The 144,179-nt window shown below is 39.5% G+C and overlaps 1 protein-coding gene across 3 annotated transcripts; it reads right to left on the reverse strand.

Moving 5' to 3' along the window:
* Positions 1–10,770: 10,770 nt before the first annotated feature.
* Gk (glycerol kinase) lies at positions 10,771–96,839 on the reverse strand. 3 transcript variants are annotated; one of them, XM_042692419.1, is made up of 20 exons: positions 96,633–96,839; positions 81,163–81,236; positions 78,893–78,999; positions 68,706–68,783; positions 59,463–59,546; positions 55,580–55,656; positions 51,753–51,890; positions 49,352–49,461; positions 48,319–48,385; positions 45,397–45,432; positions 44,440–44,507; positions 38,115–38,157; positions 37,586–37,666; positions 23,295–23,373; positions 21,941–22,037; positions 20,756–20,840; positions 20,182–20,302; positions 19,930–20,073; positions 16,751–16,831; positions 10,771–11,064 (listed from the first exon to the last, which is right to left on the reverse strand). In XM_042692419.1, the coding sequence occupies exons 1-20, from the start codon at positions 96,708–96,710 to the stop codon at positions 11,054–11,056; spliced, it is 1,659 nt and encodes a 552-aa protein (XP_042548353.1). In that variant the 5' UTR covers positions 96,711–96,839; the 3' UTR covers positions 10,771–11,053. The 3 variants fall into 3 exon arrangements, with proteins under 3 accessions (XP_042548353.1, XP_042548352.1, XP_042548354.1); XM_042692418.1 differs by lacking the exon at positions 10,771–11,064 and adding an exon at positions 12,792–12,898; XM_042692420.1 differs by lacking the exons at positions 10,771–11,064; positions 59,463–59,546 and adding an exon at positions 12,792–12,898.
* Positions 96,840–144,179: the final 47,340 nt, after the last annotated feature.

The raw sequence follows: 144,179 nt of genomic DNA on the forward strand, positions 1-144,179 counted from the left end.
AGAAATTAACCGTTTTTGGTTTGTTGGTTTGTTTGTTAATTGTCCTTATGAGTTTTTTTTTTTTTTTACTAAAAATCTATAATAGCTCGGCGCCAGTGGCTTACGCCTGTAATCCTAGCTACTCAGGACCCTGAGATATGAGGATTGTGGTTCAAAGCCAGCCTGGGCACGAAAGTCTGTGAGACTCTTATCTCCAGTTAACCACCAGAAAACCAAAAGTGGCGCTGTGGCTCAAGTGGTAGAGTGCTAGCCTTGAGCTGAACACCTCAGGGACAGGGCCCAGGCCCAGAGTTCAAGCCCCACAATGGACCAAAACCAAAACCAAAACAAAATCCTCTACAAATTACTCTCCCTTTTACAAATTAGTTAGGTTTTATTATATTTGGATATATTGGTGTTTATGGTGCTAAGAACATATGATGAAAATGCTTATGTCTTGTAGCTCTGGAGAAATATTTCTTAGCTGCTCATTGGTGTTCGATGTTGTATCATAGCCACTCAGGAGGCTGATCAAGAAGATTATGGTTCGAAGCCAGCATAGCAGAAAAGACTGTGAGAATTCATCTTAAAAATAGCTAGCAAAAGGAACTGAGTTGGAGGCATGGTTCAAGTGGTAGAATGCCAGCTAGCCAAGCAAGCAAGTAGGGCAAACTTGAGGCCCTAAATTCAAACCCAATACTAGCAATAATAGCAAGGAAAACTTCTTCATACTTATAGAGGTTGATTTATAAAAGGCTAATGACAAGAAGAGTTAAAAAATGATTTGTCTATTGTTGAGACCATAATAATGCTACAAGCATAAGGTATAATTGACAAGTTTTTCTCTTCATTGGTCATATCTCTGGATTGTTATGATTTCCTATAACCAACCAGGTAAAAGGCAGGGACAATAATACAGGATAGAGTGAAAATTGGTCTGGCTCATATTGGTACTTAATTAGGAACACAATTTGCCTTAGAATTGATTATTATATCATTTCAACAATCAGTTATGAACAGAGATTAGTATTGGTGTGAGTTTGGTTTTGTTGGTACAGGATTTGAATTCAGGGCTTCACACTTGCTGGACAAGCACTCTGCCATTTGAACCATGCTTCTAGCCCTGTTTTATTCTGCTGCTGCTGCTTATTATTATTTGTGCAGAACTATTGTTTGAACTCTGAGCTTCAAGTTTTCTAGGCTGGCACTCTGCCATTTAAGCCACACTTCCAACCAGGGCTTGGGCTTGAACTTGAACTCAGGGCCTGGGCACTGTCCTGAGTTGCTTTTGCTCAAGGCTAGCATTCTACCACTTGAGCCACAGCACCACTTCCAGCTTTTTCTGTTTATGTGGTACTGAGGAATCGAACCCAGAGTTTCAGGCATTCTAGGCAAGCACTCTACCATTAAGCCATCTTCCCATCCCTGTGGATTATTTTTGAAATACAGTCTCAAGAACTTTTCTTCCCAGGCTGACCTCAAACTGCGTTCCTTCTGCTGTTAGCCCTGAGTTGTTAGCATTACAGGTGTAAGCCATTTGCATCCGGTTTACTGTTTATTTATTTATTTATTTATTTTTATGGGTCATGAGGCCTCAACTCTGGGCCTGGGCGATGTCCCTGAGCTCTTCAGCTCAAGGCTAGTGCTCTACCACTTGAGCCACAGCACCACTTCTAGCTTTTTCTGCTTATGTGGTGGTGAGGAATTGAACCCAGGGCCTCATGCATGCAAAGCAAGCACTCTACCACTAAGCCACCTTCTCAGCCCCTGTTTATTTTTTTTTAAAGGTCCTGCTTTATTCCCACACTGGCCTGAATTACAATCCTCTGTATACTTCCTATCATAGATCTCATCATAGATGAGATGACAGGTGTGTATCATCATACCCAGCTATAGGCTGAGATGGAATGTCTTGAAATGTTTTTTATTGTGAAAATACTGTACAGAGGGGTTACAATTACATGGGCAAGATAATGAGTATATTTCTTATCAAGTATTGTTGCCTCCTCCTTTGTTTCCCCTTCCCATCCCTTCCCATCTCCGACCCCCCTGAAATTTTTATCTATTAAACTACAATGCTGTTACTGATCTTTGCGTCCTGAGTAGCTAAAATGAAAGACATTGAACCACAGTGACCAGCATTTAAAAGTGCTTTTAAAAGTTGGGCACAGGGCTGATGCCTGTAAATCCTAGCAACTCCATAGGCTGTGATCTATGGATCACAGTTTGAAGCTAGTCAGGGCAGCAAAGTCCATGAGACTATCTCTGAAAACCACCCAAAACCTGGAAGCGGAGTTGTTGCTCAAATGATAGATGACTAGTCTTGAGCACAAACGATCAGGCTCTGAATTCAAGCCTCAGCCCCAGCACAAAAAATGATTATAAAATTAAAAAGGCTGTAAGAATATATTGTGGTTGAATACATTTAGCAATGTGTATGTAATCAACAATTATTTTACTAATGAAATTATAACTTATGACGAGATCTGTAATCTTGACTTGTATTTTGAGCTTTGAAATCCAAGGCAAATCAAAGATGTAGGGAATTGTAAGTGGACTTACGGCACTAACAAAGCTTTTTAAAAAAAAATCATATGGAAGTGGAGCTGTGACTCAAAGTTGTAGCTTGTTAGCTTTGAGCAAAAAAGCTCAGGGACTGTGCCCAGGCCCTGAGTTCAAGCCCCAGGACAAAAAAAAAAAAATCACCAAAAAATAAACAAACAAACAAAAAAATCATATATTAGCTATGTGTGTGTGTGCGGGGAGGGGGGTTCATTGTGACATTTCCACACTTGTCTACAATGAATCCTAAGCAGCCTCACCCAAGTCTTTGTTTTTTTATGAGTCTAGCGTGAAAGCACTCTGTGTATCTGGCAAGGTCACTTATAGTGCTTTGGTTTAACTGTGATTACCAAAGCAGGAAAAAAAAAAAAAAAAAAAGACAGAGAAGCCTGATCATTGGTCAGCAGTGCCACCAAGTGGCTGATTTTGTTTCTTATGAGAAACCATTTCTGAAGGTAACCAAGGTATTCTACGTGGCCTTAAACTAGCTTGGTAACAGCTTACTACATCATAGGATGGCTTGGAAAACGTAAGATAATTTTTAATGTGGTACATTCTTCAATAAATTGTGGCCTGATATTTCACATATCTCATCAGAAATGGCCCAGTATCTGTTTTATAATTTAACATGGCCATTAAGGTGTCTGAAACAAGACTCAATGTTTTGTTTTGTTTTTTTTTTTTTTAAAACAAACATTTGAAGTTCTTTCTATCATGAACAAATGGAAGAAACAGGTTAACACTTACTGCTTCACACTGTACCTTCACTTAAACCCTTAGTCACTCAAGCAAAGAATCTGAGCCTGAGAATGGAAGAAGGGTTTTCTTTCCATAAAGGAGAGTAATCCTTTGGTGGGGAGGCCCATGTAGTTACACAGTGCAGCTCACAGAGCTAACAATCATTGGAGGTAAGGAGAAGGCAATCCTAAGGAGCAGCAGGCTCCAGAGTCTATGAAGACCTGAGTGTGATCAGACCTGCCTTGATGGAGCGTGGCATACATGACACTGAGAGAGAAGGAAGCCAGCTGTGGTAAACAAATCCAGGGAACATCTGTCAGTGATGTTTCCTCCAGTAATGTTTATTATCCCATTATATAACCCAGTGAGGAAAATAGATCTGATCTTATTACTCTCAAGATACAGATTTAATCGAATCTCTCTTATATGAGTACTGAGCAGAATGTGTACTGTTTTGTGGGTTAGGTGTCTCTTTATGAGGCACACATATGCACACATATATTTAACATATGGAATTAGGGAATTCTGTCTGAAAGCAGAATATATAATTAGTGAAAGTCATGGAAGGACTCCAACAACTTAGTCATTATGTCTCTTCCTTTAAAATTGGTTAGATAGCTAATGGGAAAAAAAAAGAAACCCAGCATAGGTAAAATTGGGCAATTGGTCTGTTTTGAAGCCTAATTTCCCCTTCAGTTAGAAGTTGTTATTTCATTCATTAATTTTATTACCCTTCCATTTTATTTTACCCATGTCTTTCTGGGCCATTTTTTAATGTGTGCCAGTACTGGGAATTGAACTCAGGACCTCATACTCTGTGCTTTCAGCTGGCCTTCTACCACTTGAACCACAATTCCAGTTCCTTTGGGGGCCTTTAAAACGTGTTCAGAAGAAAACAAATTCCATCTCATTATTTACTGCTTCCACTGACCTGCAATGGACTAGAACGTAGCATGCAACAGGCTGTGGCTAACTTAAATTCCAGTATGATAGAGAATGCTGGAAGGGGTGACACTGGTCAAGATGCATCTTACTCATGAACTGACATGCTCATTCAATACCCCTTTGTATAACTATTTAAAAATAATTAAAAACTAAACTGACTTTTGCCAGGCACCAGTGGCTCATGCCTAGAATCCTAGTTAGCTACCCAGGAGGCTGAGATCCGAGGATCACACTTCAAGGCCAGGCCAGGCAGGAAAGTCTATGAGACTCTTATCGCCAATAAACTACTAGAAAACCAGAAGTGGTGCTGTGGCTCAAGCGGTAGAGTGCTTGCCTTGAGCTGAAGAGCTCAGGGACAGCGTTCAGGCCCAGAGTTCCAGCTAAAGAGCTCAGAGGAGGCGTCAGGCCCAGAGTTCAAGCCCAATGATCAAAATAACAAACAAACAAGAAACAAACAAAAAAACCCCACTAAATTGACTTTAAAAAGACCAAAGATGATGTCCTAACTGCTTTTCCCCTGACCTTGGGTAAAGTTAAGACTTTCCTATCCAGAAATTTCTTCTGGCGCTAACATGTAATTATAAATGTAGTGAGCTTACAGGTGGGAAGCTAGTACAATTTATGGAACGTTCTATATAGAAACCAAATGGGTCTTTGCTTTTTCATCTTTTCTAACTCAATTCATAACAAGTGAATTGTTAAGGAAGTAATTTCTAACATTTATTTCTTCTATATACTGATACTTTGTATGAGGTGATTAAAACAATTCTTTCAGAAGATCGGGCTCTCAAATTGTTAAATATTTCAGGCTTCAGTATGATTCCACACGTCCATCGAAAGGTAAACACCATCCTAAACTTGGTATTTTCAGTGTATTCATTAGCTTATATTAGTTATACAGAAGGAGATTTATTATTTTGGTAAATGTTTATACTTCTAGCTTTCCTGTATGCCCACATACACAATACCTAATATAGTTTTGCAGTTACAATTTTACATAAAGTATATAGATATTGAAGATATATGAAGTATCTTTTTGAAATGTGAGGGGTATCAAAATGATAATCACAAGAATTATTTTAGGACTATGAGGGATTTTCTGTATGTTTTAATCTTTATTTGCCATTTTTCTGAGTATTATTACTATTAAAACATATTTAAAAAACAAATTGAACAGAAATACTTTACAAAGAGCTTCTCTAGCAGCTGAGAAAGCAGCTATGTAGTGTGAACTGGAAAATATTTGCTGCCATTTGAATTAGATTCGTAATTAATTGAAGTAGCAGATTACAAACAGGACTATTATTTCATCTTAGCTTTGTAGAAAAGGAAAGAGATTTAGTGGGCAATTAATTAAAGGCTGAAGGTTTCAATTGACGCTAGGAAGATGAACATATGAAGCAAAATCTTTAAGAAAAAATTAAAAAATATAGTTAAAGGGCTCCACTTAAGTTACTGGTAACTAGGCTAATATCTTGTGGTTAATACTTTCAAAAAACTGCCACTTCATTTACCAAAGGTATTTTTCTTTTCTTTTTTTTTTTATGGTAGTGGTATGAGATGGAGACCAGTGAGCTACATCCTTTAGTGTCAGACCATAAACCCCCTGGAAGGTGGACAGATGGGACAGCTTTGCTTCATCACAATCCTTTGTGCTTTAGTGACTAAAGTATTTTTCGTATTCCTGAGGTTAACTCTTGAAACCTACCAGGTGCCCGTGGCTCATGCCTATATAGTTACTTACTCAGGAGGCTGAGATCTGATGATGCAGGTTTGAAGCCAGCCCAGGCAGGAAAAGTCCATGAGACTCTTACCTTCAATTAATCAGTAAAAAGTGGAGATGTGGATCATGCAGTAGAGTACTCACCCTAAGCCAGGGACAGTACGCAGGTCCCAAGGCCAAGCCCCAGTACTAGCACAAAAGAAAATAAAAATGCCTATGTGCATCTGATCTTATAAAATAATATTTATCAAAATGAACTCCAGGAAATGGAAATAAGGTGTTTTCCTCATTGCTGTTGTTTACTTTCCTTTATCTTGTTTATCTGTCTTTGGGAGGATAGGGGGCACAGAAGTGGAGGGACAAAAGGTGAACAATATAGTGGCACTTACTAGACACTATGTTGAAAATGGACTATATAACTTGTGGGTACAGATGGGAGGGAAAAACTGGGAGGAAAGGAGTGACATTGTCCAAAAAAATGTACTTTTTACCTATGTAACTGTAACCCTTCTGTATTTCACCTTTATAATAAAAACATTTTTTAAAAAAACCTCTCTACCAACAGAGCATTACCCTGAAAAGGTTTAATTTACTGACTTTTGCTTTTCATGAAGTAAATAAAACTCATTTCAGGGTTCACAAACTCACAGGTCATAAGGGACTAAACATTTATGCTTATTTTTCATAAAAGCAAATTCAAAACAACAATTTTGTTTTGAACAAGCCTGTGGAGATAAATCTGGCTTTTGGCTCACTAGCTCACAGCCTTTGAAATTTTAAATTAGGTGTGTGTATGGGGCGGGGGAGGGGGAGCGGTTCTGGGGTTTGAACTCAGGACCTGGGTTCTGTTCCTGAGCCTCTTTGTGCTCAAGACTAACAGTCTGTCACTTGAGCCACAGCACCACCTCCAGTTTTCTGGTGGTTTATTGGAGATAAGAGTCTCATAAAAAAAAAAAAAGTCTCATAGACTTTCCTGCCCGGGCTGGCTTGGACCTGCGGTCCTTAGATCTCAGCCTCCTGAGTAGCTAGGATTATAAGAGTGAGCCACCAGCCTCTGGCCCTAACGTACATTTATATTGACATAATTCATATGCCCATGTCAGCGCTTTTTGGTATATTTAAAGTTGTGTAACTATCATGTCTAATTTCAGAAAAGTCCTGAACACCTATGCCTCTTGACAGTCATTTCCTAGTTCTCACTCCTCCAGGTTCTGGTCACCAAGAAACGATTTCTTGTTTTATGGACATTTCATAGAATCAGAATCAAACAGCATATGGCACTTTGTGCAAGGCTTCTTTCACTTTGTATAATATTTTCAAAGTTAATCCATGTTGCAGCGTATCAGTACTTCATTTTTTCTTTTCCTTTTCCCTTTTCTCGTTTTTATAACTGCATAATACTTCCTTGAATGGATAAACAACTTAGGGGTTTCCACTCACCAATAGCTATTTGGGTTGTTTCCTCTTGCTGGCTGTAATGTTTTTCACATTGTTTTGCTTCAAAATTTTTACTGTAAAGGTGATGCACAGAGGGGTTACAGCTACGTAAGTCAGGTACTGAGAACATTTCTTTTTGAACAGTGTCACCTCTTCATTTGCTCCCAGTTTTTCCTCCTGACTCCCTTCCCCCCACAAGTTGTGTAGTTCATTTTGACATAGTGTCTAGTGAGTGTCACTGCTGAATTGGTTCACCCTTTGTCCCACTGTTTCTGTGCTTCCCCTTCCCTTTCCCAAGTCAGATAAACTTACACACAAAAGGTACAGAAATCAAAAACAGCAACAAATGGGAAAAAAAAACAGAAAGAGAAAAAAAACACAAAAAGTAAAACAAAAAAGCTCTTGTTTCCATTCCTAGGAGTTCATAAGCAGCTATGCATAATACTGGTATGGACATTCAAGTACAAGAACTTCAGAATTGGAGTTTAAAAAATGTTAGCTCTGCAGTTCGGGTGGCGGTGGCTCACGCCTGTTATCCTCCCGCTCAAAGGCAGCCAAGGCAAGTCCATGAGACTCTTATCCCCAATTAACCACCGGATATTCTTGTTTTCTTTTTTGGTGGTTGTGGGGCTTGAACTCTGGACCTGGGCACCGTCCCTCAACTCTTCAGCTCAAGACGAGCGCTCTGCCAACTGAGCCACAGTGCCACTTCCGGTTTTCTCGTGGTTAACTGGAGATAAGAGTCTCCCAGACTTCCGTGCCCAGTCCGGCTTTGAATGGCGCCCGGCTCAGTGAAATTCTTATAGCCATCTTTGCGCTGGCAGATCAGAAGCGGCGCTGTGGCTCAAGCTGGTAATACACTATCCTTGTAAAGCTTAGTGACAGCGCTTAGGCCCTGAGTTCAAGACCCATGAGTTACAATCATGGGTCTTGAACTCAGGGCCTTTTACGTTTGGTTTTTTTGGGATCAGCCATGGAGCATTAGCCTTGATCATTAAAAAAAGGCTCAGGGACAGCTCCCCGGCCTGAATTTAAGCCCCATGGCAGGTACACGCGGCACGTGCGTGCACACATGCGGCACGTGCGCGCATGCGCACAAGCGCACACTTTTAAAAACCTTCTAAGATACCATTAAAGAAGCAAATATACATTATTTATTTTACTGATTAGTTAGAAAACAAAAGATTGATATGTTAGCTGTCAAACTGAGCAAACAATGGTGGACTAAACGCCATTGACTAAATCCAGGAGGAGAGAAGCTGAAGCACAGAATGAAACCAGAAGGTAAGCCAGATGAGAGTCTTCTGATAATGGCTGTTGATTGCACCAGACTTTTCTGGAAATGTTTAATCTGTTCTAACTGAATCATTATTCCAGAAGCCACTTCTTCAGCTGTTAGCTAATTCTTCAGTGTGCCTGCTCAAGTGTTAGAAGCTGACTTTCATGTTTGCTGAAACGTGTTTGGTAATTAAATTTTGATCTAAGTTCTAGTCTGTAAATGAGAAATGCAAATAAAAATAAGAGGTCAATTTATTTTAAGTAAATTTATCATTAAATATCAATGTGTACAATTCCAAACATTTATAAATCTTCCAATTTATAGAAAAATTAATTGTAAATTTATCTGAACAGTGATTTGCACAATTATTTACAATTAACTCATCTTATCTCTGTAGAAACATAACTATATTTAAAAGCATCCCTGCCACAAAGTGATATTTTCACAGTACCTTTCTACATTTATGTCACTCGAGTGGCAGCTATATCAATAAATCCCAGCAAATTCAATAATTTAGAAAGAATACAAACAGAACAGTAAAATGTAACCTACCATTAATTCCCAACAAAACAAACCTTTTTCTATTAACATATAAATATTTTGTTATTCAGCATTGATAGAAAAAAATAATTAGGAAGCAATATTTTATTTGCCTATTATATAACAAATTTGTTTTCATGTACTTTATAAATTGATGTTAAGGTGCTAGATTAGGTGAACCTATAACATATAACATATTTTGTGAAACTCTTGGTTTCACTGGAAGGCATTTCTAATAGCAAACCTCTATTATCACAGATTAAAAAATACCATTTGTTAACAATAATATTTAGATTAAAAGATAATCATGGCTTTATTTCTATTTTTTTTCTACTTAGCTTTTTAACTTTTTTACATTCCCAAGTCTGTCAAAGAATCTCAAATATGGAAAAAAAAATCCAAAGGAAAATTTATGTTTGGACTAGTACTCATGTTTGAAGATAAATTTGACTATAGTATTCCTCAGTATTTTTCTTTTTAAAGCATACAAGCAGCTAAGACAATTTAATAAAAGCCAAAAGTGTAAGGAATATAGTAGAAATCATAATAAAGTACATTTGCTTTTATTGACATAGAACAGATACATAAAGTTTAAATGTTAGCTTTTTAACAAAAATTTATCCTGGTTACTAATATGCACAACCGTTGCCCAAAAATGTATACAGCTGTTTTTCCCCAAATATTTATATACATAGTAGTAGTCCACTTTAGACCAGCCCTGTTATAACCTACTAAATATAATGTGCTCTTGATTTATAAATGGGCTACTCTCAGTATATAAAATATATAGTTGTGTATGTTATACATCCAAAGTAAAAAATATAAAAAGGAGAAATGGAAAAGAATAAAGAAGTGTGCTTCCCTATAAGATCTAGACAGAAAGTAATGATAATTAGTTGTGCAATTTAAAATGTCTAAAGGATCAATTTCACTTTTGGCAACTACGTTTTCAGAAAAATATCCAAGTTATGAGAATCATAAATTCTCGTGTGTGTGTGTGTGTGTGTGTGTGTGTGTGTGTGTGTGTGTGTGTGTGTGTGTGTGTGTGTGTGTGTGTGTGTGTGTGTGTGTGTGTGTGTGTGTGTGTGTGTGTGTGAAGGGCCTTTCATTCTCACTTAGCTTTTTCACCCAAGACTGGTATGTTCCCTCTTTAAGCCACACTTCCACTTCCAGCTCCTCTTTGCTGGTTACTTGGAGATAAGAGTGTCACTGATTTGGGATTTGTCTGCCCCCAATGATTTCTAACCTTGATCCTCAAATTTCAAACTCCTTGCATTGTTAGGATTACAGGTGTGAGCTCCCAGTGCCCGTGGCCTAAATTCTCATCTTAATAATTTACTGCAAGTTTCCAGCTCAACAGTTAAGATATTCGGATCTTCTAATATGTGAAAGAGACTTTTAGGGATCTGTTAAAAACAAATGAAAAGCAACTCATCATTAGCAGGTTAGTAATAGTCCCTTCATCAGGCATATGTAGTGCAGTGAATCAAATCCTGGTCCCTTAGCATCTGAACATGCTTGATGCAAGGCTCCAATGGACAGGATATGAATTCTTCCTTGATCTTACAGGGAGTGGGGTAGGACATTATTACCATGGAGGAGTCAGCCGCCAAGGTGGCTGGCCCAACTTAGTTGTCCATGTTAAAAAATACACTGAATGTTTCTGTGGCATTTGTTCTGCTGCATTTTCTTTATTTCAAGCCACAGGTCTCCTTGGAGAATCATGCAGCTAGTGGCTTAGAAATCAAATCGGAGTGTGTGAATAGTGTGATCATATCAAGAGATAGAATTGTTGCATTCTCTCATTAGGTCAAAAGCTTGCATCTTGGGAATACAGGAGGTGGCCTTATTTATGGGAGACCTAAAATGGGGGACAAAAACCATATAAGTCAATAAGACATACATGAAATTCATGAGCTCAAGCAATGAAGGTTATTCAGTAATTGATTAGCTAGAAAGTCCATGATTTTTAAATAATGCCTCACAGTTAGGATGCAATAAATCATGAGAGCAATTAAAAAATTAGCCAATAATACCACTGTTGCTAATTGTTTGCCAAGGCAAACAATTCTCCCTGTTCTTGGATCTCACCATAGATCACCAAAGAAAATGCCTAAACACAGTGACCATGCATTTTAGAAGCCTTATAATCTGGCTATTTAACATCTCTTTTAGCTTAGAGAGGTGCTACATGTCTCCATTTGCACAGAGATGGGGGACTTTCCTGGTTATCACAGTAGCAAAAAGGAAGTAACCACAGCAACAAAGTCAATGAGAAACTTTCAGCTTTCTTACTTCTTAGACCATCATTAGGCAAGCAGAAATATTCAGGATAATGAAAATGTAATAGACCATTTTACAAAACAGTGTATATATATGTATATATATACATACACACATATATATTTATAAATTCAAATTTCAGTTCTCATGGGAATGGTTAGTCTTCTATCCAACATTCTTGAGAAACAGAAAGAAGACATCTGCTAATTCCATACAGATCAGAGTATAGAAATCCTTAGCATATTGACACTAATACCAAAATAAGGTATTGCTAGCACAGAAGTATATGATTAGAAATGAATCTATCCTGAGTATGTCTGGACGTGAAGAATGGAGACAAAGTTAATATAATCTAGTTTTCAATTCTCATGCAAGTAACTCACAATTATTCTTTACTTAAGATAATTTAATGTTCTGCTGACATAATTTTCATTTCATATTTATATATAGCACTGAACTGATAAACCAAGTTAAATAAATGCTTGTTAGAATTCTACAAACAGATGTTCCCTCTCATTTCAATGAAGTTTAAGTATTACATTTTAAATCCAAGTCAGTTATCTTATTAAATAAGTCATATTAGTTAACTCTTTCTGTAAATCATGAAAACTTAAAAAAACAAGTTTCACTTTCATGGAAACAAATGGAACAAGACATAAATCATTTCAACTTAAGCTAGTAATATGAAGAGAAGTTAACCTATCATCAATGGCTACTATATTTATAAGCGATTATGTCATATATTTCATGATTCGAAGAGCCATTTTCAATAGAGGCTAATATGCAAATATAATAATTCTGTTTTTATTGCAATTTATTTAAGCAATAACTTAAAGATTTCATCTCACTTAAATAACTAAATCATCCCAAGTTTTACAGTGTTACAGGCTGAAACATTTTCCAGAATAAAACTATTTCAACTAGATTACAAAAATTTCAAAAAATACAGCAATTTACATATATTTGAACACCATAAAACACCATAATTGATGTTAAAATTACACTTTCACTTTTATCACTCACTAGGAAAGTCCTTTCATTTAAGCATTAACATTTGTCTTTTCTGTTTTTTGCATATTACTGCAGCTGACAGAATATAACTCCAAAAGAAATCATCTACTAAATATAAGAAAAGTTTAAGCCAAGTCACAATGCTTCTTTCAATCTGTCCCGAAAGATAAATGGATAACTCATAGAATTACAGCTTTAACTGATTTTCCAGGTTCCTAAACAGGAAGAATGAAAAACACTGAAAACTTTCTTGGGTTACAACAATACATTAAAAGCTAACTAGTAAAAATTGTCTAATTTAAAGAGTAACTAACCTGAGATGTACCTTGCTCCGATTAACATTACCATGCTACTCACTATAAAAAAGCCCAAGGGTAGACTACAGAAGATACTAGGGTCACCTGTGGTCATCCAAGTAGGAGGGAATTCCAGTCAAGCAAACCAAAAGAGAGACACATAATTATAATATTTATGTTAAGAATCACATGATAGCAAAACAAAATCAGTTATAAAATAGCATATTCATAAAAGCTAGCAAAGAGTTATTACTTCAAATCAAAAATATAATCAATATCAAGGTTTATGAATGTTAACAATACAGAAAGCATGCCACAAATAGTCAAGAACATAATACATATAGACCAATATTAGCCTTCCACTGGCTAAAACAAAAAGAGACTATGGAGAACTTTTTGGGAGGCTGTTGTTTGGGCTCTCTAGACTTTTGTCCCCCAAAATAGCTACCCAAAATTCACCCCAAATTCAAGTAGGGCATTTGGTTACCAAAGAAAAATTTTATTAGCCCACTGGACATGAATTTGAAACCCTATTTAACCAAAACCATTAATTAGCTTTACTTTAAAAAATACTTACTTTAAAAAATACAATTTGAGTCAGGCGCCAGTAGCTCACACCTGTAATCCTAGCTACTTATGAGGCTGAGATGTGAAGATCGCAGTTCAAAGCCAGCCTGGGCAGGAAAGTCTGTGAGACTCTTATCTCCAATAAACCACCAGAAAAGCAGAAGTAGAACTATGGCTCAAGTGGTAGAGTGCTTGCCTTGAGCTGAAGAGCTCAAGGACAGTGCACAGGCCCAGAGTTCAAGCCCCATGATTGAATATATCTATATCTATATCTATCTATCGATTGATCTATCGATTGATCAATCGTCTGGATACGTGACCTACAGAATCTCACTGAAAGTTATCAAGCAATAGAGACCTGGGGGACAGTGAAGACAAAGCAATAGAGGGGGTTATTCTGATTAACATAAAATATATGCACGTGTGAAGTACCATGGTAAAATCCTTCAGTGCAATTAATATACACTAAAAATGAATGACAGGAGAGTAAAACAATTTCTCTTGGGGAGTGGGTATCTGTGAGAGGGGGAACAGAGTAGGTGTGATTGAAGTACTTTATATATCTATGTATTTATATATATATATATGAGTTTATGAAAATAAAACTATTAAACCTAATAAAAATGTGATTTTTGTGTGTGTGCTCCTGTTCTAGGGCTTGAACTCAGAGCCTGGGATCTGTCCACATTTTTGCTCAAGGCTAGCATTCTATCACCTGAACCACAGCTCCACTTCTAGCTTTTTTTTTGGTAGTTAGAAGAGTCTCACAGCCTTTCCCTTTCCAGGCTAGATTGAACTGCCATGCTCAGATAGCAGCTTGCTGAGTAGCTAGGATTACAGGCATGAGCTACTGGCACACAACTTGAGTGATGAAGGAAATGGGGTTGATAGGGATATCATACATATGCATTGAAATGTCACTGTGAAAATTGCCTTGTACAACTAAGGTAAGCTAATAAAAATGAGCTCAGTAAGGCTTCAATCAATTGCACACTTGCTCATCATGATTAGTCACTTAAAAATTAATCATACCCAAATGCTCATATAAGAAATGTTATCTTGGGCTGGGAATGGCTCAGTGATAGAATGCCTGCCTAGCATGCATGAAGCCCTGGGTTTGATTCCTCAGTACCACATAAACAGAAAAAGCTGGAAGTGGCACAGTGGCTCAAGTAGGAGAGTGCTAGCCTTGAGCAAAAGAAGCTCAGGGACGGTGCCCAGGCCCTGATTTCAAGCCCCAGGACTGGCAAAAAAGAAATGTTATCTTGGGCTGTGATTGTGGCTTGCCTAGCATGCATGAAGCCCTGAGTTTGATTCCTCAGTAACACATAAACAGAAAAAGCCAGAAGTGGTGCTATGGTTCAAAAGGTAGACTGCTAGCCTTGAGCACAGAGAGGCTCAGAGACAGAGCCCAGACCCTGAGTTCAAGCTCCAGGACCAGCAAAAAAACAAAACCTGAACTGTATAATTTGAGGTTAGGGATAGGAGGTGGGAAATGGGAGAGAATGATGAAAGGAGTGACACTGATCAAGATGCACTGTACTCATATGAATTGTAATGGTTGTACAACTAGTTTAATAATAAAATTAAAAAGAATCCTACCATAGCCAAAAAACGAACCATTACAAAAGAGGGATGTTAGCCTGGCACCAGTGCTGATGCCTGTAATCCTATAACAAATTTACCACGAAAAGCTGAAAGTATAGCTGTAGCTCAAGTGGTAGAGCACTAGACTTAAGCAAAACAAAAAGTGTAGGAATAGCTCCCAAGCCCTGAGTTGAAGCCCCAGGACTGGTACAAAAAAAATCAAGGTTTTCTTTTTACCCTATTTGTAGAGATAATACTTGAGAAAAGAGGAATCAATGTCCTGGGTATCTGAGAGGAAGCCATCAGCTATAAATTAGAATAACTATTTTTTTTTCTTGGGTCCGGTCGTGGGGCCTGAACTCTGGGCCTGGGCGCTGTCCCTCAGCTCTTCAGCTCAAGGCTAGCACTCTACCACTTGAGCCACAGCGCCACTTCCGGCTTTTTTCTTTTTGCTTATGTGGTGCTGAGGAATTGAACCCAGGGCCTCAGGCATGCAAGGCAAGCGCTCTACCACTGAGCCAACTTCCCAGCCCTATTTTTGATGTCCCTATCATGACTTCTGGTTTGAAAAGATCTGAGGATTATCTACATTCAGGATCTCTTATTAGTTTATCAATTTAATGAAGCTATTTTTTCCAGTTTTATAAATACACATCACATGTAATATATATGCATAATATACATTATATGTACTCTATAATTATTTGATAACTCTCTACTGCATTTAAATCAATTTTCAAAATGTTGATTTGGTGGGTTTTGAGTCATCTATTATGATTAACTTTTTAAAAACAAATCTAGACTAAGAGCTGGAAACTGGTGGCTCATCCTGGAATCCTAGCAACTCAGGAAGCTGAGATCTAAGGATAATAGTTTAAAGCCAGCCCGAGCAGAAAAGTCTGTGAGACTCTTATCTCTGATTAATCACCAAAAAACCAGAAGTAGAACTATGGCTCAAGTGGCAGAACATTAGTCTTGGGCACAAAAACTAAGGAATAAAACTCAGGCGCTGAGTTCAAGTCTCAGAATGGGCACGCAAAAAAAGTGGTTCTATACTCACTTTGGAGTTGGAAGCCAGAAAATATATCATTTAGAAACATTCATCCATTAGGACATATTTCAATGTTATTGGCCATTGTACCATTCATTGTGTTCCAAATCTTTGATTAAGCAAAAAATATTAATTTATGCCACTTATAAGGATCTTAAGGATGCTTAAACTTTACTTAAGTTAAATATCTTCTGGCCTAAATGATTGAAAAATAAAATTTCCTCCTTTTTGTGTAAAATAGTATCATAATCTTTTATTCTACTTCTGATCTACTGTGTTTGGTATATTCCTTCTCTAATTCCAAGGGAATAACCAATATGTGCACTCTCAGAGTACCTAGACCCCGACTAGGAAGTAACAAAAATACATTCTAGAATTAATAGAGCTTTTGATTTATTCAGGTCATAAATGTAGCCTCCCAAAAAGGTAACATATGAAGAGCAAAGGAAAAAAAAGATTCTAGTTGATTTTTTTCATTGTAAAGAAACTAGAAATAATTTTTCTTTTGGAAAATTCAGTTATCAAATGAAGTGCCAGGAATCAATCAATAAAGCAAAGATAATTTTGTGATAGAGTCAAAGTATGTGTATTTAATTTGCTAATTTTCATTTTATGTTTAGAACTTTAGAAACTTTGGACAAGGGATAAATATTTGCTTCTGAACAGCCTGGCTAAGTATAAATGCCAGTTTATCTAACTATTTCATATACTAGGAAAAATGGCAATAATAACCAATAAAAAAACATTTTTACCACTTTCTGGAGATTGAGTTGTAACCCAACCGATTGACTTCATCACAGCTTTCTTCCATGTAGAGTAACGAATTTCACTTTCTAGAATTAGAAGTTAGAAAAAATAGATGAGGAGGTTGGCCAAGATGTTCTAAGTATCATACTTATCATTACTCAGCAGTTTTTTGTCATTGTGGGACTTGAACTCAGGGCGTGGGTGCTATCCCTGAGCTCTTTGTACATATGAGCAATTTGTGCTCAAGGTTAGCACTCTACCACTTGGAGCCACAGTGCCACTTCCAGTTTTCTGGTGGTTAATTGAAGGTTAAGAGTCTCACAGACTTTTTTGCCTGGGCTGGCTTTGAATTGCAATTCTTAGATCTCAGCCTCCTGAGTAGGTAGGCATGAGCCACCAGCCATCTCCGGCCCATTACTGTGCTCTTAATGATAGCACTTTACTGAAACTCAGGTCTGGAAGCACATGGCTGCTGGTGACTAGCAGGGCCTGGTAGAGATGCTTGCTTGAAAGTTGGAGGGAGGTGTGAGACCAAGTTCAGCATGGGACTGTCGGTTCAGCATGGAACTGGTAAAGAGAGATTGAGACAGACTACTTCCTATGAGACAGGGCAAAATCACAAGCAAGTGCTGATGAGCTAAAAAGGGATTCCCATTTGATTTGCTTGGTCTGATTTTGAAAGGGAGTCAGGAGATTTGACATGAGGAAAGGGGCATGCTATACTGTAGAAAAACTATAAAGTGAATTAATCTTGGTATCCACTCAAAAGGTTTAGCAAATACTGACTTCTCACTACATTTCTGTGAGGCATCTCTTATTTTTTAAAGTAGGATTTCCTTAGGTGTAAGAAATTTTAGTAGGGCACTGGTGGCTATTGTCTGTAATCCTAGCTACTTAGGAAGCTGAGATCTGAGGATCATGGCTCAAAGCCAAGGAAAAGTCCATGAGTCAAGGAAAGTCCATGAGACTCTGCTGATCAGATAACCAGAAGTAGAGGTGTGGTTCAAGTGGTAGAGGATCAGCCTTGAGCAAAAAAGCTAAGAATCAGCACCCAGACCCTGTGTTCAAGCCTCAGCACTAGCACACAATGGAAAAGAAAAAAAAATTCAGCATGAAGACTAACCAAAAAAAAAGCAGTGATAAAAGTTATTCCTCCTATTGCTATTGAACCATACACAGGGCTACCCTTTTCTCATATTTCTCCATAGGTTCATGGATCATTCAACTCAAGAAGTTTTCAACATCCCATTTCTAGCTCTCCCTCCCTCTTCCCACAGTACTTCACACAAATCGCAGGATGTTGCTACCTTCTATAGTGAACTTTTATGATTTTGTCTACTTCTCCCAATATATTTGAGTCTCCAGAAGGGCAAGGATTTCGTCTTATGCATGCCTGTAACCCTGTGTCAGTTACAATCTCTGGCCTATAATTAGCTCTAAACAAATTATTAGCTGAAAGAATGAAATCTATCCAGGTACCTATTGGTGTGGTGAAAGAGTGGGAAGGGACTGGCGAAAAAAATCATGACAGCCAACATTAATTGACCATCTTCAGTTGACGACCTTCAGCCATGGCAAAGATAGTTCTCCTCAGTAAACATTTTAAAAAATCCAAGGAAGTAGCACTGTGGTTCAAGTGGTAGAGTGCTAGCCTTAAGCAAAAAAGCTCAGGGACAGTGCCCAGGCCCTGATTTCAAGCCCCATGACTGACTGGCAAAAAATCCAAAACCTTTACACTACATGTCCTTGCTTTAAAAACTGGCTAAAGAACCTACTCTGAACATGACTTGTCCATTACAAAATTGGTTTGTGAAACTGGAGGCATGCCTATGAGTGCCAGCTATGAAAAAGCCAAGTGAGAGCAAGAGGCCATGAGTTAAAGCCCTGGTGCTGGTACAAAACAAAACAAGCTGGGCACAGGTGGCTCTTGTCTAGAATCCTAGCGACTCAAGAGGCAGAAATCTGAAGACTGTGAAGGAAAGTTTGTGAGACTCTTATTTCCAATTAACCACCAAAAAGCTGGAAGGAGAGCTATGGCTCAAGTGGTAGAGCATTAGCCTTGAACAAAAAAAGCTTAAGGACAGTGCCCAGACCCCGAGTTCAAACCCTAGAATGAGCACACACAAAAAACTTGGTTTGCCTCATGGAAGTAGGAAATTTGTTTTTATTTTATCCAGTATTGTCAAAATATAAAAATGTATTATGCCTATATGGAAATGTCACAATGAAAACATCCCCTTGTACAACTAATTTATGCTAAAACAGTCTTAAAATACATAGATAAGATAAATATAAAAAGTCAGAGACTATGCCAGATTTTGAAACACAAATCTATATCATGATATATGGGATGCTGTTGACTCCAATTATTAGTAGTATAATGTATTTGCGCACATATATGAAAAAGACCGAATGACTTTAGGAAACAATGGCCTAGTCTTCTAGGAAATAAAACAAAAACTGCGTTTGAAAACTTACATTTTTCAATAGCTCAAAGTCTTCTGATGCTTTTATGCCTAGGTGTCTAAAAAATTAGGAAGCCAAATTCAATGGCTCAGGCCTGTAATCCTATCTTTATAGAAAGCTGAGATTTGGGGCTCTTGAAGCCAGCCAGGGCAGGAAAGTCAGTGAGATCAAAAGCTGGAAGTGGAGTCCCCTCTCAAAACAACAACAACAACAACAAAAACCCAGTAGTTTAACAAGGTATAGTTGGCAATGTTGCAGAATAACTCTCTTAAACAGTATAGAAGTGAATGGCTTAAACAGGTCATTTCAGATTATTTATTTACTTATTCGTTTGTTGGTCGTGGGGCCTGAACTCTGGGCCTGGGCGCTGTCCCTCAGCTCTTCAGCTCAAGGCTAGTGCTCTACCACTTGAGCCACAGCGCCACTTCTGGCTTTTTTCTTTTTTGCTTATGTGGTGCTGAGGAATTGAACCCAGGGCCTCATGCATGCAAGGCAAGTACTCTAGCACTGAGTCACCTTCCCAGCCTAATTTCAGATTTTTAAAAACAAGGAAGTATTTATTTCTCTCACTGACACTTAGTATAACCCAGTGTTTAGCAGCCAAATCTGAAATGGTCCCAATATTTGCTCTTTTATGTTGGGCTTTAACTTAAAAGCAGAAAGGCAAACTCCCTTATACTGTCATTTTCACAGAATTCTATTAAAAGTTGCAATGTACCCTCTTCATTGATCTGTGGTTCAAACCGCTCCATTGTGACAGCTGACAAATCCTCAGGTTCGAGACTCCAAACACCAACTCCTTCTGCAGCGCCAGCTGCCATAGCAGCTCCTAGGGCAGTTGTTTCAGGCATAGAGGGCTTCACTGAGGGGAGAAGGCTATGTTAACAATTCTGTGACTGCATATACCTCAAGAATGGCTTCTTCTGAAAGAAACATTTCCAGAGTTCAAAGGAACGAAAGGCTTACTAACCTACTGGAATATACAGAATATCTGCCTGAAGCTGCATAAGAATTTTGTTGCTGGTCATGCCTCCGTCTACCTGCAGATGGCTCAATGGAATTCCACAGTCACGATTCATGGCATCCAAAATCTTAAATAAACCAGTGCAATTAGCATCATGAAAGTACATCTCTGAAAAATGGCAATGTTTTATATAAAATCACTAACGTTTCCCCAACATCCACAGTTAAATTGATCTGATCATATCTACCCTTTTCTGGCATTATAACACTAAACGCTCCCTGAGTTTCAGTAAGCCAAACAATTCCATCTTGCTTTCCTCCCTTGATGCCTGTCTGTTGTGTTTCCTTTGCCCTACTATGTGCCACTCACCCTCTTCCTAACCATTCAACACCCAGTGCCTGGCAGATAATAGGGGCTAGAAAGTGGGAAGGATATTTGTATATTTAGATGAGCATTTATATAGGCATCATGTTTTAAGTAAGTTCACTGTCAGCATTTAACAAAATTTCAAGCATTAAATATATAATGTAGGGGTGGTAAAAGTTAATTGAGTGTAAATAAACTGTCTTATAGTCATTACCTCTCGGGTTTGGAAACAAACAGCTTCCAAGGCAGCAAAAGCAATGTGACATTTATTGGTGAACTGGGTGAGTCCACAGATTATCCTAAAATTACATACAAACATTTTCAGATTAGAGTGGTATAAATATCTGGAATATGGAAATTGTTAATCTAACAGACAGAAAAGTATAGATGATTCAGAAAATCCCATCCTAATAGTCCACAATCCTGCATTCACCTAAGTTCACAGTCCATTTGAACAGATGACAGTAATACAAAACCAACTTGGAATTCATTTGCATGGTACAGACAAAGGATAGCAATATGGCCATAAATATGCTAGAGGTCACTTTCTGCTGATTTATAACTTCTTAGAATGTACAGTTTCTAAAACTACTGTCTTTAAACACAAAAGGTTTTCTTAGCAATTTAAAATCATTTGAAAATAGATAAGAAGCTACTAACCAATGAGTGACTGATTACTTCAGGAAATCCATAGATTTCTAAAAGTATACCATACTGTTAACACTACTTCTTTCATTGTTCTTTTTTAAGTTTATTTATTTATTTACTTACTTATTTAGCCAATCCTGAGGCTTGAACTTTGGTCCTGGGCGCTGTCCTTGAGCTCCATTTGCTCAAGGCTAGCACTCTACTACTTGAGCCACAGTGCCACTTCCAGTTTGTTCTGTGACTAAACTGGGGATAAGAATCTCACAGACTTTCTTGGTCAGGCTGGCTTTGAACCTTAATCCTCAGATCTCAGCTTCCTGAATAGCTAGGATTACAGACATGAGCCACTGCTGTCTGGCTCCTTAGCTCTTTTTTTTTTTTTTTTTTTTTAATCAAGGCTAGGACTCTACCACTTGAGCCATATCTTCACTTTCGGCTTTTTAATGATTAATTGGAAATCAGAGTCTCTTTTGCGAGCTAGTTTCAAACCATGATTCTCAGATCTCAGCTTCCTGAGTAGCTAGGATTGTGGGAATGTGCCATCATACACTTTTTAATTGAGACATAATATCTGTACATATTTATGGGGTATGATGTGGTATTTCCATATGTATATATCACATCTAAGAATCAAATCAGTGTATTTACCACTTGAAGCACTTACAATTTCTTTGTATTGGGAACATTTAGAATCCTCTCTTCTAGCTATTTTGAAAAATTCCATAAAATACTATTAACTATACATACTTACCCTCTTGCACTGGGTTCCCAGTAAGGTGCATACAATCCTGAAAATGCTGGAACAAAGTAGCAGCCATAAGAAGTGCCAACTTCTTTAGCAAGTTTTTCTAATAACAAAAAAATAAAGAAATCACATCAATATCTTAATTATAACTCTTTTCCAAATTAGTATAGTAAAATGTTCCTAATTAGAGTAATACACTAACAAAGCAACAAGGAAGTTTCCTCTACATCAAACACCCCTAAAACATAACCAAGCTCAAAGAAATTAAGGTAATACATTCAGTTACTTATAGTATTTTAGTTCATTTCCATAATTTATAAGGCTGTTGACTAAGAAATGAAGTGGTCTCTTGTGCATATGTGCCAGATCAAAAATATATTTCTGATTGCTCCATCTCCAGGGAATGTTAAATAAGTAGATGAAAGAATGAGTAGGTGAGTTCAAATTAATTATCCATAGACAGAATACAGTCAGATTAATACTTAAATTTTAGGTACCACAGTTTTAATATTCTCTAATTTTAAAGCTCTCTCTCATCAATTAAATGTAATCTACAGATTCAGGCAATCTCATTTCCAATTTTGTACTTGGCTTATTTCTATGCCCTGTATTACCAATTTATTAATAATTACCATTAATTATGCCAATTTATTGTGTAATAAATCTTCATTTTGTGTGTGTGTGTGTGTGTGTGTGTGTGTGTGTGCACGCGCGCGAGTGAACACGCACATGTGTGCACACATGCTGGTCCTGGGCTTGAACTCAGGGCCTGGGCACTGTCCCTGAACTTTTGTGGTCAAGGCTAGTGTTCTACCACATGAACCACATTTCTAACATTTTAGTAGTTTATTGGAGATAAAGAGTCTTACAGACTTTGCTGCCAGGCTGGCTTAGAACTGGGATGCTCAGATCTCACCCTCCTGTGTAGCTAGGATTCACAGGAATGAGCCACCACAAAATAGTGTTTTGTTTTTGGTCGGTCATGGGGCTTGAATCCTGGGCCTGGGCTCTGTCCTTACACTCTTTAGGTCAAGGCTAGTACTCTACCACTTGAGCCACAGTGTCACTTCCAGTTTTCTAATGGTTAGTTGGAAGTAAGATTCTCTGGACTTTCCTGCCCAGGCTGGCTTTGAGCTGTGATCCTCAGATCTCAGCGCCCTGAGTAGCTAGGATTATAGGTGTGAGCCACCAGCACCTGGCTACAAATAGTTCTTTTTTGTATAAGTCAAACATATAACAAGGGTCATTATTTATGGATCACATTCATAGCATTGCATAAACATTTACAGATTGCAGCGATAAAAATATGAAAACCTCTCCACTGTTCACAGATTTTCTAGCCCTTTGTAACAACACTCACCAATTTCCTCTGAGCTCTTAATGATTCCAAGATTGTCTCTTAGCCAGCGAATAACAGCACCAGCAATAGCTACAGAACCCTAAAGAAAAAAAGGAGTTTGAGGTAGAATATTGTTACCACTGCAAAGAGTGTGTTGCATGATACTACCACATTCAAACATTTAAACTTTGGGGGCTCCTATATATCTGCTAAACTTTGGCTTCTAACATGAACCCAGTTTTACCTAGGTCATATATAAGAGTTTCCACAGGCTAGGCACTGGTGGCTTATGACTGTAAGCAGGAGGCTGAAATCTAAGGATGGCACTTCAAAGCCAATTTGGGCAGAAGAATCTCTGAGACTCTTATCTCCAATTAACCACCAGAAAACTGGAAGTGGAGCTGTGTCTCAAAGTGGTAGAGTGCTAACCTTGAAAAAGAGTTCAAGGACAGCTCCTAGACTCCAACCTCAAGAGCCAGGACTGACAAAAAATAAAAGTTTCCTCAGGATAAGTAAAATAATTAAGTCTTTCAGTATATCCTTGCACAGATCCCCTGAGGTGGATATCTATCTTTTGAACATTTTTTATCTGTTGCTAAGCTATTGAGGTATAATTCCATCCAACATACATTTCTGTCTTACCCATATATTTCTTTACGCCCATTTTCCATATCTAGTAATATAGAAAACCGAGCGAAAAATGCCTAAGATGCTAGCTCCTAAGTAATTTTTCATTAAATCATCAAGGAATTAATTGGAGAGAGTGGTGGGAGCAATAAGGATGAAAAAAATATATAATTCAGAGTCATATAAACTGGGTTTTGAATCCTAGTTCTAGCACTTAGTTGCTATGTGATCCGAAGCAAATTACTGGGACTTTCTATTTCTTTACTTATAAAATGATTAACCTAATCAAATTACAGTATTAACCTAAACAAATTACTGCAAGGCTCCATATGAGAATAAATGTAGAGTCCTTACTGAATGTAAATTTTATCATCATTATCATCATCATCATCATCATCATTATCATCATCATCATCACCACTCCTGGGGCTCGAACTTAGGGACTGGACACTGTCCGTAAGCTTTTTTTGCTCAAGACTAGCACTCTACCATTTGAACCATACCTTTACTTCTGGCTTTTCTTTTGGTGGTTTATTGGAGATAAGAGTTCTCAAGGACTTTTCTGCCCGGGCTAGCTTCAAACTGGCTTCATGATATTTCAGTCCCTTGAGTAGCAAGGACTATAGGCATGAGCCACTGGTGCTGGCTAACTTCATTATCTTTAAGTGCTAAAAAGTATCAGGCAAGCCAAGACTGCTTACTTAGCAAGTGCAAAACCCTGAGTTTAATTCAAATATCGCTAAAAAAAAAAGATACAAGCACTTATTTGAAAGAAGTACCTATGTTTATCAGCATCTAACATGCAGTATGGTTTAGCCCTCAAAGAAATTACTGAAATGGAGCCAGACACTGGTGGCTCATGCTTATAATCCTAGCTACTCAGGAGGCTAAGATATGAGGATTGCGGTTCAAAGCCACATGGGCAGGAAAGTCCATGAGACTCATTTCTAATTAACCACTAAAAAGCTGGAAGTGGTGATGTGGCTCAAGTGGTAGAACACTAGCCTTGAGCAAAAATGTTCAAGGACAGTGGCCAGGCCTTGAGTTCAAGCCCCAGGATTTTCACAACAAAAGGGAAATTACTAAAAATGTTAGAAGCTTCCAAATTCACACAAGACATGTGGTCTTCTGAATTCAGAAGCAGAAGATAATATAGTGCTTCAAAGATTAAGGAAAAAGAGCAGGACAAGAATCCTAAAAAGTTAGGTGAAGGGAGCTGGGAAGGTGGCTCAGTGGTAGAGTGCTTGCCTTGCATGCACGAGGCCCTGGGTTCGATTCCTCAGCACTATATAAGCAGAAAAAGCTGGAGTGGAGGTGTGGATCAAGTAGTAGAGCACTAGTCTTGAGCTGAAGAGCTCAGAGTTCAAACCCCACAATGGAAAGACAAAAATAAATAAATAATAAATAAATAAATAAATATAAATAAATAGGTTAAAAAGTGTCTATTTGCTGGGCTGGGAAGGTGGCTCAGTGGTAGAGTGCTTGCCTTGCATGCATGAGGCCCTGGGTTCAATTCCTCAGCACCACATAAGCAAAAAGAAAAAAAAGCTGGAAGTGGCGCTGTGGCTCAAGTGGTAGCGCGCTAGCCTTGAGCTGAAGAGCTGAGGGACAGCACCCAGGCCTAGAGTTCAGGCCCCACAACCAGACCTCCCCCCCCCAAAAAAGTGTCTATTTGCTTGTCATCAATTAAAATTACCAAATTATATCCTAAACAGAAGGATTCAATTCTTCAATGCAACATCTACAAATCTGAATCACCTCTAGTCCAGCTGTATTCTCAGGAAGACACAAGACAGTTGAGAAGGTACAATGAAGAATAACAACAAGGTAAGAGGAAAATATTTTTAAAGTAGATATGTAACCTGGAAAATAAAAAGCTAAGAAATTGGCTCTGGAGAAGACTGGCTTAAAAATAATCAAGTAGAAGTGATATAATATCAGGGAAGGCAAATGGATTCTTCTTCTAATGTTCCTTGACAGAAATGTCACTGCCACAAACAATTGAACGTATAAGGAATATTTCAGTGGAATCATGTCTTAAAAGATAGTTGGAGTTAATGATGAGTATGGGGGAAAAAGTATATAAGACAAAGATTTTCTTTACCTTGCTTTAAAGCATCCATTAGGCTTAGTAAACATGTTTTCTGGTATAGTATGATACTGTACATGTCAATAGGTATAATGGATACTATATCTAATTTGTATGTATTAAGAGTACAAATACAAAGTTAAACTCCATAAGCATTTTTTGTACTAGATCTAGGGCTTGAACTCAGTCGGGGCCTAGGTGTTGTCCCTGAGCATTTCTTTGCTCAAGGCTAGTGCTCTACCACTATAGCCACAGTGTTATTTCTAATTAGCCACCAAAAATCCAGAAGTAAGAGTCTAATGGATTATTCTGCATGGGCTGGCTTTGAGCCATGATCCTCGAATCTCAGCATCTTGAGTAGTTAGGATTACAGATGTGAGTGTGGCTGGCCAGCATCACATTTTCATGGGGACAGATTCTCATTATAAAGCTGAGACGGGCTTTGAAGTTGGGATTCTCCTACCTCATCTTGCCAAGTAGTAGGATTAGTGATGTGATACTCCAGCTTTCCATAGCACTTTTAGTAGTAGAGACAAAGGGAACACAGTTGTTAAGTTAGGACATATTATATTTAAAAAGATAGCTGGGTGCTGGTAGCTCACACCTGTACTCTTAGCTACTCAAGAGGCTGAGATCTTAAGATTGTGGTTCAAAGCAAGGCCAGGCAGGAAAGTTCATTAAGACTCTTATCTCCAATAAACCACCAGAAAACCGGAAGTAGCACTGTGGCTCAAGTGGTAGAGTGCTAGCCTTGAGCTGAAGAGCTTAGGGACAGCGCCAGGCCTAAAGTTCAAGCCCCACAACCGACAAAAAATAAAAAAAAATAAAATAAAAAAACGATAAAAGATAGAAATAGCATTCCATAGGATTTGGTATTGTATACTATTCTAGCTTGCTGGAATACAATGGTAAACAAGACAGACAAATATCCTGGCTTCAGAAAGCCTTCATCGTAGTTCCTAATCATACTCAAGTCTCCCTAAAGGAGTTCTGTTTTATAAACGTTACTTAGAAAAAGAAGAGGAACAAGGAAAAGGAAAAGCACAGCCTCAGGAAGACATTGAACTATCAACAGGTGACAGCAGGAAGTCAGAGCCAGTAACTGCTCTATTTCACTGCTGTCTCCTTCCCAGGGAGAAACAATTTCCAATTACAAAGTGTAAGATAAGTTTAAGCAGCTTAATATGAGCTTAAAGGTAAAGAACAGCTTAAGGATTACGTGCCCCAGTTCCTTCTGACAGATAATAAAAGTGAGAATTCAGAAATGCGAAAATTCCAAGCCCAGAATAATCTTGCCGCAGGTGGAGAAGGTCATGGGGGCTAGTTAGGGGAGAAAAAGAGTTTCTCAGTGATGAAAAGGATGTAGATGTTTACACCAACACAGATGGTAAGTTGTACTTCAAAAATTCTGTTTTTTTTTCTAAATACAGAGAATAACAAGCAAAATATAAGGGAAGGAAAACTCAAGTGCTACATGTTGACTTGAAGACAGAATCATATCTATGAGACAGACACGGAAATGCACAACAGGCAGAATGACTGAAGCTATAGGCATGATAGCTTTGGGGTTGTTTTTCTCTAATTGGAGCAGTGGCCAAGAATTGGTTCCTCCAGAGGAAAAGTATCCAAATTGCCATATGCACACAGGGAATATTTTTTTTTAAGATATGGAAGTAAAAGAGGGACTATTTGGGGTGGGAAGGTGGCCTAGTGGTAGAGTGCTTGCCTTGCATGCATGAAGCTCTGGGTTTGATTCCTCAGTACCACATAAACAGAAAAAGCCAGAGCTGGAGCTATGGCTCAAGTAGTAAAGTGCTAGACTTGAGCAAAGGAAACTCAGGGACAGTGAACAGGCCCTGAGTTCAAGCTCTAGGACTGGCCAAATGAAGAAGGAGGAGGAAGAGGAGGAGAAGAAGGAGGAGGAGGAGAAGGAGGAAGAAGGAAGAAGAAGGAGGAGGAGGAGAAGGAAGAAGAAGAAGGAGGAGGAGGAGGAGGAAGAAAGAAGAAGAAGGAGAAGGAAGAAGGAAGAAGAAGAAGGGGGGGGACTACTTGGCAAGAAAGAAAAAAGACTAGCCAGAGGAAGGAGGGGAGGAGAGGAAATGAGGGTTAATATGATCACAGTACATTATGTACATGAATGAAACTGTAATAAGGAAACGCATTTTTAATAAAAGATAGGGAAAATCAGGTGCTGGTGGCTCACTCCTGTAATCCTAGCTGCTCAGGAAGCTGAGATCTGAGGATCTTGCTTCAAAGCCAACCTGGACAGGAAAGTGTGTGAGACTCTTATCTCCAATTAACTACCAGAAAAAAAAAAAACAGAAATAGAGCTGAGGCTCAAGGTGGTAGAACACCAGCCTTGAGCAAAAGAGCAGAGGGACATGGCCCAGGCCCTGAGTTCAAGCCCCACAACCCACCCCCCAAAAAAGAGAATAGAAATAGGCTCAATACTTGAAGTTAGGGGCTAGGTGGCGCTCTCCCACTTATATAGGGATGTGGAAAAACAATTGTCCTACTTGTTACTATGGCTTAACAGAGGGAAGCTAAAGCTAGAAGTGAACATTTCAAAATATATGATCAAATCTACAGTGAGAAACCAGTCAATAAAACTTAACACATGAAATAGAATTCATTTCAGCCTGACAGACTTTATTCAAGGAGATAGTCAGAAGCATAGCTTCCACTAAATTATAAACAAAAATAGCCAAGTGTTGAGGGTATTTACCTATCATCCTAGCACTCAGGAGGTTGAAGTAGGAAGATCTCAAGCTTGAGAACAGTCTGGCTATATAGCAAGACCCTACTGCAGAACAGACATGAATCAAAAGAAGAGAAATATAAAAAATTATGTGGATGTGAAAAATAAACCAATAAAATCCTTTCAATGAAAATCTTAAATAAAATAAAATAGTTGGGCCATGGTGGCTTGTACCTATAATCCTAGCTACTCAAGAGGCTGAGATCTGAGGATCTCAGTTCAAAGCCAGTCAGGTGGGAAAGTCTAAGGGAGTCTTACATATAATTTTAAAAAGCCAGAAATGGAGCTGTGGTCCAAGTGGTAGAGCCCTTGCCTTGAGCAAAAAAGCTCAGGGGCAGTATTCAGGCCCAGAGTTCAAGACCCAGGACAGGCACCAGTAATAATAATAATAATAATAATAATAATAATAATAATAATAATAATAATAATGGGTGGCGCTGGGTGCCAGTGGCTCACACCTATAATCCTAGTTACTCAAGAGGCTGAATCTCACAAGGTCGTAGTTCAAAGCCAGATCAGGCAGAAATGTCTGAGAGTCCATCTCCAATAAACCAGCAAAAAGCCAGGCTGCAGGTGTGGTTCAGGAGGTAAGGTACCAGCTTTGAGTAAAAAAGTTGAGAAAGTATGAGGCCTTGTCTTCAAGCTCTAGTACTGGGAAACAATAGCATAATAGGTGTGATAAACTCTATTCTAGATACAGGTGAGTAATTAGTGTTCCCACATGCTGTCATTGGATAAAGATGTCTACATTTACTATGAAAAAATTATTTACACAGAGCTGGGAGTGTGGCTTAGTGGTAAAGTGCTTGCCTAGCATGCATGAAGCCCTGGTTTTGATTCCTCAGTACTACCTAAACAGAAAAAGCTAGAAGTGGTGCTGTGTCTCAAGTGGTAGACTGTTAGCCTTAAGCAAAAGAAGCTCAGGGACAGTACAGACCCTGAGTTCAAGCCCCAGGACTGGCAAAAAAAAAAAACTATGTTTGCACAATCTAGGGAAAGTGAAGATGCACACAAACCATAGCCTAGAAATTTTACTCCTACATAAAGGTATACACATGCATATCAGAAGACATATACAAAATGTCCACAGCAGCAATTTTCATTATAGCCAAATGCCAAAAACAACTCAATATCATCAACAGTTGAATAAACACTAAACTGTGGTAATGAGAATAAATGAAGAAACAGATCTAGGTAACAACATGGACAAATCTCATTAACATAATACTGGGTGAAAAAAAGAAGTTAATCCAAGAAGACAAATGTCAGGTGCTTATGCATCACAGATGTAATCCTAGCTATTCAGAAGGTTGAGATCTGAGGACCACAGTTTAAAGCCAGGAAGGGCAGAAAAGTTCAGGACACTCTTCTCTTTAATTAACCAGTAAAAAGCTAGAAATGAAGGTGTGGCTCAAGTGGTAGAATACCAGCCTTCAAGTGAGAGCATGAAGTCCTGAGTTCAAGTTCCAGGACCAGCACAAAAACACAAGAAAAGACATGACTCAGCTATACATACAACACATGTGTTTTTTTTCTCTGTGCTCCCCTCTCATTATCTTTTGGGTTTTAAATACATAAACTGTTATGATGATAAATGCTGGAACTATAAATAAAAAAGAAGAGGGATAATTAGTCAGGGGAGCCAGAGGAGACTGATGGGGGGCAAAATTGAGAGGTTTTTCAGTGTTGGTAGTGTTCTAGTTCCTGCCTTGGGCACAAGGTAGTGGCACAGTGATGTTTAATGCAGTCTCTGATGTGTGTCCTATAGTTCAGAGCACAAACAAGGCAATGTGTTTTTGTTTATTTTAAAGAAAGAATTTGGAAATGGAAGGTAGACACTAAAAAAACTCACCAGGAATGCAGCACAGAGAAACAAAGAGATCAAAACAAGTTAAAAAGAGCAGTTAAAAGACATGAGGATGGGCTCAAATGTTCCAATATTCATCCGATAGCAATTCCAGAAGAGGGTGGAAGGAATGGTAGAGGAGCAATACTGAAGAGATAATTGCTGAGAATTTTCCAGATCTGTAGACAAACTTGGATCCAAGTACCTAACAGGATAAACAAAAATAAATCCAAACCCAGACACATCATAGGAAAGTGAAAGAGCATCAGTGATAGAGATAATGTTAAAAGATCCTACTTATATCAGATCACCTACAAAGGAATTACATTTAGACTGATAGCAAACATGTCATTTGCATAAAAATGGTCAGAAAGGGGCTAGACATAGGAGTGCACATCTGTGATTCCAGCACTTGGTAAACAGAGCTAAGAAAATTAAGAATTGGAGACCTGCCTAGAAAACACAGCAAGTTTCTGTGCTGTAATGACAAGACCTTGTCTCATAAAATAGCAGGGGCTGGGAATGTGGCTTAGTGGTAGAGTGCTTGCCTAGCATGCATGAAGCCCTGGGTTCAGTTCCTCAGTACCATATAAACAGAAAAAGTCGGAAGTGGCACTGTGGCTCAAATGGTAGAGTGTTAAGCAAAAAGAAGCTTAGGGACAGTGTCCAGTGCCTGAGTTCAAGCCCCAGGACTGGCAAAAAATAGCTAGAGTGATGTAGGATTTCATTCCAACTGTGATGGCAAATTTAAAAAAAAAAACCTGGGGCTGGGAAGGTGGCTCAGTGGTAGAGTGCTTGCCTTGCATGCATGAGGCCCTGGGTTCGATTCCTCAGCACCACATAAGCAAAAAGAAAAAAGCTAGAAGTGGTGCTGTGGCTCAAGTGGTAGAGCACTAGCCTTGAGCTGAAGAGCTGAGGGACAGTGCCCAGGCCCAGAGTTCAGGCCCCACAACTGGACACCCCCCAAAAAACCCCTAAAATGATTAAGTTTATTATTTTATGTAAAAACTAAAGGAGTTTTAAAAAGATGGCTCTCAACAAGAAAACAATGTGAGTGGGACTATAAAACACATGGGACCAAGGAAATAATACTGAGACTAGGAGTGGTGGTACACATCTGCAATCCTAGCACGTGGGAGACTGAGGCAAGAAAGATCAGAAGTCTGAGTCTAGCCTAGGCTACATACTGATTTTCAAAAGCAAACTTAAAAACGAAATGAGGGCTGGAAGCATGAGTCCAGCTAAGTGGTATTACACTAATCTAGCAAGTATGAGGCCATGAGACCCAATCCCCAATACACTCCTACACTAAAGAAAGAAGAAGAAACTATACTGAATCTAGGAAAGAGAATGATACAAGACATCAATAAATATGATTTACTGTTGACTGCAAAACAATTACTACTATTAGGGGCTGGGAATGTGGCCTAGAGGTAGAGTGCTTGCCTTGCATGCATGACGCCCTGGGTTTGATTCCTCAGTACCACATACACAGAAAAAGCCAGAAGTGTCACTGTGGGTCAAGTGCTAAGAGTGCTAGCTTTGAGCAAATGAAGCTCAGGGACAGTGCCCAGGCCCTGAGTTCAAGCCCCAGGACTGGCAAAAAAAAAAACTACTACTATTATATGTTGAAGGAAAATAAAGTAGAAACAAAAACTTCATACAAAATATCATGACTGCTGGTAGAATTGTTACGGGTAAAGTGAACTGCTTATGGTGGGGAGATTGGAAATAAAACATGCTAGCAGAGCATGATGGCTTACATCTGTAATCCTAACTCCTGTGAAGATGGGGATTGGGAGATCAGTGCTTCAAGGCCAGCTCAGGAAACGAGACAGAGAAGTCATCTTAAATAGTAAACCTGGGCATGGAAAGCACTTGTCATCCCAGATACATGGGCGATATCAACGGGAAGATCAGAGTTCAGCCCAGCTGAACAAACATATAAGACATTCTCTGAATAAATAACTAAAGCAAAAAGGGTGAGGAGTGTGGCCAAAGTAGTAAGAATGCACAAGGCACGAGTCATGTTCATTGAAGCAAAGGGTCATTCATCAAGTTTAAAACTTAGCTTTAGGTTTATTTCACGCCAAGATTATAGAACTGTCATTGATGGATTAAGCAGGTTTAAAAATAATTCTGGTGGAAACATGTCACCATGACTATAAGACAATCAACTTTTTTAGGAGTATGGACCACTATGTAGCAATAATTGTATTTTACCAGTTTACTTCATTTATTTCCTGTGTCTTCACTGGAGAAAAAAAGAGGGCAGAGACTTTTGTTTTTTAAATTTGTTTTGTTCCCACTTGGATTTCTAATATCCAGAACAGTGGCTAGTACACAGTTGGTGCTCAATAAAGATTTCTTATATATAAAAAAAAAAAAATTAAACATTATTAGTAAACTATCAAGTTAGGCTGTGGGCATGGTTCAAGTGGTACAGAGATGGTCTAGCAAGCATAAAATATAGCCAGGTACTGGTGGCTCTCGTCTGTAATCCTGCTACTCAGGAAGCTGCAATCCAGTGATCACAGTTCAAAGCCACCTGAGGCAGGAAAGTCTATGAGACTTATCTCCAATAAACTACTCAGAAAAAGTCAGGAGTAAGGGTAAACAAAGGAGGAGGCTGCAATACTTGATAAGTAATGTACTCATTATCTTGCCCATGTAACTATAACCCCTATGTACAGTATGTTCACACAAAAAATAAATTAATTAAAAAAAAAGAAAAAGTCAGGAGTGGAACAGTGGCTCAAGTAATAGAGTGCTAGCCTTAAGTACAAAAGCTCAGGAACACCTCCTAGGCCCTGGCCCTGAGTTTAAGCCCCAGGACTGGCACAACAAAAGCATAAAACTTAACTACACAAAAGACAGAAATCCACCAAATTGAAAAGTTAGTATTACACCATGTTACTCTCAAACCAGAAGGAGAATGAAAAAGAATAGAAAGACTAAAGATAGGAAGTTAGTTTCAGAATTTAAAGAGACTACATGGTAAAATATATACATGAGACTTCCAAGATGAACAACAATCTTTCAAATTAAAGGTATGATGATTAAATATATGCTTTGTAAGTACTTACTTTACAGAGGGAATTAGTATGCATTTACTAAAAAGAAAGTTTTATCAATGTAGCACTCTTCCCTACCGTCCTTTCTGACTTGGTTTAAATTTCTTAAAATCTTTATTTTTTGTCAGTTATGAGGCTTGAACTCTGGGCTTGGGCACTGTCCCTCAGCTCTTCAGCTCAAGGCGAGCACTATACTACTTGAGCCACAGCATCACTTCCTTAAAATCTTTTTTTAATATAATTTTTTTTTTTGCCAATCCTGGGGATTGAACTCAGTGCCTGGGCACTGTCCCTTAACTTCTTTTTGCTCAAGGCTAGCATTCTACCACTTGAGCCACAACACTATTTACAGCTTTTTCTGTCTATGTGGTACTGAGGACTCGAACCCAGGGTTTCATGTATGCTAGGCAAGCACTCAGCCACTAAGCCACATTCCCGGCCCCTTAAAATATCTTCTGATGTTCGTTAATTACAATAAAAAAAAAAACCCACACATGCAAAGAAAAAAATCCTACCTACTACTATTAACATGTTAATGTGGTGTATGCTGAGCCCACTAAGTGAGCAATAAGACATATGTGAGAAGCAGTGAAACAACAGTAGATTCAAAAGCTGGAGGAAAAGACATGCAGATTTTAAAGTAAGGAAATAGTAGGAAGGGGTAGCCTTAGCATCAAGACTTTGATGCTTGAGAGAAGAAATGTAATTAAGTACACTTTTGTTGTCATAGCATCTAAGGGCCCCTCAAAAAATCTTACGAATCTACAATGATGATATAAATTGAAATCAGTAAGTATACGTTTATTAAATCACCAAATGAGATGCACTGGGAAGCATAACAGAGCAAGGAACTAAAAAGATTTCAAAAGAAAGAAATCCACCGAATTGAAAAAAAAAATAGTATTCTACCATTCTACTCTCAAATCAGAAGGAGAATGAGCTAGATTAAATCATTATCTTGAAATTGAACAGGAAGAAACAAAAATATGAATTACATTAACAAACTCTTGTACCAAGATACACATCAGAGCAAACTTGACCTGACAAGGATTCATGGGCAAGAAGGCAAGATATTTTAGCATATGCTTCTGGGGCCAATAGTATGAAGGGGTAAATTAGACTAAATTAATGAACCCACAGGCTGGAGTAGCACAAGCAGTGCTTATGTTAAGAGGAGGACAAATCACATGACTGAGTACAAATTAACCTATTTAGAAAATATCATATTCTGTTTCAGAAGACATGGATGTATTGAATGCATTTAACAAAGAAACTCAGAACTACCAAGCATCTAGAAAGCATGTGAACAAGATTAGTGCACTAGGGCAGTTTGTCATAGAAGAGGAAGCCCCAGACAAACAAATGGTTTCCTCTTAATGTTTGAATACTGAATCCATTGCTCGTGTGTTATTAAGAAACACTTTGCAGAGCTAGAGGTGTAGCTCAAGTGGTACAGTACTTGCTTATCCTGTGCAAAGCCCTGAGCTTCATATCCAGGACCACACACACATATATACAAATATTAGCTGAGTTCAATAAATGGGAATTAAGAAAACATATTAGCAAGCATGGTGATGCATGCCTACAATCCCAGCCCTTGAGAAGCTGAAGCAAGAAGATCATGAGTTCAAGGCCAGCCTAGTCTCCATGTCAAGTTCAAGGCTAGCCTGTGCAATATATTAAGACACTGTCTTCAACAACAACAACAAACAAGCAGTACCAGAAGTTTGGAGTCTGTCTTCAAACAGAAGATGGACGGCTATCAGTAAAGGAGAGAAGATAAAGTTTTCATATTAGGTAAAAAGTGAAGATCAAGCTGAGTGCTGGTGGCTCACGCCTGTAATCCTAGCTACTGCAGGAGGCTGAGATCTTAGGATCACAGTTCAAAGCCAGCCCAGGCAGGAAAGTCCGTGAGACTCTTATCTCAATAAACCACCAGAAAACCAGAAGTGGCGCTGTGGCTCAAGTGGTAGAGCACTAGCCTTGAGCTGAAGAGCTGAAGGATAGCACCCAGGCCCAGAGTTCAAGCCCCACAGCTGACCAAAAACAAAAAGAGAAGATCAGGTGACCTCTGTTCCTCTTCCTGGGGCTTTTTCCAGGTCTAAAGCAGTGTCTTCCATGAGGAAAAAAAGAGAGCTTCTTACTACTATTACTACTACTACTGTACTGCTACAGCAGTAGACAGAGTTGCTATATTCCTGAGAGACTTGCCCAGCCTTTTTTGTGCTACTGTAACTACCACAACGACTACTATTACTGGTAACATGAAGTGCCTATTCGATGGGCCTAGTGCTATAGTGGTGAGTTAAACAGGATCTGTAGAGGGGAAAAAGAGTACATAAGGTATATAAGATGTTGGTTTCTGAGAAATGTTAAGATAGCTTTAGTGCATAAATCAAGTATTTCACAATTTTTTTTTCCAAATAAATAGGACCTGGAGGTGAGTAGTGTTCAGGGAGTGGGAGTAGAAAAACAGAAAGAAAAAAAAAACCCTAAAATTAATATTCTTTATTCTCTAGGACAAACAACTAAAACTAGAAATCTAAATTTTGTCATAATTATCTGGCACACTAGGAAATTTGCCTCACTCAGTAAGTTTCAGATCAATTGTATACTTGCTCATCAAAAGTAGTCATTTCAAAATTGATTGTATAGAAATACTCATGAGAAATATATCTGGTAGAAGAGCTGGGAATGTGGCTTAGTGGTAGAGTGCTTGCTAGCATGCATGAAGCCCTGGGTTTGATTCCTCAGTTCCATATAAACAGAAAAAGTTTGAAGTGGTGCTATGGCTCAAGTGGTAGAGTGCTAGCCTTGAGCAAAAGAAGCTCAGGGACAGTACCCAGGCCCTGAGTTCAAAGCCCCAGGACTGGAAAAAAGGAAAGAAATAGAAAAGAAAAAGAAATATATCTGGTAGAAACAAGGCTTTTCTTTTTTCTCCTCCAAAAATAAAAAGAAATGTATCTGGTAGGATGAGCAAATTAAGCCATTATATTCATTTACATTATGTAAATTTGAATGGTAATTTGAAGGTAGGAGGAATAGGAGGGGGGAAATGGGAGAGAATATTGGAAGAGGTGACATTGATCAAGATGCATTGTACCTATAACCTGACTTATGGAACTGAAACTTCTTTGTACAACTACATTAGTAGTAGTAGTAGTAGTAATAATAATAATAGTAAAATGTATCTAAAGAGTCTAATTTGCATTTCTTAAATGGGGAGCAAGAAATATATCTTTTTTTCTTTCTCTACTTTATCCTGTTATATTAAATAAGTCTCTCCTAAAACTTATTTAAAAAAAGAAATTTATCTGATTTTACTAGAATACTGCTTATTTGGACTTTTTATATGAACATTTCAAATGTCATACCCACTTACCATATCTGATAGACTTAGGCTGACATACTCCCACCACAGTTTTACAAACAAGTTTGAAACAATGACTCCAGTGATTAATGAGGCCATTGCTTTCATTCCCACATTAAAATGTTACATAAAATTGATTTTATTGGGGAGATGACTGAAGAAAAGTTGCTTAGCCTTACTGTGCCCTTTTTGTTCTCTTTGTAACACTGGGGCATTTTGGTTGAAGAAATATAAGAGAAAAAGCCAATCCATTCATTAAACTTTAGGGATGGAAAACTTTAGATTGTAGAGTTAGTTAATATTCCTAAGGCGACACATTCATTGGCATAGTAGCTGAGAAGACATTACAATCAAGGTCTCCTGGGAATCCTGACCCCCTTAGCTCAGTTCTAGGTATTTTCCATTCTTATCAGTGACGAAGAAAAATGGATTTTTTTTTTTGTTTTACATAGTAAGATTTATCAGAAAAGATTGTTAGAAAACACTGTAATTTTCATTAACTTTGAATGTTTGAACGATATGACAATCATTCATCCAAAAGAACTTACTTCCAATGCATAATAAACTGGTTTGTCCCTGCCAAGTTTGTAAGCCACAGTGGTCAGAAGGCCGTGCTCAGAAAATACACACTGTAGGAAACAAAAATGATTTCAGTGTGGAGAAAATTAAAAGAGAGCTTTTTACTATTTAAAACTTAACATGCACAAAACAATTCAATCAATTAAACACTAATAATCTTTTAAAATAAATCTCAGTCAAAATTGTTAGTATTACAAACTTGAGCTATGCAAAAAAGTACTCCTTGTTCTAACTTACATTTTCATTAAGAATCTAAAAAGACCATAGTCTAGAGTCTCCACCAATGCTAAAAGTGCACATAAAATTCGGACATAAAATGGGTCTTTTTGTAATCAATGGAACTTCAGAATTTTCACCACTTTTATTGAGCTCCAAATTAAGTGATAGTAAAGATTAAAATCTTAAGACTGAAAAATCACTTAATGGAAAATTATTTACAAGCATTATATGATGTTAAAGACTTTCAATCTTCTAATTTAGATGAAAAAAAAAACCAACCTTATGGCCTGTGTTACATAACAAGAAACATCCTGTTCCATACCTATAGATAGAAGAAAAAAATGATAAGTATAATAATGTTATTGCAACAACTAGTATATATCTGAGACAAGCAGAAAAGGTCAGATAAGGTGACATTAAGCAAAATGAACTCCAAGATAAGGACACAAGTGGTTTTTTCTTTCTTGCTATTGTTTCTCGTGTATTTATAAGGTACCACATGATTTTTTGTTGCTTTGTATCTCCCTCCCCCACAGTATAACCCATTTTCACTGTATTTGATGTTGGTATAATTTGGGGAGCGGAAGGGAAAAAACAAATTGTTTAAATAGGGATACAGGTGGACCCATTGCAACAATGAGATAAACAAGATGCTATGTCGAAAAACGAACTTTACAGTTTGGGGGGGAGGGGAGGAGGAGGGCGGTGAATGTAGTTGTGGAGATGGTAGGAAAGGGATTGTAGGGGGAAACAAAGGAGGGGGCTACAATGCTTGATAAGAAATGTACTCATTACCTTGCTCGTGTAATTGTAACCCCTCTGTACAGTATTTTCACAATAAAAAACTTACTTAAAATAAAAAGCAAATGATGAAGCCTTAATACTACATATGATCTAAAAGTGAAATGTAGTACAATAAGTCATATTGAAAGCTAACAAATATCATATACTCTGTATGTAAAAACATTTCAAAGATTAGTCTAGAAGAAAATGTAGTGAGGACAATCATGCAAAGCCAAAGCTCAACCACTGAGCTACATATCCTTATCTCTAGTTCTAGAACAATCTTTTTTGGCAGTAGTAGAATTTGAACCAGGGCCTTGCATTTGCTTGGCTGGCACTTGACTACTTGGGTCATGCCTCTATCCTGGATTTTTGCTGGCTGTTTTAGAGATAAAATCTTGTAGCCTTTACTGACAAGCATGGCTTCAAACTGTAATTTTCTGATTTCAAAATCCTGTATAGTTTGGATTACAGATGTCCAGCTAGAGTAATCTTAATGGAGAAAATGCATCTATAGCATTAAACATTTAGTTAGTGATAGCCCAGGGCTGTTTATAAGATACCACTGAATTGTAACAATTATGTCACAGTTATAGCACTACCATGAAATAAAAGCATCATGACTGGCAGCCATTCACCAGTATGATTGTATGACAGCTTAGCTCCATCATGAATATGGTCATAGACTGAAAAATTCCAGTTTTCTGGCAGGGTGCACAGAGTATGAGAGTATAGCTGGAAAGGTGGAGAAAAGTAGCATAGAAAGAAAAGCTATTAAGCCAGGTATGAGTGGCTCATGTGTGTAATCCTAGCCCAGGAGGCCGAGACCTGGAAGATTACAGGTTGAAGCCATCCTAAGCAGAAAAGTCCTCCAGATTCCATCTCCAATTAACCAGTAAAAGGCTGGACTGGAGATGTGGCTGAAATTATAGAGTGCCAGCTGTGAGCAAGAGAGCCCAGTGAGAGTGCAAGGCCGTTAATTCAAGCCCTAGCATCAACACAAAAGACAACAGAAAAGCTATTTAGGCCTAGCTTCCTTATGCTCTCTGTTGGATAAGGTGTTATAACAGTAGTGGCCTCTCAGAGCCAGAATGTAATATGTCTGGTATAGAAGAACTGGATTTACTTGGTGGCAGCCTTATCAGTATAAGCTTTGGACTCTGCAACAAGCCTGGCATTTGGACATTAATGGATAGTTTTGACATATGGCATGGAGATAAGTGGCCTCAAATGATAGCAATAAGGATCACAGAGAAACATTTTGAAATTGAGTGGGAATAACAAGGTGGCTATGGTTATGGCTGACTCTGCCTGGGTTTGAGCTTTCCTCTCCACACGCCTTGCTGGTCTCACTATGCTTGGTGACATTCCAGCAGGAGGGAGATGGGACCGTGCTCAATTGAAGAGATGGCAAGAAGGATCCCGGAAAGAAGTCACTATCAGTATATGGATCTTATCAGCTGCATTTTCCTTGCACAATGAATATGAAGCAGATGTGATTTTTGAATAAACATTTTCATTAGGCACTATTATTATAAATAAGGATTAGATGAAGCTATTCCATCTCTTTCCACCAAAATAGATTATTGGCTTGTTGGATGAACACATGCCACATTTAGGGAGCATGTGACTAATAAATATCTAAGTTTGTAAAGACACTTGTCAGGGGGTAAAGGGAAATAAGTGAGAGTGACCAAAGGCGGGGGTGTTGATCAGGCAGAGTACACTGTATGCATATACGGACATGTTAAAATCAAACGTCTTTGTGTAACTAATTGCTAATAAAAATGTGGGGAGAAACCCAACGTACTCTTAACCTAAAATACACTTTTTTTCTTTTTTTCTTTTTTTTTGGGGGGGGGGGTCCAGTCATGGGCCTGATCTCTGGGCCTGGGCGCTGTCCCTCAGCTCTTCAGCTCAAGGCTAGCACTCTACCACTTGAGCCACAGCGCCACTTCTGGCTTTTTTTTCTGCTTATGTGGTGCTGAGGAATTGAACCCAGGGCCTCAGGCATGCAAGGCAAGCACTCTACCACTGAGCCACCTTCCCAGCCCTACTTTTTTTCTTTGTGTCACTACTGGGGCTTGAACTTGGTGCCTGTGCTCTGTCCTGGGGCTCTTTTTGCTCAAGGTTGAGTCATAGTTCTATGTTGGGCTTTATGTGATTCATTGGAGGTAAGAGTCTCATAGACTTTTCCTGCCTGGGTTATTTTTGAACCCAGATCCTCAGATATCAGCCTCCTGAATAGCTACAATTACAGGTGTAAGCTAATGGCATACTGCATAAAAAGACACTTGTCAAATGATACTAGGTACAGGTAGTAAACTATTACCACCAAGTTGTATATTTGAAGTTCATCTTTGTAAATAGATATGAAAACTAAAGTTTATTATTTCATGCCTTTTACAGAAGAAATCTAATCTGTACCAATTTAGTAACTACACTTAAACGCTATATTCAAGATGGAAAACACAAAATGGATGAGAAGGCTCAAGGAACTAAAGAAAAGTGAATGCATAAGGTAGTACATAATGAATTTATCAACATACAAACAGACTTGTTCTCTATGTTTAGAGCCTAGCTATTGGAGCAGGATGTAGGCAATCATACTCATATTGCATTATTCTGTCTTCCTAGCCATATGTATCTTTCACTATTTATGTGGTCTACCATAATCTTTCTCAGCCATTTACTGTGTTCAAACATGCCAGCCATATATCTGGCTTTGGTAAATTTTGAAGAAGTAAAAGTTAGGGCCAGGCCGGGTGCCTGTAGCTCACCCCTGTAATCCTAATAACTCAGGAGGCTGAGATCTGAGCATCGCAGTTTAAAGCCAGCCCAGGAAAGGCCATGAGACTCTAACCTCCAACTAACCATTAGAAAACTGGAAGTGGCACTGTGGCTCAAGTGGTAGAGTGCTAGCCTTGAGCTGAAGAGCTCAGGCACAGCACCCAGGCCCAGAGTTCAAGCCCCACAACCAACTAAAAAAAAAAAAAGTTAGGGCCAGGGGACATAGCTCAAGTGAGAGTGCCTGCTTAGCAAGTGTGAAAAGGCCCAGAGCTCAAATCTCAATACTACTTTTGACAAAAATAAACATGTGCCAGGCGCTGGTGACTCACACCTGTAATCCTAGCTACTCAGGAGGCTGAGATCTGAGGATCACAGTTCAAAGCCAGTCCAGGCAGGAAAGTCTGTAAGACTCTTATTTTCAATTAACCACCAGAAAACTGGAAGTGGTGCTGTGACTCAAGTGGTAGAATACTAGCCTTGAAATGAAGAGCACAGGAACAGTGCCTAGGCCCAAACTTCAAGCCCCACGACCAACCAAAACAAAAGTTTCCTAACTTTTAAACTCCAAAACACTACTTCAAAGTTTCCTATTGGCACATAAATTCTGATTGATGCCCAATTAACTGTCTATCTGTGTTCCTTCCTCTCAGGGAGAGAAATGTGAGATCAAGATCTTACAATTGGCTAGTTTTCTCTTCCAACCTGCAGTAGCCACTGAGGTATTCAAACAAGCACTCTCAACTTCTATTAATCATTTAAGGACTTGGCTGATAATGGTCAAGTGGAAGATGGAGAGAGTCTCAGACAGATAGAGAGACAGAGAGAGAGACAGAGAGAAGGAAATGTTGGCAATTTTATTGAATCCCTATCATGTTCTATATACTGGACTAGGCATTTGACATTAAGAGATAGCATCTAATTTACTAGCATTAGTGTTCCTGGCAGAGAAGGAAGGGATATAAAATAACCTACTTTTTCTACCTCCTGATTCAGTTGCCTGGAACCTGGATTCAAAGAATATGTTTTCATACTCCTGCTGACTCAAGTGCACTTTGATCATAAAAACCCCAGGTTACTATAACCTGTAAAAAAAATTTGTCATTCCCCCTCCCTGCAACAAACTTTAGACATAAATAATGTCATACTCCTACATAAGATCTGCTGAACAACAAGAATATTTATTCTAGAACAATTACATATTCCATTATACTTGTCAAATCTGATAAGTTAGGAAATCCTCATTAGAAGAACCATCAAATATAGAATCTCTTGTCTGGTCTGTGGAAAGCTTATCTACACAGGGCTATAAAGCACAGAGATTAAGAGTCATAGTAAAGGAATTTGCATATGCTTAATTTGCATATTTGAAAATAGAATAATGAAGCCTATTTCAAGAAGAGGGAGATAGGGAAGATGGATAGAGAATAATCACATCACACACTTAGTAGCTTTATGACAATGAATAAATTAACTATCCTCTCTAAATATCAGTTTCTTAATTATTCCTATAGAAGAGGAATAATTGTGTTCCCATATATTAGGATTTATATGGATTAAATAATATAAGAAATTAAAAGCATGAAACATTATATATAAAACAACCACTGTCTGCATATGTGTTACAATTTTCAGCTTTGAGGGTAAGTTTCTTTTCTTCAAATTATGTAACAGGCAGGCATTTTAATGTTCAAAGATTATCTTCAAATAGTATAGTTGAGGTTGCAACAGAAAGATCACAAAAATCAGAGACAGTGGGCTCCACCTCTGCCTTTGACTCAAGGCTACCAATTTAAACAACCACTTAAACGCTCTGAGCATTAGTATTCTCATCCTAAGGCGGGATTCATTATCTTACTACTGTTAGAGGGCTTGTGGGTAGTAAGGAGATGATGACATGTCAAATCTCTACTACTTTTATTCTTTCTGCTTCTTGTCAGAGGATAAAGAGGAGAAAGCACAGCATCAGGAAAACATCTACAAAATATGACTTCATAATTAGTGTTTAAAAAAACCTTGGGCAAGAATATACTGAGCTGAGTGCTGGTAGCTCACACCTGTAATTAGCTACTCAGAAGGCTGAGATCTGAGGATCACAGTTCAAAGCCAGTCCTGGCAGGAAAGTCTGTGAGACTTTTTATCTCCAATAAACCACTCAGAAAATTGGAAGTGGCACTAGGCTCAAGTGGTAGAGCACTAGCCTTGAGCTGAAGAGCTGAGGGACAGCACCCAGGCCCAGAGTTCAAGCCCCACGACCAACAACAACAACAAAAAGAATAATATACTGAAAATTATATTATTATTATTAATATTACTTCTGCCTGGTCCTGGGGTTTGAACTCAGGGTCTGAGCATTGTCCCTGAGCTTCTTTGTGCTCAAGGCTGGTACCATACCTTGAGGCATAGCATCACTTTTTGCTTTGTCTGAGTAGTTTAATGGAGATAAGAGTCTCATAGACTTTCCTGCCCAGGCTGGCTCCAAACCACGAACCTCAGATCTCAGCCTCCTGAGTAGCTAGGCTGACAGGAGTGAGCCACTGGCACCTGGGTGAAAATTATTAATTCACATTATGGTCCTTCTTCATCTCCTCCAAGCTTTCTCTCTTCCCCCACCAATCTCATTGTCCTAAAAAAGGCGCAAGAATAGGGCCTTGTGGGGAAAAAACAGAGTTGGATCATGCCTGACCCTCAAGAGGCTGAGGCAGAAAGATTATAAGTTCAAGGCCAGTCTGGGTTACATAGTACCTCCTCTTTCCCTTCAATAAAGGCAAGAATATTCAGAACTGAAATTTATTTCCTGCGATAAAAAAGGTAATAGACTTTAATAAAGTGAAGTCTTTACAAATTGGGATGTTATATGGTGTAACATATTTTATTTGAAGGAAATTTTTAAAAATTTAAAAATAAAGATACTAATATTAGACTGAGTTTTTTGGGCCTGAATGAAAGTCAGAAAGCTTTCTCCTCCAAAACACCAATGGGAAAACAAACATTTAAAACAACAGTATTTTTAAAGTCTATATCTTGAACTCACGTGTTTTTAGCTTGTCCATCCTGGAAACACATTTGTCCTACTAAAGCAGCAGATTGGTCTCCCAAACACTGAAAGTATAAATGACATTAAAAAAAACATTATAACACTATTACTAATTTTCTTTTTTAGAAGAGCCAGAAGGTTTACTTTTTCATGTTATCTATCAAGGAGTGGAATGTTTTTCATTTCTCTTTCCCCTATTTAGCCAATTTTTCTCATTTGTAATAACCCTACAAGATAATAGTCATGGGAAAGGAGAATCAAAATTAATTTTGCCAAAATTTCCAATGGCTCATCCATGTCACATAAAAATAAGAACTGGCTAGGTGCCGGTGGCTTATACCTGTAATCCTATCTACTCAGGAGGCTGAGATCTGAGGATCGAGGTTCAAAGCCAGCCCAGGCAGGAATGTCCATGAGACTCTTATCTCCAATAAACCACCAGAAAACCAGAAGTGGTGCTGTAGCTCAAGTGGTAGAGTGCTAGCCTTAAGCTGAAGAGCTGAGGGACAGCGCTCAGGCTCAGAGTTCAAGCCCCATGACCGACAAAAAAAATAATAAAAATAAGAACTGGACAATTTTGCTGATGTTACTTGTTTCTCCTTAGTTTAAGAAGGGGCTTACTGCCGGGTGCAGGTGGCTCACGCCTATAAGCCTAACTACTTAGGTGCCTGAGACCTGAGGATCATGATTAAAAGCCAGTCTGGGCAGGAAAGTGTGTGAGACTCTTATCTCCAATTAACCACTAGGAAACCAGAAGTGGCGCTGTGGCTCAAGTGGTAGAGCACTTGCCTTGAGCTGAAGAGCTCAGGGACAGTGCCCAGGCCAAGTTCAAGCCTCACAACCGACCAAAAAACAACAACAAAGGACATACTGACTAAGATAGAGGAGGAAACTGACAATATAACAGGGTGGGAATGGGGAGCTAACAACTTGGTGTTTAGTGATTAAACTTACCCCAGATATTGGCACACCTTCCAAAGCCCCGGCTTTCTAATAAAGTTTAAAAAAGAAATTAGAAACAGTCAAAAATTTTTGGCTCTACAAATAGAACTCAATAGGAATGAACATGAAGAGCAACGTGCCAGAGGATGTGGGCGACAAGACAAAGCAAGTGTTTCAACTCTATGAGTGGTACAGAGACAAGACACTAGAAATATTTCTAGAATGACAAGAAGAGACGTGGTATTGGAAAATGAACATAAAACATGGACTGGGAATCAGGAGACATGAGCTCTATTCCTAGTTAGTTAGTGTTAGGCCACAAGCAGGCTGCTGAAATTTCTCTAGACTACAACTTACTTATTTACAAAATGAGTACCTGGCTAGGTGATTACTGAAGCCCATTACTGCTTTGTTATTATTGCTGCTATTATTATGACTTGTCTAGCATATGCTTTAGGATAGCTATGGAATGAGCATGGAACATAATTGTTTTTGAGAAAGCCATTTTTTATTGACGGTTCTTTTTACTTAAAGTGCTCTTCAGGAAGAAAGAAAAGTGTTCAGTCATTAGATTTTTCTGCTCATAGTAAACATCACTCTTCAAATCTATGCAGGCAACAGTTGAAATGTGGCATGAATAATGAGGTTTTATTTGGATCAATGTGGTCAACATTCTTGAAAGAAACATGAGTTTTAAGTGAATGATTGTTGAGAGGTTATCACTTAGGTAAAATAAAAACATAATAGGGTTGGGGGATGTATCTCAATGGTACGGGTATTGCCTAGCATACGAGAGGATCTGAGTTTGATCCTTAGGACCACTAAAATTACATTTTAAAAAAAGAACACAAAGCTATTTTTGCTGATATCAAAACATTAGGGGAAATAATAAAAGGGATCCCTTAAGTAAGGGTGGTATACCAGAAAGAGCACCAAATAAAGGCTATGGAGTGACTCCTTTGCCTGTTGTTCATGAGCAAATGGCCCTGGGTGCTAATGGCTACTGGGAGCCCTTCAGCACCCTGGCTATCAAAGTGAAGGGAAGAATAGAATCTTCCTCATGTATCTATGATGCTGAGGAATAACATATATGTGAGAAACATTTACAAAAATTAAAAAATCCCCTATAGATAGCTGGAATTATTTTATTTCTTTAAGAACTGCTATATTTCAAGTTATTTTCTTTTCCCAGTGCTAGAGATCTAACACAAGGACTTGTAAAACTACTATGCAAGTTCTCTATCACTAAATGACACCCATAGCCCAAGACCTGCTGTTTTTATTTACTATATATTTTCTTCAAAAACCTAAACCTAGATTCTAAGCAAAGGCTAAATAAATTGCTTAAAGGACTTAAAGTGAAACGACAGGGAACCTAGAGGCTTCATCTTGACTTATCTAAATGCTGTATGTCTGCTTATACTTTTGAAATTATGAAACCTAGCAGAATGTACTTCAGGCACATGAAGCGCTCCTTTTTTCTTCAAGTGGGGGGGAGGGAGGCTTCTGGAGGATTCCTGGAGCATCCTCTGATGAAGCATGCAGAAAAAGTGACAGTGCATTTCCAACTAACTAGTCTGAAAAAAATCAATGAAGATAACATTTAAGATAAATGTTTCAAATATTTTTAAATGATATCTAAATTCCCTATTATTCTAAAGCTCAAAGTACATTATAACTGTACTTTGAAATAGGTAACATCATCATCACTCATTCCAGGAACCTAGCTCTTTTATTTTGGGAAGCATTACTCTTGGTCTTAAGAAATGAATAGGATTAATTTTTTTTAAAAAAAAAAACAAACTAAACTGAGCTTATATTTTGGAGGGTAATGGAAATTCTAGGTAAGTCTGTTTGGTAAATGAACTTCTGCTTGTCTAAAAATAAATGGAAATGCACTGTATCTTTTCCAAATGAATGGGCAGCATAATTGGTGGGTAACCTACTCACCAGGCTATGAGAGATTTTCTATAGTCAGCAAGAGGAAAAAGGGGGACAGAAGCATAACATTTTAAATGCAAGAGAAAACTAGGCCAGTTAACTGTTTTCTTTCAATCACTGAAACTATTTCTCAAGAATAGTTTCTTTTCTCTGAGACAACTCAGTTTGTGGTAAGTGTGAAGGTGTCAAAGCACTTTTATTATAGATATTGTGGTGGCGACGCCTGCCTTAAGAAATTCCATGTCGCCTTAAAAAAGCTTTATTAAAAATTAAACAGTGCAATCTCAAGGTTCATCCAGAGCATTTGGGCTTCAACTCTATTCTAATGAACTCTATAAAGGAATTTCTTTCTAATCTTCTGGTAAGTTGTCTTAAACTTATCCATTTTTATCACAAATTCTCCACTTTCATACTCAAATACAAATTCCAATTCTCCTAGAGGTTCTCATTACATATGTCTGACCACAAATTCTCAATGATGCAACATACTTTTTGCTGAAACTACTTTTTGTGAGGTTTCAATGCAAGCAATAATAAAAATATTATGGAAATCAGTTTAATTAGCAATCTCAATTCAGAAACAGACTCTTTAATTTCAGTTTCTTGGCTAGATCTTTCTCAGGATAACAAGAGCCATTAGGAAACATTCTTTAAGAAAAAGAACTCGAATAATCTATGAATAGTACCTGCTCAAAATTAAAAGCAGATTATCATAGCTACTAGTTATTTTGATTGAAAATAATAAACTGGCTCAAACATTCCCACACCACTGTTTGAAGTTAGGTAATCCTAAGAAAAATCAATTAAAGTTTGTAAGTTTATGAAGACTATTTGTACTATTTTTAGTTATAAAACTATTTAAACAACTTTTTACATAGTACCAACATTCACAGAAAAGGTCCATATCCCAAACTATAAAACACAATAAAATTGACTATTGAATTTTGAATAGTAATTTTTTAAGTCTTCCCCTCCCCCTTTTAATATTTTTACCATTAAGCCATAGATCTCAGAAGAACTCCGGACATTTGGAAGAATTTCCATTGGAATTCCAAAAAATCTGAAAAATATCATGTTTGGGTATATGACACCATTTGAATAAACACCTAGAAAATTTTATATGCACTCAAAGGAAAAATATAAATAATTAGAAAATGCATTGAAACATAGTTAAAGTAATAGGTATATAAACCATCAGACTATAGTTATATGTTTAAAATGTTTTTGTGTATGCCAGTCCTAGGGCTTTAATTCAGGGCCCAGGAGCTGTCCCTGAGCCTTTTTGTTTAAGGCTGGCACTCTACCACTAAAGTCATAGCTTAACTGCCAGCTTTTTGCAGTTTATTTGGAGGTAAGAATCTCATAGACTTTCCTGCCTAGGTTGGTTTTGAGCCCTGACCCTCTGATCTCAGCCTTCTGAGTAGCTAAGATTACAGGTATAAGGCACTGGCACCCAACTGATTTTTTGGCAGTACTAGGGGTTTCTAGGCAAGCAATCTACCACTTGAGCCACTACCCAGCCCTATATTTGGGCACTTAACACTCTACCTTTGTGTAATCAATTCAATAAAAATTAAAAGTACACTAAGAAACCAAAGTACTTTTCTAAAGGAATCTTAATGCATTCAGAGTAATTAGTTGCACCTGTTTATTATATGCAGTAGTAAGTCTCCCTTAAAAAAGAATATAACAGGGACTGGGAAGGTAACTCAGTGGTAGAATGCTTGCCTTGCATGCATAAGGCCCTGGGTTCAATTCCTCAGCACCACATAAGCAGAAAAAATTGGAAGAGGCACTGTGGCTCAAGTGATAGAGCACTAGCCTTGAGCCGAAGAGCTGAGGGACAGTGCCCAGGCCCAGAGTTCAAGCCCCATGACCGACAAAAAAAGGAAATATAACATACACTTTCATATTGCAGTTGTCAATAGTTAAATTGTGGTGATCCACTAAAGTGATAATAGTGACGCTTGGGTTATAAATAAGTAACACACTGGGAAAGCTATACTTAGGGTAATACACAACTTACTCGCAGAGCTCTTTATCCCATTCTAAAGAATGAATGTTGAAAAGCATTGTCCTACTTGCATTCGTTACATCAGTACAGTGGACACCACCATTGACTCCTCCTGTCAGACTCTAGACAGAATATAACAGACAAGATTAAATTTGTAATATTTGCAATTTAATTTACATTGCTATTGTTAAGGGCCACAATCAGCAGCAGAGCACAAAAAGCACAACATTCCAGTTACTGAGTTTTCTAGTTTTCAGCAATGTTTAATAGAAATAAAATGTGAGCTACATCCATAATTATAAGCATTGTAGCCATGATTTTAAAACCACAGAAAGAAGCAGGTGAAATTAATTTTAATAACACTATTTTATTAAACTCAATATAATTTTTGTGCCAGTATTGGGGCTTGAACTCAAGGCCTTATGCCCTTGCTTGGCTTTTTCCCCTCATGGCTGGCTATCTACTGCTTGAGTCAGGCCTCCAGTTCAGGTAATTTGTTGGTTAATTGAAAATATCAATCTCCAGGACTTTTCTACACAGGCTGTCTTCAAACCTTAACTCTCAGATCTCAGCCTCCTGAGCAGCTAAGATTACATGTGTGAACCAATAGTGGCCAGCTTTCCAAATATAATATGAATATGTAACCGATATTTAAAATTACCAAACAATTGGCCTTCTTTTGGTACAGTCTATGTACTTTATAGTCATAGTGCATCATAGTTCTAAGTGACTGTATTTCAAGTATCCATAAACACATGGGGCTTGTGGCCACAGAGTTAGTGTAATCTTAGTTAGTGGGTGGTTAAACAAACGGAAAGAAATCAGTTTTGTTTTTATCTTATCTTTGGAAAATTCAGTCTTACTCAATTTTACTATGTGAAATAAATGGAAAAGTTTGCCTACCTAAGGGCTTTAGAGACATGTATTCTCAATTTTTTTTCTTTCTTAATAACAATTCACATATATCCTGAAGATAAGAGTTTAAAATTCCATATTAACACCTACAACCAGGAAGTACATTCAGTGCTGCCCCTATTTATAAAAGGAACGAAGGTGGACAAATGACACCCTTCAGTCTCCAGCTCACAGTTCCCACATCCTGTCTCTCTGGTTGAAGGCAATTGTAATAGCTACTCATTCAACTATGACTGGCACATAATAAACAGCTGGTCCTTTGCACAACTGCCCTGTTCTAAGCACAGGGAGGGGATGGATAAGGCATTTCATCCAGGAAATGATTCTGAAAGACCTGCTTTGTGGATCTGGCAAGTGAGAAACAAGACAATATTCCCTTGTGTTTCCTCAAGTGTCGAAAAATGTTCACATACTACTTAAAAATGCAATGATATACTTGGGTTTGTGTTAAAATGATCTGTCAGAGGCTAGGTACCAATGGTTTACACCTATAATCCCAGCTACTCAGGAGGCTAACAGCTGGAGGATCACCATTTAAAGCCAGTCTGGTTATCTTGGAGACTTAACTTTAAAATAAAGAGTAAAAAGCCAGGGTGGAGGCATGACTCAAATGGTAGACTGTGGGCCAAGCAAGCCAAGTTAAGCAAGTAAGTGCTCAAGGCCTTGGATTTAAACCCCCAATACTAGGGAAAAAAATTCATCTGTGGAGAGAAAGAATAGGTATATACAATTCCTGAAAAAAGATTGGCCTGTAGGTCGATAATTGTTGCAGCTGGCTTATTGTTAGAGATGCTCATTAGACTATTTCCTCTACTCTTAAGAACACTGGAAAACACTCATGATGAAAATAATGGAGAATGAAGTGGGAGAACAAACCACAAGGGAAATGTACTTTTAAGATCTATCTTGGAAATGTCTAAAATTTCTGTTCAGCTTAGGCAAAAAGAGACTATATAAAAGAAATTTCTAGAACAACCAGTTTCTGAGTCCTGCTGCTTCTCAGTACTCTTCTGAGCAGCCTTTACTGTCTCTTTGTTAAATAAACTCCTTGTTACCTTACTTAAAAAAATTTCCACTCTTATTTAGTTTTCTATTATGGCTTGATTACACAAAAGACAGGTATGAAATGTTGAAAGTGAATGAAAAAAGTACCTTATGTGTTTTGTCATGTTAAATAGATTGTTTTCTGAGGAATTCCTTGGAAGGAAAAAAAAGCATATGACAGGTGAGAGAAAGACTCAGTTACTTATTCTAAATATATTAGATTTATGTCTTTGGTCATTATCCTCCAAGTTCAAAGCAAGAAAGGCAAGAGAAAAAAGAGGAAGCAGACAACATGCTTCACAAATGAAAGCTGAAATATTCTGCTACTCCTTGAGTGTTTTTTTTTTTCGTAACAATGCTAACTGAAAGTTCAAAATGTTGGTAGAAAATGATAGGCAAGTCATTCTAAAAAAACTCCACAAATTTTCCATATATACATTGTATTTAAACATACCCAAATAAGCCATGAATCAATGGTTCCAAAAAGAGCTCTATTTTCTTCCACAGCCTTTTGCACTTTTTTCACATTGTCAAGGAGCCAACGAAGTTTCACTGCACTGAAGTAAGTGCTAAGTGGAAGTCCTGTCTTGGACTAAAACAGGAAATTCAGCAAAATAAATTTATAACAGTTCTAAACAAAAACCTCCATGTCAAAGAACTCAAGAAATCACAAAATAGTTAAATGTCCTAAGTATAATCACTAGAACTAGGAATGAAAACTCTTTTCCTATCTCATGATGGCACAGGAAAGCATGGTCAACAAACAAAGATCAGAACAATTATGTTTGCAGTTCAAAGAGCATCCACGTAGCAAGCAAAGAGAAAATTAAGTGACACAACATCCTGTAATTAGATAGTGTCACTGTAGATGGTGTTTTGCAATAAATTACCAGTATAAATAGAACCTAGCCCTAAAGTCTGAAGATTATATTTTATGTCATCAAAGTAGTACACTACTGAAAACCAGAGTGTATATCTAATGACCATAATTAGAAGGTTGTTTTCAGGGCTGGGAAGGTGGCCTAGTGGTAGAGTGCTCGCCTAGCATGCATGAAGTCCTGGATTCAATTCCTCAATACCACATGCACAGAAAAAGCCAGAAGTGGCACTGTGGCACAAATGGTAGAGTGCTAGCCTGGAGCAAAAAAAGAAGCTCAGGGACAGTTCCCAGGCCCTGAATTCAAGTTCCAGGACTGGTAAAAAAAAGGTGTTTTCAAACACATGATTTCTTAACAATAACATTTTTGTGTTTATACACATATACAACATTCAAATAACACAGTAATATAAAGAGTGAAAAGCAAAGTAGAACATAGACATTCCAGAATAAAGCAAAACAAAATTATTCTACATAAATAGTCCACTGACTAAAGTCACCAAATACACTGAACAGGAGCAAGGACTGAATAAAGACTAAAGGGTAAAAATGAAACACATGTACTTATCAATCTTCCTTGACAATGAGTCAGATCCAACTTCACTTGTAAAGATATTAAATAAAAATTTAAATATAAAAGTTGGCCTTTATAGCAATCTGTAAATTAAGAATCTTAATGGAAAGACTTGGAAAAAATTATATTAAGTGAAGTAAGCCAAAGAAACATAGGTCCCATGGTTTCCCTTATTTGCAATATCTAATATATGTCTGAGTCAAAGCAGAAAAGGTCAGATAAGGTGATGTTAGGGAAATGAACCCTAAGATATGTATTCAAATGTTTTTTTCTTTCATGCGATTGTTTCTAACACATTTATAAGATTATTTCTTTGTTGCTTTGTATGCCCCTCCCCCTGCTTTCACTGTATTTGATGTCGGTATAATTTGTGGAGGGGAAGGGAAAAAACAAATCGTTTAAATAGGGATACAGGTGGGCCCATTGCAACAATGAGATGTACAAGTCGTTATGTTGAAAACGAACTTCACAACTTTGGTGAAGGGGTGGGGGAGGAGAGGGGAAGGAGGATTGGGTAGGGGCTTGGGGGGAGGATGGGAAGGGATGGGAAGTGGAAACAAAGGAGGAGGAAACAATGCTTGATAAGAAATGTACTCATTATCTTGCCCGTGTAATTGTAACCCCTCTGTACAGTATTTTCACAATAAAAAAATAAAATAAAATTCCTAGAACTTAAAAGAAAAAAAAAAAAAAAAGAATCAATGCAGCCAGGTGCCAGTGGCTCACTCCTGTAATCCTAACTACTCAGGAGGCTGAGATCTAGAGATCATGGTTCAAAGTCAACCTAGAAAGTCCATGAGACTTTTATCTCAAATTAACTTTTATCTCAAATTAACTAACAAAAAGCTAGAAATTGGCCAGGTGCCAGGGGCTCACGCCTATATTCCTAGCTACTCAGGAAGCTGAGAGCTGAGGATCACGGTTCAAATCCAGCCCAGGCAGGAAAGTCCCTGAGACTCTTATCTCCAATAAACTACTCAGAAACCGGAAGTGGTGCAGTGATTCAAGTGGTAGAGTGCTCATCTTGAGCTGAAGAGCTGAGGGACAGTGTTCAGGCCCAGAGTTCAAGGCCCATCAAAAAAAAGGTAGAAATGGAGATGTGGCTCAAGTAGTAGAGCATTAGCCTCAAATAAAGAAGCTCAGGGACAGTGTCTAGGCCTTGAGTCCACACTCTAGGAATAGCAAAACAACCACCACCACAACAAAACCCCTTACTTAATGCAACATTTTCTTATGGCAATATTATTTGACTTGGAAGACCAAGAATTATCTCATAGGATGATTTTTGAAGAGGATGATTTTTGAAGATCCCACAAACCTGGCAGTGAGGTAGTACATATTACTTGATTCCCCCCCCCCCCCCGGTCGTGGGGCTTGAACTCTGGGCCTGGGCGCTGTCCCTCAGCTCTTCAGCTCAAGGTAAGCACTCTACCACTTGAGCCACAGCGCCACTTCCAGTTTTCTGGTGGTTTATTGGAGATAAGAGTCTTGCGGACTTTCCTGCCCAAGCTGGCTTTGAACTGCGATCCTCAGAGCTCAGCCTCCTGAGTAGCTAGGATTACAGGCATGAGTCACTGGTGCCCAGCTTTATTACTTGATTTTTATGATATGGGTAGAAAGTTTAAAAGTTGCCTTTTAGGCTGGGAAGGTGGCTCAGTGGTAGAGTGCTTGCCTTACATTCATGAGGACCTGGGTACAATTCCTCAGCACCATATAAACATAAAAACCCGGAAGTGGCGCTGTGGCTCAAGTGGTAGAGTCCTAGTCTTGAGCACAGAGAAGCTCAGGGACAGTGCCCAGGCTGAGTTCAAGCCCCAGGACTGGCAAAAAAAAAAATGTTGCCTTAAGTATCACTGGGAAAAAAACATGTATCTCCAGAAGCCCAGTTCAGCTGGATGTGACCATGAGAGGTCAGGCAGTGTGACAAAAAGAATGGATCAGGAAAACAGTCAAGGGTTCATTCAAGGTAGAGCTGAAACTGTTTAAACAGGGAGAAGGGCTAAGAATAGTTGTCTGGACAGTTATTATTAATGTGATTTGAACACTGGTTTCAGATCCAAGGACCAAAAGAAAATGATATAAGCATCTTATTAGCAAATGAAAGAGAATAATCCAAAAACCAAAAGCCAAGCATATAAACATATCAACAAAAAATACAGGACATGAAAAGTTCTTTTTGAATTCTAGAACTTGGCTTTGATGTTGTTTAGAAATTCTTCCTTCATTGATATGAAGAGAAAGATATATATGAAGACTGAAAATTAGGAATTCTTTTTTCCAATCCTGGGACTTGAACTCAGGGCCTGGGCACTGTCCCTGAACTCAAGGCTCAGTGCTAGTTCAAGGCTAGCACGCTACCACTTGAGCTACAGCACCACTTATGGCTTTGTCTGTGTATGTGGTACTGAGGAATTGAACTCAGGGCTTCATGCATGCTAGACAAGTACTCTACCACTAAGCCACATTCCCAGCCCAGGATTTTTAAAAAATATTTTTGCTTATATGAAGTAGAAGTCTTCAGTAAAGGACTAGATTATCTTCTACTTTCTCTCCCTCTTCCCAAATCCAGATGCATAAAACCTCAAGGCACCCAGAACTTTCTTCGCTGGGCAACAGGACACAATAGGAATAAATACTGAAAGAATGGTTGAATTACCATTCTTGTCAATCCATCAACCTGGGCCTCAGTTTATTTATATTCTATAAATCTATTACACAACTACTTTACCATTAGATGTAAGGCCCAATAGGAGGTTTGTTTGTGAAATCTGTTAACATTGGATTTTTAAAAACCAAATTTTGACAATATATTATTGAAGTGATCTCTTACCTTGACAAAGTTATTATTTCCTGGAATTCTTTTACTAAGATTCTCAACAGTAGACTGGGTTCTTAGATCAAGCCACACTATAGATCAAAATATAACACATATGAAAAAAAGTCATAACAATAAAAACTTAATGAAATCACTGTCAACGATAAGAGATTGATTAGTTTCCATACACAATTAAAATGCTATAGCTCTTAAGAGAGAAATTAGAAATTAGAAATGAGTGGGAAAAATTGTTAGAAAAGAACAAATTTATGAGGGAAAATTTAAAGGTTCTATGCAAAATTACAGACCAAATTATGAGAACAATACAAACCTCATAGCTTTCATTTCATATTCTTCTTATGGAAAAACCTTACAAAAATGTTTGAAATATGTATTTGTCTAAACACACATGAGTGTACCAAAGACTTAAGAGGAAGGCAGGCTGGTTGGGAGAAGAAAATTTAAACAGCTCAATGTAAAGTGTATAACTTGGGAACAATCTGTGACAAAGATAGCAGAGACCTGATCTTGTTACTAAAGAAAAAAAATCCATCATTAATGTAGAAATTGCGTATTTACATTTAAAAACTTCAAACTATACTAGATCTGATATCATTTAAAAATGTAAATGTCACACTTTCCTATTCTGGACTGTATGGAGAAAAACCTGTTCTAACAGATCAAAATGATCTTTACTATAATAGCTAGCATTCATTTTCTAATCTCCAAGTAGAAATTGTTTTGTTTCATGACAAAAGGCTTGGGCAAGAGAAACCACTAAATAGTACAATACCCAATTTTGAGAGGTAACCAATGGAATTAATGGAATTAGCTGGGCTTTATTTGTCAAATTGAACTTAAGTTGTTCACTAAACTTTAACAACTTTTAATCTATTAAGGGTCACGTGTGTTTTGTGTGTGTGTGTGTGTGTGTGTGTGTGTGTGTGTGCGCGCGCGCTGGTCCTGGGGCCTGAACTCAAGGCCAGGGTGCTGTCCCTGAGCTGCTTTTGCTCAAGGCTAGCACTGTACTACTTGACCCACAGCTCCACTACTTGACCCACAGCTCCACTTCTGGCTTTCTGGTGGTTAATTGGAGATAAGAATCTCATGAACTTTCCTGCCCAGGTTGGCTCTGAACTGTGATCCTCAGAGCCCATCCTCCTTGGTTATGTTTAGGACACTGACTATACTCAGATGCCTTCTGAAAACATTCAGGCCCATTAATCTATTTAAAGGACTCCATGGAAGATAAAAGTAGCTTGCCCATGACATACATCTGACACAGATGTTGCTTTGTTTGATTTGTGCTTTACCTGTATTATTCGGTTTTCTTCATTTAAAATCATTCATTTCTTATAGTGAATTTTAATCATTTTTTTCTAATTACTTAAGCTGTCATTTCTCTTGAGGAACCTATGCTTAATTTTGACTGTGGCTACTTCCCATGAGATTTAAATTGGGGACTTCAGGATATGGCAGATATAAAAAGCTGCTATATTAGCCAGGTGCTGCTGGAGGTTCACAAATGTAATCCTACCTACTCAGGAGGCTGAGATCTGATGATCATGGTTCAAAGCCAGCCTGGGCAGAAAAGTCCCTGTAAGACTCTTATCTCAAATTAAACAACAGAAAAGTGGTGCTGTGGCTCAATGTTGTAGAACACTAGACTTGAGGTTAAAAAGCTCAGGGACAGTGCCCTGGGCCCTGAGGTCAAACCCCATGACCAACCAAAATAAACCCAAACAAACAAAAACAAGCTGCAATAAAAAGAGCCATCAAAACCACGAAAATAGGAGGAAAAACAAAACATGAAAATAGGTGGCCTATAGATTAAATCTGCAGTTTTCTGACCAGCCTCCCTTCTTCCTTCATCCAGGAGCAGTATCACACATTCTCTTTAGGAAGTCAGCTCTCTTTCATCCATGGCCATATGTCTTGTCTGAGATTTGACCCTACCTTGATTGCCAGTATTGGGTCTAGACCCAGTGTTTGGTTCAGACTTCAGTGGTTTATCAAACAGCTCAAGCTAGATTTGTGTTCAGTCCATGTACGAGAGTGTCTAACATGGGACTGCTGTCTTATGAAGGGAGATCTGAATCTGCCACATTAGGAGCTATCCCAGAAAAGACAGACTTGTGGGGTATCCAAGTAACATTACCTGAGTTCAGAATCAAATGGCACTTAAACAAAGTTACCCTTAGATGGCTGGTTCCCCTAGCAAAAGAACCATTTTTTTCACCTCATTTAGTTGGAATTGAGTATTCTAGCATTTCATACTATGATTGATTCAAGCCAACAGTGACATTACCATGGAGGCAGCAGGATCTTCTGTTGCCAGGTAACCAGGGCAGTCTGCTTTTTACACAGTGGTGGCACTGTATAACTGTGACAAAAGTGGATCTTCCTCACAATCAAGCAACCTTACCAGGTGTTATTGAATTAACAGGAGTAATTGGAAAGAGTGAAAGAAGTAGAGTTTTAACAAGTACATATCAATCCCCAGTATTTTTAACTATTGACAGCTATGCATTCAGAAATCAATTTAGTGCATTTTGATTACCTACTTCAAAAATTGAAACAGGATAAATTTCAATGAAACCCCCCATACTATTAATATATTGAAATAAAAATAGGATTTGAATGATAAATATCAGAATTCTCTGCATTTGTTAAGATTACTAGTAACTTGTGGTACTTCAGTTTTCCTTATGTGGGTTTGCTGTATCATAATATAAAATGTATCTCTTACCAAGGAACATAGATAAATAAATTTGAAAGCTACTAACTTGGGTATTATTTTGTGCTCATCCTGGTGTTTAAACTCAGGGCTGGGGCATTGTCCCTGACCTTTTTGTGCTCAGGGATAGTGTTCTACCACTTTGAGCCACAGTGCAATTTCCAGCTTTTTCAGTAGTTAATTCAAGGTAAGACTCTCATGGACTTTACTGCCTGGGCTAGCTTTGAACCATGATCCTCACATCTCAGCCTCATGAACAGCTAGGATTACAGATATGAATCATGAAAGCTCAGCCATTGGACATTTTGTTTTGTTTTATTTTTGTTCGTCATGGGGCTTGAACTCTGGGCCTGGGTGCTGTCTCTCAGCTCTTCAGCTCAAGGCAAGCACTCTACCACTTGAACCACAGCGCCACTTCTGGTTTTCTGAGTGGTTGAATGGAGATAAGAGTCTCATGGACTTTCCTGACTGGGCTGGCTTTGAACCGTACTCAGATCTCAGCCTCCTGAGTAGCTAGGATAACAGGTATGAGCCACTGGCACCTGGCCCATTGGACTTAAAAAAAATAACATTAGCTTTCTAACACTAGTGTTTCTCCTATTAATAGCTTGGACATTCACTGAGGAGTTTAATGATCCTTATTGCAAAGACTCAAACACTGGAGGTAGACTCATGAACCCAAAGTTCTACATTTGGCTTTTCTACTAACAAACTTTGTGACTAAGCAAATCTTCTTTTTGGCCTGGATTTTCTAAATATGAAAGGAGGCTGGGCTAAACAGTCTCATGATATTTATGTTGTTTCAACAGCTAAAGACTTTAAGGGAATTAGAATACATGGACTGAATTAGTAAAACTGCCAAAGAGAAAGATGTCAGTGGTTGACATACTACCAAGCAATTCACCAATGCTCCCAATTAATGAAATTAAGAACAAAAACATTAGAGAACTCATTAAAGAAGCTAAGATGGCAACATTAGATTTGCAGAAGACCAAACACCAAAGAGAAGAGCCCAAGCTGGAAAACTAAGCCCCCTGTGTAGCTAATTTCTGAGAACAATCAAAAGAATTGACAGAACCAGATCTGGCAGCAGCAGTCAATTTTCCCCAACATGTCTGAGTTGGAAGGTTGGGAAGTGAGCAACAGCCAGAGCACCAATACCTGAGGAAGTACCAGCAGCTGGAACTGAAGAGCCAGAGGGAACAACGGCAACTGGAACTGAAGAATCAGGAGAAACTGGAGCAGCTGGAGCATTAGAAGAAATAATGGCAATTCATGCTAGAGATGGCCAGGTTCAAGATCAGTGTACTCTTACTGACCACATAGGAGGTAGCAGACCACTTGGGTTAAGTTCATCAGAATGAACGTTTTTCTACACATTTGAGTGTAGAAAAAGAAAACAAAGAGACATGGAATGGAAAGGGAATGAAGAAAAGTCCAGTCTGAATGTCTAGTTCCAATAGTACTCCTTTTTGGATGCTTCTGATTCAGGATGAATGACAATGTAAATGCATCCTAGTTAGAAAAACTAGTGAACTGAAATGATGCATCATGGACTGGATTGGAATCATCATGTTTTTAGGGAGCACACAGGGGGATGTTAGAAAGGAATAAGGAACATGTTACCATCTGTGTTATAGCCATCTGCTGTAGGAAATGAAAGGGGTATTTTGGGCAAGCACAGTCCCAAGAAATCACTTTCCCAGTAGGGCAACTGGAAGTAAAGGCCACCTCCCCAGAAAGGAATAGCATATGTTTAGAGCAAACAGGAAATTGCTAATTCCCAAAGTGATTAGGGCAAAAAGAGGAAAATAGATGCCTGGGAATTCAGAACACAATACATCCTTGCTTCTAGAAGTTATATCCTTTATCTAGACCAAGTAAATTAGAATTAAATGGTGTAAAAGAGATATTAAGTGATTAGAAGCCTCAAATGTAAAATATCAGTAAAGTTTAAATATAAACTATCCAGTATTATTAAGTTACTGCAAAATATAACAGTACATCTTTACCCAGGATTCCAGAGCTATAAGACTTTTCAAAAGATCTATATCAGGGTATCAGTGGCTCAAGCCTGTTATCCTAGCTACTCATGAGGCTGAGTTCTGACGATCGAAGCTCGATGCCAGCTCTAATTAACAACCCACAAAAAAGGCCAAAAATGGAGGTGTGGTTCAAGTGGTAGAATGCTAGCCTTGAGCAAAAACAAAAACAAATGAACAAACAAAGCTCAAGGACAGCACATAGGCCCTGAGTTCAAGCCCACAATCAGCACCAAAACACAGAAATGTGTAATAAAAGAAAAAAAAAACAATGTTACATAACTATGAATAGCCTATATTACACAAAAGTAATAATAACTTCCTTCTACTGGGATGTGCTTATAATCCCAGCACTTGGCAGAGTAAGGCAGGAGGATGAAATCCCTGTCCAACCTTGGTTATGCGTAGCTAGACTCTCTCAAAACAAATTCTGCTCCCTTTCAAAGAAAAATTTAAAAACAAACACTACACACTGTTATTGTGAAAGGCCAACTTGCTTAGGGACTTTCGCGGTTTCTCATGTGTGGGTTTCTTTCTTGATTCTTTGAAACAAAACTCAGTTCTACAAACAGAAAAAAATAATAATAAATAAAACAAATGAGCTCAAGCTATTTTCAGGTCTTTCCAAAGATGCTAACATAGGTATATAATCCCTGCCCCACAGTTAAACATGGTTTTTGAAAGGACAGAGATGGTCAATATCTAAAAGTGTAACTGCGTAGTTGTGTTACAGGGAACTTTTAAATCCAACAAAGTGCTTGGGAAAAACATTTGTAATGCACTTTACATAAGAAAAAAAGTTAAGACAAAGAAATGGTTTTGTTGTGGATTACTTTCTTTAATATATCAGAAATCTTCAACCAGTAATTTTGCCTCACTGTATATTAGTCCCAGTTATGGATGGTATTTTATGTTAATTCATAGATTATGTTCTACTGAAAGCAATCAGAATGAGGGTTTGAATTGACTGCCATGGACACCAGTCAACTGAGTCATCTAACACAGCCAATAATGGGAAAAGTGAGCATCCTGCCTAGGTTGGTTACAGTAGCATTAATGAAAAAAGGGTGTGGACACACTACATGTGGCCTTTTTTTTCTGATCCTGTGGTTTGAACTCTGGGCTTGGGTGCTGTCCCTGTGCTTTTGTCCTCAAGCCTAGTGCTCTACCACTTGGACCAGAGCTCTCCTACTGGCTTTTTTTTGGTTATTATTTGGAGATAGGAGAACCATGGCAAGGCTTTGGTTACTCAGGCCTATAATCCTAGCTACTCAGGAGGCTGAGTTCTGAGGATCTTGGCTCAAAGCCAGCCAGGGCAGGAATGTCCATGAGTATCTTATCTCCAAATAAACCACCAGAAAACCAGAAGTGGCACCATGGCTTAAAGTGGTAGAGCACAAACCTTGGCCAGAAGAGCTGAGGGACAGTGCCCAGGCCCAGAGTTCAAGACCCACAACCAACCAAAAAAAAATGTGGCCCATGGACTTTCCTGCCTTGGCTGGCTTTGAACCTTGATCCTCAGATTTCACCTCATGAGAAGCTAGGCTTGAGGCACTAGCACCTGTCTAAATGTCACTTATTTAAGCTTTCCCTTACTCTACAAAGGTAGAGTTGTTTGTAGTCTAAAACCAAACCTCTTAGTAACAATAAATTACAGTAACTACTTATAAGAGTTAGTTTTGAAAGGAATGAGCTATAAATGGTGTGTGTGTGGGGGGGGGCTCTTTAGCAAAGATTATTTGCCAAAATAATTAATGCTAAAAGGGAAAGAGAAAAGTAGCAGGGAAACAAGGATAACTGAAGAAAGTGAGAGAAGCCAAGGGTCTGTTTCAGATCCAGGGCTCTAAAGCTCTCTCCAAATCCACTAATGACATTATCATAGTAAAGTGTTGCATCATGGTATAGGAGAAACAGTGATATCAAGTGACATTCTGCCATTTTAGATACCACATTACAGTTTACCTTATTAGTCTCAAAATTAACAAGTAGCTTCTAAAAAAGGCCATCTGTACCTCAATGGACTATTGGAACTTTTCCCTATGCTTATAATGCTATCTGTCAGAAAACAATAAACAAGCATGCCTTTGTTGCAAGTACCAACAGCCTTTCTAAGAATTTAGCATTTCTCAGTATTCAGATTCTCCATTAAACCCATGCCATGGCTACCAATGAGGTCTTCAAATCCTCCTATCTTGGTTTCTTTATTACTATACTGGGAATGTGTGAATTTATTCCTTCCCAAGTATACCTGAGCCATAAAAATGCCCATGTACACATAAGAAAAATCTAAAAATATGGGCTGGGAAAGTGGCTCAGTGGTAGAGCGCTTGCCTTGCATAGATGAGGCCCTGGGTTCGATTCCTCAGTACCACATAAGCAGAAAAGGCCGGAAGTGGTGCTGTGGCTCAAGTGGTAGAGCGCTCGCCTTGAGCTGAAGAGCTGAGGGATAGCACCCAGGCACAGAGTCAGGCCCCACAACTGACCAAAAAAAAAAAAAAAAAAAAAAAAGAAAGAAATCTAAAAATAAGACTAAAAAGAGCTCCTCTCATTTGCTCATGTAGTATTATTACTCATCAGTTATGTAATTCAGTAAGTAAAAACAGAGGAAAATGAACGCAAGGAAAGCCAAGAGACTGTTATAAGAAGGAAAAAATAGAAGGAAGAAAGCATACAAAGAGAGCTATGAAGTGAATGTTCTGGATTGCCTCAAAATTCATTCCCCCCAATCCTAACACCAAATACAAAGGTATGAGGAAATGAAGATTTTGAGAGATAACTACATCATGAGGGTAGTACTCTCATGAATGGGATTATTGCTCCTAAAAAGAGACAGGAAGGAGATTGATTTCTTACTCTTCTCTCTGTCATATGAATATGACAGTCATCTGCAAACTGATACTGAATCTGCTGACACCTTGATTGACCTCAAACTTCTAGCTTCTACAACTGTAGTAAATACATTCCAATGGTAGAAGCCACTTAGTCTATAGTCTTTGTGTTCTTAGTCTGAACTAATACTGAGGGAATAAAAAGTATAAATACTAGCTCATGCCTGCCATACTAGCTACTCAGAAGGCAAATATCTTCAAAAAGTCTATGAGACTCTTATCTCTGAATAACAAGCAAAATGTTAGAAGTGAAAATGTTGCTCAAGTGGTAGATTGCCAGTCTTGAGTGAAAAAAGAACTAAAAGAGAATGCCCAATTCCTGAGGTCAAGCTCCTGTACCAACACCAAAATTTTTAAATGAATAAAATTAGACTATAATAGAAATAAAGCCAAAGTAGCTCAAAGATAAAAATGGTTCTGTTTCTATTAATCATGTCTGATATTGCTGTAGGAAAAGGCTGCTAAAACTTTAATTTTTTTTGTTGGTTGTGGGGCTTGAACTCTGGGCCTGGGCGCTGTCCCTCAGCTCTTCAGCTCAAGGCTAGCTCTCTACCTGAGCCAGAGTGTCACTTCCGGTTATCTCATGGCTTATTGGAGATTAAGAGTCTCACAGACTTTCCTGCCTGAGCTGGCTTTGAACCACAATCCACTGATCTCAGCCTCCTGAGTAGCTAGGATTACAGGTGTGAACCACCAGCGCCCAGCTTAATATTATTGTGATAGCTTCAATAGAAGACCTACATCCTACATGCTGATAATGACATTTTAGCATCTTTCTTAAAGTTAGATGCACAATCTATTCTTTGTAATTATTTAGTGCCTTGTCTTCTTAACTACTTGTGTTCTCTTCCATTCAGTTCAATTCCACTTTCTCCTTCCAGCTTCCTAAATCCTATCCTTAGGATACATTAGGGTACATTTGCAAGTACCCAGCCTGCTTAATCACTATATGGCTAGGGTTCACTACAGAACCTGGAACATAGAAAGGTAACCTAAACTTTTGGTGGCTAAATTTACATGAATTTATACAGTGAATTCATTTTCATAGATGCTTTCAGCAGAGTGGTATGTTTGAAACACATTCTACCAATGTACAATAATAAACTTTCCTTTATCATGACTTTCATCCCAAGCTGCCAGTTGTATCAAGTCTACACTATTGTGAAATGCTTCCTATATAATCAGCAATCCTGTATATCCAAATAGGAGCACATACTTTAGGGTTGGAGACTGTTTATGTTCAAACTGTGGCTTTATGCTATACGACATTGAATTAAGTTACAGCGCTTTTCTATAGTTAATTTATAAAATAAGGCCAGCAAAGCCTATTTAGAGGATCACTGAAATTAAATAATCTGGGTAAAATAGATAACATGATACCACAGGAATAGTAGCCCTTGGTTCTACTAACAGGGAGTCAACTTATACTCAAATGCAATCCATCTCTTTACTCTTCTGTGAAATGTGTATATGTTTTCACCTTCATAGCTTGTGTACACTATTGCTTAATTCTTCCCTCTCATAATGGGACTTAACACATGCATCAAGGCCCAAATGAAGTATGACCTATACCATGAAAAGTATGCCACAAACTTAAAATCCATACTGACATGGGCTTGTTTTAATTCCTATTCAATTTATTTTTATTTTTATTCTTTGCCAGTCTTGGGGCTTGAACTCAGAGCCTGGGAACCGTCCCTGAGCTTCTTTTGCTCAAGTCTAGTACTCTACCACTTGAGCCACAGCACCATTTCTGGCTTTTTCTGTTTATGTGATACTGAGGATTTGAACCCAGAGCTTCATGCATGCTCGGCAAGCACTCTACCACTAAGCCACATTCCCAGCTGTCCTATACAATTTAGCAGCAGACAATGATCAACTATTCCCTAATTTCTTGTTAGTCTCTCTCTAAAACTAGACTGCAAAGTGTTTTGTAAAAATAACTAACAAGCCGGGCACCGGTGGCTCACACCTGTAGTCCTAGCTACTTAGGAGGCTGAGATCTGAGGATCACAGTTCAAAGCCAGCCAGGGCAGGAAAGTCTGTGAGACTCTAAACCAGCCAGGGCAGGAAAGTCTGTGAAACGCTTATCTCTAATAAACTACCAGAAAACCAGAAGTGGCACTGTGGCTCAAGTGGTAGGGCACTCGCCTTGAGCTGAAGAGCTCAGGGAGAGCATTCAGGCCCAGACTTCAAGCCCCATAACCAAACCAAACCAAAACAAAACCCTAACATAATTTATATTCTTTAATACCTAGAATAATATCAAAATACATTAAAAGGTTCTCAAATCAAACATGGCCCAATATAGAAAAAAAAAGCCTCTTCATTAGGATAGGTACAGAAGGACACAGATAGAAGAGAAGCAAAATAAGTTAAGAGTAAGCACATCACAGAAAGATTTTTAGGTAAATTATTTACTAATTTTTTCACTGCAAGTATAACTTTGACTAATCTAGTTACATTACTTTAGAATGAGTAGTCAAAGTCCAAAGTTTCATTTTTACAATTCAAAGTAGAAATTTTAAAAGGAACTTTCTGGGAAGTGGTGCTGTGGCTCAAAGTGGTAGAATACTAGCCTTGAGCAAAAAGGAGTTCGGAGAGTGTCCTGACCCTGAGTTCAAGCTTTATGACCTACCAAAAAAAGAAGAAAAAAAAAGGAAAGAAAGAAAAAGAAAAGCAGAGAAGAAAAGAAAGTCAACTTTCTGGCTTCCATCTTTTCAATTTGCTAGGGGAAGGATTAAAGTAAAACCCTGTTGTGGATTCTTATAACTGTATGCTACTTAAGCATCCACTTTTAAACGGAGGCTTAACTTTGCCAAATCACAAGCAGAACTTAGTCACCCTTGATATAAGTTCCAGTTCCTCCATATAGCAGTTCACCCTGGTGATACCTCCCTAAGTACCAGCTACCTATAGGCTACTGGATTAGCTTTTTGACTCTCATATCCTACATGGACTGAATAGATTTAAATTGACCTCCAGAAACTTGTGTTTAAACACACCAAATAAATAATTCTCGGAAGGATATTTGTTTGGATCATGACTTGAACACAGTAAGGTTTTTGGCCATACCTGCCTGCCTGTCTTCTCTTTTCCTGCTTCTTCTCTTTTTCCTCCTGCCTCCATCTCTATCCCTCCCTCCCTGAGCTATCTGACCTTTCTCTGTATGTCCCAATGGCCTGAAACAAAAACAAATTAATCTTGTAGACATCATCACTAATGAAGGAGTGCTGCAATGTTCTTTACCCTAAATACAACAAAACCCATATAATTGAAAAGTAAGCTAATAATAACTTCCAAAAATATTCTCCTAGTAGTAATCATTAATTGCAATAATTTGCCTTACTTATATTCACAGTTAAATGGTCATGAGAATGTCAAACTGAAGTTTAAAAACATGTATTTCTATGCAATGTGTGTAGTAAGATATTTGCTTGCAGAAAAATACAAACTGAAAGTGAAGGATATTTTCACATGTAAAAAGGGAAATATGGCACTCAATCCTGATGAAATTGTTTAACTTATTTTTTTGTCGGTCATAGGACTTGAACTCTGGGCTTTGGCGATGTTCCTGTGCTCTTCAGCTCAAGACGAGTACTCTACCACTTGAGTCACAGCACCACTTCCAGTTTTCTAGTGGTTTATTGGAGATAAGAGTCTCATGGATTTTCCTGCCCGGGCTGGCTTTGAACCGTGATCCTCAGATCTCAGCTTCCTGAGTAGCTAGGATTACAGGCGTGAGCCACTGGTGCCCGGCTTGTTTAACATTTTTAAATTCTTTCGTAGAAAAATTTTGGCTAATGTAAGAGACATATTCATTGTCCACAAAGTCGATTACTGAAGCTATGTTAAAATGTATACATCTATATGTTTAATACAGAATTATTAAGTAGTAAAAGTAGAAGATAAATTTGTAGTTATTTTCCTGGTCACTAAAATTATAGGAAAAAATGTTAACTAAAGTTTTTTTTAAAGATATGTGGTTATCTCTGTTCATCACCTTTACAATAACATTCTACATGGATTGAAAAAGATACATGATTGCAATGCTTGAAAAACATGTTTTCTTATAAGACGGTAACAGTAAAATATCTTATTTTTTTAATAACTACTCCAATGAATTCAAATATTTTTACAATGCACATTGTTCACTTATTTTCTATTTCTTTTTAAATCATTTTTTATGACAGTAATAGATTTTGAACTCAGGTCTTGTGGTCCTGCTTGGCTTTTTCACTCAAAGCTGGTGCTCTACCACTCGAGCCACATCTCCACTTCCAGCTTTTTACTGGTTAATTAAACATGAGTCTCTCAGATGTATCTGCCCAAGCTGGCTTTGAACCTAGATCCTCAGATCTCACCCCTCTAAATAGCGAGGATGACAGGCATGAGACCTAGCATCAAGCTCACTTATTTTCTTTCACACAGTAAAGTAACGATCCTCATGTTGTAGTACACACCTGCAATCCCAATACAAGTATAAATACATATATATTATATATACAAACACATACATATATCTATATATGTGTACGTATATGAATGTGTATATGTGTGTACATATATGTATTACTGAATTAAACATATAGTAAAAGTAACTCAATCAACTCATTATGGCTGGGAAGTGGCATGACCATTGTCCCAGCACTTGGGAAGCTGAAGTAAGCAAAAGGATTACTTGAGCCCAGGTACCTGACACCAATGTAAGCAATAAAAGGAAATCCCATGTCAAAAAAAAATTCTCCTATCTGATAAGTTCTACCTTCATTTCCTATCACCCTACCACAACCTAGAATTTGATTAATAAACATTGTGATTTCCTATTTATGACAGATTTTTTTTTTTTAAACAACACAATTTTCCTTTTAGGAAGTGGCAATTTCTTTTAGTGCTCATCAAGCATCATATGTTCAAAATGATGCTGTAAAATAACCTATGGTCATTTATATCTGAGATGTCATACCCCAAATTATGACATCTTTGAATTTCTTTTAATGCCTGCTGAAACAGCCACATTTATAACAGAAGCAAATGAGAGACTTGTATTTCATTTTTATAACCCAAGAGGTCCAGCAATTGAATTATTGAATGGAAAGAGGAAGCATGGAAATACTTTACAAATAGATAGCAGTGAGCATTTGTTACTCTAAATTTCTGTGAGGGCAGGAGGAAATGAGATCTTTTAGATGTCAAAAGCACAAGGACTACAAAACAGTTCTGGCAACATTCACCCATGTATATAGTACAAATAATAGTAAATAGTGAGTGTAGAAGATAGTTAATTTAATATGTGAATAAATGTGATCGAAAATTGTAAAATTTGTAACAGCTACTTGCTTAGACTCCTTGGCCCTTTCCATTAGATTATAGAAAACATGAATACATGCTGTTTTTAGCTGGACACCTTAGCGTGACCACATGTGTCAGGTGGAGAAAGGCCTTGTACTGGCGCCCTGTTCATGATAGCTTACCCACAGCATTGTAGAGAGGTTCTCCAGTTAATTTGTCCCAGACTACGGTGGTTTCCCTCTGGTTGCTAACACCAATAGCTTTAAAGAGAAAATTAAACACAAGAAAGTAGAAAATTAAAACAAGCAGAAAACTACTTCAAGGGAATAGGTCATTTAAACACCAATTTTGGAGGGAAATACAAAAGCATTTGTAGTTTATTTTCTTGGAGCATCCCTGAGAGAAGTGAACACATGATATCAGATTTGTTTTTACTTCTACATACTCCTCCCACTTCACCACCAGCACACAATGATATGAAACCAGATTAATATCTAAAGGAAAAGCTCCAAGGTTGCCTTAAGGAATACAATAACTTTCCAAGTTCACAATATTCAATTTATTATTGTGAGCAGACCAACAATCACCTTATTCATTTGTTTACCAATTGCTACAAGAAATTTTCCTTCCTATGGCTGTGCATATGTTCATACAAAGATATGCTCTACATTTTACAAAACTAACCATAGAAAAAAAAACTTACATGCTGAGCAACCTCCTGGTTATTTGCAAATTAAGTTTTACTCCTGCGTGTGTGTGTGTGTGTGTGTGTGTGTGTGTGTGTGTGTGTGTGTGTGTGTGTGTGTGTGTGTGTGTATGCTGGTCCTGAGACTTGAACTCGGTGACTGGGTGATGTCCCTAAGTGTTTTTGTTCAACGTTAGTAGTCTACCACTTGAGCCTTAGTTCCACTTACAGCTTCTTGGTGGTTAATTGGAGATAAAACGTCTCATGGACTTTCCTGCCCAGGCTGGCTTTGAACCATGATCCTCAGATCTCAGCATCCTGAGTAGCAAGGGTTACAGGCATGAGCCACTGGCACCCAGCTTATTCCTATATTTTAATATGTCACAATACATGAAAGTTTAAATCAGGCATAAATACAGTATGTCATGGGCCTTTACATTATACCAATCTACATGTAACTCAGGGACTATAATGTTATAATGAGTAAAAATATTGATCGGTACCATATTTTTCAGATCAGCAGGGATCTGCTAAGTCAAGATTCTCAAACGTTCTAAAATACCAATGCCCAAACCCTGAAACATTTCAAATTAGCTGACATGGGGTGGGATCAGAACACCAGTACTGGTTCTTCAAACTCCCTAGGTGATGCTAGTGTACATCCATCCCACGTGAGCCACAGCACCACTTGGCTGGCTGTGAACCTCGATCCCCAAATCTCAGCCTCCAGAGTAGCTAAGATTATAGGACTGAGTGACCGGCACCCAGCTAATCAACACTTTTGATGCTCAAATCTCCTTGAGAATCTGGGCATGAGGATCTTGATTTCAAGACAAGCATGGTCTACATAGTGAGACCCTGACTTCAACAGTCCAAACTAAATCTCCTTGAGAATTCTGTCAAATGACCACCAAGACAATACTTCCAGTTTCTCAAAGCAGATCTCTACTGGGACAGAAGAAGGAAGAAGAGGAAGAAGATGTGTAGAGGAGGAAGAGAAGGAGATGGAGGGAGGAAGGATTAGGTGGAGGAGAATGAAGCAGCCAGGAGTAGTTTAGGAGTCTAGGACCTGGAGGACCCCAATTTGAAGCTAACCAGAAAAATCTCTGAGATTCTCTCTCTAAAAATAATCAGCAAAAAGCAGGGCTAGAGTCATGGTTTAAGTTGTAGAATGACAGTAGAGTACGCAAGCAATTACTAGGCTTTGGGCCAAAAAGCACTACAGCCAAAGACAAATCCTAGGGCTAGGTTATATAACTCAATGGTACAGCAATTGTCTAGCATATGTGATGACTTGAATTTGATGATCCCTAGGTCCTCAAAAATCCTTTTCTTTATAGCTACCACCTATACTTCACAGTCATTTTTTTGGAAATACAAAAATAAGGTTAATCCTCCTTTTACATTTCAGTACCTAAACTTGAAGACTTGTCCTTCAAGTTTTTCAATTTTGTTCAACTGCTTCTGTTTCAATATGGTATAGCATAAAGTCCCTTCAACAATTCTAAGAATATACAATGACCTGTCCACACATGTAAACTCTTCCCTCAGAATGGAAGCTCTGGTTTCAATTCCTCAGTACCACATAAACAGAAAAGCCAGAAGTGGAGCTGTGGCTAAAGTGGAAGAATGCTAGCCTTGAGCAGAAGCAGCTCAGGGATGTTGCCCAGGCCTTGAGTTCAAACCCCAGGCCTGGCAAAAAAAAAAAAAAAAAAAAAGAATGGAACAATACTATGGCAATGCTCTGACTGGCGCAGAACAAAGGGACCTATCAGATCTCCCTTGCTCCGTTACTACTTATGCAATGCAGATATATATATATATATGTATATATATAATTTAACACTTTTCAGTGAAAAGGTGTTCCAAAACAATTGAAATACTGCTCCCAAGAAGTTCAGGGGAATAAAGTGCTGTAAATTAACTTAGAGAAATAGGGTAAATGGAAGGGATTCTTGGTTATTTGTAATGACGAACACCAAAAAAAAAAAAAAAAGGTTGGAAAAAGAAATAAAGATAAGATAGGTGAGGTGAGGGTGGACTTAATGAGACATGGTCCTGATATATAATGACAGAAGTAGATTGCTTCCCTTCTGGTGAGGGAAAAAGTGGGAGGAAATCCACACAGTAAGTACAGAGATTGGAAATGGAAAAATTAGAGGCCCTGAGCATCCACTTTCTCTGTAAAGTCATAGGTGACATTATATGCTCAAACAGATAGGGCCGCAAAAAAGTAGAATTGAAATCTAGGTGGTACAAAGCTGTAATGATAGCACTCAGGAAAATTTAAGTTTGAGGCCAATTTGGCCTACATAACAAGCTACAGGCCATTCTGTTTATAACAAGATTGTCACAGAAAGTGTATAATAATAATAATGGGAACGATTCTGTATGGCTGATGCTACAAAGCCTAAATAGCTGAGGTCCAAATTACAATTCTGGGTCTCCTCTTTAATAGTTTCTTCTCTTATAAAATGAAGAGAATGAAAAGTTCTCACTTGAACTGGGAATGTGGCTTAGTGATAGAGTGCTTGCCAGCATGCATGAAGCTCTGGGTTCAATTCCTCAGTACCACATACACAGAAAAAACCAGAAGTGGCACTGTGGCTCAAGTGGTACGGTGCTAGCCCTAAGCCAAACAAACTTAGGAACATGCCTAGGCCCTGAATTCAAGCCCCAGGACTGGCAAAAAAGAGTTCTCACTTTACAAAAAAAAGTAGGGGAGATGGGAAGGGATGGGAAGGGATGGAAATGGATGGGAAGGGGAAACAAAGGAGGAGGCAACAATGCTTGATAAGAAATATACTCATTATCTTGCCCATGTAATTGTAACCCCTCTGTATGGTATTTTCACAATGAAAAAAATGTAAATATGCAAAAAAGTATAACTTTTTGAGAGGCACCAGAGGCTCTTGCCTATAAACCTAGTTGCTCAGGAGGCTGAGACCTGAAGATTGTGGTTCAGAGCTAGCCTGAGCAGGAAAGTCTTTGAGACTCTTTTTCCCAATTAAATAGCTGGAAGTAGAGCTGTGGCTCAAGTGGTAGAATGCTAGCCATTAGAAAAAAGAAATTCAGGGAAAGCACCTAGGCCCTGAGTTCAAGCCCCAGGACTGGCAGAAAAAAGGTATCACCTTTGTTAGCTGGGTGTCAGTGGCTCATGCCTGTAATCCTTGCTATTTGGGAATCTGAGACCAAAGCAGCCCAGGCAGAAAAGTCAGTGAGAATCCATGTCTAATGAATCAGCAAAATGCTGGAGGACTACTTCTTTTTTATGCCAGCATGACCAAGAAAGTAGAACATGAGAGCCTGAGTTCAAGCTACATTAACAGCACAAAAACAAAAAACTAAAGTTCCCACCCTTACAATGATGAGCCAATATATATCATATGCATCAAAAATGCTACTTATTGCTGATGACATTGTCATTATTACTGAGGAGAGTGGAGTAATAGTTGCAGAGAATGAGACTGAGCTAAGCAGAACACAAAGGAATTCTCCAGAAGCTCTACAAGTATAAGAGCAGGACCTGGGCAATGGGTTGCTACAGTATAGTATTATGAAAATGATACTTTTCTTAGTAACAACTTTACAATGTGAAAACATAATGAATTCATGATCAATTAAACTCTCCTCTTTTCACTAGTTTTCCAGCAAATCAGTTAGCTGCTTTCTTACCTATAATCCTTGAATTAAATGCCTGTCATGCTACTTCTCTTTATTGGCTCCTTCTGGCTTGTATCCAGACTCTAATCTACAGTTACTTTCATCTGATCCTTTGGCCATTGGTTGTTCCCTGACCACTCCTTCTTTCTCCTCTATTTTAATTCCATTCCTTCATGTCAAGTGAAATTGCTTTTTTTGCAGACAATCAAAGTCCATTAAAGTAGCTTCTCAGGATTTTCTTCCAATAACAAACACATTTTAGTACCTTCAGCACATCCAAGATTTATGCAATGCCTCTGAGCTTTTCCAATGTTCTAACCTCTTGTCATTGCACCCTAAAATCCTGTATGCCTTTAAAGCAAACCTGTTAATTACAGTACATGTGCCTTTCATGACTCTTAATTATTTATTTATTTTTTTGTCAGTCGTGGGGCCTGAAGTCTGGGCCTGGACACTGTCCCTCAGCTCTTCAGCTCAAGACTAGTGCTCTACCACTTGAGCCACAGTGTCACTTCCAGCTTTCTCTGCTTATGTGGTGCTGAGGAATCGAACTCAGGGCCTCATGCATGCAAGGCAAGCACTCTTACCCCTGAGCCACCTTCCCAGCCCTTGACTCTTAATTTTAATCCCTTTCTAAAATTAACATTCACTCTAGGCATCCACACAGAATGAGACCAAAGGAGGCTATTCTTAGGGAAAAACACAAAGGCACAATGCCTATGAGCCTCTGATCATATAAAACATTTATCAAAACAAACCCCAGAAAATGGAAACAAGAGGTGTTTTCTTTATTCTTGTTCTTGTTTTACTTTCTGCCTTATTTGTTCATTTATTTATCTATCTCTGAGAGGGTCAAGGGGGCACAGCAATGGAGGGACAAAGGGTGAACAAATGCAGCTGTGGTACTCACTAGACACTATGTTGAAAATGAACCATACAACTTGTGGGTAGGGCTGGGAGGGAAAAACAGAGTGAGGGAAGGAGTGACATTGTCCAAAAAGAAATATACTCATTATCTGACTGATATACCTGTAACCCCTCTGCACATCACCTTCATAATAATTTTAAAAATAAAAATAAACAAAATAATATATTTGAGTTTTCAAATTCTCCTCTCTAGTTCATTCATTTAGAGGCATATGAATGTTAAATGTATAAAAAACACACATTTCATTGTCCATAGTCTTACATTAACAGATTTCACAATCAATATGAATTGATGCTTTTCTGTGTATACCAGTACTGGGACCTAAACTCAGCAACTCTCAATCTCTTGGCTTTTTTCCCTCAAGGATGAGGATCTACCACTTGAGCCATACCCCTACTTCTGAATTTTTGCTGGTTATAGGGATAAGTCTCACTATGTTCAGCTGGGTTTTGAACCTCAATCCACAGATTTCAGCCTCCTGAGCTAGGATTACAGGCATAAGCCACCAACACCATTACAAATTGTACCTACATATTCAGTAATAAAGTTAAACTAGTAAAAACTAACATCTAAAACCTCTGGTTAAATTTTGTTAAAAGTGCTTGTAAAAGCTTATAATCAGCTGGGTGCCAGTGATTCACACTTGTAACCCTAGCTACTCCAGAGGCTGAGATCTGAGGATCATGGTTCTAGCCAGCCTGGGTAGCAAAGTCCACTCTTATTTCCAAATAACCATTCAAAAGCTGGAAGTGGTATGGTGGCTCAAAGTGGTAGAGTGCTAGCCTTGAGCAGGCCCTGAGTTCAAACCACAAAATGGACTTTAAAAAATAAAGGTTATAATCAGCTAGGCACAGCAGCACACATTGAGATCCCAGTACTCAGGAGACTGAGGCAGGAAGATTACTGAGTTCAAGGCCAGTCTTGGGCTACAAAGCTACTCTGTCTCAAATAAAAATCTCACAAAAATTATTACAACAGTTAAAAAATAATATACATAGAACTGGCTAGGCACCAATGGCTCATACCTACATCCTAACTACTCAGGAGGCTGAGATCTGAAGATCATGGTTCAAAGCCAGCCAGGGCAGAAAAGTCTCCATGACACTTTTTTCTCCAATTAACCACCGAAAAAGCAGAAGTGGTGCTGTGGCTCAAGTGGTAGAGCACTAGCCTTGAGCACAAAGATGCACAGGAACAGCACTCAGGCCCTGAGTTCAAGCCCTACAAATGACACAAAAAAAGAAGACTTACAAGACACTAATAATTGTTGTGTTGGTAGCATTATGTGAATCCTTTTAAAAATAAAAATAAGGGCTGGGTGCTGGTGGCTCATGCCTGTATTCTTAGCTACTGAGGAGGCTGAGAGGATTCTGGTTCCACTTTAGCCCAAGCAGGAAAGTCCATGAGACTCCTATCTCCACTAAACTACAAAAACAGCAACAAAACAAAACAAAACCCCCAAAAAAACTGGAAGTGGAGCTGTGGCTCAAGTTGTAGAACTCTAGCTTTAAGCACAAAAGCTCAGGGACAATGCACCAGGCCCAGTGTTGTTAAAATCCTAGGACCAGCCCACTTCCCCATCCCCCCAAAAAAGGAAAGAAAGAAAATTAGACTGGGCACAGAGCTCAGTGGGTAAGGCACTTAGCATGCTAAGGGCACTCGGTTTGATCCCTAGTATTGACATCAGTCCATTGATCACAGTGAAAACACATTTTAGAAAAAAGAAAAACCTTAAAAGTACACAGCAAAGTGAAAATTGTAGAGCTAGGATTATAGGCTTGAGCCACTGATGCCTGGTGTGTTTTAATTTTAGAAGCATTGCTCCTGGTGATCTGAAATCAAGGAACTTTTAACAGATGAAATCAACTAAAACCAATGAATCAGGAATTTGTTACAGAAATATAACCCTAAGGATGTCAAAAACTATTAATGAACATCAGGTAAGAGTGTAAATGATACTACTTTTCAATTAGCAAAGGAAATATTTGAAATGTAGGAATTATAAACTAAAATACTTTGGGATATTATCATCAGTGTGTCTCAAAAAAAAAAAAAGGGAGGTACAGGTCTAAGAATTCAGGAACTGTACTTGAACAGCTCTGCCAGTAAACAGTTTTATGACCTGCATAAGTCTCCTTCCCTCATTACAACTCCTAAAGAGAGTTAGTTACTTCAGATGATGGGAAGATCCTTTATAGCTTTAACTGTTTGGGATCTAGCATTCTATTTAGGAAATTGGCAATGCAAATTTAATAAATTACTGAGGAAAAATTAGTGCAACTGGCCTGGTACAGAAGGACTTGTAAGATGTTTTCACCCTTGGCCATAGGCTGGTAGCTGTAGAAAAAGAGGTACTTGGTCACTTTGGCTCACATACGGGTTTTATACTGGCCAACCTAAAGAGAGCTATGTGTGAATTCTTGGCAACCAGTTAGTGCAAACCAAAAAGAAGTCACTTAGGTAGGAGTTGTATGTCATCTTCACAGATACACACACACACACACACACACACACACACACACACACACACACACACACACACACGGAGAAACAGACACATTGGAGAAATAGGAAGAGATTGATTAGAATACCTCATATACATGTGTAGAAATGCCACAATGAATTCCTCCCTTGTATAGCTAATGTGTGATAATGAAAAATGAAAAAAAATATGGTGCCCAAGTGGGTCCAGAAAGACAATACATTTGCAGCCCACCTTACCTATAAGCAAAGTAGAACATCATTGCCATGTTAAACTACTCTGGACTCTTACATTTTTGGACATGTATAGCTTAGGCAATGTTATCTGGCTGTACTTTTTAGACTCTAGGAATACCTCAAGGAAATGATCACTGGGGTATACAAGTCTTCTAAATTTTAGTAACTGCAATACTAAAAGAAGTTTGAAAGGCAGGATTCATATGCATATGATATTAAGAATTAACAAAAGAGGATGGGAGCCAAGGACTCATGATTGTAATCCTAGCTACTCAGGAGACTGAGATATAAAGATCATTGTTTGAAGTCAGCCTTAGAAGACAAACTTGAAAGACTCTTACATCTAGCTAACTACCAAAAGGCTGAAAGTGGAGGTCAAATTCAAGTGGTAGACCATTAGCTTTGAGAGAAAAAAGCTAAGCAAGAGTATGAAACCCTGAGTTTGATCCCACAATCACCACAACAATCACTAAATTGACAAACTGTTCCTAGGTGTTTTCTTTTTTAAAAAATCTGTAATAATAAATGGGGGTAAATAATATTAAAATGTAGCTACGTATGAAGATAGCATAAGGAATCTCACTAATAGCTCCTGAAGGATAAGGATTGTGGGGAAACAAGGAGAGGGGGAGTAGTCTGATTAAAGTATTATATGCATATGTGAGAAAGTGTGGTGAAATGCTTTTGTACAATATATGCCAAAAAAGGAATGACAGGAAAGTAAAACAGGCTCTATGAGGAGGCAGTATCAGCTGGGGTTGGGAGAGCAGAATGGAGAGGGTGAGTAATGGTGAATATGTTCAAAGTACTTTATATGCATATATGAAAGCAGAATAATGAAATCTGCTGAAATTGCTTTAAAAGGGTGAAATTGGGATGAGAGTGATAGTGAGAATGACCGTGAGTGAGTACATGGTACGCATGCATAGAGATGTCACAATGGAAAAGTTATACAATTAATGCATGCTGATAAAAATCTTTAAAAATCTGTAATAACAGAAATAACTACATTATTGCTGATTTTCCATTTATTTGTGATCAGTGGATTCTTATTATTACTATTCCTTCTTCTGTGGATTTGCTGAAATGAAATATTGATTATGAAAGTTTCTGTTTAAGCTTAAATACATTTTTACTGATACAAATACAAGGAAGTTTCTGGTAAGTCATATAGCTATGACAATATGAAAGTGACCCACTGTTTCAAATAATAATAACGAAAACAAGCTATAGAAATAAGCTATAAAGAGACAGCAGCTGCCTCTCTAGGCAGTCTTTACTCTGTTATATCAATATTGGGTGACTGGAATATTTTATCTCCCCATTTAAATGAAAAACAAAATGTACATAAATACCCCCATTAAAACTACTAAGAATATAGAGAGCTCTGTAACAATTGCATACTTTCAAGTAAGTATTTTGAGGAAAGTTTACAATTGTAGCATTTGGATTTCAAACTCCCTTCCCCCACCTCATTCCAATTCTTCCCTTAATTAAGGCATCCTCATCTATTCCAGTGCCAGTAAAAAGTAGAGGGTATCACTTCTCACCTCACTGATCTATTACCATGAGCAGTGGTACTTCTTCCCCTCCTTCATGCAATTGTTGGTAGGGGCTTCCACAGTAGCCACTGGTCTCCCAGTGTCCACACTTAGGCCATTACAGTCCACTTTCAACTTAGCAGTTAGGGAGTTGTACTTAAACTGCAAGTCAAGTTCTGCTGACTGGCTTAGAACCTTCTCATGGCTCCCTGTGATACTAACAGCCAAATGCATAATCATAGCTGACAAGCCCCTACACCTATCTACTTCTCCAATTTCAGCTCCTGTTGAAAACTTTGTACCCACTCCCACTTGCACCTTAACCTTCTTTTACTAAACTTTTGACATGCTGCCCTTCTTTCTGATCCAAAACTGACCCAATTTATAGTCTCAAATCAGGGCCGTTGCCTGTGCTGCTTCCTTTTCTTCCATCTCTTCCCCTCCATAGCTGCCTAGCTGATGCCTTTTGGCCTTTAAATCTCAGCAAATGTCATCTCCTGAGAGAGGCATTTCCAGACCGCTGAATGTGAAGTAACTGCCTCTAAGCACTCCATTCAGTTTTTTAAAACGATTTCCGCATGGAACTTGTGAGTATCTGAAATTAGCTTGTATTTGTCACCTTTTAGCTCATCTCACCCTCATCAAGATTAAATATTCATAAGAACAGAGACCTAATCGTGTTCACTATTGACTCCTTAAGTTCTCTCAGCAATGGCTGGCATGGACTAAAATGGCTGGCATGGACTAAGCACTTGGTTATGAACTGAAAGAATAAATTAGTGAATGTGATGGAGAGTCATACCAGATAAGCAAAAGATAGGCTCTTAAAAATACCTTTTATGTTGGAAATATCGATATTGAGCTGTCCAAGTTTCTCGCATGTTTTCTCTATACACTCATAGACAGACTGAAGAATTTCCTTTGGGTCTTGTTCTACCCATCTTTGAACAAAAGAATGTATAGCATTAGTCTACAAGAAATCAATACAAAAGTAACTTAATTCTATAGAAATTTTCACTTATTAGGCTCTCTTGGAAGGATGGTAGATACCGGCAGGAAAGGGGAGTCTAACAAAGAAGGTGAATTAGGAAGAATTTGGTTAAAGTAGAGCTGTAGTTCAAGTGGTACAGTACTAGCCTTGAGGACAAATGCTAAGGAACAGTGCCCAGGCCCTGAGTTCAAGCCCCAGGACCCATATAAAAAAAGGAAGGATGATAAAGGAGAGGTGGAGATGAATTTGATAGGGTACATTGTATATATGTATGGAAATGTCACAAAACCTTCCCTGTATAACTAATATATGTCAATAAAAGCCTTTTTAAAATGTTTTATTAAAATTTAGGAAACATTTTAACCTCTTTCTAATAACTATTTCTCTAGATAAGTGATTGATCTAAATTTTCAGACTGAGTCTCAGAGCAATTTTGGTAAGGTATTAGCAACTCAGAAGCATAAAGGCTAATAATAAATGAGACAAGCTGTCTTGGAGAATTAAACTGATTTAAGGAAACCCAAAAGTAGAAGCAACCCAAACTAAAAAATTCTACTCAAAGATCTGGAAACTGCAATGAAAATTCAAGTGTCTTTCTTCCCTGTCTTCCTCAAGCCTGGCTAAATGTTTCCTTTTCCTTAATAAGTACTATCACTAAATTCTCTTTTCAAACCCCAAACTCCTATTTCTAATCCACACAAGTCTTAGTTATCCTTGTTCTAAATAGAGGACTCAGGCCTATGTCATTTGAACGCTACTAACATATAAAAAGCTTATAGGGACTCTATTTAAAAATCAGAGAACTAGGCTGGGATGTAGCTCAATGGCAAAGCCATTACCTAGCAAGTCCAATGTCCTGGGTTCATTCTCCAGTACCAAAAAAAGAAAAAACAATTAAAAATCAGAGAACTGAAGTCAGGCACCAGTGTCTCATGCCTGTAATCCTAGCTACTCAGGAGGCTGAGATCTGAGGATCATGGTTCAAAGCCAGCCCAGGCAGGAAAGTTCATGAGACTCATCTCCAATAAACCACCAGAAAACTAGAAGTGGTACTGTGGCTGAAGTGGTAGAGCACTAGCCTTGAGCTGAAGAGCTGGCCCAGATTTCAAGCCCCACAACCAACAACAACAACAAAAACTCAAGAGAACTGTTTTCATGAAAAGATAATGAATCATATGAATACACCTATCCAACAAACAACTTAGAACCTAGAAGAGTATTTCTATCAATCCAGAAGGCTTTTTCATGTTCCTTTCAGGTCAGTCACAAATGCCATAGGAAATTACTTTATTGATTTCTACTGTTCTAGATTAGTTTACTCTATTCTTAAATTTCAGATAAATGGAGCCACAGAGTATGTACTGCTGTGTACGTTTTCCATTATCTATCAAAGCAATGAAATTTATTCATACTGTATCCACTCACTTTCTAAAAATGCTGAATAGTATTCCACTATAACCTGTTCCATAATGACAGACATGAGTGGTTTTCAGTTTGGAGCTATTATAAGTAAAATAGCTATAAACATTCATATGAAAGCCTTTCAGTGACTATCTCCATTCAATTTATTTGGGATAAATTTCTGCTGCTGCAGGTGTGTGTTTAATTTTTATACAAAAGTACCATATAGTTTTCAAGGTGTTTTATCAGAAATATCTTTAAATTTTAAATCAATATGCTCAAAATCATATTTAATTGCTATTACTACACATGAACACTATTCTAAAAAAGGATGATTATTGTTGTATTAGATATGTGAATTTCTTCAATAATTCCTTTCATTTAAAAAATTTAGACTCGAGTAAAACATCACTTTGGCAATAATGGGGATGCAAATATTAATGACTTCAAAGTTAACAAAGAACTTTGGATACTTAATATTCTTTTGCTATCCTTTATCCATTACTATCCTGTTCTGTTATTGAATTCTCAAGTCACCAATTACCCACATATTTTTGCTGAACTACTGAGTTATTGCTTCTTTTCTTGACCAATCCGAGTCCCTCAAGTCTTCTCGAGAGTGGCCAAATTTACTTCACAAATCCACAGAGCATGTGGGTAAAATGAATCAATAAGCCTGACGTGTCTTTACGTATTAAATTAGGCAACATACCCTTCTCTTGGGAATTCCTGTTTTATTTCCACTTGATGATGACTAAGAAGTTCAGCTGTTTTTGAATTGAAAACCTGGGAGAGGGGGAAAACACATTTAATATTACATTTAAAATGTAGGTAGAGCGGTGCTAGTGGCTCACGCCTGTAATCCTAGCTACTCAGGAGGCTGAAATCTGAGGATCATGGTTCAAAGCCAGCCCTGGCAGGAAAGCCCATGAGACTCATGTCCCATAAACCACTAATAAACTGGAAGTGGTGCTGTGACTCAAGTAGAAGAACACTAGCCTTGAGCTGAAGAGCTGAAGGACAGCACCCAGGCGAAAAGCCCCATGACTTTGGTGCATACCTACCATCACATCACTGGGGAGACAGATTTCAGACTTTAATCTCAAACAATAAGAACAAAATGCTAGGCACAGGGTGGCTCTAACCTGTAATCCTAGCTACGCGGAGGCAGAGATCTGACCATTGCTATTGCTATACAAGACCAGCCTAGACAGAAAGGTTCATAAGAACTCTTATTAACAATTAACTACTCAAAAAAAAGCAAAGACCTGGAGCTGTGGCTCAAGTGCCAGAGTGCTAGCCTTGAGCAAAAAGGCTCAAAAAAAAAAAAGGAGAAATTATTATTTTTTATTTTTTTGTCAGTTGTGGGGCTTGAACTCTGGGCCTGGGCACTGTCCCTCAGCTCTTCAGCTCAAGGCGAGCGCTCTACCACTTGAGCCACAGCACCACTTCCAGTTTTCTAGTGGTTTATTGGATGTAAGAGTTTCACGGACTTTCCTGTCCTGGCTAGCTTTGAACCATGATCCTCAGATCTCAGCCTCCTGAGTAGCTGGGATTACAGGCGTGAGCCACTGGCACCTGGCTGAGAAATTATTTTTGCTTACATCAATCATCTTCTTTTGCAGGTAGTAGAACATGAACTCAGGGCATGGGTGCTGTCCCTGAGCTCCTTTGCTCAAAGCTAACATTCAACCACTTTGAGCCACAGCTCTACTTCCATTTTTCTGGTGGTGAATTGGAGACAAGAGTCTCATGGGGGCTGAGAAGGTGGCTGGAAAGGTGACTCAATGGTAGAGTGACTGCCTTACATGCATGAGGCCCTGGGTTCAATTCCTCAGCTCCACATAAAACAGTGGGTAAAAAGCTGGAATTGGAGCTGTGGCTCAAGTGGTAGAGTGCTAGCCTTGAGCTGAAGAGCTGAGGGACAGTGCCCAGGCCTAGAGGTCAGGCTCCACAACTGACAAAAAAAAAAATAGTCTCACATATTTTCCTGCCCTGGCTAGCTTTGAACAGCAATCCTCAGATCTCAGGGTTCTGAGTAGCTAGGATTACAGGTCTGAGCCACCAGTGCAAACAATTTTTTGTCAGTCTTGGGTCTTGAACTCTGGGAACTCTGGGCCTGCGAGCTGTCCCTCAGCTTTTCAGCTCAAGGTGAGCACTTTACCGCTTGAGCCACAGCGCCACTTCTGGTTTTCTGGTGGTTTATTGGAGATAAGAGTATCAGGGACATTCCTGCCTGGGCTGGCTTTGAACCCGATTCTCAGATCTCAGCCTCCTGAGCGGCTAGGATTACAGGTGTGAGCCACTGGTGCCCAACTCAATTTATTTTTAAATAAAAACAAACCTATGCACATTAAGAGGAAAATCCTCCTTTCTTTTTGTTCCAGTTGTGGGGCTTGAACTCAGGGCCTAAACCCTGTCCCTGAGCCTTTGTGCTCAAGGCTAGCACTCTACCACTTGAGCCACAGTGCCAGTTCCAGTTTTTGAGTGGTTAATTAAAGATAAGATTTTCATGGGGTTGGGTGCCCAGAGCTCACACCTGTAATCCTACCTACACAGGAGGCTGAGATCTGAGGATCTCTGAGGATTGAGGTTTAAAGCCAGCTGGGGCAGGAAAGTGTGTGAGACTCTTATCTCCAATTAACCACCAGAAAACCGGAAGTGGTGCTATGGCTCAAGTGGTAGAGCGCTTGTCTTGAGCTGAAGAGCTGAGGGACAGCATCCAGGCCCTGAGTTCAAGCCCCACGACCAAGAAAAAAAAAAAGATTCTCAAGGGGACTTTTCTGCCCTGGCTGGCTTTGAACTGATCTCAGCCTCTCAAGTAGCTAGGATTACAGGAGTGAGCCACTGGTGCCCGGCTAAATCCTTATTTCTAAATAAACCAAACAGATTCTCTAGTTGCAGGCAAATACTCAAGCAATTAGCAATATACATTTCCGGAACAGGAATAACAAAGAAAGCTGACATTATACTAATGGTGATGGCAGAGGTTCCATTTTCCATTCATCTTAGATGCACAGACAGGGTCATATGATGCTCAGGCAGGGATGCACAGTGTGTACATTCCTTTGAAGGGAAATCCAGTGATGCTTCTAGCTCTTATAAAAGGAAAATAGAGCCCTGTCAGCAGGGAGAGAGGTATACACAGGCCCCATCCAGCTCTCTCCAGGCCTTCTCTGTGAAACCTTTGTCACAAAGGCTGACCCTCAATGTAAAACTCAAAATCAAAGGATGAAAACTAGAAAATTAGTTAAGTGGTATACAATGTCTCATATTTTAAAGTCTACTTACTAATATTTTTTTAAAAAATTAGCAACAATTTATATATATGAGATAGTATCCACACTTTAATGCCAATGCCTATTTTAGTTAAAATTAACTCTCCAAATCATTGTAATTATAGCAGTAATGTCATTTCCAATTAGTTGAGAAAGTGTTTCCATGCCTAGATTTCATATGAGGAAAAAAATCACTTTGAATGCAAACCAAGAATAGAAAACACTGAAATGTTGCCTCTCTTTTGTCCTCACTACACATATTTCCTTTCCTAAATAAAAAATAATGAGAGGCTGGGATGTGGCTTAGTGGTAGAGTGCTTGACTAGCATGCATGCAGCCCTGAGTTTAATTCCTCAGTACCACATACACAGAAAAAGCCAAAAGTGGTGTTGTGGCTCAAGTGGTAGAATGCTAGCCTTGAGTTCAAGTCCCAGGACTGGCAAAAAAAAAAATAATGAAACCAAAAGGAAAAATTCTGACATCCTCTGAGAAGATAAAGTATTTATCTTACAACGCAAAGTTGACACATGAATTATAAGTACCTGGCAGAGCTGGGTAGATGTCTCGTGCCTACAATCCTAGTTACTCAGGAAGCTAACATTTGAGGATTGTGACTAAAAGTCAGCCCAGGCAAGAAATCCAGGAGACTCTTATCTCCAGTTAACCACCAAAAAAGCCAAGTAAGTAAAGCTGTGGCTCAAGTGGTAGAGCACCAGCAAAAATACTTAAGAGACAACACCCATGTCCTGAGTTCAAGCCCTAGGACTGGCATACACACACCCAAAAAAGGTGCCTGGCAGAACACCATGTCATACACTGATGACAACTTAGCATTCAAGTACTGTCTTATTTCCAGAAGTGTGTTTTGAATTGGTACTCAAATAAATACTTGTTGAAGGTCTAAAAAATATGGTCCACTACCAGCACTTATTAGGAGAAGCATTATCAAATAAAATAAGCAATGGCAACAGGTGGCAGATAAACTCTGATACAGTTATATCAATTTTTTTTTGTAGGTCATGGGGCTTGAACTCTGGGCCTGGGTGCTGTCCCTCAGTTCTTAAGCTCATGGCAAGCACTCTACCACTTGAACCACAGCACCACTTGCAGTTTTCTGGTGGTTAACTGGAGATAAGAGTCTCACAGACTTTCCTGCCTGGGCTGGCTCTGAACTGCGATCCTCAGATCTTAGCTTTCTGAGTAGCCAGGATTACAGGTGTGAGCCACCAGCACTGGCCAGTTATATCATTTTATATTACTATTGCTTTATTATTGTGTTACTATTTCCCCATGGTTTCAGTTCTCTAAGAGTTAAGAAATGAAGTATACCTGCTTGCTAACTAGATTCTCGAATACCTCAACAGTAAAGTCATGTGAGTCTATATGCACAGGATAAGTCCCTCTTCCATCACTTCCTAGTTTTAACAAGGCGAACTTCAGGATCCTCATACTCAACATGAATCCATAGGCCTTTGGTACAGGCACACAAAAGAAAAAGAATTCAGGAAAATTCTATATTTGTACTTACAACATGAAGCCATACAATCACATAGTATTTGGACCTACCAGGATGGAGAGGTCTAGATCTCCTTGTTTCCTTAGAGCTCTGACACTTAGCAGAAGATGGCTACCAATTTTAGGTATTTGAGATCTGGCCTAAGTACCACTCCGAAGTTTGTGGGACAGCTTATATGGTATGATATGCTTAGAGTTCACAACTTTCCATCTGTAGCACTGTCCAACAGAAATATGGTACAAGCCAAATATATAATTTTAAAAGCTAATAAAAAGAAATTGGTAAAAATCAAGTTTGATAACACATTTGATTCAAATACAAATAATCATTTCAACGAGTGATTAAACATTATATAACATTAATAAGATCATTTACTTTTTTCTTGTCATATGTGGAGCAAATGTTTAACAATACCAGAAATAATGATGTAACAATCATTATTGTACCTGTATATATACACCCATTTGAGATCTTTCACCTATAAAATATTAACTTTTTGAAATCTAGTATGCACACACATTCTACCTCAATTTTTTGGAGTACAACAATGGGTTTCAGCTGGTAGTACCATTTGGTACAATTACAGTCTACCTCCTCCTTCTCTGTCTCCCTCCCTCCTTTTTCTCCCTCTCCTTCCTTCCTTCCTTCCTCCCTCCCTCCTTTCTTCCCTCCTTCCCTTCCTTCCTTCCTAACTTCCTTCCGTGGTTTGAACTCAGGGCCTGTGCTTGCTCAGTCTGCTTTTTCCTGTGGCACTCTACCACTTTAGCCACTCCTCTAGTCCTGGCTCTACTCCTGGACTAGCCACATTCAAATAGCTAGTGGCTATTGTATTGGTGAGCAAAGTTCTAGAGTACACATAAACAATGAAACCGAGGTCTTCTGCATGTTAAGTCTCGTGAATCCTACCTACAGATGGACAAAAGCACAAAAGAGTACAGTGGGGTTGGGATAGTAGCTCATAGAAGGGCCTCTCTCATAGGCCTGAGGCTCTGGATTTGATTCTCAACATTGTCAACAACAAACATTAATGATGTTTCTACAAGGTTTTATAATAGAGGGTAATTGACCCCACATAAAACCACATTACGAAGTAGCAAGAGCAAGAATGCTAGTTATTTTATCAAGTAGATATTAAATGCCATTGTCAAGCGGGGTATTATAATGCACCTGTAATCACAGCACTCAGGAAGCTAAAGCAGGAGATCGGTGAGTTCAAGGCCACCCTAGGGTACATAGTGAGAGCCTGTCCCAAAAGAAATAAACAAAAAAGACAAAATGAGCTAGATGCTTGAGATACTGTGGTCCAACATTTTCAAAACATGCTTCCTACATCTTTAGGACTCTTCAGAAGCTAAGAAAGAGGAAGAGACACCTCCAGCTGAGATCAGGACCCAATTTCTACAGAGTTTACCAGGTCAGCTTCCAGATTTAAATTCTTCCAGAAAAGAGATTAACAAAGGTGAAAACAAAATGACACCACCAACTGAAACCCAGGGCCCTAACATAAGTAGTATTCTCATATGTGTAAATCAAAAAGCAAGAGATCAGACAATACTCAAACAAAGATCCAGGTTTACAGACTGTCAACTCAGTGCTTTTCAGCTCAAAAATCATACTAATACCAATCGTGATTTTTTTAATCCATTAAATGTAGCAGATGCAGAAAAAAATCTTATAACATAGTTAACAGGACAATGAAGAGGAGAACAGATATCTAACACAGGCACGAGTGAAAAGGACTCTCAGGAAAGTTAACTTTAAACTAAGAGTAAGTAGGGCAGAAGTGAGTTCACGAATGACACGGGTACATGTATATGGTGTAGAGGCAAGCAAAGGTGCACACTGGTAGCTACAGCTGCTAAAACAGGATTAGAAGGAGACTAGGCTGGGCCAAACATAACCATCATGTATTCTGAGCCCATTGCTAGGAGCAGTTACCCTGTGAGGCCCCCAATTCTAATCTAGTTGGTATCCCTGGAATTTTACTGAAATAAGCCTTCAAAACAGCCTCTTTGGGGAGGTAGTTACCAGTGAGACTGGCAAGAATGTCTAATAAAGAAGGATGAAGCCTGGGGAATATGGCTCAATAGTAAAGTGCTTGCTTAGCATGCATGAAGCCCTGGTTCCATTCCTCAGTACCACATAAACAGAAAGAGCCAGAAATGGCCCTGTGGTTCAAGTGGTAGAGTGCTAGCCTTGAGCAAAAGTAGCTCAGGGACAGTGACCTGGCCCTGAGTTCAAGCCCCAGGACTGGCAAAAAGATGATGAATATGGTCTACATAGTTTGTTGGCATGTATGAAAATAAAAAAAAAAACCTGTTGAAATTTATTAAGAAGGGAAGTAAGGGCTAAGGGACACTGGTAGATAAGGTCAGATTGAATGGGATACATTGTATACATGTATTTAAATGTCACAATGAAACTACTCTAGCATACAACTAATGCAACTAATGCATGCTAACTAGAAAAAAGGGAGCCGAATGCTGGTGGCTCATGCCTATAATCCAAGCTACTCCAGAAGCTGAGATTTGAGGCTGGCAGTTCCAAGCCAGACCAGACAGAAAATTCTATGAGACTCTTATTTCCAATTAATGGCTAAAAAGCCAGAAATGGAGCTTTGGTTCTAGTGGTAGAATGCTAGCCTTGAGCAAAAAAAGCTAAAGGACAGTACCCAGGCCCTGATTTTAAGCCCCAGTACAGAAAAAGAAAGAAAGAAAGAAAGAAAGAGAGAGAGAGAGAGAGAGAGAGAGAGAGAGAGAGAGAGAGAGAGAGGGAGGGAGGGAGGGAGGGAGGGAGGGAGGGAGGGAGGGAGAGGGAGGGAGGAAGGGAGGGAGGAAGGGAGGAGAGAAAGAGAGGGAGAGAGAGAGGGAGAAAGAGAAAGAGAGAAAGAAAGAAAGAAAGAAAGAAAGAAAGAAAGAAAGAAAGAAAGAAAGAAAGAAAGAAAGAAAGAAAGAAAGAAAGAAAGAAGAAAAAGAGGGGGGAGGGAGGGACAGAGAGAGGGAAGGAAGGGTATTAGATAAGATCCTTGCTGGGCTGGGAATGTGGCTTAGTGGTATTGCTTGCCTAGCATGCACGAAGCCCTGGATTCGATTCCTTAGTACCACAAAAACAGAAAAGGCCGGAAGTGGTGATGTGGCTCAAGGGGTAGAGCACTAGCCTTGAGCACAGAGAGGCTCAGGGACAGAGCCCAGGCCCCAGGCCTGGCCAAAAAAAAAGATCCTTACTTTCTGAATTCCAAGTTAGTGCTAATATCCTCAAACACAATGAGAGGACTCAAGGCTGGCTTCTCTGATTTCCTGCTGCCACAATAATTGCACTGAACGAGCTCTTTTCTCTTATGGCTTCATTTTGGACAAGGCACGCTTTAGACATATGTGAATGATGTGTACAAAATAGAAAAGTGAGGCTGGACCAGAGGTATGGCTCAAGTGGTAGAGCAATTACCTAATAAGCATGAAACTCTGAGTTCAAAACCTAGTATGGCCAAAAAAAAAAAAAAAATAGTAAAAAGAAAATTAAACCTCAAGTCAAAAATGTTTTAAGCTGGGCGCTGGTGGCTCATGCCTGTAATCCTAGCTACTCAGGAGTTTGAGATCTATCTGGGGATCATGGTTTGAAGCCAGCCAGGGCAGGAAAGTCTGTGAGAATTATCTTCAATAAACTACTCAGAAAAAGCCAGAAGCAGTGCTGTGGCTCAAGTGGTAGGGCTCTAACACTGAGCCCAAAAAGGCTCAGGGACAGTGCCTAGGCCCTGAGTTCAAGCCCTGGAATAAGCAAAAAAGTTTTTAAAACACTGCTGAAACATTTCAATGTATGCATTCTGTTTTATAAGGAGTCAAAGAGAGATATAAATATTCTCCTTACTACATGTCCGTAAGTTTGTCTCACTCATCTTATGACTAATTTAGCCAGCCCCTGATAAACATGCACATTCACTTCCCTACCCATGTGATTTCCCCAATGGCCAACTCTTTTATGGTACACTAAAATTCACTATGAGATAAGACATAATTCAGGAATGTAAACTCTGCCTTTAGAACACCATGATACTACATAAAAATATGCATGACCAAGAATAAAAATACTTGCCACAAATTCATTGCATTGCCAGTTGGACCAGAAACAGCTTAATTATATCTTTCAACAAGTCATAAAAGAAGACATAGCAAATGGCCTGCTTTTGTCTTACAAAAATGAAGTTGTATTAAATAGCATATGCATCTAATATAGTTATGGTTGTAAACTCCACATTTTCTCAGACCCTCCAGGTCTTCTAATTTATTACCTCTGAGTCCCCTGGGTTCCTTAATGCTGAGAGGGAGTCGTGTAGTAAGTACCCAGTATATGACCGTGGGGAAGTAGACACTGCCCTGCCCCTCAAGCTCAAAATTGAAAGCTCTTAACTTATAAGCTTATGATAAAATGAAGAGCAGATGGCAATTCTCTGATGAGAATGTATTCACACCATGTTGAAAAATGAAATGGGCAAGAAAACAAGCCAGTATAGTAGGGAGAAAATAAACCACAAAATGATCCCAACTTTATAGTTATCAGAAGAGTGGCCTCACTCTACCTATGAGCCAAATGAGTTTTGACCAAATTGGCTGTTCCATAGGCTGGGAATGTGGCTTAGTGGTAGAGTGCTTGCCTAGCATGCATGAAGCCCTGGGTTCAATTTCTCAGTACCACATACACAGACAAAGCCAGAAGTGGTGCTGTGGCTCAAGTGGTAGAGCGCTAGCCTTGAGCAAAAGAAGCTCAGGGGCAGTGCTAAGGCCCTGAGTTCAAGCCCCAGGACTGGCAAAAACAAACAAAAAAACCCAAAAACAAATTTGCTGCTCCTTTTTCCCTGACCCATAATGGGTGCTAAATAAATGTGTGTTGAATAAATGAAAGAAAGCAAGAAAGGAAGGAAGAAGAGGAAATCTATCCATAAGCTTTATGAGATCTCTAAGTATGATGAGACAACCAGGGCCACGGCAGTGTTTCTTGCCAACACAAGCACAGAACTACAATCTGCTCATTCTTCATATACACTGGTTGTCGGAACAAACTGATTATGCAACCATTATTCATGGTGACACACCTGAGTCCTACCCAGGAGCCACTGAATCTGAGTCATAAGGTGATCATAACCTGCAGTACTTATTCAAAGCAACATTTTTCCTATCTGGTTGAAACCAATTTGTAAGTCTGTTTTTCTTGGCAAACAATCATTTGTGACCATAATCCCATAATCAGAGCTGACTCTTGATAGGCTGGAAGACATCCCTCCCACAATTTCTCTTCTTTTCACTGAACTTCAGGCAGCTGAATAGCCAGAGGCAGTACTTAGGGGGACTGGTTTCAAAGTAGGACAGACCTAGACTTGAATCGCAGTTCCACCAGTTACTCTGACCTTAGGCCCAGTCCCCACTTGGTCTCATCATTTGTGTAAAAAAGTAAAGTTTACCAATAGCACTAATGCCATCTACATCACATTAAATGGAATAATGCTGAAAAAGCTCTCAAAACAATACCTGACACATTTCAAGTCCCAAAACAATACCTGACACATTTCAAGTCCCAACATATACCCAGCCTCATTGTTAACACCCAACTTAATGGAAGAAAATTAAGTTACTAAATACAAGGAGGAAATTCACAGTTGAAGCTGAAAGTTTTGTTTCATAAAGGAATGTCCCCTCCTTAAAACCTGTTACACTAATTCTCTTTCCAAGAAGTTCCTACTCTGCAGTATGAGTAATTATGTGCCAACCCCAGTTCCCTTTCCTATCAGACAAGTTGGACGTTTTCCTCTAGTACAAAACACATGCATAGGGTCCTGAAACTTAATTCAACAACTCAGTGAAGAAAAAAAATGTGCTCTAAATTGCAGTTTTACCACTTAAAGCAAAGAAATTAGTTACGTACACTCAAGTCAGGAGGTTCTCTGATTTTTCTTGGCAAGGTAAGAGAAAACCACAATTAAAAATCAGTTGACCGGGCTGGGAAGGTGGCTCAGTGGTAGAGCGCTTGCCTTGCACGCATGAGGCCCTGGGTTTGATTCCTCAGCACCACATAAGCAAAAAGAAAAAAAGCCGAAAGTGGCGCTGTGGCTCAAGTGGTAGAGCGCTAGCCTTGAGCTAAAGAGCTGAGGGACAGTGCCCAGGCCCAGAGTTCAGGCCCCATGACCGGAAAAAAAAATAAAAATAAAAAGTGAAAATCAGTTGACCTATTAACGAAAACAATCTAATCGATAAAGAAGTATAAAGCGCCAGGCATCAATGGCTCACGCCTGTAATCCTAGCTACTCAGGAGTCTGAGATCTGAGGATCACAGTTCAAAGCCAGCCCTGGCAGGAAAGTCCTTGAGACTCCTATCTCCAATAAACCACCAGAAAACTGGAAGTGGTGCTGTGGCTCAAGCCGTAGGGCGCTCGGTATTGCACTCGCCTTGAGCTGAAGAGCCCAGGGAAAACCCCCAAGCCCAAAATTCAAGCCCCACGACTGACAAAAAAAGGAAGTATAAAGCAGCATTTGTCATGTTGATCAAAATGTTTTAAGAAGACAAAGATGAAAAAGACACTCAGGAATCTGAAACAGGAGAATTGAGAGTTGCAGGTCAGTCTGGGCTAGAGTTAGACCTGGTCTCAAAACAAAGGAAAATAATGATTCCTTAGTCCACTCTTCCTATTTCTGTATACATTTAAATTTGTGACAGTAAGTTTTTTAAATACAAAATACAAAACTGTATGTTAGCCAGGCACCAATTGCTCACGCCTGTAATCCTAGCTACGCAGAGGGCTGAGATCTGAGGATCGTGCTTCAAAGCCAGCCTGGGCAGCAAAGTCCATGAGACTCATCTCCAATTAACCATCAGAAAACGGGAAATGGTGCTGTGGCTCAAGTGGTAGAGCACTCTCCTTGAGCTGAAGAGCTGAGGGACAATGCCCAGGCACAGAGTTCAAGCCCCGTGACCGACAAAAAAAAAAAGCTGTTGCCTGAATAAACACAATATCCAGGAAATTACAAAGACATAAATAGGTCTAAAAGGAGGTCCTGGCTCTCATATATAGTAGGCATACACTTATAATGCAGGGAAAAGATGATTAGAGCTATGAATAGCAATAATCATGGTATAAAAAGTGGTATCAGGCTGGGCACTGGTGGCTCATGCCTGTAATCCTAGCTACTCAAAAGGCTGAGATCTAAGGATCATGATTTGAAGCCAGTCCTGCAGGAAAGTCTGTGAGACTCTTTTTTTTTTTTTTCAATAAACTATTTAGAATAGGCCAGAAATGGCACTGTGGCTCAAATGATAGAGTGCTAGCCTTGAACACAAAGAGGCTCAGGAACAGTGCCCAGGCCCTGAGTTCAAGCCACAGGACCAGCAAAAAAAGCAGTGGTATTAGAAAGGATAGACATGTGGCAAAAGGTCTGAGGAAAACTACTAATAGATGACAGTCAAACTACTCTTAGGGACAGAACAGTACTGAGATATAAGAAATAGGAAGAGAGGAGGCATTCCCCTCAGAAGAAAGAGTAATTCATTTTCTCCTTATAAAGGAAACTATTACTGCTAACAGAGAAAAAGGAGACAAAAAGCTTGGACAGGTTATTGGCTTGGTGTAAGGTAAATATGCAAACTGAATGAATTATTTCCTGAAATCATGTGACTATTTTTACCTTTATAAGCTTCCTATTTACACTGTTCCCTTTCCTAAGGTACAAGTGTATCTCTTGATAGCAATCGCCTTGCAATGGAATTACTTATTCAGCAAATGTCTTACCTGCATTTCATGCAGAGTGGTGTAGCAACTTCTTTCCTTATAACCAAAGGCCAAAAAAACAAAAACAAAAACAAAAAAAAAACCCCTCACTAAACAATTCCCAAGCTTTTTTCTACTTCCCAAAGGATCTCAAAGTCTTTTTGGTGTTTGTGCCTGTATTGGGTCTTGAACTAAGGGCCTAGGCTGTTCCTTAATTTTGTTTGGTCCAAGCTGCTATTCTACTATTTGAGCCACAGATCCAGTTTGATTTTTTTTCTGATTAATTGAACATAAAATGTCTCCAGGACTTTCCCACCTTTGAAATGTTATTCCCAGATGTAGCCTCTTGAGAAGCCAGGATTACAGGCTTGAGCCAGCAGAACCCTGCAAGGATGTCAGTCTTTTAGCTACTTATGAAGACAATTTCATAGTGGTTTCTCAAGAAGCAGACAACTTTACTTATAACTTTTTACACACCATTCTCAGTACGATAGGAATCTTTTGAACTAGAACTTCAGCTTACTCACTGAGATCATGCCCTACAGACCAGCAAACAGAATCCAGTGTTTGAACAAATGATTGTAGCATTGTGAAGCTGAGCAATTCCTTCTCTATCAAGAAAGGCGATTGCCTTCAGTTGCCAGAATCTGAGAGACCAGGAGCAACCTGTAGCGGATAAAGATTACCAGACAATAGACAGCAATAATAAAGACACTACAACAAAAAGCAAGCACTTTCAGGTGGCTCCTAAAAGGTTATAAACTATTTTACCTACTTTTATATAGGGCAAAGGATATAAAAACTTGAGGACATCATTCTTGGTTTGACCCCCACAGTGCTTTATGAATTAGCTTCCATAGCTTAAGAGCTGAAAGATTTCATTCCAACTTCTAAATTACCAGAGAATTAGCAGTACTGGGGTTTGAATTTAGGGCCTCTGGCTCGCCAATCACTTGAGAGCCACACCCCTAGCTCCTTTTGTTTTCATTATTTTTCAAATAGGATCTCACTTTTTGCTCAGGCTGGCTTGAATGAACCACAAATCTCTTATTTATACTTTTTTATCTGGTCGTGGGGCTTGATCTCTGGGCTTGGGAGCTGTCTCTGAGCTCTTCAGCTCAGAGGGCTCTACCACTTGAGCCACAGTGCCACTTCCGGTCTTCTGGTGGTTAATTGGAGGTAAGAGTCTCATGGACTTCCTTGCCTGGGCTGGCTTTGAAACTCGATCCTCAGATCTCAGCCTCCTGAGTAGCTAGGATTACAGGTGTGAGCCACTGGCACCTGCCTTATTTATACTTCTTATAGCTGAGGTGACAAGCATGTACCATGGTTGCATAGAGCTTTCCTTGGTTGAGATTGCCCTAAGGACTTACTGTCGCCTCCAAGTACTATCATCCCCATCTGCTTCCTGAGTACATATTATTATAGTTGTGAGCTGCTACCAGCTTTCCTTACTTAAAAGAATAAAAAGATCTGCTATCCCTGGGCTTGTCTTCCAGATTAACAGCTACTGTCATTCTCTCCTATTATATACTACTCTCCAGTCTACTCAGCTCCTACATTTGTGTGGGCAGTTCCTGAATATGGTTTTAAAAATCAATGCATATGGCTCATGCCTGGTAATCAGAAGGCTCACAAGATTTAGATTAACACTGCAAGTTCCAGGCCAGAATGGTTCATATGAAGACCCTATCTCAAAAAAATTCAACCACAGTTGGGATGATGACAATGGTAATATATTTTATGTACCAAACAAATCCAGTTGGGTGGACTTTCTTATAATTTAGGATTATTTTATAACCATTGATACATGAATATAAGGCAAAATGAAATCTACCTTAAGGGATTAAAACATAAACAATTTAGAGCCAGGCCCAGGTGGCTCATGCCAGTAACCCTAGCTATTCAGGATGCTGAGATCTGAGGATCACAGTTCAAAGCCAGCTTGGGCAAGAAAGTTCCTGAGACTTGCATCTCCAATAATCTATTCAGAAAAAGACAGAAGTGTTGCTGTAGATCAAGGGGTAGAGTGCTAGCCTTGAGCAAAGAAGCTTTGGGACAGAGCCCAGGCCGGAGTTCAAGCCCCAGGACCAACAAAAATAATTATAACAATTTAAGATGTGTGGAACTATGTCTTGGCAGCTCAAACCAGGATTAAATCACTGAAATTAAAACTATAAATGTACTGAAAGTATATAAATGTACTGAAAGTGTCTCAGTTTAGACATGGGAGATAGGTATCTGGATCAAACCACAAATGAAGTTTTAGGCAAATGCCAGCTAAACATATAAAATGCAATATATATGGGCTGGGAAGGTGGCTCAATGGGAGAGTGCTTGCCTTGCATGCATGAGGCCCTGGGTTCGATTCCTCAGCACCACATAAGCAGAAAAAAAGCCAGAAGTGGCACTGTGGCTCAAGTGGTAGAGTGCTAGCCTTGAGCTATAGAGCTGAGGGACAACACCCAGACCTAGATTCAGGCCCCACAACCGACCAAAAATAAAATACAATACATATGCAATACATATATGCATACAGACTGTAAAGGTGGGCTAAGCTGGTAGCTCAGTGGTAGAGTGCCTGCCTAGCATTCTCAAGGCCCTGGGTTTAAACCCCAGCACCACAAAACAGGTAAAACAAGGGGAAAAAAAACATGTGAGATAAAGAAAAAGGAGCTAAATAATCACTAAATACTTCCATCAACTTTTACCAATGTTCATTTAAATCTACTTTTAAATGCTCTTACTGCCCACACCAGGATGACACGGTGGTTCTAAGGTGTTGGACTTAAATAAACATCATAAACGCAATGATCTATCACTTTAAGCACAAGTTTCCTAATTATACAAAAGTAACCGGCAGCGAATTGCTTAAATGGCACCGTTTTCTAGTAAAAGCCCCACTGTCATGCACGGTAAATAAAAACAGACACAGAATTCCCCTGTCTCGGTATGCTTGGAAACAAACGGAGAGGCACAGTATTTGTAAAGGACAAAGTACCCAAACTGAGATTGTCGACTCTTCTAAACGAATCATTCTGGAGGAGAAAAAAAGAAGCAGGGCTCCTAAGTCATTTCTACCACCCCCTCAGCCTTCTCCCCTCTGCAGTTTCTGTGAGCGAGCATGACAATGCAGCATCACGCCAAGACTTAGTTCTTTCTACTGCTTAAAAGGACGCTGTGTTGGGCTACCACAGCCGTGACACAGCTTTCCCTCCATCCAAGGACGTCCTGTGTCTCACAGGCCAAACGCTTGTGGGGAAGCCGGCGGTAGCGGTCAGTGTGACCACCTGTCCCCTGCTGCACGCGGACCGCTCTGCGTGGATGCTCGGAGAATCCCCAATCTGTTTGGGGGGGCGGGGGACAACAAAAATCCTCTCCATTAGCACGTGGTCTGCCTTCCCAACCCAGGCTGCGGCGACTGCTGAACTCAGCTGCAGGGGTCTTGGAAGGCCAAAATTGCCCCAACCCTCGGCAGGGTGGCCCTAGCATTGCAAATCCCTCTGTGGCCTTCCTCCTTTCCTTACCCAGCAGCCAGGGACCGTAAGAGGGGCGGGGTGAGGACACGACAGCCAGCCCTTCTGAACCCGATCTCCCGGTGCAGACTCGGCGCCTCCTTATATGTCACCCAGGCTCACCAAAAAACGTGTCGAGCTGGTACCCTGGTCCACTGCCCCCACCAACGGCCCCAAAACTGCTTTCTTCGCGGCTGCCATGAAACCACCTTTAGGTCGATGTACAATTTGGCCGGCCTCCTGGATGACCGTGGCCGGCTGGGAAACAGCAAGCAGTCAAACACGAGGGCGAGGCTGCGCGGGGAGGCTGAAGGCTCTGACCGCGTTTCAGGCAGCCCCTTTACCCGCGCGGAGCCTTCTCACCCCGCCCCTCCAGCCCAGACCCCGCCCCTCCTGCGTTCCCTAGGGCTTCGGGGGCGTGGCGGGGGGGGCGCTGTCTTCCAGGCTGCCCAATGAGCAAAAGCGGAAAAAAAAAGGCCCACAGTTCGGACATTCAGAGGGCGGTGAGACGCTACGGGGGCGGGTCTGGGGCGCAGTGGAGGATGTGCCCAGCGCAGTAGGTCACGTGGAGGAGACTAGGGTGCGGAAAGCCTTTGCTGGGCTGCGGCTCTGGCTCAGTGGAGCTGTATCTGCATATTAGCCTTAAGCGCCTCTGGCCCTTAGGAAAAAAAACTCCCGTACACCCGCACCCTGGGGCTCACGCCTGTGGGTGAGTCCCCAAACGCAGAACTGTTTGTTCCGTCCGGTAGGTTGGGCAGAGCCCAACGTGAGTGACAGCGTGAAGCCACCCGAGCCCGGCCTTCCCGCGCTTCCCACGCCCCGCCCAACTCCCTGCGTTAGGCCCCAGTTAATAATAGTAATAATCTCTTTTACAGGGATTGATCCCACGTGAGACCAATTGAAGTAACACGCGAACCCCTCACCTTTGCAGGTTTTTCAGGGACAAGGTATGCGGAAGTTCTTTAGCATTCAAGGAAAACACTGGAAAAAAATCAACCTCCCCAAATCCCTCAATTGACCAACCAGGCAGAAGGCGTCAGGCACCTCCCAGGCTGACGCACCCCAGCTCGGGGCTTGGCTTTCCTCGGGTGTCCCCACCCCCACACGCAATTTCCGCTCGATTTATTAACTGCTCTGACCTGCAGGGGAAAAAAGAGATTCTTCCTTGACCTTGAATTTACCTTGTGAAGATCCTTTTCAGTCACTAGTTCTGCAGGCTTATAAACTTTAGACCTACAGGGCAAAATAGCTTTCAAAATAACCTATGGCTTTTTAATGTATAGGTATGCGTGCCAGTTTATTTCATATTCAATGCCTATAAACATGTTAATATATGTTCATATACAGGAATCATCATATATATTTCCATGCTATGCAGTCTGGGTTGTTATTCTAAAGCATATCATTTTTAATTGCTAATTAAAAACTCACTGAATGTATTTCATTACTTGCCAATTTCCAAAGCACTCCATTATTCCCTCTTTTTAAAAAAATTAATTTTATTGTAAACATGCTGTACAGATGGGTTATAGTACATGAGTAAGATAATGAGTACATTTCCTTATTCCCACTCTTAATTTGTCATCACTTTCCCACATCTCACAGTGTTTTGGAATTTAGACCTCCGCCCTCACTTTGTCCACTCTTTGTTTACAGTACATACATAGTTTTACTACATTTGTTAGGAAGGCATAGTCTACGTACCTATCTGGTCTTGGTATTTCAAATAAGGTCTGCTTGTGGAGATACTGATTCTGGCTAAATTGGCTTGCTTTAAGATAAGGGATATGAGTCAGTGCTAGTGAAGTTCCTGGAAGCACAAGAGAGGCAGACAGACATATAGTAAGCAAAAATTAAGGAATTAGGCCAACTTACCTCTAAAAACTATGAAAGGCATTAATTGATGAATGACATAAATAAAGATTTTCCTGGTTCTAGAAGTCAGTAAAACAAAAGAACCAAAGTTAGCACATAGAAACATTTTTTTTTAAATCCTGACCATGTTTGAACTTTGACATACTTTTGTATCAGATTCTAACAGGGCAGCAAATTATTTGTTAGCAGCACAGTGGGGATCAGAATTCATTTATTTCAGAATAAGTACACTAGAAATCCTTGAATTTATTGATCATGTGATTCCTACAACAGTGTGTGTCCTACATCCCCACTCCTTTCACCAAGACAAAACTGAAAAGCTGAAATATGATTTAAATATTCAGTAATTGCAGGTAAAGATAAGAGGAAGGATCCTATGTGGATGAGGCTAGTCAGCCTAGCTCTGTTCCAAAGGCTTCCTATTACCCTAAATATATAATAGATCTATTTCCATTTTTCCTTTTTTTTTTTTTTTTTGTTGGTCATGGTGTTTGAATTCTGGGCCTGGGCACTGTCCCTGAGCTCTTCAGCTCCAAATGAGCGCTCTACCACTTGAGCCACAGTGCCACTTCAAATTAATTGAAGATAAGAGTCTCGAGGTGCTGGGAAGGTGGCTCAGTGGTAGAGTGCTTGCCTTGCATGCAGAAAGCCCTGGCTTTGATTCCTCAGCACCACATAAGCAGAGAAAGCCGGAAGTGGTGCTGTGGCTCAAGTGGTAGACTGCTAGCCTTGAGCTGAAGAGCTGAGGGACAACACCCAGGCCCAGAGTTCAAGCCCCATAACAGACCAAAGAAAAAAAGAGTCACTCAGATGTTCCTGCCAGGGCTGGCTTTGAACTGCGATCCGAAGCTCTCAGACTCCTGAGTAGCAAGGATTACAGGCATAAGCCACAGGTGCCCAGCTTCTTTCCCTTTTAGAATTAATGTCTTTGGCGTGCCCTTTCTCATCCTTTTAAATCCCCAGTGGAAAACTAAATGTAAAAAAAAAAAAACTAAATGTAAAAATGAATAATAGATACTCTTTCCGTTTTTCATGCTACTAATGAGACAGAGTTGCAAGTAACAATGAGTTACAGGAAATATATGATACATAGTTTTGAGACCAGCCAAACTCTTGTGGAAGAACCAGGAATAGAATTTCAGTTTTCTGACATCAAATCTAGTGCTGTGTACAGCAGCCTGAATGAACAGAAGCGGAAGGGATTTAAAAATAAAAAGAGATGATGTGCTGGAAATGTGACTTAGTGATAGATTGCTTGCCTAGCATGCATGAGGCCCTGGGTTCGATTCCTCAGCACCACATAAGCAGAAAAGGCCAGAAGTGGGGTTGTGGCTCAAATGGTAGAGCTTTAGCCTTGAGCTGAAGAGCTGAGGGACAGCGCCCAGACCCAGAGTTCAAACCCCATGACTGACAAAAAAAAAAAAAGATAAGAAATAAAAACAGATGAAAAGGAAGAAGATAGGATGCTGGTACACCTCCATGTCCATACCACCCATGTCAGATCGCAAGGCAAAGCACTGGAAGAAACACTAGACTGGAAATGTAGGAATCTTGGTCTGATCTTGGCTCTGCCATTTAACACGTAATATTTGTGACCTTAAGTTTACTCATTCTTCCCATGGTTTGCTTCTGCTCATTTGGAAAATAGGGAAAATGTCACTGACACTGACGTGGATGGGTTAACATGAGACTTAACTGGTGCAATGCCCATGTCCACTATCCAAGTGGCACAGTTAATCAGGGAATAAAGATGCAGTTTGGGGTTGGAACTGTGCCTCAGGTGGTGAAGTTGCTTGCCTAGAAAGTGCGAGGCCTGGAGTTCAAACCCTAGTAGACCTCTTCCCCTTAAAAAATGCAGTTTTAGAGCTGGTGCTGGTGGCTCATGTCTGTAATCCTAGGCACATAGGAGGCTGAGATCTGAGGTTCATGGTTCAAAGCCAGCCTGAGTGGAAAGTCCTTTATACTCTTTTTTTTTTCCAGTCCTGGAGCTTGAACTCAAGGCCTGGATACTATCCAAGAGCTTTTTTTGCTCAAAGCTAGCACTCTACCATTTGAGCCTTTTCTAGATTTTTCTATTGAACCCAGGGTTTCATGCATGCTAGGCAAGCGCTCTACCACTAAGCCACATTCCCAGCCCCCTGATATTTCCACTTCACCACCGGAAAACTAGAAGTAGGGCTGTGGCTCAAAGTGATAGAGTGCTAGCTTTGATGGAAAAAGCTCAGAGGACAGTGCCAAGGCCCTGAGTTCGAGCCTCATGACTGGCAAAATTTAGAAAAAAGAGAGAGAAAGAAAAAAATGTCAAGGAAAGAAGGAAGGGAGGGAGGGAGGAAGGGAAACATTAGGTCTGCCTAGGTACACACCCATGGCCATTAACAAATGTTTCAAAGGCTTTTTACATTGCATTAAAGAGGAAGGGGAGAGAGGGCTGTTTTCCTGGGCAGACCTAACAGGAAGGAGTAAGGGAAGGAGGAAAGAAGGAAGGCAGAGAGGGAAGGAAGGAGGAAAGAGAGAGAAAAATGAAAATGAACCTTATTTAATAAATTAATGTTTCTCATGCTAAGCACAAACACCAAGTCAGTTCTAGTTTTAGTTCATGAAAATTGTAGAAATATCCTCCAATAAGTATGTTAATATTTATTATTACATTATATTATACATGTTATTATATTATTGTGTTTATTATGTTTATTCTAGTTATTCTAATGTTATTATATTAATGTTTATTGTTATAATGGAGGGAGAAAGAAAGAAAGAAAGAAAGAAAAGAAGGAGGAATTGCTAATCATAAGTACTCAAGAAGTGGAAATGTGAGGATCAATATTCAAACCCCATCCTGGGAAGACAAACTTGAGAGATTATTATGTCCAATTACCAACAAAAAGTCAGTGGTAGAGCACCAGCCATGAGAGGAAAAAACCAAGACCCTGAGTTAAACCTCCCTCCCCTCCCCGCCCTCCTGCCCCAACCAAACACAACACAGCAGAAGTGAAGGCCTGAAACCAAGGTCCTTCTTGCAAATTACTGAAGTATCCTTGATGGAAATCTGCTTTGTTCTCCTAATTCCACATTGGTCTCATCTCAGCACATTCTTTTTTTTTAATAAGTTTTTTTTAATTGTAAAAATACTATACAGAGAGGTTACAGTTACATGAGTAAGTTTTTTATTGTGAAAATACCATACAGAGAGGTTACAGTTACATGAGTAAGGTAATGAATACATTTCTTATCAAGCATTGTTGCCTCCTCCTTTGTTTTTCCCCTACCATCCCTTCCCTCCCACCTCCACAACTACACTCCCCCCCCCCCACGCCTCCCCTCCTAAATTGTATTTTTCAACAGTGTCTTGTACATCTCATTGTTGCAATGGGTCAACCTGTATCCCTATTCTTTTTATGTATCCAAAGATCCTATATGAAAAACTTTCCTCTCCCTTCTTGGCCCATTCTTTCTATGTCCAAAGATGGAATATGAAGGCTTGACCCCCATCCTGTTTTCCCAGGTGCATACAGACATCAAGCAAGCTACCAAAGATATGTGCAGATTGCCTGCTGCAGTCAGGCCAATCTACCTAAGGCTGGCTGTAAACATTCCATTGTGAGCCCAACCCAAAAGCCCCCACCTCCCTAGACCTATAAGAGCTTTTACATTAACCTCTGCCTCCTTGTTCATAAAAACCCAACTCCTGTCTGATCTCCTTACCCAGTCTCCAAGCACACAGGAAGGCTGTACCCTGGCTGCTATATCTCAATAAACAGTCCTCACCTATGGAAGAATCCGGCCTGTTTCCTTCCTTTCTCCTCCATTTTCCTAACAATCTTTTTTTACTTGCTAGTCCTTCAGCTTGAACTCAGGGCCTGAAGGCTGTCCTTCAGCTTATTTTGCTCAAGGCTAGCACTCTACCACTTGAGCCACAGCACCATTTATGGCCTTTTCTGTATATGTAGTTCAGAGGAATCGAACCCAGGCTTTCATTCATGCTAGGGAAGCACTCTACCACTAAGCCACATTCCCAGCCCCTCCATTTTCCTGATAATCTTGAGTCAACTAAAGCTCACTTGGATGACTTCTGATTGGTACAGAAGGAAATCTATGCTAACCTCAGTTGAAGACTCGCTGGGTATTTTATTTAGCATTCCTGTGTGTGTGTGTGTGTGTGTGTGTGTGTGTGTGTGTGTGCGTGTGTGTGTGTGTGCATGCGCATGCTTAATGTACACAGAATTTATATAAATAGAAAGTCTACATTTCCCTAGAGAATCTTACTTTTGTGTGTATGCCAGTCCTAGAGCTTGAGATCAGGTCCAGGGCACTATTCCTGGGCTTTCTTGCTCAAAGCTAATGTGCAATCACAACTCCACTTCCAGCTTTTGGTGGATAATTGGAGATAAGAGTCACAAAGACTTTCTCTGGCTGGCTTCAAACTTTGATCCTCAGATCTCAGCCTCTGAGAAGCTAGGATTACAGGCATGGGCCACTGACACCTGAATGAATCTTTCTTTTTTCCTGGTAACATTTCAGATCCTCTCATATTTGCCTAAGAAGTAACACTTTTTTTTTGTAGTGCAGCCTGTATGAAATGCTAGCCTTGTCTTAATGTTTTCCTGCTATTCTAATGTTGATTCTAATATTGATATGGATAAGTTAGTGCTGGAATTGTATATAGTAAAGAGCCCAGACCCTTCCTAATTTTAAGGAGCTGGGATGATTCAAGTAGATACACTAAGTGTGTTGTATTAAGGTAGCATTGGGTATTGAAAATAAATTAGGAATTTAAAGCCTCTTGCCATCACTTACAAACTGGGATATCTACTAGTGTGCATGTTAATAATTTAAATGTGAGTACTTAGGGCTGGGAATGTGGCTTAGTGGTACAGTGCTTGTCTACCATGCATGAAGCCCTGGGTTAGATTCCTCAGTATCACAGAAACAGAAAAAGCTGAAAATGGTGCTGTGGCTCAAGTGGTAGATTGCTAGCCTTGAGCAAAAGTAGCTCAGGGACAGTGCCCAGGCCCTGAGTTCAAGCCCTAGGACTGGACTGAAAAAAAGTATCTAAAAGTGTGTATTGCTTTATGCAGTGTTGTTTGTGTACTGAGTGAGGATATGGCATTGGCTCTCAAATTTACTTATATCAGAACCACCTGGAAGATGGCTGTGGTGGTAAATGCCTAGAATCAGGAGGCTGAGGCAGGAGTCTTGAGTTCTAGGGTAGCCTAGACTATATAGCATGACTCTGTCTCAAAATACCAAAAAAGGGGCTGGGAATGTGGCTTAGTGGAAGAGTGCTTGCCTAGCATGCATGAAGCTCTGGATTGGATTCCTCAGTACCACATAAACAGAAAAAGCCAAAAGTGGTGCTGTGGCTCAAGTGATAAAGTGCTATCCTTGAGCAAAAGAAGCTCAGGACAATTCCCAGGCTCTGAGTTCACGCTCCAGGACTGGGGAAAAGAATATCAAAGAAAATATTTAAGGGCTGGGAATGTGGCCTACTGTGAGAGTACTTGCCTAGCATGCATGAAGCTCTGGGTTTGATTCCTCAGCACCACATAAACAGAAAAGGCCAGAAGTGGTACTGTGACTCAAGTGATAGAGTGCTAGACTTGAGCAAAATAAGACACTCAGGGACAGTGCCCAGCCTTGAGTTCAAGCACCAGGACTGGCAAAAAAAATTTAAATACCTAGTGAATTTGTTAAAACCCAGGTTGATGGATATAACTTAGTAGTACTAAATATATCAGCTACAACCACATAGAAACTAGTCATGGTGGTACATGTCTATAATCAGGGGGCTGAGGCAGGAGGATCTTGAGTTTTAGGCCAGCCTGGACTACATAGCAAGACTGTGTCTCAAAACACCAAAAAACAATTTGTAATGCCCCAAGAACTTGTTAAAAACCCAGGTTGCTAGATGTAGCTTAGTTGTAGAAAATACATAAGCCTCAACCCCAGAGTTTCTTGTTTTCTAGGTGAGGTCTGAGAATTTTCATTGCTAACTTGTTCCCAGGTGAGGCTTTGTGACTGTTGGGCTGGAGTTGGACAAAACTCTGGCAAAGCCATTAAGAAGTCTCTTTTACAAGTTGTTAGGGTTCCTTTCACGGTTCCTTTCACCCAAGCCTTAGGTGTTTGCTAAGAATCAAGTAAAGGCTTATGGAAGAAGGTTCTCAAACCTTAATTTATGTCAGAATCACCTGGAACACTTGTTGAGCATGTAGATTTATGCTATCTTGTTTTACTCCATCACCGTAAATGCAACCAGGGAGGCTCCTTGATACCAGGAATTTTGTTCTGATCACTGTGGCATCCTTAAGGCCTGAGTGTTTCATAATATGTGATTATTGAGTGAATGAATAAGATTATATGACTCATGCCTTCTAGTAATAATGCTTTTTTGTTGTGCCCTCCTATGATGACCTTGGCTTGTATAGACAATGGGATATTTAGTAACAAAGAAGACAGGAGCTGAGACCTAAAGTGTCTTGTGCTAAGAGCCTAGGGCAGAGTGAATGGCTCAAGTGGTATGTTGCCTGCCAAGTAAGCATGAGGCCTTGAGTTCAAATCCCAGTACTGTCAAATAATTAAGAAGCAACAGAAGTGAAGTTTTCCCTCTTGGAATCTAGCTGTCCAGAGGCAAGAAAGTCAATTTAACCTGTCAATGAGGCTATGTGGAAAAGAACTAAAGATCGCTAGTTACTAACTCCAACTTTGAGATATATGATTTCCATCCTGGGTGTTTTAGTCCCAGCCAAGCTCCCAGCTGACTACAGTTGCTGAATAAGTGATCCACTTGAATGAATGGCATAGTCAATTCTACCTAGAACAACAACAAAGAATCACAGTTGAGGCAAAGCAGTCCATAGAATCTTGAGAAATAATAATCATTGTTTTTTATCCCCCAGTCCTGAGGCTTGAACTCAGGGCCTAGGCACTGTCCCTGAGCTTCTTTTTGCTCAAGGCTAGCACTCTACCACTTGAGCCACACCACCACTTCTGGCTTTTTCTGTGTATGTGGTACTGAGGAATTGAACCTAGGGCTTCATGCATACTAGGCAAGCACTCTACTACTAAGTCACATTCCCAGTCCTCAACAGTGACTTTTTCAATGATCTTTTCTCTTATATCTTCTATGCACTGTTTTCTCATTGAGAACACAATTACAACTACTACACACAAAATAGAATTCTTTTTCATCCTTTTATCCTAAGTGTTAACAAAGATGTCTAAACATATCATTTGTTGCCAGAAAATTTTGGGTTTTGAGTTTTGCCTTGTTATTTATTTGGTGTTGCCTGTTTATCTAGCATTGATCATGTGGTTCTATCATCTAATATCTCTCAACATTATTGGCTGATGGATTAAAAAACTCTAGAGAAATAGATTGTTAGAAAGTATGTAGAATAATCACTGTCATTCATTGCTGGTAGGGATACAAAATGGTACAACCACTTTGGAAGTTGGTTTCTCAATAATTTCCCAAACTTGGAAGCAACCAAGATGTCTTTCAGTAAGTACACCCTACTATTATTCAGTGCAAAAATATATTAGCTATATATAAGAAATCAGCTAGGTGCTGGTGGCTCACACTTTTAATCCTAGGTACTCCAGAGGCTGATATCTGAGGATCACTGTTTTTTTTTTTTTTTGGTTGTTGTTGTTGTTGTTTGGTTGTTTTTTTTCTTTTGTGGGTCCCCATGGGGCTTAACTCTGGACCTGAGTGCTGTCCCTCAGCTTTTCAGCTCAAGGCGAGCACTCTACCACTTGAGTCACAGCACCACTTCTTGAAGCCAGCACAGGCAGGAAAGTCCTGGTGAGATTCTTATCTCCAGTCAAACACTCAAAAACCCAGAAGTTGGAGCTATGGCTTAAAGTGGTAGAGGGCTAGCCTTGAACAAAAAGGAGCTCAGGGACAGGGCCCAGGCCCTGAATTCAAGCCTCATGACAGCCAATAAAAATTAAATAAAATAAAATAAATCAGCTACTGAACTATGAAAATACATAGAGGAAACGTATTACTAAGTGCAAAAAGTCAGTCTGAAAAGGCTGATTCCAGCTATGTGATATTCGGCAAAAGGTAAAACTATGAGCCCAGGCTGGGCGGTGGGGGGGCGGGGGGGGGAGGGGAGTGATAAGTAGGTGGACCTCAGGAGATATTTAAAGGAGTAAAACTCCTCAGCATCATACAATAATAGTGGATGCATGTTATTATATGTTTGCTCAAACCCACAAAATGTACAACTCCAACAGTGACCTTATGGACTTTGGATAATGATTTGTCAATATAGGTTTATTGATTGTAACCATTCTGGGGTAGGATGTTGATAATGGGGTAGGGTATGCATGGGAAGGCATGGGGAAAATAGGAAATTTCAGAGTGTTCTACTCCATTTTGCTGTGATGTTTGAATGCGTCTAAAAAATAAACTGTACAGATGGTATTGACAGATTTGAACATTCTGTGGCCTATTCATGCTTTTCACTTGACTTCATGTTACTAGGTGTTCTTTACATTGGTTAAGGAATCACTATGCTTTTCCTCCTGCTACCAGTTCCGTTCTACAAATGGGACCTCCTAGTTGGCCACATTATCTGCACCGCTATATTTCCTTGCTTATAAGAATGTTGGTTTTAACCGGGTGCCTGTGGCTCATGCCTGTAATCCTAGCTACTCAGGAGGCTGAGATCTGAGGATCACGGTTCAAAGCCAGCCTGGGGAGGAAAGTCTGTGAGACCCTTATCTCCAATTAATCATCAGAAATGGTGCTGTGGCTCACGTGGTAGAGTGCTCGCCTTGAGCTGAAGAGCTGAGGGACAGTGCTCAGGCCCAGAGTTCAGCCCCATGACTGACAAAATCAAAAACAAAAAAAGAATAATCCTAGCTTCTCAAGAGGCTGAGATCTGAGTTCAAAGCTAGCCTGCATAGGAAAGTCAGTGAGACTCTTATTTCTAATAACTACCCAAAAAGCCAGATGTGGAGCTGTAGTTCAAAGTGGTAGAACACTAGCCTTGAACACAAAAGGTCAAGGAAAGCACCCAGGCCCTCAGTTCAAGTGCCAGGACTAGCACCAAGAACAACAAAAATAATAACAACACATGGCATATTGATTTTATTAGAATACCCTGGTTATTATATTTAATTAAGCTCAGTAAATAATTTTTAGGGTAAGGCTATTTAACATATTTGTAAGTTGGGGTATATTATATGCATGCATTGAAATGTCACAACTTAATCCTCCTTCTACATGTAATGTATGCCAATAAAAATATTTTGTTTGTTTGTTTGTTTTTGTCAGTCCTAGGGCTTGAACTCAGGGCCTGGGTACTATCCCTGAACTTCTTTTTTTTTTTGTCAGTCATGGGGCTTAGACTGGGTTTGAGTGCTTTCCCTCAGCACTTCACCTCAAGGCGAGTGCTCTACCACTTGAGCCACAGTGCCACTTCCAGTTTTCTGGTGGTTAATTGGAGATAAGAGTCTCACGGCCTTTCCTGCCTGGGCTGGCTTGAACTGCAATCTTCAGAACTCAGCTCCTGAGTAGCTAGGATTACAGGCATGAGCACCAATGCCCGGTGTCCCTGAGCTTCTTTTGCTCAAGGCTAGCACACTACCACTTCAGCTACAGCACCACTTAAGGCTTTTCTGTATATGTGGTACTGAGGAATGGAACCTAGGGCTTCATGTACACAAAGCAAGAACTCACCACTGAGCCACCTTCCCAGCCCTAAAAAAGCTTTAAAAAAGATCTTTTTAACTGTTATTGTAGAGTGATATACAGAGGGGTTACAGTTACATGAATCAGGTAATGAGCATTGAGTAGAATTCTTTTTGAACCATGTCTCCCCCTCTGTTTTTCTCTCCCATTCTTTCCCTCCCATCCCTACCCACAAGATATCCAGTTCGTTTTGCACGTATATCTAGTGAGTACCACTGTTGTATTTGTTCACCCTTGTTCCACCTTTTCTGTGCTTTCCCTTACCCTCCTCAATACAAACAAACAAGACAAAAGGAAAGGAAACAAAAACAGCAACATTGGCAACTAGATAGCATACCATGAAACAGAATAGAACTACTTTTCTTCTCCCAAAAACACTTGTTGTGGGGACACAGAAATGGAGGGACAAAGGTGTGAACAAATGCAGCAGTGGTATTCCCTGACATATACAACTTGTGTGGGAGGGTTGCGAGGGAAACTGGCAGAAAGTGAGGGGAAGGGTGACATTGTCCAAAAAGAAATGTATTCTTCACTTGACTTACATAACTGTGACCCCTCTGTACATCACCTTTCTAATAACAATTAAAAAAACAAACAGTTGGCCTTTGGCCATACATTTAACGTGCTTGATCTCATCTGCTCTAAGAAACTGAGCAGGCTCAGCCTGCTTAGTACTTAGATAGGGGAGGCTGCTTAGAAATATCCGGTGCGGTCGGTTGTGCCAGGCACCAGTGATTCATGCCTGTAATCCAACTCTGGAGGCTGAGATCTGAGGATCAACATTCAACGCCATCCTGGCAGACAAATCAGGGAGACTCTTACCTTCAATTAACCCAAAATTCTGGCAGTGAAAGTGTGGCTCCAGTGGTAAAGTGTCAGTCTGGAGACAAAGTTAAGGGAGAGGTAAAAAACCAAGCAAGCCGGGGTGCCAGTGGCTCACACCTGTAATCCTAGCTACTCAAGAGGCTGTGATAGGAGGATCACAGTTCAAAGCCAGCACAGGCAGGAAAGTCCGTGAGACTCTTATCTTCAATTAACCACCAGAAAAACCGAAATGGCATGGTAGCTCAAATGGTTGAGCGCTCACCTTGAGCTGAAGAGCTGAGGGACAGCACCCAGCCCCAGAGTTCAAGCCCCACCACCACCACCACCACCAACAACACAACAAAAAGCCAAGCAAGAGCACAAGTCCTTGAGCTCAAGCTCCTTTACTGGCACCCTTCCCACCACACCCCACACACAGTTGAATCCCAAATCCCTGGTATTTAGGAAAATTTCAAGCACATTCTCCGTTTACATTTTCAAACATACTTGAATTTTCTCCCTCCTTATGTCCCTTCCTCTTATTGCTGATTATGACACTATAGTCAACAAATGGAAATTTTCTCTTTGTAGTTTTGCCAGGAATTGAAGGTGATGTCACAATCTTTGGTTGAAGTTAAGCAACATAAGAGGAACCTGGCTAAAGGGGAAATGACTGTTATTTGTAAATTAGTATTTATGCAACATGGAAACCCTAAGCTGTGACTTGTCTCCTGACTCTCTTCTTCTGGATGGGATAATGTGATACCACTGCCCAATATAGGCTTAGTTTTGACAGTGTCAATGTTCAGATATTTTGCATGTCTACATATCCTATGGGGATAGAGCCCATATTGTTTCAACTGATGAAAGTCTCTAGTGTGCCATTCTTGCGCTGATATGTCATGTGAATTTAGGGATAGGAGAATGAGCGCACACACACACACACACACACACACACACACACACACACCTGCACGCGCTTGTATGTGTGTGTGTGTGTGTGTGTGTGTGTGTGTGTGTGTTGGTTATGGGACTTGAACTCAGGGCATTGGGTGCTGTCCCATTAGCTTTACTGCTCAAGGCTACCTCTACCACTTGAAGCACAGCACTCCTGCTGGCTTTTTTGCTATTACTTTGGAGATAAGACTCTCACAGGCCTTTTAACCTGGGTGGCTTTGAACTGTGATCCTCAAGAGCTCAACTTCCTGAATAGCTAGCATTATAGGCATGAACCACTGCTGCCTGGTTATAGTGAGCACTTTTAACTTTTCAATTTACCACTATGTGATTCTGAAGCTTAAAGGAAAAGCTCTATTTCAAGCAAGGGCTTAGTGCATTTTGTGGCATCCTTTGGTGAAACATTTTAGAGCAGAATAAGTTTTTCTCCTGAAATTGTGTTTATTACTCGGGTGCCTTTTATCAAGTATAGATTTTGTGATAGGGACTGTATTAGGAAAGACTTTTCTTCTTGTTCTCTTGATATTTCTCCTTGTTATTTCTGCTATAACTGTATGTTTTTGCAAGAATAAAGACAGAGCTGGGCACTGGTGGCTCACTCCTGTAATCCTAGCTACTCAGGAGGCTGAGATCTGAGGATCATGGTTCAAAGCCAGCCTGCACAGGAAAGTCTTTGAGACTCTTATCTCCAATAAACCACTCAGAAGCTAGAAGTGGTACTGTGGCTCAAGTGGTAGAGCACTAGCCTTGAGCTGAAGAGCTGAGGGACAGCACCCAGGCCCAGAGTTCAAGCCCCACAACCAACAAAAAAAGAAAAAGAAAATAGAGACAGATTATGTAATCAATGAGAGCTAAAAGTCTAAAGCTATTCGTTGATTTTTTGTTGTTGTTGTTGGTCGTGGGGCTTGAAACTGGGCATGGGTAGTGTCCCTGAGTTCTTTTGTTCAAGGCTAGTGCTCTGCAACTTTAATCCACAGTACCACTTTTGGTTTTCTGGTGATTAATTGCAGATCAGAGTCTCGTGAAGCTGGATGCCAGTGGCTCATGCTTGCTTGTTATCTTAGCTACTCAAGAGGCAGAGCTGAGGATTGAGGTTGAAGGCAGACCGGGTAGAAAAGTGCGTGCGACTCTTATCTCCAATAAACTACTCAGAAAAGGCAGAAGTGGCGTTGTAGCTCAAGTGGTAGATGTCTAGCTTTGGGCACAAGAGGCTCGAGACAGTGCCCAGACCCTGAGTTCAAGGTTGAAAGACCAGAAAAAATAAAGTGTCATGGACTTTCCTGCCTGGGCTGGCTTTGATAGTGATCCTCAGATCTTAGCCTTCCACGTAGCTGGGAAATTATAAGCATGAGGCCACCAGCACATGGCTTAATGATTGGATATTTTATAATATTTTTTGGGTACTGTATAGCAAAGCCGGGGCCCATGGACATGCTATACAAGCACACTACCCTTTAGCTACATCTTCAACCTAGTTACTTAATAAACTATTTAGACCAGAATTTCCATGGCTGCTTTCTTCTTCTTCTTCTTCTTCTTCTTTCTTCTTCTTCTTCTTCTTCTTCTTCTTCTTCTTCTTCTTCTTCTTCTTCTTCTTCTTCTTCTTCTTCTTCTTCTTCTTCTTCTTCTTCTTCTTCTTCTTCTTCTTCTTCTTCTTCTTCTTCTTCTTCTTCTTCTTCTTCTTCTTCTTCTTCTTCTTCTTCTTCTTCTTCTCTTCTCCTTCTTCTCCTCCTCTCCTCCTCCTCCCTCCTCCTCCTCCTCCTCCTCCTCCTCCTCCTCCTCCTCCTCCTCCTCCTCCTCCTCCTCCTCCTCCTCCTCCTCCTCTTCTCCCCCCTCTTCTCCCCCCTCTTCTTCCTCCTCTTCTCCCTCCTCTTCTCCCCTCCTCTTCTCCCTCCTCTTCTTCCTCCTCTTCTTCTTCTTCTTCTTCTCTTCTTCTTCTTCTTCCTCTTCTCTTCTTCTCCCCCTCCTCCCCCTCCTCCCCCTCCTCCTCCCCCCTCCTCCTCCTCCTCTTCTCCTCCTCCTCCTCCTCTTCTTCTTCTTCTTCTTCTTCCTCCTCTTTCTATTATTATTATCATTATTATTATTATTATTTTGCCAGTCCTAGGGCTTGAACTCAGGGCCTGGGCACTGTCCTTGAGCTTCTTTTGCTCAAGGCTAGCACTCTACCACTTAAGCCACAGCACCACTTCTAGCTTTTTCTATTTATATGGTACTGAGGAATCGAACCCAGGGGTTCATGCATGTTAGGCAAGCACTCTACCACTAAGCCACATTCCCAGCCTTTTATTCATTCTTTGTGCTGGAAGTGGAACCCAGGGCTTAAACATGCTAGTTAAATGTGCAACATTTAGCTACATCCCTCAGCCCTTTCTATGACTTTAAAATAATATGTCCACTATTTAATATTCTACTTCCCTGAAGTATGTAAGGTAAAGTTGAAGCGAGCTTGTCGTTTCCTTAGACCTCCTCTGTTAACAAAAAAGCCACTCATTTCTTGAGCAGTAGTCCCTTCCATACTTGTTCACTGTAGTCGGTGGCTTATTCTAACAGTAAAGTTTTAAATGTGTTATACTGAGCCATTGTTTAGTCCCCCTTAGTTAAGCCAAGGCTTAACTAGCTATTGCTAGTTAAATGTTCTTAACTAGCTGATTTGCTTTGATTAAACAGACATTAGTGGGCTGGGAATATGGCTCAGTGGTAGAGTACTTGCCTAGCATGCATGAAGCCCTGGCTTTGATTCCTTAGTACCAGATAAACAGCCAGAAGTGGCACTGTGTCTCACTTGGTAGAATGTTAGCCTTGAGCAAAAGAAGCTCAGGGACAGTGCCCATGCCCTGAGTTCAAGCCTCATGACTGGCAAAAAAAGAGAGACAATAGTAAATTTGGTATGAGCAACAACCTAAAAAGATCTACTTAAATGAGTCTAGACCTTCTTTGCTTCTCCTTTGTGAATTCTCAAACCATCATGTGAAGAAGCCCAGGTTAATCTGACCAAGGATGTTCAAGACCCCCCAAAGAGATAGAAGTCATCATCACTGCACCACCGGTGTAACATACACTATTGGAGTAACAATTACTAGACAAGTGAGTGAGGCCATCCTAGAACATTCACCCTTACAGTAGCCATCCAAGATCAGTTTTTTAATGTTCATGCGTATACACGGGTATAATTATGGAATTGGGCTAAGCAGAAAGGTTTTAGTATATTTGTTTTTATAGTACTGAGAATTGAACCTGGAGGCTTTGCACATGCTCTACCACTAAGAAAGATATAGCTCTAACTTTACTTTCTTGTTTTTACTTTGAGATAGGATCTTAGTAAGTTATTTAGGCTGGCCTTGAAGTTGCTGTGTAGCCCAGGCAATCCTTGAACATATGATATTTCTGCTGTGGCCCAGGGAATGCTGGGATTACAAGCCTGACTGAGGTAAAGGCCTTTTTGTTGTTGGTTGTTGTTGTTGTTATTGTTGATGTTGATGTTGTTGTTGGTCATGGTGCTTGAACTCTGGGTCTGGGCACTGTCCCTCAGCTCTTCAGCTCAAGGCAAGCACTCTTCCACTTGAGCCACAGTGCCACTGTAAAGGAAGTTTTTGGTGACCAGACAACTTTTTAAGACACATGACCTACATCTCAGATAGACTTCATGTTTGCTACTTCTGAGAAAACTTAGAGAACTGAAGTCTACCCATTTTCTGTGTCTTTCACACTCCTTAAGCTCTTTCAACATGCATTCTGTTTCCCTAGTTCCCTCTAAAATCAGGTTTTCTCAACAATTTAGTGCATTGCACTAGGATCCAAGTCATTCTTCATTCTTCCACGGCAGCATTGGCCATCCTTAACCGATTACAATCTGTTCACAAATACAGACCTTCAGAGAGAAGATTTGATTGGTTCAAATCATTTGCCTAGAGAGTATAGAGAAGTAAGAATTCCTATCTGGTCAACTGTAGTGACATAGAACAGATAGTACTGTAGAGGCCAGAAGATCTTGTTCATCTGTTCTTTGGCTAGGGTTCTGTGCTCTAGGCTGAGTTCAGTTGGATGTTCCTTCTTCAGACTCCAGCAGCAAAACTGACCTTTTCTGATCACTGCAGTTGGTATATTGGGTTGAGTGGCTCAGGTGTATGTGTAATCTTCTCTTCTTTGGGCCAGTGAGGCAGTTTTCATAATGATGGCAAAAGTCTGCAGGGGCAGGTGTGAAACATGTAAGCCCATTAAAGCTTAGGCTTAAAGGCTTAAAACTGTCACATCCGCTGGGAATGTGGCTTAGTGGTAGAGTGCTTGCCTACATGCATGAAGCCCTGGGTTCAATTCCTCAGTACCACATAAACAGAAAAAGCCGGAAGTGGCACTGTGGCTCAAGTGGTAGAGTGCTAGCCTTGAGCAAAAGAAGCTCAGGGGACAGTGCCCTGAGTTCAAGCCCCAGGACTGGCAAAAAAAGGTTGCTAGCAATCTTTTTTTTTTTTTAATATTGTATTCCTTTTTTTTTTTTAAAGGAACACAAAGTGGATATTGTATGTGCTTGCTCTAGATCAACAGTATTATTCCAATTTGGTGCCACAGGTGAGATCTCTAGACAATGGCATAGCCCCTGAGTGAGCCAGGTAATGCAGTCAAGGCTGTACTTTCTGGAATAAGAAAACTCCTGTGCAAGCTAGGCATCATGGCTCACATCTGTAATCCCCCCCCCCTCCTCCTCCTCCATCCTTTTTTTGGTTGGTCATGGGGCTTGAACTCTGTGCCTGGGTGCTGTCCCTGAGCATTTCAAGGCTAGAGCAGCTCTACCACTTGAGCCACAGTGTCACTTCTGGTTTTCTAGTTAATCCCTGCTTCTTAAGGATTCACACAGGCAGGGAGATCATCAGACTAGCTGGAGGCTAGCTAATCTGGGCAGTCAGCATGGTCTTGTTCAAGTGGTAGGTTGCTTGCCCTGGGATCAGTCCCCTCCCCCACACCATACCCTGAGTGAAACAGACAAAGGAAGGAAGAAAATTGCAGTGCACCTCAGGAAAGCAATATAGATAGACACCAAATATCAGGCCAACATAGCAAAGGTCAGAGCTGAGGTAGCAGCCTGTCAGTGAGCACTAGTCCAAGAGGGCACAACTACTTCAGACTTCCCTCATCTTGAAGGTTTGCTTTGACCAGAATTAACTTGGGCCAGATTCAAGGTTATTAAAGGTCCTTAGCGCCTGCCAGCAAACAAACAACAGATCCTGCTAGGTAACAGTGCCTCTTCTGTCTTGTAAACTTGCTACCCATGCCCCCCACTCGACCTCACTATGCTATTGTCTGAATGACTCAGTTGCAAAATTATACTATTTCACCTTACCTGTTCTTTTAGTTTATCACATGTGGATTATGTGACAAATTAGGTAACTCTTTTTTTAAAAAAATCAAATTCAAAATAGGCTCGTGCCTGTATGGCTGATCTCAATTATTTAAAGGGGTTTTGTAAAAGCAGTCCTAAGTCTGAAGGACTAGGAAGTGTAAACTGGTAGTAGAAGGAAGAGGCAAAAAAGGGAAACCATAAGTAGAGGTTTATTCTGATAGTTCCCTGACAGACTGAGGGAGGAGAGGAGGTGGTGCCCTGACTGGGAGTCAGGAGAAATAGGGGAGGAGCTCACTCTTAGCACTTAGGGGAAGAAGTTGATTTAGGCCAAGCTGGTGTGAGAACTCTTTAAACTTCCTCATTTCAGAATTCAGAGTAAGCTGCTGTTTACCTTTCCAGCCTCATCTCCCACAACTTCCCCATGTGTACTCTAACCCCTGCCAATGAGAGGGATTTCCACTCTCCAAAGATATCCTGCTCTTTTTCTGTTCCAGGCCTTTGGTCTCAGGCCCCATCACAGGATCTTTTTGCACTATTTTCCTAGTATTTGTTTGGTCCATTTTTTCTTTCCTTTTTTGCTCGGTATTTACTATCCAATAGGCATCCTGTATTTTATCAGGGTCTACTAAGGATGCAATTCTCGAAGTTTCTGCTCTCAAAAGACTTGTTGCTGAGTATGTGTGGCTCATGGCTGTAATCCTAGCTATGAGGTACAGTTCAAAGCCAGTTGGAACAGGAAACTCCATCAGGATTTTCTCCAATTGGAGCCACCAAAAAGCTGAAAGTGGCACTGTGACTTAAGTGGTAGAGCACCAGTGTTGAGGAAAAAAGCTCAAGGACAGCGACCAGGTCCTGAGTTCAAGCCCCAGGACTGACACACACACAAAAAAGTCAAAAACGAAAAACTCTGGGTTGCTTTATAGAGAGAGATACAACCAGTAACATGTGGTAAAGGTAAAACAAAAGTAAGCAAAGGTGTTCTGGAGACCCGAAGAAGGGAACTCTTTTATTTTTCATTTTCATTTTATTTTATTTTATTTTTTGCCAGTCCTGGGGCTTGAACTCAGGGCTTGGGCACCATCCCTGAGTTTCTTCTGCTCAAGGCTAGCATTCTACCACTTAAGCCACAGCACCACTTCAGGCTTTTTCTGTTTATGTGGTACTGAGGAATTGAACCCAGGGCTTCATGCATGCTAGGCAAGCACTCTACCACTAAGCCATGTTCCCAGACCTAATCAATCTTTTAGATTTAGAATTCTGAGAGTAAAGGACATGTCATTTTATCAGAACCAGCATCATTTGCAAATGCTCTGGTGTTACTTAAAAGTTGCTTTATGTGGGTATACATTAGATATTCATGTTTAAGTCTTGGTAAATCGATACTCTAAATGGATAAATTACATAAAGACTTTCCTATTTGTTGTATTTCCTGGCCACTTTCAATTAGCCATTATTAATTTCAGATAACAAATGGGAAACACAAAGTTCTAGGTTTAAATTATTGGTGTAAGGTAAATTCAGAGTGGCAGAGTAAAGATGACAACATAGTTGTTCTTATGCCAAAGAAATGCTCTTTCCTCTACATTCTGCCTCTCCAATCTAGTTCCCTCTGATAGAAAACTGGGCAAAGGGTCAAGAAGTATCTCCAAGAGAAAAGTTAGGGGCTGAAGGGAAAAATGATACACTTTTGTACAGAGGCTAATTCTGCTTAATAAGCTATACAAGGTCCAACGTTTTGTAGGTATACCAATGTCTTATTCTCTTCCCACTAACTTCTCTGCTTTCATTGCCTGACACTGCCATCACACAGGTAATAAAAAGAGAGGCAGGAATCAGGATGACTTCTAACCTACTTAAAGAACCAGTGTGGATGCAGCAATAGTATGTCATAACAAGAATGTCACCACATGAAAATAAATATAAAGAATTAGGAGTTTCATAAATGGCTTGCCTGATATTTTAACCTTGATACCATTGGTATCCATATATGTGTGTGTGTGTGTGTGTGTGTGTGTGTGTGTGTGTGTGTGTATATATATATATACTGGTGTCATAAAAAACATTTAAGCAAGATTTTTTTTGTAAAATTGAAGAAATAGCTGAGCTTAGTGATGAACATCTGTACTCCCAGCACCAAGGAGGCTGAAGTAGGAAGATAGTGAGTTCAAGGCCAGCCTGAGCTGTATTTCAAGATGTTTAAAACAATAACAGGTAGGGGCTGGGCCTCATACCTATAATCCTAACTACTCAGGGGGCTGAGATCTGAGGATCGTGGTTCAAAGCCAGCCTGGGCAGGAAAGTCCATGAGACTCTTATCTCCAATAAATCACTAGAAAACCAGAAGTGGCGCTGTGGCTCAAAGGGCTAGAGCAGTAACCTTGAGCACAAAGAGCTTCAGTGACAGTGCTCAGGCCCTGAGATCAAGTTCCATGGACAACAACCAAAAACCAAAAAAGAACAAAACAATAACAACAACAAACAAACAATAAGGTTCTGTTTACAGGAATCCTGGTCTCTGTGGAGACCAGCACTGCCACCTTCAGTAAGAGGGGGAAATTGCAATTATTAAGTACAAATATGTCTTAAAATGTAAATTGCTGGGCACCTATGGCCCAAGCCTGTAATCTTAGTTACTCAGGAGGCTGAAATATGAGGATCGCAGTTCAAAACCAGTCCAGGCAGAAGAGTCCCTGTGAGACTCTTATCTCTAACCAGCCACCCTCAAATAGCCAGAAGTGGTGCTGTGGCTCAATTGGTAGAGCACTGGCCTTGAGTACAAAAAGGCTCAAGGACAGCACCCAGGCCCTGAATTCAAGCCCCAATAAAAAATGTAAATTACTTTCCAATTAACAGAGTTAAATGACAGAATACTTGTTGGAAGAGATGCTGGGGATAACATTTCATTTTCTGCATTAAAGTAGATTAAGTGTGTGGTAGATTAAAGTAGATTAAGGTGTGGTGGCAAATAGCGTTAGTCCCAGTACTCAAGAGGCCGAGTTATTCAGGTTGATCTGAGGTGAATCAGAGCTTCATAGTGAGACCCTCTGTGTCTCAAAATAGATTGAATTTGGTGTCTTTTCTTCTTCTTCCTCCTCCTCCTCCTCCTCTTCCTCCTCCTCCTCTTCCTCCTCCTCCCCCTCCTCCTCCTCCTCCTCCTCCCCCTCCTCCTCCTCCTCCTCCTCCTTCTTCTTCTTCTGTCATTGAGCTTGAACTCTGGGACTAAATGCTGTCCCTCAGCTCTTCAGCTCAATGCTATTGCTCTACCACTTGAGCCACTATACCACTTCCCGTTTTTTGAGTGGTTTATTGGAGTTAAGAGTCTCGTGGACTTTCCTGCTTGGGCTGGCTTTGAACTGCGATCCTCAGATCTCAGCCTCCTTAGTAGCTAGGATTACAGGTGTGAGCCACTGGCGCCAGGCTTGAATTTGGTGTCTTTTCTAAGTAATATATTTGGGATATTTCATTGTACATATCTTTGTAACCTTCAAAGTATACATGGCTAGTGTTATTCAAATTAAAGAAACCAAAGCCCAAAGAGCAAAAGCCTGGCTTATTAACATGAGAGTAAATAAATAATTATTCTAGGTTGCGTGCTTTTTACTGTATCATGTGATCCTTCACTTTTTATTAATATGAAGGAAATTATAATAAGGAATAATATAAAAAGTTGGCATTTGGGCGGCTAATGTGGCTTAGTGGTAGGGTGCTTGCCTAGCATGCACAAAGCCGTGGGTTCGATTCCACAGTACCACATAAACAGAAAAAGCCAGAAGTGGCAATGTGGCTCAAGTGGTAGAGTGCCAGCCTTGAGCAAAAAAGAAGCTCAGGGACAGTGCCCAGGCCTTGAGTTCAAGCCCTTAGACTGGCAAAAAATTGGCATTTCAGTGAGTTAGCTATCTCTTCTTTTTATTAGCATATATTAATTATACAAAGACATTTCATGGTGATATTCCACACGTGATCACAGTCTTCCCTTCTAAATTATCTTTTCTTTCTTTCTTCCTTTCTCTCTCTTTCTTTCTTTCTTTCTTTTTCTTTCTTTCTCTTTCCCTCCCTCCCTTCCTCCCTTTCTTCCTTCCCTCCTTCCTTCCTTCTTTCTTTCTTTTCTTTCTTTCTGTCTCTACCTCCCTCCTTATTTCTTTCTCTCGTTTTCCTCTTTATCTCTCTTTTTTACTAGTCCTGGGGCTTGAACTCATGGTCTGGACACTGTCCCTGAACTTCTTTGGCGAAAGTCTAGCACTCTCCCACTTGTGCCACAGTGCCATTTCCAGCCTTTTCTGCTTATGTGGTACCGAGGAATCGAACCGTGGGCTTCATGCATGCTAGGCAAGTACTCTACCACTAAGCCATATTCCCAGACTGTTCTCAATTTTTAATGGAAAAGTACACCATCAAACTATTTTTTTTTAAGAAAATAACTGTGTTAGATTTACATGGCCAAACTTTTAAATAGTCTCAATTTTTCTGGAACTATCTTTTTTTTTTTTTGTCAGTCATGGGGCTTGGACTCTGGCCTGGGCACTCTACCACTGAGCCACCTTCCCAGACCCCCAATTTCAAAGTTTTTATCGTATAAAGAGCAAGATTGAAAGGAATCATGTTGTTAAAAATAAATTTTATTTATTTATTTATTTAGACTAGGTCTCATTATTTTCCCAGCCCACGGTGATTTTGAACTTACAATCTTTCTGCCCCAGCCTCCATGTGTATCAATGTTCTAAACTACTGCTTTATTGACTTATGTTTTTTTTTTTTTTTGAGATGGAGTCTCGTTATGTAGCCCAGGCTTGCTTTGAACCTTTGATCCTTATGAATGAATTCCTTTTGATGTGTTCATATATCTGTCTTAGTCCATTTTGGCTACTATAGTAGAATATTTAAGATTAGGAAATTAGTAATAAACATTCCTGGGCTCATACTTCTGGAGGCTGGGAAACCTAATATCAAAGTGCTGGCATCTTCCAAGGGCCTTATAGTTACATAATCCCATAGTTGAAGCAAGATGGCAAGAGAGGGCAAGAAGGGGCCAAACTCAAGCCTTTTATAAAGGCTTAATCACCTATTTAAGATACTACTTGTTAATGTTAGAGTGGGAATAGAATTGCAACATGAGTTTTAGAAGAGGAAACATCCAAACTGTAGTGTGTGTTTCGTGTGTGTGTGCGTGTGTGTGTGTGTGTGTGTGTGTGTGTGTGTGTGTGTGTGTTGGTCTATCGTGTGTGGGCTCTAGATGAAGACACAAGAAACTTTGAATGGTATTTTGCCTTTTTCTTCATTTCCAGTACTGGGAATTGGAGAAGTCTCTTGAACACATTAGGCAAGCACTCTACCTCTTGAGCTATGCCTTTAGTACCTTTCTATTTTTTGCACTACTGGGGATTGAACTCAGGGTCCTGTGCTTGCTTGTCTTATTCAGCTGTAGAGGTTGCTTGCATTCTTTTTGTTAGCAATGATCAGTCTTTTCTTTCTCGTATCATGTTCCACTTGACACTGTTTTCTACTATTTTTGATGCCCAGATCCTATACTTTCTAGGCAGGTGCTTTGAGCTGTGCACCCAACTATTATATCCTTTTATTTGTTTTTCAAATAGGGTTCTGAGTTTACTCTCCAGGCTGGCCTGGAGTGAAATCCTTGTTTTTATGCTTCCCAAGTAGTTGGAATGTCAAGCATGCTCTACTATGCTCAACTATTGGTTGAGATTCTTAACCCCCTCCCCTCACCCAATCTCTGCCTCACAAATAACTGGAATTGTCTTTCATTTTCAAGATCATGATGAGCCAAGATAATTTCCCTATCATAGTTATCCAATTATCAACATTAAAGTTGACATTTTGTAGATGCTTTTTGTTTCTTTTGCCAGTCCTGGGGCTTGAACTTAGGGCCTGGGCACTGTCCCTGAGCTTCTTTTGCTCAAGGCTAGCACTCAACCACTTGAGCCACAGTGCCACTTCCCACTTTTTCTGTTTATGTGGCTTCATGAATGTTAGGCAAACACCCTACCACTAAGCCACATTCCCAGCCCAGATGCTTGTTTCTCTGAAGCAGAGTCTCCTTAGATAGCCCATTCTAGCCTGACACTTGCTGTTTAGCTTGGCTGGCCTTGAACTCAAAAGATCCTTCTGCATCAGCCTCCAAAGTGCTAGGATTAAAGGCATGTATCACATATCCAGGCAGTTTACAACCTTACTTTCTTGCAGCCATTTAAGCATACAACTTTACGGTTTCCAGCATTTAGAACATGGATATTTGAGAGGAGGTGTCAATTATTCTGCCTATAACAGGACCTAAGGATAATGGTCAGTTCCGTGACTATATGATGATGCTTCCCATGTAAATGAGAGTGGTTAGACTGCTGGTAACTTATCTAGAGAGATCCAAGATACTTTCATAATGTCACTGTGGTTGTACCTCAATTTAGAATAGTACTAAGGAAAACCTGCTATGCTCTTTTTTGGGGGGGGTGCTGAACTCTGGGTCTGGGCACTGTCCCTCAGCAATTCAGCTAAAAGCTAGCACTCAACCACTTGAGCCATAGTGCCACTTCCGGCTTTTTTTCTTTTTGCTTATGTGGTGCTGAGGAATCGAACCCAGGGCCTCAGGCATGCAAGGCAAGCGCTCTACCACTGAGCCACTTTCTCAGCCCCTTAATTGCTTAATTCTTTTATCCCTTGTGTTTGTTTTGAGACGTGATGTGATTATCATTGCTTCCCCCTTTTGTGGAGGTCTTTATCCACCAACACATTTGTAGACAAATGGGAGTCTTCTTTTGGAGGCCAAGGGCTCTCTCCTTGACACATCTTTTGAGAATTTTCTACCATTCCCTAGAGGGAAGGGCTCTACCATTCCTGTTGTTACACTCTTCTCATTATTCTTCATTGACAGAATGCATAGGGTTGCAGTATTTATCTAAATTTTATACGTGTGATGTACATACTGATACACATACTCAAACTGTTTTTATGCCAGGGTTTGAACTCAGGATCTAGTCACTGTCCTTGAGCTTGCTAGTAGTACTCTACCACTTGAGCCACAGTTCTGGTTCTGGCGTTTTGGTGGTTAATTGGAGTCTCATGAACTTTTCCGCCCAGGCTAGCTTTGAATCATGATCCTCAGATCTTAGCCTCCTGAGTAGCTAGGATTACAGGTGTAAGCCACTAATACCTGGCTCACAAACTCAAACTTTTAATCTGGAGGTTTAAGAAAGAAAGTAGGATACATTTTTGCTCAAAATAGAAACCCAGGGTCTGGGAAGGTGGCTCAGTGGAAGAGTGATTACCTTGTATGCATGAGACCCTGGGTTTTATTCATCAGCACCACATAAGTAGAAAAAGCTGGAAGAGATGCTGTGGCTCAAGCGGTAGAGCACTAGCCCTGAGCTGAAGAGCTGAAGGACAGTGCCCAGGCCCAGAGTTCAGGACCCATGACCGACCAAAAAAAAAAAACAAACCCAATGCAAAATTCAAGAGCAAATATTAATTTTGAGAATAAGAGAGATTACTTCCTTTGTTAAGCAAAATCATACTGTTTTATAAAATCCATTCTTTCCTAAGGTCCCACATGTACATTTTTACTGAACAATTTTGTAGTTTTCTTCAAGCTTTATCTTCACTCTCAGTTTTATGGCATTAGTAGTTTACAAACTAGAATTTGAAAATGAAGTCAGAAAAAATCATATGAAATGGAGCTAAACAGAATAAAAATAGGGGCAAATAATCATTAACAATATTGTCTTACCTGGAGAGTTTGTTTGAGTTATTAGAGAACTAAGCCAGAACTTAAGTGTAGGTTTTTGAACTTCCATTTCCAGAAGATTTACTTTGTAAATTACAAATACAATTCTGATGTGTTGTATCTTAGAAGGAAGGAAATTTCAAAGCTAAAGTGACAGTCCAGATAATCCTTCATTGTTATGTCAGCAAAGAAGGAGTTTCTTAACTTCTGTTTAAAAAGACACTTCTTGTATCTCATCTAACTGGCATTAAGTAAAGGTGGCTGCCCAAAGCAGGTTCTCAGCAAATATATACTGGCTGCTTGACACATTTATTCTTCAGGTTAATACACTATTTTGCCAATCGTGGGGCTTTAACTCAGGTCCTGGGCACTGTCCCTGAGCTTCTTTTGCTCAAGGCTAGCTCTCTACCACTTGAGCCACAGCGCCACATCTGGCCTTTTCTGTTTATGTGGTAATGAGGAATTGAACACAGGGTTTCATGCATGCTAGGCAAGCACTCAGCCACTAAGCCACATTCCCAGCCCAGTATATACTTTTCAACTCATTTAAATGTGATGGGTATCAGAAACCAAGCTACAGTATTCACAATGTTTGGTTCCCAAGGAAATGGTATCAAGAGAGTATAAATGTAGGATGAGGAAGAGTTGTAGGTAAGGAGTGGAAATTACCCATGGCTTTGGACATGGAAATACAAGGAAAGACAGCTGAGAAACACACAATTATTGTGTCATTTTTCAAGGCAATATAAAGAGCTTCTTTCATCTGCATTGGGCTCCTTATGTAATGTGGGTGTGGGTGTTAGGTTGGGGGGGATGAATAGTGAGTGCATTCATGACATTTCCCCAGCAGATTTATAAGCACATTCTTGTCATCCCTCCCTCCTCTCCCTCATCTTCCCATTGTACTCACCAAGAGTAAAGACAGGAAGGAACAATGCTCACTTCAAACCACACTAACTTAACAGCTAAGTATCCTGTGTGTTTTGCATATGTTATTTAAATATGTTGGCATAGTCTGAAAAGGTTGTGAAATGTACAACAAAGAAAGGCAGGATCTTCATTGACATATAATTCCTTAAATTGTACATCTAACTTTTATTTCTTTCCTCAAAAGTACATATGAACTTGCCCATCAGCTTTGGAATTCAGGTAAAAGATCACTTTATCTGAAAGATTGAAAAGTGTGTGTGTGTGTGTGTGTGTGCACGCGCGTGCGCGCGTGCGTGTGCGCGCCAGACCTAGGGCTTGAATTCAGGGTCTGGGAACTGTCCCTGAGCTTTTGTGCACAAGGCTAGCACTCTCCTAGTTGAGCCACAGGTCCACATTTGGCTTTTTGGTGGTTAACTGGAGATAAGGGTTCCTGCCCAGGCTGGCTTTGAATGTCAGTTCTCAGATTTCAGCCTCCTGAGTAGCTAGGATTACAGGCATGAGCCATTGGTAAAGTTTTTAATCCATTAAAATCCAAAGAAATTTAATTGTAGCTACTCAGATGCTGAGATCTGATGATCATGCTTTCCAAGCTACCTGAAGCAGGAAAGTCTGTGAGACTGATATCTCCAATACTCAGAAAAAGCCAGAAGTGGTGCTGTGGCTCAACTGGTAGAGTGCTAGACTTGAGCAAAAGAAATGCCCCAGGACCAGCACAAAAGAAAAAAAATCTAAAGAAAGCACATATTTCCACAGCTTCATGTCAATGATTGTATATAGCCATATTTCCTGAGTTATGAGGAAAATTTTTATTAGAAATTTCATGATACCCTGCTTTTTTCTTTTCCAAATAAAGATTATTACATGGTTTATTTTTCCTGACTATTCTTACTATTGAAAATTTTGTTTGTACTATGTTTATCCTGAGTGTACAGCAAAGCTAGCTAGATGTCCTTCAGTAAAGAATGACATATTGAGAAATCACAAATCATCACTCTGTTTACATTTCTATTACAAGCATTAAATATTTGTTTAAAGTAAAAGATTATTAGTTTCAGCCACATCTCCAGAAAGGTCATTTAGAGAATACACTTCAAAGGCATGCGAAAATGAAAACCCTATCTTTCTCATTTTGTGTTTTGTAGGGGAACTCAAAGTTCGGCCTATGCTATGACTTGCAGACCTTAAAGTTAATAAAGAACTAGCATGTGTGTGTGTGTGTGTGTGTGTGTGTGTGTGTGTGTGTGTGTGTGTGTGTGTGTGTGTGTGGTTTTAAGTTTTTTCTTTATTGGGCAATATTTACTGAATTTCTCATTTGTTCTTTGAAATTAAGAGGTAGGGGCTGGGAAGGTGGCTCAGTGGTAGAGTGCTTGCTTTGCATGCATGAGGCCCTGGGTTCAATTCCTCAGCACTACATATGCAGAAAAAAAGCTGGAAGTGGTGCTGTGACTCAAGTGGTAGGGCGCTAGCCTTGAGCACAGAGAGGCTCAGGGACAATGCCTAGGCCCCAAGTTCAGGCCACAGGACTGGCAAAGAAACAAAAACAAAAGCAAAGAGACCGAACTTACAGTTTAACCAAATGAATACCAGGAAGCTGAATAGGTGTTGTAGCAGAGTGAGGCCAAGGGGACGGAGGGCCAGAAAGCTGGAGAGAGGTAGGGGAGGTGAATGTAGTCATAGTATCCAATGTACATATGCAAAAATGGAAACATGTAACTTGAGGGGTTGAGAAGGGTTGGGAAAAATGTAAGACAATGATGAAAGGGGTGATAATGATCAAGATACATTGTATTTACAAACTGATATCTTGAAACTCCTTTTACAATTATGTAAAGATGATACAAAAAAACAAAAAACAAAAAAAAATTAAGCCAGTAGCTCACACCTGTAATCCTAGCTACTCAGGAGGCTGAGATCTGAGGATCACGGTTCAAAGCCAGACTGGGCAGGAAAGTCCATGAGACACTTATCTCCAATAAACCTTTAGAAAAACCGGAAGTGGTGCTGTGGCTCAAGTGGTAAAGCACTCGCCTTAGTTGAAGAGCTGAGGGACAGAGCCCAGGTCCAGAGTTCAAGCTCCATGGCCGATAAAAAAAAAATAATGAAAGGAAATAGATTTATTCAAGCCCAACCTTGAAGGAAAATAGAGACTTTTCTATTTCAAAATCACCATTTGGGTGTGGGGACTATGAAGGGATGTAGGTAGGGGTTTAGGTAAGAGATGTGAAAGGCTTTTAGGGACACAAAGAGGTTACACTTAAAATATGATCCAGAAACCCTCTTGCTCATCAGTCTTTCCAGAACGCTTTCTCTTTCTCCTCTTCTGCCACAGTCATCATGAACTGGGACCTTGACCTCCTGGATCCAGCCAGTCTCAGCATTTTCTTTTCAGAGACTTATCTATAGGTCAATTTCTTTGATTTTTAGAAGAGGGGGCATTACAGAGGCGCACTTTAGAATGTAGAATACCATGGAAAGTACCAAAAGGATGGGTATTAAATGATTAAGGAAAGGATTATGGAAGAAAAGAAACAGGAACCATTTCTGCTTGCTCTGTTACTGGTTTTAAATTCCTTTTTAAAAGGTAAAGTTATATGGCTCAAGCCTGCCTGACATTTAAGTCTAAACCCAGGCTGAGCTCAAAGTCATAATCTTCCTGCTTCAGAGTCCTGAATTCTGGGATTCAAGAGAGTACTACCAGGCTCAAGTCTGCTACAGTTCTAAAGCTATAATTTATTCACTGAATGACCTTGGACAAATCATCTCCCTGATCTGAACTATCTGAATCTGAATTTGAACTGAAGGAATGCTAACTGCAAAATCTTTGCTCATAAGGACTTTGGAGTCACATTGCCAGGGTCCAAATTCCCAGCTCAGCTGCCTACTGCTTTGTCTGGCAGAAAGTTACTTAGCACCCCTGTGTGTCACATTACTTCTGATAACATGTGGACAAAAATAGTATCCATTTCATTCACAACGAGGAAGTTCCCTGGACTATAAGAGTTTCTTATAAAACCCCAGATGGCCTGCACCCTGGACTAAAATACTGATGATAATGGTCCTATACACTCTAGTTAGAGCCTACTCCTCATAATAAGGCCATACATGTTCTTTGAGGGTAAAATGGCTATATTTGACCTTCCACTGGCCGACTTAGATGGGGAAGGGCAAAGAGAATCAAAGGTGGCTTCCCACACTCAGGAAGATCCTGCACAGTTATCAAGCCACTTGGGGGAGGGTCTCATTTTCATGCCACCTTAATAACTTCGCTTTATTGGATATTAGAATCCCTATCCCCCATGGCTGGACAAAGTTGACTCTTACCCAACTTCCTACCTCATGCTTCCACATGTACTATAATTCTGCTTTCTAACAAATCACTCATTGCCCTCTACTTACTCTTGTAGTTCTTTTACTGCATCTAGGGCATCTTAATCATGACTTTGCACCTAAGGATCAAGGCAGTGTTACCAACCACTGGTACCATAATGATTAATATATTAAATAATTTAATATATGCAGAGTACGTTGGAAATACTATTATTTTCAAGTTAGAATCGTTATTCTAAGTGGTCTTAACACTGAAGTTGGTTATGGATCAATTCTTTTACAGAATAACTTCATACATATCGTGTATTGCAATGTCTTTTTAAAGGAGACAATTTTAAATTTCTCACACACCTATTTTTTTTTTCAGAACAACCCACTCTATTGCTCTCATTCCCTTACCTCTACCCCTACTGTTTAACAGCTCTCAGTGAGGGTTTTTATGCCTAAAGAGGACAATTTTTTAGACATGATTAATTTATTTAGATTGTCTTATATACAATCACACAATTGTGACCTCATAAAGACATTTATTAATGCAATACATGTTTCCTTTGTGTGTGTGTGTGTGTGTGTGTGTGTGTGTGTGTGTGTGTGTGTGTGTGCTGGTCTTGGGGTTTGAACTCAGGGATCGAGTACTGTCCCTGAGATGTTTCGCTCAAGGATAAAGCTCTGAGCCAAGCTCCACTTGTGGACTTTTGCTGGCTAACTGGAAATTAGAGTTTCTTGGATTTGTCAGCCTGGTCTAGCTTTAAACCATGATGCTCAGATCTCAGCCTCCTGAGTAGCTAGAATTACAGGCATGAGCCACTAGCAGCCAGCTCTAAAAATTGTTTCTTCTGATTGTAAGTCAAACTAAGGGGTATGTTCTTGTACCAGGTGCTTAAACTACTTTCACCGAAAAGCACCAACTCCATGGTTGGACTGATGAGTTAACTGAACAAGGTTAAAAGATTTGCCATCCCAGTCTCCACTTTATATGTGTTTGCTCTGACCTATTCTTTCCTGCAGCCACCTTGCAACCACCCTGGGTTCCAAGGACAGTACTGATTGACAACATCGGAGACAAGAGTCCAAAGTACCTTGAGGCAGTAGTGACTTTCTTATCATGACCAGGCCCAGCCTGACCAATCTTGAGATAATGATCCACAGGACCACACCTCTGAGCACTGGACCACACCTGTGACTGGGATCATTTATGCATACTATGTATTTATTTATTTCCTGCACCAATTCTTGTTTTAAAACTAAGGCTCCTGTTTGTATCCCAGAGATGGGATGAAATACTTACATGCCTTTTCCCACACAGTGTACCAGTGCCACATAATCCATCTCTTTTCTCTGATCATCACCATTACCCATCCCTTTATTTGGCCTAGTGGGCAAATTTCCAGATTTGACATGTTTGAGGCTGGTATTAGAGAGAGAAGGTCTGAAGAGAGAAGAAACAAAGCAGGAAGAAGATTTTTTTTCATTTCAAAGTTACTATACATGTATGAAAATAACAATGAAACCCACTGAAAAGTTACAAAAAGGAATGAGGGAAGAGGGAGAGTGGTTAAGAAAAACTAGTAGAAGGGGTGAATTTGATCAAAGTCCATTATATACATATAGGCAAAATATTAGTCAGACCTCATCACAACAAATAAAAGCTTGGCACAATGACACACTGTCATCTCCGCGATGTGGGAATCAGAAGGCTCACGGCCCAGCCCAGCCCAGACGTAAATGCAAAAAATAATGAAAGCAAAAAGAGGCTTGGGGGCAGGACACACAGTGGTAGCCAGGCTGCCAAGTAAGCACAGGGCCCTGAGTTTAAACCCTGGTACTCTCTATCATCTAAAAAAAATGAGACAAAATGACAGCAAACCAACACAAGAGAAAATGACTATATTCTATCTTACACATAAAACATTACACATTTTTATATGTATGTATATATATGAAATTGATTTTATTTGGAGTTTTAGTCAAAACTAAGCAGAGAGCCATGCTAAATCTGTCTCCTTCCCTATATGTGTTAACATTTACAGAAAGAATGCAACAAAGGGTAGGTAATAGGCATATGTAGATTGAGTTGTGAGTCCCAGTCTTTGATACACAGTTGCTTTACTCCTGATGCCAGGGACCTTGGAGGCAGGCCATTATTTTTAATATTCCAAGTATGATATATTTTGTAGGTAGTTGGAGATAGAGAAACACAGTTTTTAAAACAAATGGTAATTTTCCAGGTCAGCTCTGAGAATGTTTCAATTATTGTAATTCTTATTTCTTTTGGATCACAACAGAGAATTTAGCCTTCTTAGCAGAAATGGTGATTCCAGAAACTTTTATTAGTGTTTGTAAACCGCATCTTTTTCAGGTAGAGAATATGTTTCCCTTGTTTTTTCAGCAATTCAACACTGAATTGACAAAGCAACTAAAGTATCCTAAAAGTGAGAACTTGAATAATTATGTCAGTCTAATTGAACTATGCATTCACTGTTGTATTGATTTTCTTTCCCCCAAATATTAATTTAGTTTAGTTTTACTTTTCAAGATTTATTTGTTAATTTGCATAATGGTGCTTTGAAAAAGATCTTGATATACTGTCTCAAGATGTGCTTGAAAGCTCAGGTGGAGAAAGCATAAAAACACTTCCAGTCTTTGGACCTACCTTCTTTCATCTCTGTAACAATTTATTTCAGGGTATGGACTGTACTTCCTCTGAGTAACCCATAAATCACAAAACAGTTGTGTGAGATCTTGCTTTAGTCATTCTTGACTATTTTATTGGGAACAGACCTGAGTGTAGGCTACAATAATGGTTTTTCAAATCTTAAATTTTATCTCCTTGGAATGGAACGAAATCTCAACTACCAGAGTACATTAATTGGTACACATGACAGTAAATTATGTTGGTCCTATATACTCTGTCTTATGTTTGTCTTCAGTAGATTTTCATTTTTTTTTTCAAAATGAGCATTTATGGAGCAGATCAACTTCTCTGCTCAAAAATTATATGGTTTGAGGATGAATTAACCAGATAGGAATTCTTTAAGTTCTGGTTTCAGGATGTCCTACATTTAAGTATTGGATTCATTACTTACCAGTTGTATAACTGTGCTTCAGTTTTCCTATTTAAAAAACCATAATGTGACTGACTAATATCTATCTCACAGTGTGACTGGAGAAAAAGGAATAAAAAGGGGTTCATTCAACTTGGGGATCCTTAATGAGGATTTTTGTTTAACAAAACCAGATAAAGTAGGAGAAATAGGTAAAGGAAGGAGAAACATCTGCTTCATGCACAGAACTCAGGACCTTGAGCTCTTGCTAGTTTTATTTTTTTCCATTCAATGCTGGCTTTTTACCATGTAAGCCATACTTTCAGCCCTCCAGGCATTTTTTCATTCTGTACTTTCTTTCAACTGTGAGCCTGTAAGCATGTGGTTATTCCTGCTCAGTTTCTTTACTCCTTTGCCTTAGCATGGGACATTGCTTCTCATTCAAGTCTCAAGTGCAAAGTCATTTCCCTCCTACTGCTCATTTCAATAATATCTGTATTTCTTTCTCCCTTACATTTGTTATACTAGACTTGTAATTATCTATTTAAAGTTTGGCTTTCACATGACACCAGAAGATTCCTGACCCTAGTGACCACTGCCTAGTGACTGATGATAGATTGTTGCTGGGAATGTGGCTCAGTGGTAAAGTGCTTGCCTAGCATGCATGAAGACCTGGGTTCAATTCCCCAACACCACACACACAGAAAAAGACAGAAGTGGCTCTGTGGCTCAAGTGGTAGAGTAGCCTTGAACAAAAAGCTCACTCAGTGTCCATGCCCTGAACTCATGCCCAAGACTGACAAAAAATTTGTTGTGGGGTCCAAAGAGATCATCATATAAACTGTAATGGGACTATCATCCAATGAATTATATATAACCAGCTATGAATGGAATAAATTGAATATATGAGAAATCAAGAGGACTCTGTCATCAACTATTATACCAGCAACATTTTCTTTTTTTGGTTCTAAGGCTTGAACTCAGGGCCTGGGTGCTGTCCCTGAAACTCTATTTTCAAGGCTAGGGCTCTACCACTTGAGCCACAGCGCCACTTCCAGCCATTTCTGGGTAGTCTATTAGAGATAAGAGTCTCATGGACTTTCCTACTTGGGCTGGCTTCGAACCATCATCAAATCTCAGCCTCCTGGGTAGCTAGAATTACTAGCATGAGCCATCAGTGCCTGGCTCCCAATGGTATTTCTTGAAAATGTAAGACACCCTCAAATCATTGTAGATTCATGTGATCACCACTTTCTTCCACAGTGACCACATCTTGAATACAGAAAGACATGGTAAGTACTCAAGGAGATACCTTGAGTGTGTAGTACACCTAGCTACATATAGAATAAGTCTGTTTTTTTGGTGTCTGGTACCTATATTTTTAATTAGCTTTACATTAGTTATGTGAAGGGAAGGATTTAATTGTTACATTTATGTCACATTTATCTTTATAGTGGCATATAGAGTGTACTGAAAGGCACAAGGTTCAATGACACTAATTGAGTGTGGAATGTAATAATCAGTATGCAGAATAAGTCTAGTTTATTATGGCCATTATATACCTACACAGCAAGAATGAGGGACACCAGAAATATCCATAAATGAGAAAAGGCAGTATATGGTAGCATATCATTTGTACAATAACCAAATCATTGATGGAATAATCTACTTTAAAATGTTCATAATTTGCTCCATATTGAGCACACAAGGATTTTACACAAAACCATAACATGGAAAGGATATCATTTGCAAACCATGAGTTATATTGTATAATGTCATCCACAAATGAATCACATTCAATGTGGCCATCACTTACTTCCCCATTAAATATATGAAGTATCTCAAAAGCTCCGTAAGTAGATTGTCATTTAAATGTCTCCGATACATTATGAAGAGTGTTCAACAGTACATGGAATCTATTTTAAGTTGGCTATAAGTTGACTCTACTTTTAGCATATGACAAGTTCAGACAGTTTCATGGTGTAGACTAATGTGATTAGCACCATTTGAGTTGGCCAGTATATTCAATTATATATGGAAATAAATCTACTATTATGTAGAAACCACATATCTTTCACACTAAATGAAGGGTCCTGAGAGATCTGTTGAAGAGTCTTAATAGTAACTGGCCCCTATAATATGTCCAAATATGTATGAAATACATCTGCCTACACAAGGCTATCAATTTTCTTGACATTGAACATATGAGAATTACAGAATGATCCATGAATGGTATGTGTTATGATCTGAGTGGGAGAAATTACTTATGTAGCACATCTAACCATACATGTAATGTTCACATATTGATGGCCATGAATTACTTACACATGAAGAATATGAAGGTAAAAAAAATCAAGGTTGCCAGGTCCTGGTATCTCATACTTGTAATCCTAGCTACTTAGGAAGCTGAGATCTGAGGATTGTGGTTTGAAGCCAGCCCAGCCAGGGAAGTCTATGACACTCTTATCTCCAATTAAGCACCAAAACGAGTTGGAAGCAGAGCTGTGGCTTAAGTAGTAGAGTGCTAGCCTTGGGCAGAAAAGGCTCAGGGACAGTGTTCAGGTACTGAGTTCAAGCCTCAGGACTGGAAAAAAAATTCAATGCATAGGCTGATATAAACGGCACCACCTTGAGTTATATAATGCATCCAACCACACATGGAATAACTCTACTTCTATGTGGCACACTTAGATCCATATGAATATATGAGGATAACACAACTATCTACGGTGTGGCTTTTTTTTTGGTAGGTTGTGGGGCCTGAACTCTGGGCCTGGGCACTGTCCCTCAGCTCTTCAGCTCAAGGCTAGCGCTCTACCACTTGAGCCACAGAGCCACTTCTGGCTTTTTCTGCTTATGTGGTACTGAGGAATCAAACCCAGGGTCTCATGCATGCAAGGCAAGCACTCTACCACTGAGCCACCTTCCCAGCCCTATGGTGTGGATTTTGATAGCAATGACACCTCTTGGTTTCTGTGTTTTATCAATTGCATATGAAATAAGCATACAGTAATATGGCCATCAGTCTTGCCTGCATTGATCATAGAAGAAGAAATATCCAAAGTTCAGAACGTGATGTGAATTGTGTTCATTTAGTATGTAGTGACATCTAATGTACATGGCTGAGAATCTACTTTTACTTAGTCATCACTGATCTTCACATTAATTACATACACAGGCTTAAAATAACTGTGAAACAGATTGTGATGAGAATTGATCTTCTTTTTTAGACTTTCCTTTTTAAAATCTAGCATCCTGGGAACTTTACTTAGAAGTCATTTTTTTTTCTGGTTGGTCATGGGGCTTTAACTCAGGGCTTGGGCATTGTCCTTGAGCTTTGTCACTCAAGGCTAACACTGTACTACTTTGAGCCACAGTGCCACTTCCAGTTTTTTGGTGATTAGTTTGAAATACAAGTCTCGCTGCTTCCAACCATGATCCTCAGAACTCAGCCTCCTGAGTAGCTAGGATTACAGGTGTGAGCTATGGGTGCGTGGCTTAGTGGATATATTTTTTTTTACTGGTCCTAGGACTTGAACTCAGGGCCTGGGTGCTGTCCCTGAGCCTCTTTGTGCTCAAGGCTAGTGCTCTACCACTTGAGCCATAGTGCCACTTCCACTTCCACCTGTTTCTGAGTTGTTTATTGGAGACAAGAGTCTCATGGACTTTCCTGCCAGGGCTTCTTTGAACCGTGATCCTCAGACCTCAATCTCCTGAGTAGCTAGGATTACAGGCATGAGCTACTGGTGCCTGGCTAAGAAGTCAATTTTTTTTGCTAATCCTGGGGCTTGAACTCAGGACCTGGGCACTGTCCCTGAGCTTCTTTTGCTTGAGGCTAGTACTCTAGCCACAGGGCCACTTCCAGCTTTTTCTGTTTATGTGGTAGTGAGGAATTGAACCCAGGGCTTCATGCATGCTAGGCATATACTGTACCACCAAGCCACATTCCCAGCCCCTAGAAATGAATTTTTAACTATTAATACAAATCTCAAGATACTGTGCAAAACATCTAAAAATTATTTTGAATTATTTTCAATTTCCTACATAATCCAACATTCATCAGAGAAACAGCATATCTTTTTCTTTTTAATATTCATTCAATAAAAAATAGGTATACAGGCCAGGTGCTGGTGGCTCATGCCTGTAATCCTAGCTGCTCAGGAGACTGAGATCTGAGGATCATAGTTCGAAGCCATTCTGGGCAGAGTCCCTGTGAAACTCTAATTTCCAATAAACTACTCAAAACCCAGAAGTGGTGCTTTGGCTCAAGTGGTAGAATGCTAGTCTTGAGCACAAAGAGGCTCAGGGACAGTGCCCAGGCCCTTAGTTCAAGCCCCAGGACTGGCAAAAAATATTGCCAGTAAAAATAGGTTCACTAAATTTAAGGATCATAAAATGTTTCTTACAAAAGAGTACTGGGAACATATGAACTATTGTTACTTTTTACCCTGTTCTCCCCCATTCCAAATGTTTATAGTGTCCATAAAGCAAGATATTCACAGTAATTACTTGTGAGAATTTTTTTTGCCAGTCTTGGGCTTGGCTCAGGGCCTAGGTACTGTCCCTGAGTTTCTTTTGCTCCAGACTAGCTCTCTAGCACTTGAGCCACAGCACCACTTCCAGCTTTTTCTGTGTATATGGTACTGAGGAATGGAACCCAGGGCTTCATGCATTCTAGGCAAATATTCTACCACTAAACCACATTCCCAGCCTGAGAATTTTTTTTAATCACCAGCAATCAACAAAGCATTAAATTTAGTTTCTCTATTGATGTTTAAAAAATTTGAACATAATTTTGTATAATATTTCCTGCTCCCACTCTTTGTAAAGAAATAATAAATTATATCTGGTGAACAGCAAATATTTGATTGCACATCAAATGCAGAACATCTATGAATTAGAGGAATGTTGACGTCTTAAACAGAAGCAGATTTTTTTTTTGGTGGTAGGGCTTGAACTCTGGGCCTGGGCACTGTCCCTCAGCTCTTCAGCTCAAGGATAGGGCTCTACCACTTGAGCCACAGTGCCACTTCCGGTTTTCTAGTGGTTTATTGGAGATAAGAGTCTCACAGACTTTCCTGCCTGGGCTGGCTTTGAACCGTGATTCTCAGATTTCAGCCTCCTGAGTAGCTAGGATTACAGGTGTGAGCCACCAGCGCCAAGCTAGAAGCAGATTTTTTAAAAGATGCATGACACATTCACTTCTTTGCTAATCATAGAAAAAACTTTCCATAATACTACCTCATGTGATTATAGCAAATGTTGACATTCTGCATTTCTGTAAATGGTGACAATTTTCAGATCCTTCAAAAACTCATCAATTTTGAACAAAGCTCATGGCTTATAACAGAATTGTTTGATCCATGGACTACCTTTGTTAATAATAGATAAATGAAAATCTTTTGTAGCTACTTGTGTAATAGCTTACTCCATTAAGTTCACTAGATGAGCCAAAATCCCCCTCTATAAAAATGATCATATCAGAAACACCATGTGGTTCATATGCCATCTGCCATTCTGATGGGCTCCATACATCTTTTGTGGAGTCTCAAACTTAATCAGTGCTGAAACAACCATGACATCATAGTGGTCTCCAGGTCTTCATCTTCTGTCACTTCCTTCGTTTGTTAGGTGATGATGTTGGGGAAGAAGCTTCTGAGGTCTGCTACTAGCTTTGCTACCTTGACTAATAGGAGGTACTCAGTAAAGGCTCATATCATCAACATTTTTTTCCAGAAGGAGGCATAGGATACCAATGCCAACTAGGAAGCATTCTATCAAAGCCACTTCTTCCCTTCATGGGAAATCTCACAGGATTTTCGTACGTGATGTTCATGGGGTCATTGATTGTCATTGTAAAATCAGGATAATCATAGGTTTCATCATAAAATTTAGATAAGGCTCCATGTGTATGTGGTTTTTTCTGTCATGGAGCTTGAACTCTGGGCCTGGGCGCTGTCCCTAAGCTCTTTAGCTCAAGGCTACTGCTCCACCACTTGAGCCACAGTGCCACTTCCTGTTTTCTGAGTGTTTCATTGGAGATGAGTCTCACAGACTTTCCTGCCCAGGCTGGCTTAGACTGTGATCCTCAGATCTCAGCCTCCAGAGTAGCTAGGAGTATAGGCATGATCCACCAGTGCCCGACTATTTTTTTTAATCAATTTCTACTTTTAGACCTCTTCCTTCTTTGTAGCCCAGCAAAAATCTGTCAAATTTATTGAATCTCAAAGTCTCTTGATCATAACTGATTCCCGTAGGTCATAACTAATTATACCTTTTAATAATTTATCTCCCAAACTATTGTGATATTCTTACTTAAAACTATCATGCTGGGAAGGTGGCTCAGTGATAGAGTGCTTTCCTTGCATGCATGAAGCCTTGGGTTCGATTCCTCAGCACCAAATAAGCAGAAAAAGCCAGAAATGGGCTGGGAAGGTGCCTCAGTGGTAGAGCGCTTGCCTTGCATGCTCGAGGCCCTGGGTTCAATTCCTCAGCACCACATAAGCAAAAAGAAAAAAGCTGGAAGTGGCGCTGTGGCTCAAGTGGTAGTGCGCTAGCCTTGAGCTGAAGAGTTGATGGACAGCGCCCAGGCCCAGAGTTCAAGCCCCACGACCGGACCCAAAAAAAAAAAAAAAAAAAGCCAGAAGTGATGCTGTGGCTCAAATGGTAGACTGCTATTCTTAAGCTGAAGAACTGAGGGACAACGCCCAGGCCCAGAGTTCAGGCCCCATCACTGACAAAAAACAAAACAAAAAACCCCCAAATTATCAGTCAAACTTGACAGTCTCTAACTGGGAAGTTAAACACAGACAGTTGTTTGATGGTAAGAGCTATTCCTAGATGCTAGAACAGATGTTATGGTCAAAAAGTACTTATCACGTGATTGACTGAACAGATAAAGCAAGGGTAATGTGTAAGATAGGCAACATGTGGGAGGTAAATGAGAGTGCCATAGCTAAAAATGACAAGTGTTGTCCTACTTTTGAGAGTGATAGATTATTTCAGAAGACTAAGAAAGGGCTCTGTTGAAACCCTGAACTTAGTAGGTAAACCCCTTTGATGGTACACTTAAAAGAAGGAGCCAGGGACCTTGAGTTAGAACTTGACCTTGTCTGGGCAGTTGTCCAAACGTATTTATATACTAGATACTATTGGAAAGTGATGTCTTATATGATCTTGGACTGAGATTTTTTTGAGCAATTGTTTCCCATATCTCATATTTCAAGGAGGTTTGATTGTCAGATAGACATAGACTATGCCTTATGTGAGTATTAGTAGAAAGTAAGGTAGTCATTATTTTAGTGAACAAATAGTAGAAGACATTTTTAGCTCTAAACTGGGAAGCCATTAGGAAGAGATGCATGCAAAAGTATATGGTATAATTCTTTCCCTTACATTTTGCTTGTTCTTGGATTTTAGATGATTTTGTCTTGTCTAATTTTGAAAGCATTTTACTTTCTAATATTGATTTGTTTGTTTTCTTTAGGTGCTTGTGATTGAATCCAAGACACTGAGAATGCTACAGAAGTGGTCTATCACTAAGCCACATCTCCAGGCCTTCACTTTATCTTTAATATGCAAAAGAAGATTATATTTTAGATCAGGTCTAACTATGTAGCTTATCCCTCAAACTGTCCTTGAATTAGTGATCCTCCTGTTTCAGCCTCTTATGTGATGGGATCATAGACATATGCCACCACATCTGGAAAATCATGTTTATTATAAAAATGGAAAACTAAATAAGCTAAAAGAGAATGGGAGGAAAGATGAAGTTTTCTAAATGTTACCTTTCAAAGAGAACCCATGTTAAATTTTGGTGGTTACCCTTATATAGATAGATAGTTCTCTTAATAATCTTGTTTATAATTCAATTGAATGAAAAACAGCTGTCCTTTAACCCTACTTTTATTTTTAATATTTTTGTGTAAAAGGGAAAATATATGGACATAAATTTCAAAAGACATAAAAGGGTATACAATTTCTTACATATCTTCTCAGAGATAGTGTATATATTTATAATGAACTATGTATATATTTCTACATAAACAGCTAGCATACTACAAGCATTATTTAACACCTTGTTGTCTGCTTTTTATTTACTTATGCTAGATCTTGGAGATTGAATTCAGTTCATTGACATTTTCAAATAATTTATTAGGTAGAAACAACTATTAAAATGTAGCTTACCTTTCTTCTAAACTAATTACAGCAAACAAAAAGAAGGTAATATCCTGTTAGCTGTTGGTACATTTTTGAGACAGGTTCTCACCATGTAGTCCTGGCTGGCCTCCAAATCAAGATCTTCCTGTCTCAGCTTCCTGTGTGGTAGGATTATAAGCATAAACCACTATGCTCAGCCCTAAGATAACTAATTCTTGTGGTAGTAAATGAGAAAGTGTGGTTCTATTGTTGCGCTCTGAGTTTTCCAGTGGCACGGTGTTCTCCAAGAACAGGTGTGATTCTCAGTGCCATGTAATATCAGTGTGACAATAGACCACATCACATTTTCCCATCTGCAGATTGGTTACCACATCCTGATTTAAAAAAATCTAAAAATATAAACAGAATTGTGATCTTTTTAGTAACCCTACTCTTAATGGTTCCTATGAATTAAACTTGTTGCTTAATTTTTTATACGTCTAAGAAAGTTTTCCCACATATTCTTTTGCTCCTTGAGGAAACAAAATAAATATGTCAGTAGCTTTAAATCATAGACCATTTTAGATGCAAATGGAAAAAACTATTTGTTTCAATAACCTTAGTAGTTTTCTTACTCAAATAATAACTACAAAGTATGAGTCAGAAATGGTATGGCATGCCTGTAATCTTAACACTCAGGAGGTTGAGGCAATGGGATTATTAGTTCAAGGCCTATACAGAAAACAATTTCAAATAAATCAAACATCTAAATGTTCCATACAAAGTACACGTGATATACTTTGAACAAATTCAGCTTATCTATCCATCAATTTCTACTGCTCCTCTCTCCCCATCCCCTTTTTTGTCAGTCAGGGGGCTTGAACTCTGGGCCTGGGTGCTGTCCCTCACTCTTCAGCTCAAGGTGAGCTCTCTACCACTTGAGCCACAGCGCCACTTCCAGTTTTCTGGTGGTTTATTGGAGATAAGAGTCTCATGGACTTTCCTGCCTGGGCTGGCTTTGAACTGTGATCCTCAGATCTCAGCCTCCTGAGTAGCTGGGATTATAGGCGTGAACCACCAGTGCCTGACCACCCTTCCCCTTTTTCAAACAGCTATTGGTGAGTTTCATTTTACTGTCTCTATCAATACACATATATTCTATATATGTACTTCTATGCTATATTATATATAGATACTTTTATATATGGAGAAAAAGTATATGAGTATATATGTATATGAGTATAAATATATACATATATATTTAAGTTCTTTGATATTCTCCATAAAGGATTTTTATACCAAAGAGTTTGAGATGTGCTGCTTGAGATCATGATTTCTAAACACTAGAGTCACTTGATACCTGGCTCCACTATACATAAATTAAATCAGAATGTCTTGCTTTGAAGCCATGTGTGGTGGCACCTGATATGAGAGGATTGTGAATTCCAGGCCAGCCTAGGCCACTTACCTAGTGAGACCTTGTCTATAAAACAATTGAAAACTAAAACCAAACACACTCCCCAAAGAAGCTCTCAAAGGAAAAAGAGAATAGTTATTTGTTTGGCAAAGTACTATTCTTGTGTGGAGGAATTGCTCTCTTCTCCCAGGCTACTCAAGTTTCACATAATTTTAAGGGATGCATTTCATAAATTTGACTTAGAAGAATGAATTCTGCAGGAGATTCCTTAGCTCAAGTGTTCAGAGACATGTCAGAGGACCAGCAAAAACCAGTTTTTCCAGATTGATCATCTTTGCAAGGATAAAAGCTTTGTAAGTACAATATCATTTCCTTATAAATTGTAAGAAAGCAAATAGATACAAGGAGGAGTTCAAATGGATTATCTTGGAATGTATACTAGAAACTGGTTTATGGAATCACAGAAGGGGACTGAAGTTTGCCTAAAGAAAACACACCTTACACCTCAACTTTTTCTCTTAAGCTAAAGGAAGAAGGCACATTCAGTACTAAATAGTAATTTCCTGTCTGCTGTACCATATCGCTGAAGTCACTCAAGAAATAGTCTTTTGAAGGAAGAAATTGAACCTTAGAGCCAGGAGCCAGAGGTTCACACCTTTAATCCTAGCTACTCAGAAGGCTGAGATATGAGGACTATAGTTCAAAGCCAGCCCAAGGAGGAAAGTCCATGATACTGTTATCTCCAATTAAACATCAAAAACAGTAAACCACCAAAAATGGGATGGGGGTATAGCCCAATGCTCTGAAAAATATATGGTAGAAAGAGTTTTTGAGGGGATGGTACTGGAGTTTGAATTCAAGTTCTTGTTCAGCTGGGGATGTACCTCAGTGATAGTGTACTTGCCTAACATGTACAAGGCCCTGGGTTCCATCAGAACTGTGAAATAATTATACTTGATATGGTCATTTTGAGATCTGGAAATAAATCAGACATTTTATTCTGTGCTATACATACAGCAGACATTTTGCAAATGAAATGTTTTGTTGTACATAAGCCTCATGTTAAGATGCAGAAATAGGGTTTGGAATGTGGCTTAGTAGTAGAGTGCTCTCCTAGCACTCATGAAACCCTGGGTTCAATTTCTCAGTACCACACAAACAGAAAAAGCTGGAAGTAGCACTGTGGCTCAAGTGGTAGAGTGCTAGCTTTGAGCAAAAGAAGCTCAGGGACAGTGCCTAGGCCCTGAATTCAAGTCCCAGGACTGGCAAAAATAAAATAAAAAAAGATGCAGAAAGAAAGTATATTAAAATCTTGTTAATTCTTTCATTTTCTTTTTTCTTCTTCATTCTTTTGTTGTTGTTTTTGCAGTGATAGATGTCAAACCTGGGAATTTATGTATGTTAGCAAGCGCCCTACCACTGAACATACCCTTCTCCTCTCTCTTTGTGGTAAGACTACCTAAAATCTAAAAGGCCATGAAAGTCAAGAGATCTGCAAATTGACTTGATATGTGTATAATTAGCATTTATGTCTGCTGGATTACATTCTTAGCTTATATCATTATTTGATGGGTAGTTCTACTAATGGGCTTTATAAGAAAAGTTACATTATAGTAATTGCTCAAAGAGAGCCTCATACATAAGATTTCTTTCTTCTATAAGCTTCAAAGGTAATTAATTTCTAAGTATACATACAGAAGGACTTCTACGTTTAAAATATATTTTGAAAGAAGCCTTTTTTTTTTTAGCCTCAAACATTCTTTATCCCCAGGAGTTAAGAGAAATAGATATAAAGAATAGCAATTGCTTTGTTTTTGTAACTGTGATAACCTTACATAGAAAAAGATGGCTAGTTGTTGAATCTGTAATCCAAATATATATTTGGCCCAGTTTTACTCAAAGAAGGACAGAACCTAAAGGAGGGTTTGATGTGGGCAGCTGGAAACAGATGGAAAATTTCTGCCCCAGAAGTTTCTCCACAAAGGGAGGAAATCTAGAGCTAAAAACTGAAGGACACTATTTTCACTTCCCCATTGCTTTGTGAAATAATGTTATTTGGATCGAAGTTTCAGTTTCTCCTTCATAGACTTCATATGTCTCTGGCTGTCTTTGTCAACAGGACCCAGTACTTAGAGGTGATAAAAATAGAATAAAGGGGATCAAGTTCCATTATATACATGTGAGGAAAATATCACAATGAAACTACTTTGAACAATTAATATACACTAATGAGAGATAAAAATACTTTAAGGGGAAAATTATAAAGAGAATGTCCTTTTTTTTTCAGTTGTGGGGCTTGAATTCTGAGTCTGGGCACTGTCCCTCAGCTCTTCAGCTCAAGGCGAGCACTTTACCACTTGAGCCATAATGCCACTTCAGGTTTTCTGGTAGTTAATTGGAGATAAGAGTCTCACAGACTTACCTGCATGGGCTGGCTTTGGACTGTGATCCTCAGATCTCAGCCTCCTGAGTAGCTAGGATTACAAGTGCCCAGCAAGAGAATGCCAATTTTTAAAATCAGGAATTTTCGATAGGATATAGAAACCTGCTTAGCTTCAGAGTATATTGTCACTCAAAGAATTTACCCAAACCAGATATCATGGTACACAGCTGTAATCACAGCTACTTAGAAAGTGAAGACAGGAGGATCCTGAGTCCCAGGCCATTCCAGGAAATTGACTAAACTATCTCAAAACCAAAATAGAAATAAAGGGCTGGGGTTCTGGTTTAAGTGTAAGAACATTTGCATAGCACACGGAAAACCCTGGTATTGTAAAATAAGTTAACAAATAAATAAATGAAAACCTTACCAAAGCCTGACACAGTGCTCTCTGCCTGCACTTTCAGCATTCTGGGAGGCTGAGGCAGGAGAACTGTAAGTTCTGGGTTACCCCAGGCTCCATAGAGAGACTCTGTCAGAAAGGTGAACAAACAAACAAATACAAAACAAAGCAAAGAAAGGAAGGAAGGATAAAAACAGAAGAAAGAAGAGGAAAAGAGAAAAGAGGAGGGAAAGTAGGGAAAAGGAGAGGAGGGGAGGAGAGGGGAGGGGAGCCCAAGAAGAGAAACCCTAGGGCTGGTGGCATATCTCTTGCCTAGCATGTAGGAGGTCTGGGGACTTATTCCTAGCACTGCCAATAAAAACAAACAAAAAGAAAAAAAATCCCCCAAAGTTATGCAGTCTGATGGAATTTGATCATAAAATGACTAACCAAGTTTAATATGTCTAGGACTTTTTACTTCTGGGTCAATGTTTCAGAATTTAATCAGATTTCACAAACTACTTTGATGACAAAAATTAAAATTTTCATTAGAAGTTTTGTATACAAAGCAATTTAAAATGCTTGCAACAATTTTTTCTTTCTTTTTTGTCAGTTGTGAGGCTTGAACTCTAGGCCTGGGCACTGTCCCTGAACTCTTCATCTCAAGGCTAGTGTTCTACTACTTGAGCCACAATGCCACTTCAGGTTTTCTGGTGGTTAATTGGAGATTAGAGTCTCAAGGACTTCTGCTCGGGTTGGCTTTGAACTGAGATCTTCAGATCTCAGCCTCCTGAGTAGCTACGATTATAGGTGTGAGTCAACAGCTCCCAGCCTGCTTGGAACTTTTGGTCTCCAAAGCCATTGTCCTAAAACAGCCTGGCTAAAAGACATGAATTGCAGGAGCTCATTGTTGTCTTTGCATTTGAAAGTTTACAATTCTTATTCTTTGTATTATAGTTCAATTTTTCTATAAGTGCAGAAACAAGAGAATGAAAAGCATACTTTTATTCAAATCATAATTTACTGATTTCATGTATCCTTTTCCTTTAATTCTGACTTTTATGAAGATCCAGCAAAAAGTAGATACCAACATATTTAATCTTCCCTTTCAATTATCAAAAGTCTGAACAGTAAAGCAAATAAGGATACCAATAGATATGGGGTTAGGATAAAAGTCAGTGCATGAAAATTGAGATTCTCCACTGATTTGGCTGATTCTCTTGGTTTTAACAGTAGTTAATTCTTACAAGAACAAAGTAGAGTTCATGCAAATACTCATTTGTGTGAGCTTCAAATAATAGGTAACTAAACAATATCAGTAAAGCAGAAATTCTTAGTTGTGCCACTAGAGAACAGAAAATTTTTAAAGATTAATATCTTGACGTAAGAAGCAAAGATTTCTGTGGCGCAAGATCTGAAATAGGCTGGAGGGGTTCAAAGAAGAAAATATAAAAACTAGAGAAGAGCAGATGTTTCTCAAAAATGGACTTACAAGAAACAAGCACTTGGTCTGGGAAGGTGGTAGAGTGCTTTGCTCGCATGCATGAGGCCCTGGGTTCGATTCTTCAGCACTACATAAGCAGAAAAAGCCAGAAGTGGTGCTGTGGCTCAAGTGGTAGAGCACTAGCCTTGAGCTGAAGAGCTGAGGGAT

Source organism: Dipodomys spectabilis, unplaced genomic scaffold (assembly GCF_019054845.1).
Source record: "Dipodomys spectabilis isolate Male_0828 unplaced genomic scaffold, ASM1905484v1 ptg000156l, whole genome shotgun sequence".
Lineage (NCBI taxonomy): Eukaryota > Metazoa > Chordata > Mammalia > Rodentia > Heteromyidae > Dipodomys > Dipodomys spectabilis.

Coding starts and splice junctions, on each gene's coding strand:
- Gk (XM_042692418.1), bottom strand. CDS start 96,710: ATGGCAGCCGCGAAGAAAGCAGTTTTGGGGCCGTTGGTGGGGGCAGTG. Junction 81,237..96,632: donor CCAGCTCGACACGTTTTTTG/GTGAGCCTGGGT, acceptor CCCCTCTCCCAG/GTTTTCAATTCAAAAACAGC. Junction 22,038..23,294: donor TAAGAGCTCAGAGGAAATTG/GTGAGTGTTGTT, acceptor TTTTGTTATTAG/AAAAACTTGCTAAAGAAGTT.